Source organism: Aythya ferina (assembly GCF_964211825.1).
Source record: "Aythya ferina genome assembly, chromosome: 3".
NCBI classification, from domain to species: domain Eukaryota; kingdom Metazoa; phylum Chordata; class Aves; order Anseriformes; family Anatidae; genus Aythya; species Aythya ferina.
In genome coordinates this window covers 76,822,818-76,964,959 of record NC_140298.1, presented here as the reverse complement: position 1 = coordinate 76,964,959, position 142,142 = coordinate 76,822,818, and the positions used below count along the sequence as shown (strand labels likewise).

General features: G+C 36.3%; 1 protein-coding gene and 1 long non-coding RNA gene across 15 annotated transcripts; one reads left to right on the top strand and one right to left on the bottom strand.

Moving 5' to 3' along the window:
- Nucleotides 1-22,502: 22,502 nt before the first annotated feature.
- Nucleotides 22,503-28,955, bottom strand: LOC311434450. The gene is made up of 3 exons (XR_014691505.1): nucleotides 28,303-28,955; nucleotides 24,695-24,804; nucleotides 22,503-22,894 (listed from the first exon to the last, which is right to left on the bottom strand). It is a non-coding gene; the product is annotated as an uncharacterized lncRNA (long non-coding RNA).
- Nucleotides 28,956-30,053: 1,098 nt separating this feature from the next.
- TBC1D32 (TBC1 domain family member 32) lies at nucleotides 30,054-113,014 on the top strand. 14 transcript variants are annotated; one of them, XR_014691492.1, is made up of 36 exons: nucleotides 30,054-30,123; nucleotides 32,013-32,167; nucleotides 34,878-35,039; nucleotides 36,809-36,986; nucleotides 37,626-37,697; nucleotides 38,901-39,026; nucleotides 39,983-40,061; nucleotides 40,199-40,299; nucleotides 40,386-40,447; nucleotides 40,883-41,027; nucleotides 41,782-41,841; nucleotides 43,409-43,508; nucleotides 43,780-43,917; nucleotides 45,481-45,573; nucleotides 45,824-45,966; nucleotides 50,853-50,980; nucleotides 52,180-52,381; nucleotides 56,147-56,229; nucleotides 57,849-57,987; nucleotides 58,640-58,727; nucleotides 60,233-60,351; nucleotides 61,057-61,173; nucleotides 62,385-62,453; nucleotides 62,886-62,974; nucleotides 74,498-74,620; nucleotides 76,340-76,448; nucleotides 77,249-77,342; nucleotides 87,390-87,515; nucleotides 93,320-93,403; nucleotides 104,628-104,697; nucleotides 105,540-105,655; nucleotides 106,636-106,790; nucleotides 108,438-108,578; nucleotides 109,771-109,959; nucleotides 110,118-110,182; nucleotides 112,435-113,014. XR_014691492.1 is itself a non-coding variant. In XM_084514610.1 (36 exons), exons 3-36 carry the CDS (start codon nucleotides 32,013-32,015, stop codon nucleotides 112,552-112,554), a joined length of 3,975 nt encoding a protein of 1,324 aa, XP_084370736.1. In that variant the 5' UTR covers nucleotides 30,089-30,123; nucleotides 31,158-31,217; the 3' UTR covers nucleotides 112,555-113,014. The 14 variants fall into 14 exon arrangements, 9 of the variants coding, with proteins under 9 accessions (XP_084370738.1, XP_084370733.1, XP_084370739.1 ...); XR_014691493.1 differs by having other exon boundaries at nucleotides 109,771-109,872; nucleotides 112,435-112,632; XM_084514610.1 differs by lacking the exon at nucleotides 110,118-110,182 and adding an exon at nucleotides 31,158-31,217 and having other exon boundaries at nucleotides 30,089-30,123.
- Nucleotides 113,015-142,142: the final 29,128 nt, after the last annotated feature.

Sequence of the window (142,142 nt, the reverse complement as noted above, 5' to 3'; positions counted from 1 at the left end):
CATAGCCAACAGATTAGCACTTGCCTGTACTCCATCACTAAGAGTGTAGGTAGGGGTAGAAATAATTTTATGAGACTCCTTTGAGTTCACTAAAAAGAATGGTTTCATTAATCGTTAATTGTACTTTAATTCTCAGCATTGATGATGGGAAAATTAATGACTCAGATGTAGACAGAGTGGAAGTAAAGGCTAGTGATTGCTGCAAGAGCCTCTGAGCTCTTGTGCTTTTCTGTTGCAGAGAGTCTGTCAGGGAAAAAGGCTAAGCAGTTTAATACCAAAAGAGGTCTAGCAGAAAAATTATTTAACTTGAAGTTTATGAATCCATAACTTGACATGGACCACACCTGAATTAATTCAGTTTGTGTTTTCTTTCAGCTCATGCTTATGTGATTCATAATTATGGAGATTTTGAAAATTAATTTTAGCCAGTTATTTTAGCCAGAACTCCCACCAGTTCCAATATTGTAAATGAAGGATGGTTTCCAATGGACAAATTTACTAATGTAAAGTAAGCAAAACCAAGAGAAACAATAAAATATTTTTAGATTGCCTACATGTCTTGTATGCATTTACCAGTGTGCCACTAATCCCTTCTGAATCCATTTTGTTTATTCTCCTAGTTAGCAGCTACTCCATTAAAGAAAGTATTTTTTTGTCTTGTTTGTTATTCTTAGACCCCTAGAATCATCTCAAGGAACTGGCTTCAGTATTTTATAAACTAGCTAGTTTATAAAATACTTCCATTTAGCAGTTTTAATTAATGTAAATACTTTAAACAAATTAAGGTTTCTGCCTTTATTGTGTTTGAGATTTACAGTTCTAAATGCCTTAAGATTTACCTAGCAGGATACTTAAAGTTCTTGTTGATATGGTAGGAAAGAATAGATGTAGTGAAAGGATGCAAATCAGTGAGTTTACAGAGCTAAAACAGGTAAATTAAAAAACCTTGAGCATTGAGAAAGCCATGGTAAAATATTAAACCAGAAAAGCTCAATACTGTCAGTGTGGCATTTCTGAAGAGATGTGCTAAGTGTATGCAAACATTTAGAGGGTAAAATATCTGCTATGGAGACAGCTGTTCTATAGCAGTGCCAAGCTGAAAAGCATAGGGCAAAGCCTGTGAGAGTGTAGAGACAAAGCATTCCTTGTAGGAATCCGGCTGTGGAAAAGAAAACAATCAGAAGAGATTATTATCTGACCTCCTTTAGGAAACACAGTAAAACCTTAAACTTTCTGCTTCTTCTAAGAACCACCCTGCTTTGTGCTGAGAAAGATCAATTCCCCCCAACTTCCTCTTACCCCACCCTAACCCTCCTGGCCCACGTTGCAAAATGGAAAAATATAATTCTTAAAACAATTTAAATCACAACAGCTAAAAATCACAAACCTTAGTATGAGCAAAGATCTATAATAATAATAATAATTAAAAAAAGAAAAAAAAGACAGAGACTCTTTGAATTCCTTTAGGGACTTCATTGTTGTCGTTGTTTGGCTTGAAAGATGATCAGATACTATGATAATGAATTGCAGTATAAAACTACATTGGGAGTTATTTTCAAGATAGGAGCAGTGAGACTGGATAAACAAAATGTAAATCAGATGATCTGGCCTCCCCCAAACAACAGTTGTTGTTTCTGCCACAGGAAAAACAAAAACCAAACCAAACTAAACCAACCAAAAAAAGAAAAAAAAAAAAAAAGGAAAAAAAAAATCCACCAAACAACAGACAATAAAATTGGACAAGCATGCACTAGAAAAAATTCTGAAATAACCTCCAGGGGAAAAATCCTTGACAGACATAAGGACAGAGGGTATGACCTTAAGGGCTAACTTTCAAAGGGCTTTTGGCTTTGGCTGTAAATCGAGTATGCTGCCTGCAGGCACAAACAGGATCTATGCTTGCAGATAAGATTTTGCAATGCTCTCAGATCACTGCTGGGTCAGTCACTTACTTGCCTGCAGTGGATCTGCATAGAGTTTAACAGTCTCTTGTAAAGTTGGTATGTTGGGTCATTTCCTTCTCTAATTCAAGTCTTTGTGTGACAGCAAATGCTAATCTATGAACAGTTTATAGCATTAATGTATTCAGGAATGTTCCATGCTCTACATCCAGCAAGAAACAGTTCCCATCAACAAATGCAGAAGGCACCAAGCAATTAGTTTACTCCATCCGTTGGCTCACAGCTTTGCATTTCTGGAAAAAAAAAAAAAAAAAAACAAATATATATATATATATATATATATATATATTTATATATTTATATATATATATATATATATATATTGTTTATTTATAAGGGTAACTTAAATTTCACTGTGGCTCCTCCTTCAATTTACCTCTTTCACTAAAGTTCCTCCAAACTTTTTCCTCTTTTTCTCCTGGTCTTTCTTTCTCCCCTCCTACTCCAACCAACAGAATCTGTTCTGAGTCTGCAAGAGGCTGCAAGTTTTACTGGGCTTTCTGGCATCCCTAAAGATGTAGCTTTATTTTCAAAATTAGTTAAACTGGAAGAATGAAAGCTCTTAATCCAGCTTCCTTAAAAAGAAATTTCAACATTCAATTTGCTATTTTTATGGACAAGCACCACAGGATATACTGGTGCACTCACAGAACAAATGCCATTATTTGGAGAAGACGGGTGTAAAAAAAAAAGGAAGTTGGAGTGTTTTATTCATAAGGTATGTTTTTTTCTTGCAATACCACAATACCTTTCTTAATTAGTTTCTTTGGTGAGTCTTCTCTCATCTCCAAGAGTTGATGCAAGTATCAGTGAGAAACAAGGAGCTTCAGGGCATGGATACACAGGGATACACAGTGTTTCAGAGTGCTCAGAAGGAGCTCTGAAGGACTGTCCCCTGTCTCATGCTAGTGGAACCTTGTTCCAAACATGGCCTCTTTGGAGTTATATGATCAAAGTGGGCAGAAGAACCACTGTGTGGCTTGCTACATTTAAAGGAGCCACCTCTCTCACTTTAAATAACTGATACCAGGTGGTGCTTTATTTCATGCCACTGCAACCACTGCAAAATCCATGTGGCAGAAATGATCTCACCAGTTGAGCACAAGTTCAGCCTCTCTGCCTTTTCTCTGTCCTTGATGAGTTCGCCACTGTCATGTTATTCAGGCCATAGACTGTATTTTCTTCATATCTAGTCTTGTCATTAAAATGTATTGAGACATCACTGTGCATCCATAATTCATTTCTGGTTCTCCTTGCCCTCCAAAGACATTGTCAGGGTGCAGTGAGGGCTGGCTGTTCCCTGAGGATTAGAATTGCACTGAACAATACAGAAAGTTCAGAATTAAGAGAAAATCTTAGCTAGAAGCAACATATAAAAATGAAGTAAATGTAGCAAAGAACATCAAGCAGCTGTGTCAGAGGAGGCCAAACAGCAATTGTGCAGTCTGGATAGCATTTTTTGAATGGGCAAAGAAAATATATTTTCTCACATTGCATTTTATTATACTTAAAATATCTGTAATACACTGGTCATCTTTAAAATCAAATGCACAGCCACATCAGTGCTTTGCATTTGTTTACATCATTCCAATGAAAGCTGTACAGTGGGAAATAAAAGCAGCCTCAGTGGAGAGATGCAAAGATATTGTGACTTTTCACTACATCCACTACCCAGTCATATAGCAAGCTTGTATCAGCACAATACCTTTCAGACAGTGCTCAGCTCACACAGCTGCTGAATCAGCTGAGTTAATATGCAGTATTGGCTAAGCACTGCCCTCTTGGTGGTAGAAGTGCAGGCTTCACAGTTGACTCATGCTCTGTCTTTCTCTCATCTGACAGAGAGCCTTAGAGCTCACTGCAACCAAGCTGCCTGCTTGTTTTCTTTGATGGACGACGGTTTCCTGTTCTTCACAGCAATCAGGCATAGGCTGAATGTTTCACAGCAGGAAGGGTTATACATTAACTTACGGTGTAAGCACTATTTCTAATACACATTGTTATACATGGAGTGGTAATTAGTGTCGAGAAAATAGTTGATATTAATAAAGAAGGGGGAAGTTTGGGAGTGTGGCCATGGGGGTTGGAAAGCCCCGTGGTTGAGATAACATTAGAAGCGGAGCTGCGCACACAACTGCCTCTCGCTGGTAAGCAGTTGTGCATTATGAGGAATCATACATCCTTAGAAACAGACTGTCCTGGTAACCTTACAGCTTATTCTCCTTATTAACAATCGGACAGTTTATGATCCTGAAACATGGGACCAAATTGAGGTCAAGGTGTGGGACTCTGCAACTAAAAACTTAAAGGATTGTTTGTTACCTTTTCTGATTGTATAGGCATACTAGGGTTTAGTATTGTTACAAATGAAGTCTCAACTCAAGTTGAATTTAGTAATATTTATACTTATAAAATGTATAAAAGCTATAAAAGGTATAAAAGGTATAAAAGGCAAGTAAACAGCGCTGGGTGTGCGGGGAGTCCACGCTCCACCAACACGCACACACGAACATAAAACATTCTAAATATATAGAACATTGCTTTACATACTAAACCCAAGTATGCCTATACATACGTACAATCAGGAAAGTTAACAATCTTGTAAGTTCCATGACTTACTAAACTTGAGTACGCCTATACATATGTACAATTAGAAAAGGTAACAAAAAATCCTTTAAGTTCCATGACTTAACAGTCTCAATTTTCCATTCCTTTTCCTGATTACATACAAGTCTCCATTTTCCATTCCTTTTGAACAGTATGTCTCGCTTTAAGTTGTCAAGCAACTCGGGCTTCAGTATCTTCGGCCTTATGTATCCCGTTCTTCCTGGATCGAAGAAAAGCATATCCATCTCCTTTTCAAGGCCAATAAGCCTGGGTCAAAAGGCACGTCCAGGTCAGCAGCGGGTGTAACAGCAAAAGCCTGCGATGGCTGTAGCAGCAGAGGGGCCCATGGTGCAGCAGTCGGATCAGTAAACGAGCCCACAGCTCCCTCACTATCTGGCAAGCCACGCGTTTGTGACTGTGGCTCCACATGGCTCTTTAAGGCCTCAGAGACTGCTCGCCAGGTGCCGAGCAATCCCACTGCAACCTTGTCATTTTTAGTTGCAGAGTCCCACACCTTGACCTCAGTTTGGTCCCATGTTTCAGGATCATAAACTGTCCGATTGTTAATAAGGAGAATAAGCTGTAAGGTTACCAGGACAGTCTTTGTTTCCAAGGGCATATGATTCCCCATAATGCGCAACTGCTTACCAGCGAGAGGCAGTTGTGTGCGCGGCTCCGCTTCTCTCAGCTCGAGCTTCTCTCCATTTCCAACTCCTTTCAAGTATGAGCTTCTCTGAGCGGTTTGCTGAGTTTGGCCGAACCTATCTTCATGAGGCGATCAACGTGCCTGTTCCCGTCCTGGTCTCCATTCTATTCTGCTAGCCTGTTCCTTTTCATTCCTTCTTTCTGCTTCTTTACTGATGACATAACTTCATCACATCGCATTGTCTTTTTTTTTTTTTTTTTTATCTTGAGGGCAGGATCCCCTCTTATACCCTTCTCCCCACAGCAGTTCTCTTCAAAACAACTTTTCATTGGTCAAACAACTTTGAATATAACAACAACAGCAAGCACCCAGAAACTTCCATGCCTTAACTGCTGGAGAACAAGCAACTGCATAGAGTCTCCTGAATCACCTTTCTTTGTTCCCTCTAAACTCTTTTACATTCCTGATGGCCTCACCGTTAAGAGTCTAATGTTATCTCAACCACAGGGCTTTCCAACCCCCATGGCCACACTCCCAAACTTCCCTCTTCTTTATTAATATCAACCATTTTCTCGACACGAATTACCACTCCATATATAACAGTATGTAAAAACAATGTTCTGTATTTTTAGAATGTTTGATGTTCGTGTGTGCGTGTTGGTGGAGCGTAGACTCCCCGCACACCCAGCGCTGTTTACTTGCCTTTTATACCTTTTATAAATATTTCTTTTATAAATATTACTAAATTCAGGTTGAGTTGAGACTTCATTTATAGCACACATCATGGGAAATTCAAATTTTTGCATTTTATTTGCATAGTATATCAGTAGGAATGTGGGGCAGTGCAGTGGGATGCTGAAAGAAAAGCTTAAAGTGATGGAAGCACCTACTTTTCCCTAAGTATTTTTACCACCACCACAGCTTCACACCACAGAGCAGCTGCTGTTGCTTTCATGGTAATTTCCTAGCCAGTATACTCATAGTCAGAGTGGGCCGAATGGCAGGTGCTTGTGCCCAGATCAATGGCCACAGGCGTTGGCATCAGTGTAGAAGCATGAGATTTATTGTACTGTCCACACAACAGGGCAGAGCTCATCACTACCAATGGAGGAGCCCCCTAGCCCTGCCAAAATCCTGCCCCTCATTTCTGGGAGCAGATTTCCATTCAATGCCATTTTTACAAAGCACACCCATCCACCATTCTTTAAATGACTGTAAAGAATTAATAAATTAATAAACTTTTTTTTAAATTAATTTTTATTATATATATGGATAATACATAATATAAATTATATATAATAATTTTCCAGTGCAGTTCTCACCTTGTAGGAAAGACTTGCAGTCATTGAGGCACCTTGCCACTGCAGCGCAGCTCCCTTGCTGCTCGGTGCCTGCAGACATATCTGTCTTTCTGATTTTCATGCTTTTCTGTTCTCCCTCACTTCAGCAGACCACCAGACCACAACCACAGGCACAGCGGGGAAATGCTCCTGTGATGTGGTTTCTGAAATTTGGCTCAGTTTTTCTTCCCTTGGCAAAGGTTTATCCATTTCCACACTCTGAGCCAATCCTGTCCCAAGTCAATAATAGCTGTGTGAATGCATTTGAGTGCTGCACTTGGCTTTTTGTGTTCATCTGGTTTCATGATGAATTTTTTTAACTCAGTGTTCATTCAGGCAAATAAATTCAATTTTAAGTAAGCAGAATTGCTACTTAGCAAGTGTTCCTCTTAAATTAATAAATAGGTGAATTTCTAATTCACTTTGATTTTATCTTCTTTTTTTCTTAATTAAGAAAAAAAAAAAAAAGGACCTCATTTTTAAGAACTGTTCAGAGCCCACAGTAGATTAAATTTTCAGGTGAGTAACATATTGTTCAGCATTAATAGATTTTAACAACATCTGGTGTCTCATGTAAGTAGTTTAAAAGTTACTTACATAATAAGCCTTTCAGTAGCAAAAACCTAGCATCATTTCTAAATGTGTCTGTCAGAATGCAGCAAGTGACAGTTGTACAAAAGATACCCATCAAAATGCTTCAAAAATCACCAGTGTTTTTCTGTGATACCATACCCTGGCCAAGGGAAAAATAAAATAAAATAAAATAAAATAAAATAAAATAAAATAAAATAAATAAAATAAAATAAAATAAAATAAAATAAAATAAAATAAAATAAAATAAAATAAAATAAAATAAAATAAAATCTGTGGTCTGTGACATCTTTTGTCCTGTTCAGGACTACCCACAGACCCAATGTTTTATCAAAAATCTCAGGAGAAGCTACAGAAGCACAGAGTCACAAACAGCAGAGGTTGGATGGGCACTCAGGATGTCCGTGGCCTAGGCTCAGCCCTGAGACCAGGCTGGGCTGCTCAGGGCTGTGTGAGGTTGGGGCTGGTTACCTCAAGGATGGAGCTGGTACAGCTTTTCTGGGCAGCTGACCACTCAGGGAGGAAGTCTCTCCCTCTTTACATTCTGAACCTCTCTCGCTTGGTTCAGCTGTCGCTCATCCTCACACATTTCACCATTGTGAAAAGCCTCACTCCCTCTTAACCAGCTCCCTGTAGGTACTGGGGAGGTGGGCGGGGGAGGGGGGTGTGCTGCAAACTTGGTGGGAGTGTTGTCCATCATCTCCTCCAGGTTGTTAGCAGTGATGATAAAACAGAATGGATCCCCAGGTAGATCCTGGCAGTAATCCACTGTCACCGGCCTGCATAAGTATGATCCATTAACTACTGTCTGAGACCAACCACCCACACAGCTTTTTACCCATCTAGTAAACACTCACTCACACTGTAACGCCTCAGCTTAGATTCAACATTATTGTAGGAGATACTGCTGGAAGCCTTGCTAAATCATGGTAAATGGCATTCTTTGCTCTCACCAGTTCCATAAAATTAGCAATTTTAAGATAGAAGGCAATCAGGTTGGTCAGCCAAAATTTTATTTAAAAAAAAAAAAAAAAAAAAAGTAAAGAAGGTAAATCCATCCTAGTTTTTTGCCAGTCACTTTCTGCTCCTTCACATGCCCAGAAATGTGTTCCAGGGGGACTCAGTCCATGATTTTTCCAGGGATCAGTGTCCTAGAGACTATTCTGTTCATAGATCATTTCATCTTCTCCATAAAAAATATCCTCTTACATTTCCTTTTACTTTACTAGATGAATTGGAAAACTTATGAGTGGATGCAGCATTTAGTTAACTACGCAAATTCATTTTAACTGGATGTCTTTGGGAATCCAATTCATTAAATTCCACTGCTTTCATGATCTCTTTCTCACATTGCCTGACAGTGGAATTTAAGGCTTGGGATATAACATCCCACCAAAGCTGCCGAAATCTGTACATGGATCTGAGGGAAGCCTTTTTTTTTTCTTTTTTTTTTTTTTATCCCCACCTCCAAAAAACAATGATGAGCATAGTCCATTAAAATTAATTCATTATCAAAACAATGCCTTTAGTTTCATTTATTATTAAACTTGTATATACACATTTGTTTGCATATTTTTAACCATGTCAGGCAAATCTGATTTATCGCTTGAAATGTTAAATATGAAAAAGAAATATTACGTTTAACATTTCTTTGCATATTAAACCTGTGTTTAGGGTATGTGCCCAATCCTAGTATACTTAAATGTCTACTGAGATGTCTGGAAGGCAGTTTTACAGGAAATGTTCATGTAACACTTCCAAATTTCAACTTAGGTCTATATCTATTTTTTTCTTTTTAATGTACACAGCTTCTTTCTTGTTCCTGTTATTTGTATGCTGTGATTGTAAACCAGGCCAGGGACTGCCAGTCTTTCTGTTTTGTGTTTAGACAGCACCTGGGGCAATGCAGTTCGCGTGAATGAGTGAGTTTCCTACCAACAGTAGAAGGGAGGGATAGAGGGATATACAACAGATGTGTAGCTGCTAAGTTTTGAGACACTTCTAGGTTATGTTTCACTGCCCAAACTGATTTTGCCACAACTTTCTTCCCGTCTTCATCCCCATACATCTTCATGTGATGAAAACAGGGATGCTAATTATCTGGTCTGCCCATCCGAGGGTCAGGAAGATAATTAAAAACATGGACTTTTTTTTTCTCTCCTCCTCCCTATCTGCATCATACATGGATCTTGGTGGGTTCTGCAGCAGATTTGGAGTAGATCTCATTCTACTGTCTTAACATGGTATTTTGGCATCATATATGGGTTGCATTGGAAAGAGAAATTGTTTTCTGCTTTGGCAGAATCAGCTGAGCCATAGAGCTTCACAATTCATGATTATTTCATCTTCCTGCCAATATTCTTTCTTTTCTGGATGAAAGAAAGGAAATGGCAATATTAAGCATTTATATCTCAGTAGAAGCCAGCCAGAATTTAACAGGATAAAGAAGGAATATTTCATAAAGCATGATTTTCCTGTCAAAATCCTCCTGCAAATAATACGAAAAGAAAATATTTCAGAAAGACCTGCATGAATGTTATTAATGGAAAGTGTTAAAAAGCTAAGATCATCCCTACTTCACTTTCTGTCCTTATAGCAATAAAGGTGGGCAGAACCTAATACTCTGGAGATGGAAAGATTTCAGTTTCAACGTAGGAAAAGGAGAGTAACTAATTATCACTCTAAAATATGTTTCCAAAGGTTATTTCTTAACTGTGCCATTAGCCAACATAAATGAGAATGTGCTTCAGCACCATATTCAGAACCGCATTCACTAAGCCAAATGAAGACTGTTTTTAAAGTCCACCAGAATTTTCATAAGACAACATAACAGATTCATTTTCATTGCTGAAATAACAATTCAGTCAAATTCAATGATGTTGTCTCCAAATATACTTTTTCTCAACAACCTTTGAAACAAAATGGACACAGCTGCAAAAGATGCTGTTTCACAACATTTTATTTAAAATCAGTAGGACTTCTTATGAAAAGTAAAAAAAAAAATAAAATAAAATAAAATAAAATCAGGAGCACCAAGTGAGAAGTACAATCACAACAGAAACTTCCAAAGAATATACCTGTTCTTAACCCCACAAAATAACATCTTATTTTCTGTTCAATTCAAATCTCCATTCCTCCACATTTTTTTTTTCATGTAATGTTAATGATTTTTTCAAGAAGAGAGTCAAAAATAAATAAACAGAAAAATCCTGCATTCCTTTACCTTCTGCCTGTGGGTAAACTACCTGTTCTGATCATTCAGGATGCTTTGTGTTTGAACACCTTCTGGCTTTCATGGCCTTTAAGCAATTTTTATTATCCCCCTTGTACACTCCAGTGGTGTCTTCCTTTCACCTATAAAACACTGCTGCAGGCCACCACACACACATTGTCAGAATATTTGGACTCCAAGGAAGATGGTAATTTAGCTTCATAGTTTTTAGAGCCTTGGGTTCAGTAGGGACCCTTTGTTAAAATATTGGTTCTCAGAGCGATTTCCAAACCCAATGCTACTGCTGAAAAGATATCCAGCAGCGATATCAATAAACAGATTAAAAACAAAAACAAACAAACAAACAAAAAAAGCAAGCAAAAAATTTAAAAAAAAAAAAAAAAAGAAAAATAATGAGAGGCTGCTATTAAGGCTCATTACTCTCAAAGGGGTTTTGTAATGAATGGGGGGAATGGGCTTAAGTTGCGCCAGGGGAATTTTAGGTTGGATATTAGGAAGAACTTCTTTACTGAAAGGGTTGTTAGACATTGGAACAAGCTGCCCAGGGAAGTGGTGGAGTCACCATCCCTGGAAGTCTTTAAAAGACGTTTAGATGTAGAGCTTAGGGATATGGTTTAGTGGGGACTGTTAGTGTTAGGTCAGAGGTTGGACTCGATGATCTTGAGGTCTCTTCCAACCTAGAAATTCTGTGATTCTGTGAATTTGCCATAAATTAAGAAAGGCAGATTGCTGATGGAAAAAAGAAGAAAAAAAAAAAAAAAAAAAAAAAAAAAAAAAAAAAAAAAAAAGAAAACAGTAATACGCTACCAGGGTGACAGAAAGACTAAGGAATCAGTTCTTAGACTGGCAATCTGATCCAAGCTATACTAAGGTTCTCACCAACATTTGGTTGTGCAACTTTGATTAAGAAATCATCCACACAATCTTGTTATTAACACACAGCACTCTTCAGAGAGCATCACATCAGCAGATTCTCCTCATGAGAATAAGAGAAGGGGATCAATGCACACCTAGGTAGAAATGAAGGATCAAGTGTTCCAGTGTTCTCCTTTCCATGAGGCTTCATAGTGTCACTTCCTTACGTGGTGTATGGCAACAACAGCAAAGGCTGTCCTGTGTCTTTTCTCAGCTTCAAGTGATAGAGGTCTGAATATGCCTTAAAAGAAGACCTGCAGGAATCCTCTCCAAGCCTGACATTAAGAAGTAGAGGGACAATTCACCATTTACTTACCTGAATGAGAAAACATCAGCAATCTCTCCGCAATGTTTAATCATTTTCTTTGTCTTATCCTCTTTTAAATTCTCTTGGACTATAAACTAAATGTGATAAATTATTTGAGGTTTTGGTTTTGACATGAATGATATTGTCTTCTCTCTTGGCTCTGATTCACAGTTATCACTGAACAAACAGCTTGCCTGCTTCACAGGATGATTTTTTGACAGTGTGACTTCTGGCTGTGTAAAGTAGCAAAATTATCATTTGTACAGTCACCCCTTTTCTCCTTGATGAAGGATTTTTTTTTTCTAATATAAACTGCATTGATCATATAAGTTGGCAGAAAAAAAAAAAAAAAACAAGTTGAGAAATCTTAATAAAATGAGAGGAAAGGATTGTAAATATCAACAACAAAAACATTATCTGTGGACCTGCTTACCTAGAGTTTGTACTGTATTTATTCAACATAACTTTAAAGAACAAATCCAGCACATGACACACACAAGGATTTAAAAACATACGCAATTCTAGTTATTGGGAAGAAATAAAAGACCCCAGAGACTATTCTGATTTAGTTTGAAAGTCTTGTAAAATTTTAAAATTACATTGCAGGGTCAAAAGTAACTGGCAAGATAGGTTTACAGAGGAAAAATCTTGTGATCATTAAGCCAAGAACTCATGAATACCCAGGTGCACACAGTTACATGTGGCAAAAAGAAACTCCAAGCTTTGCACAGTGATTTTTTTAATGGTTCATTAAAAACATAAAATGACACAGCAAGATGAACATCTGACATTTATCTGTCAAATGAAAAAGTTTGACAAATTGACAAAGTTTGAATGGGATAACTTAGCTAAGGAATTGAAAGTTTTTAAATTCACTTCAATAAGCAGAAGAACATCACTGAATGAAGAAGAGGTTCAGAGAGGAGCAACAAGGGTCAGAAGGCTAGGACTAATCATAAACTAGAATTAAAAGTCCTAAATACATCAAACTTAGGAAAACTTTGACTAAGGGGTAATGTAACCATAGCCACAGATATATATATATATATATAAAAGGATAAAGTAAAGCTGGAAAAAATTGGCTAAATATCAGTAACAATTGAGAATGGATGTTTTCTGCTTTTCCTGATGAAAATTAGAGGAAGTTGCATAGCCTGGAAATATTTGGTATGTGAGGCAGCACTGTAAATTTATAGATAGACTGTATGAATTGGTTGGCTGCTGCACTAAATATATATATATAAACTTTGTGAAAAAGGAGCAAAAATTCTTGATATTACCATCACTGAGAAGGCAATTAGTTTTCATAAAGCTCAAGACACAAGTCAAGAAAGAGCTCCTCTCTGCAACTCTAGCTGACACTACCTATAACAACACACAAACGTACAGGGGAATATTAGGGTGAGCATTCCTCTGACTTGCTGGATGAGGTCATTATTGTGCACAGAAACAAATCCTATGCAGCAGCACCAGTTCTATGGTATGATGGTCTTTATCCAAACCTCCCAAATCATCAGGACTCTTTCCACTGACTTAAATAGACTTTGACGTCCTCTCATAATAAAGTGAACTTATGGCTAGCACACAAAGTTCAGGAAAGTTCAGAGGACAAAGGGCTGACCTTTCTACGCACAACATAGGGAAAATGCTAGGAAGGAGGAAAATGTAAGGGAGAAGACTAGGCAAGCCTTATAATAGCAGTTTTGGGGCTTTCTTCTCTGAAGCATGTCTAATGTAATGATACATGCTGGGGCTCTTTTCCAAACTCTTTTCGGAACTTGGAAATCACAAAATGGTTGGAAGCCATCTGGTCCAACCACCTGCTTAAGCATGACCACCCAAAGCAGGTTGCCTAGGACCACATCTAGGTGGCTTTTGAAGATTTCCAAGAAGGGAGACTCCACAACCTCACCGGGTGAACTGTGCCAGTGCTCAGTCACCCTCACAGTAAAGAAGTACTTCTTGATATTCAGTTGGCACTTCCTGCATTCTAGTTTATGCCCATCGCCCCTTGCCTGGCAGTAGGCAACACTGAAAAGAGCATGGATCTGTCTTCTTTGCACCCTCATTTCACATATTGATATTCATCTATGAGATGCCCCCCTGAGCCTTTTAGCCTGTTTAGCTCCAGGCTAAACAGCCCCAGCTCTCTCAGCTTCTTCTCACCGGAGAGATGCTTCAGACCCTTGACCTACATTAGAAGGGAAGAGGGACTGTAAGAGGCTGGGTCAAGGAAGAGGAAAGAAGATCCTGGCAGAACTTCCATGAAGCTCAGGAAAGAGCTGCATGGATTTAAAATAATCCAGGTACCTTTTGAATCCACCCTGCTCTCCTATTCCTATGACAAAAATCAAGCAAAACTGTACAGCAGAAGAGACAAAGAGGAACAGATGTTCTCTGGTGGTGAACAGAAAGAAATAGGCTGGAACTGAGGGAAAAAAAAAAAAAAAAAAAAAAAAAAAGCAAATTAAAGACATAAAATGCAATGTCTTGTGTTTTACTACTATAGTAGTATATACTGAAATCTTGTGAACTTCAGGATTGTTAAGAACCCAAAGCTTCTGTGAACTACATACAGATTGGAAAGACGAGGAAATGTATATGACAAAATAAATGGAGATGAAACTTACATTCCCAGGTTTGATATTTTTCAGTAGATAATGGCATTTGGTTCTTTCTCTTATTCAAGCATTGAAAGCACTAACTGCTAGGTGTCAAAATAAGACATATGTCTGGCTTTCGCCCTAGTAATCTGTTTGAAAGCAGCTCTGGATGTTATCCTGGGAAGGTACTTCAATACTTTCTCTAAGGTTCTCTGCCTCAGAGAAGACTGTTCTGAACACAGAAAGAATTGCATTTGTATCAGCTGACCAGAGTTCATGGCTTCACTTTTCCTAAGAAAAGGTGTAAGGACTAAATAAGCACACACAAAAAAAGAAAATGCACTGCAGGAAAGTCAGCATCTTTTCAGTACTGATTCAAAAGGACACAGGAGAGCAGAGATTCCCTGAGTTACCCCTGCCTTCAATTCTTTAGAAGATGAAGAACAGATTGCAGCTTAATCCCAAAGATTCCTGATGCTCTGATCAGTAAAAGAAACGAGTGAATGGCAAGTGGTGTGTGCCCAGTGTAGATTTACCATAAGCAGTGAAACAGAGGACAAGCAAACACTTGAGAAGGTCCCATCTAAAAGCAGCAGTTTTGTGTGCCTCAACATGCCCCACTGACTTCAAGTGGTGGAAATGAAAATCTGAAGCATGCCACACATCCATGTCATCCTGTTGTTTTAGATATTTTAATATTGTTCCCTGGTATGGGGCTTGTGCCTTATATAAGCAGAGACAGAAGTCTGAAATTGAATCTGCCATGAAAAAAAAAATCACATACCACATGTCACAGGCCCTTGGACACACAGGACAACTGAAGGCACAGAGCAATCATAGACTACAAGCATTTTCAGTAAGTTCAGTAAAAGTTATTTTTCACATTCACTGAGATAGAGAGGTTTATTTATTTATTCCCAGATACATGTATCTACTGGCCTACTGGTAGATGAGCTATAAAAAAAAAAAAAAAAAAAAAAAAAAAGGCAAAAAAAGGGGAAAAGAGGGAAAAATTTCCTTCCCTTCAGCAAGCAAATATATTCACCAGAGGGTGAAAAGCAAAAGGGACCCGAGTTATTAATGAAAGACAGGTTTTTTTTGTTACTTACACAGAATCACAGAATCATAGAATGGCTGTGGCTGGAAGTGCCTTCTACAGATCATCTGGTCCAACCTCCCTGCCAAACAGGCCCACCTAGAGCACACTGCACAGGATGGCATCCAGGTGGGGTTTGAACATCTCCAGAGAAGGAGACTCCACAGCCTCTCTGGGCAACCTGTTTCAGTGCTCTGTTACCCACACAGTAAAGATGTGCCCCCTCATATTCAGCTGGGCATTCCTTTGTTTCAGTTTGTACCCACTGAAAAGAGTCTGGCCCAACCCTCTTGACACCATCCCTTCAGATATTTATACACATTGATAAGATCCCCTCTCAGTTTTCTATTCTCCAAGCTACACAGGCCCAGATCTCCCAGTCTCTCTTTGTATGAGAAAGTTTGATGAAATCAAGAAATATTATTATAATTAAAAGCTATTCTTTCTACAACCATAGGTATACCTGAATATTTACATGTTTACACAGAAGAGAAGGGTTTTGCTCAGAAAAAGTCTTTGTGGTTACAGCAAAAGGCCCATAATCAGAAAAGATGATGAAAAATGGGCATGGAATAAATAAACTTGTATTACTCAAGAGATTCCAGCATGGATGAAGTAAAATGGATGAACTTTGAAAGGAATTATGAGAAGAAATGGGAAGAAACACAACATCCACATTAGAGATCTGTTGACATCAATAATAATCTAGCAGCATAAGTGAAACAACAGAATAAGCAGTTAGACTGACTCTGTAGCTTCTTCAGCTCATGGAACAAAAGTGAATTGACTACACGTCCAAACTGAAGGATATCCAAGGGAAGTAGTGTATCTAAAAATAATCTATTGTACCTCAGCTTTCTCTTCCTACTCATGTTCTCTACAGTTTATTTCATAAATTAATATTAGAAAATGGTTTAACCTACCTATTTTACAAGGCTAGCAAAATGTCTATGAGGCTGATTACCTGCAACTGAGACAAACCTTAAAAAGTTTCCTGCAGCATAACATATACCTCTCTGAAACTATCTGTACTTTAGTTTAGAAATCCTTAAGAAAAAGTCAAGACTACCCTGTAGTTATAGTGTTCTTAAAAGAAGAACGACTATTCCACTCATTAAAAACACCCCCCAAAAAAAAGAAAAACAATAAAAGACTCAACAACACAAAACCTTTTATCTGCTCTACTGAAGGTATTGCCTGCAGTAAAGAATGCATTGGCATATTTCTGAGATGGAGTTTGTGTTAATAATGTTTTAACCCAAGAGTGTATCAAGATCTTCCTTATAATGCACAAAAGATAGCTTTAAAATATGTCTTTCTGGGATGTGGCAAGTCACAAACCAACTCTGTAACTCCTGGAGAGGGTACAGTCCTTCATTAGGGCAGGAGTCATCTTCCATGTGGCAGGTGATGTACAGGGCTTTCACAAGCAGCAACTGCAGTGGAAGGGTTTTGCCTGCCACCCCCTGCCAGCCAGTGCAGCACAAATATTTAGTCAAGTAGGAAAACAGCAGAAAATAATAAAATAAAAGGAAAAAATAGAAAATCACTTTGTTAGGACAGTGGAAACATTGCCAGAAATTTAAAAGTATAATCAAGCCACTTAAGTCCAGTCATAATGTTTAGATTTTATTTAATCCTAACATATTATTGTAACTTATTTTTGATGAATCAGACTTTTAAAAATCTTTACGTAAACTGTTCTTTGGATTTATATGCAAATACTACCCTTTGTAAACCTAAAGTGCTGGAATATTTTATTAACACAGTTTACAAGTAGCCTAAGTATTTACCTTGCAGATTATTCCTAGGTCTTTTGATGGTAAATAGCATCTAAAATAAGGAAAGTGTTACCTTTTGGTACATCACTAAAACAAACAAGCTTGGGGATCATGAAAGTCCCTCTGCTAACAAGCTGACAAGAAAGCTAATCTGAACAAGACTGGTTAGCTCGATTTCACTCATATTATTTGCTTAGTATACACAGTAAGAACAGTTCAGGCAGTTATCTGCATTATAAACGAGCTACTTCAAAGACTGCTAGAGTGTGTCAAAAGTCGTTTTATCTTCTGATGTTCCTAGTTTACCAAAATGGTACTCATGAGCCTGGAACTGCAGTGAAACCTCTGTATATGAAAGGATTTCCAATTCTCTACTGTTCTATGAAAGGGGAAAAAGCTCTTTAAACTCCAGCCATATTAGAAACATATTTCTACTCACTTTTATAGAAGTTTCCACACTTACATAAATTTTCCTTGTTCTACACGTATCATAATCTCTCTCCAGGAGCCTGGAGAGATCCAAAAAATCAATAAAGCTAAAGTCACAGTCTGAGTTAACAGGGTGAGCAGTGACATAAAAATTGGGTATACACAGTAAAGGGACCAGAGTCATCCAGTTAGATCAAGAAGTCCCTACCCTCAGCTTTTGAGAGGAACAAGATTCAAACTTCAGTTTATGTTGCTTTAGATTTCCAGGATATTTTTCTACACCCTATATTGCAGTTGACAGTCAGAGCTATGATTTCACTAAAATGCCTATAATATTCATACTGCATTTTGGTGCAGCCTATAACTAGGTGCTCATATGGAAGGTGCCAGGTCTGCTTAGTTTCACTCATGTATTTTGCATAAGAAAGATTCACAAAACATTCTGTATAAAATCTGTTAGGCATACAGAAACACATAAAACCTCTCCAACAACACATTGCTAAATTATACATAGCACTGCAGGCCTAACATCAACTTGCACCATTTTCTGATAGCAATCCTATATAAGCACCTTCAAACAATATATTTAAAACGCAAAAAAACAGGATAAGATATAATTAAATAATACACCATATCTCTCCATAATGTAATTTAATATCACTTAGAGACAAAATATCACTTTCTCCTTATCAACAAATTAAGCCTCATTTAAATAGGTACTAAAATATTTAATACTTAAGAAATCAGACATTTTAAAGAGTTAAGACAAAGCTCTAAACAATAGTAAAAAAAAAAAAAAAAAAAAAAAAAAAACAACTAACAAATGTAACAAGGTTTACCTGGGGAGAGTTTTAGCTCATTCCCACATATGTTGTTTAAATCTACTTTGTCCCTTGGTGGTACAGAAGCAAGTTATCAGTATGTGAAAAGTACTAGGGAAAACAGAAGGTGTACATTAATTTCACACCTAATTATTAATTAATTTGCTCAGGCTCTGCTGCAGTAATCAGCACTTGGAACAGCTTCACTTGTTCCCAATGAGCCGCTGCAGTGTCTCTGCTTAAAATTCCAGGGGGGCCACAGCTGCAGCAGGCTGAATAGTAATGACTGTAGAGAACTTGGTCTTAGTCTTCCTTCTGCGGGACCTGCACTACATGCTTTTTGTACTACCAAGTACGACTAGATCACTAATGCAGATAGATATGATTTACTCCTGGTGGTTAAGTTACACATGTGTAAAACTGAAGTAAAAGGGGATTCAGGTGATGTAGCTTCATTCTTCTTGTGTTCCTGTTAAATCATAAGGGGGTTAAGACAAAGGCAGGGTTACTGACATTGGAAAAATTATCCAGGACACATGAATTTCCATTATGTATTACCAACAAAGGCTTAGTGCTCTGATATAAGCAATATAGAGTGTTAAAAGATGACAGGTTCTCCTAACATGTAAACAACACACAAATCATCTTTGACAAACAGATGATGTGAGAAGCTAGCTGGAATTTGCTTACATGCTGCTCCTCTTTCAGATTAAAACTTCTAGAATACAGCACAGATAAGTAGTTCCTTGTGCATTTGATCCCTTTTGCATTTTATTCCCTTCTGTGTACCATATAGGTTGTAAATTGCTATATTTATCTGTCTGATAAAAAGCCTTTCATTTATACAAAATAAGTGACAAATTGAAAAAGATCACCTTACTTACATGAAGATATAATACATTCTTTACATCTTATCCTTATTATGTTATATTCTTGGTATCAGAAATTGGTATAAGAACTGTCATTGACCTAGAGAGAATTGAGCAGAGAAACAGACACATGTGAAATGTGGAAAACCAGACTCAACACAGACTCTGGTATAAATGAGATTAGGTAAACTTTATAAGCCAAAATGAAAATTAGGATGCACCCTCCTCTCTGGTTATGAAGATCCCAAATGCCCCCCTACCTCTTTCTGTATGTCTCAAAGTGCCCCCTGACACTGTCCCCCATGATATCCTTGTCTCTGATTTGGAAAGACATGGATTTGATGGATGGACCACTTGGTGGGTGTACTGAGTCTGGCTGGGATGGAGTTAACTTTCCCAGCAGCGACCCATATAGTGTTGTGCTCCACACTTGCAGCTACAACAGCCCTGATATCACAACAGTTTTGTCTACTGTTGAGCACTGCTGGCACAGTATCAAGTCTCTCTCCAACCTCCCCTACCCCCACCCCCCCCAAGCCAGTAGACTGGGGGTAGGCAAGATGTGGGGAGGGGACATTGCCAGGGACCTAAACCTAACAAAGGAATACTCCATGCCGTACGGTGTCACACTCAGCAATAAAAGGTGGGAAAGGAGAGGGAGAGGGAGTGACTCTCATTATGAAGATATCTGTCCTCCAAAACAACTGGTATGCATATTGAGGCCTGGCTTTTCACTATGTGGCTGAACATTGCTCATTGATGGGAAGTAGAGAATAATATAAATTTTTTCTTTCATCTATGCTTCTATGCAGGCATTTTTTTTTTTTTTTTCTTTTCCCCAGTATACTTTCTTCTCTTCCTCTCTTCTTTTGAGCAGGGGGAGTGAGAGATTGGTTGTGGTGGAGTTTGGCTGCCCAACAGGGTAAAACCACCACAAGGAATTGGCTGCATGGTCACACTCAAAGAGTTGTGGTCAATAGCTCAATATCCAAGTGGAGATCAGCAATGAGTGGTGTTCCTCACGGGTCAGTATTGGGACCAGCACTGTTTAACATCTTTGTCCATGACACGGACAGTGAAATTGAGTGCACCCTCAGCAAGACTGCTGATGACACCAAGCTGTGTGGTGTGGTTGACACACTGGAGGGAAGAGATGCCATCCAGAAGGGCCTGGACAGGCTCAAGAGGTGGGCCTGTGTGAACCTCAAGGTCCTGTATATGGGTCAGGGCAATTGCAAGCACAAATACAGGCTGGGTGGAGAATGGATTGAGAACAGCCCTGAGAAGGACCTGGGGGTGTTGGGTGATGAGAAGTAAAACATGAGCCAGCAATGTGTGCTTGCAGCCCAGAAAGCCAACCGTTTCCTTGGCTGCATCATAATAAGTGTGGCCAGCAGGTTGAGGGAGGTGATTCTCCCCCTCTCCTCTGCTCACGTGAGCCCCCACCTGGAGCACTGCGTTCAGCTCTGGGGCCCCCAGCACAAGAAGGACATGGAAGTGTTAGAATGAGTCCAGAGGAGGGCCACAAAGATGATCAAGGGGCTTGAGAACCTCTCCTATGAAGACAGGCTGAGGGAGATCAGGTTGTTCAGCCTGGAAAAGAGAAGGCTCTGGGGAGACCTTATGGAGTCCTTACAGTGCTGAGAAGAGTCCTACAGGAAAGCTGGGGTGGGACTCTGTCAGGGTGTGTAGTGATAAAACAAGGGGGAATGGCTTGAAACTAAAAAAGGGTAGGTTTAGATTAGATATAAGGAAGAAGACATTTTCTGTGAGAGTGAGGCCCTTGCACAGGTTGCTCTGAGAAGCTATGGACGCCCCATCCCTTGAAGTGTTCAAGGCCAGGCTGGATGGGTCTTTGGGCAACCTGGTCTGGTGGAAGGTGTCTCTGCCCATGGCAGGGGCTTGGAATTGGATGAGCTTTAAGGTCCCTTCCAACCCAAACCATTCCATGATTCTGTGATTCTATGTTTATCCACCAGTCTTAGAAACTAGGAATTCAACACAATCACACTCCTAGAAGAATGTTATAGTCAATGAAGAGAAGGCTGGGCTGAGCAGGACTTTCCCCTTCCCTGCTGAGGATTTGCAAAGGAGTTCAGGATCCACCAGAGAGGGATGGAAAGCCAATAAAGGGGAACGTGGCCCTGCATAATCACTAGACTTTGTGGGTGGGAATGAAATGATGGAACAGACTTTGCATTTTATATTAAACAGTCATTGGATTTAAGAGTAGCAACAGGAAAAGTACCGACACTCCCACATCAGTACTTAACCATAACAGAGTCAAGCTCCATCCTGCTACAGGAATTTAGCAATTGCTTTAGGCTACTTCCTTCCCCTCCCTGTGGTGCTCACATTAAAGCAGCTGACAGGGGCTTTGCTGACAGGAAGGCTTGGGTTCTCTCATGTTGGAGGATGCTTTGGGTGCATCTACCACTGCAAAGATCTCCTCAGACAGAGCTAGGACATACCAGGAGCTTTGCCTCATTTATTCAAGCCCATCTTCACGAGCACTTACCCTCAGGAGAGAATGTGGACTCTTGATGCCAATAGCAGAGAGAGACACATACCTGCAGCCCTGAACAAGGCACCTATGCTCCACAGTAGGGTTTGATGGACAGTGCCTCACTTTATATTTTCTACCTGCATCTTGCTTATTATGCTGGGGGAAGGCAAAAAACAAGCTGAAGGCTGTGGGCCTCTGAACCTTTCCATGCACTGCCTAAAAAAATGCTATTTCATTGTCCTTTTTGTATATTGGGTCCAATTCTGGAATCAAGTGCATAACGTTAAAGCCATGCAGGGTATTTCTCTAAGTGATTATACCATCTGCAGTGGAAAACTCATCTCGGTAAGCTTAACTAAGAATTTGAACCTCTGATGGATAAGCATTGGAGTGTTCTAGTTAAATTGAAAAAAAAAAATCTACAAATGGGTATAAAAGAATAAATGTTTCAATTCTGAAAAGTGAGATTCTTGGCATCCATTCCCTTCAGAAAAAAAAAGAGAATTTGCAATAAGCCTCAGGAATGTTCTTCAAGTAACCTCTGAGGAAAAACATTACAAACATAAGCTAATTTTAAAAAGCAAGTGTAAAAACCATAAAATTATTGCAGAGCTTATTTACTACTTTATACCAAGATCTATGTTTGTATAAAATTCCATGAAAATTGCACCTAATTTACCATGGGTTATTTCTTGAATAAAAAGTAGGAAGAAAGAGAATAATAATTTGCCTATATTTTTTTATTATTTTCATCACAGTAGGCAACCTACCTGTAATAAAAAAAATGCAGCAACTCTGTTTTGTAATGCTATGTTTATTGTATTGAGTTATATGCAATATAACACACATCAATACCATATGGTGCATAAACAGGAAAATAAAGGGTATGAAACACAATGGCATTACAGTTATTTAGTGCTATAAACACTAAAGCATCAGAGAAGCTAGTGAAATTATGCTGAAAACTAAGCAGATATGTATTTTTAAAGTTTTGGGATAATTTTGCCAAGAACGGCTCAGCAGTAAGTACATCCTACTTAAAACTGGGGGTGAATCCTCCACTGGCAAAAATAACCATCGATCCACCAGCACAAATCAAGTCAACCAACATATAGCAGCTTATAGACTGTATCCACACAGATTCTTCCTGTGAGCTGCTGCAGTGCTCTCCAGTGCAAGCCCAGGAACCACTGTTAAGCAGAAAGCACATACCAAATAGGAAACAAACTTTAAAATAGTAATTAACGCATTATTTACATACTTTGCATTGCTACTGGAGCTCTCCAAGAATTCCAAACAGATTAATCAGTCTTCAATCAAGTCATCACATGTTCACAAAACCAATGCTACAGATGAGATATTCATTATGTGGAAGGACTGAAGGTTTGACTTAGACTTATCGGAACAATATGTGCTTGTATTTTTTTTGTCTGTAAAGCCAGGTGGTGATGGAGGTTCCTGGTTCCCATCACTAGCTGACTTCTTGCATCTCACAGTCAGATCTCTTTTCCTCCTCAGTAGTACATTGCAAGTCTGGTAAGGTAACTGAGACCACTCAAGACCAGAAAATAAGCTGCATCTTAAATCAAGGGACCTGGATGCCACCATGTGGATTTAAACAAACTTCTGACCCAGGAAAACAGGGAGCTGGTGTACATTTTTTTTTCAGGTAGTTATCCTAAGTGGGTACGCATAAGTGCAATTGCCTAGATGGATGAGCCTAGATGGATGAAGGAATTGAAGAGAAGAAATCTTCTGACCTGAAGAAGAGGCAGAGAAGAAATACACTCTGCATTTTTTTTTTCCAATTTTCTTCTGAGTTTACAAACAGATATTAAAAACTCAAGAGATTTCATGTCTGAGAGGCTGAATATTCAAAGTTGTGGTTGGCGGGAGACTAGATCTGTCCACCTGACTGTACATTTGCACTTTTCCTAAATCACTAGCAGAGAGTCCTAATAATCTCTGTTATGCCTAGTCTGTAGATAAATTTCCTCATTTTGCTCTAAGCCATATGGCTTCCATTAAATTGCATTTTTTTCTCAAAATACTAAAATAAAGTAGAACATAACTAGTATTTTATTTCCTTGCCAACATCTGGGGACAATGATTTAGTCTGGGATAAAATACGCATTACAAAATTTGTCATAGTTACTGCAGAGGTATATAGAAATATAGAGGTATGTGTCTTATTCTTTGCTGAAATGAGTTTGACTGATAAACCGTGTCTCTATTGGAATTTTACTCATGTCACTAAAATAAATGTCAATGAAAATATTAACTATTCTATTTGTTACTTAGATATTATTATTTATGTCAGAGAAATAGATTTGTAGACCTACTGATCGAACTTATCCTTAACACTAACATTCATGGGAATTATACCAGAGAAGAGTGTGGCCTATTGACTAGAACAATACAGAACTATAACACATATATTTTTTTATTTCTCAAAAAAAAAATGAGATTCATTATCTTAAGGGATGTCTGTGCTTTGACAGCTAGATTCCATTGCACAACAGATTCTGTTACACAACAATTGCAAAGTAGGATTTTTTTTTAAATAAAAACACATTTTTTTGTGTGTGTGAAGGCATTCAGAACTGATGTTTTTCTTCATCAGTCTTTCTTTACTACAGATACTGTATTTGTTCAGAGAAGCTCCAAAAGCTTTTCTCAGATGCAAAACTCTGTTAGAATCCCATGTTACAATCTATTTTAAAGGAAAGTAAAAAAAGCATTTTCCAGAATTTAAATAAACAGTGTTGTTACTAAGCAATGTTTGCTTGCACCTTTTCTATAGAACATCATTTTGATGACTGATGAGGTCACAATTTCCTAGGACACAAAATATTTGAAAAACAAAGCACATATTGTTGAAAGTTCACAGAAGAATACAGCAAGGCAAAGCAAAGGCTTTCTGTTTTACCAGGCATGACTTATAAAAGGGTATACCTACAAATAGGCAGTGAAGAGCACAATTGACTTACTTTTCGAGCATTTATTAGCATTCCAAAAATGAAGAGATCAAACTTTTCTGTTTGTCATATCCTGCTAGATTAATCTGTGCTTCTGGAAGAAGAAACCCTGAAAAACATGACTGTAAGTTGTGTTAACTACATAATATAAAGCAAATGTTTACATAGTAAATGTCTCAAGTATTTGGCTCCCTGCAAATATTAGGATTACAGAAAGCACTTGATGTGATGGTGCAGCGAGGAAATTACATTTTGGTTGACAGTGTTATTCAGAGCTATAGAAGGATAAACCATTGGACAAGGTAAACTGTAGAGTTAATCTGGAGGGATGCAATTTTTAGAAGAATGGGAAACAGAGGATAGAGAAGGTGTAGAGGCTCAGTACAGTTTTCTATAGTACAGTTAGAATAGTAAAGGAAATGACAGCAATCCCACATTTTAAGTAAACCTAAGAAGGGTAGAAATCCAAAAAGGAACAAAAGTAGGTGTCTGCAACAGAATCAATACATCAGCAACTAAGAAGAGCTGATGAATAAATTCTAAAAGTCACTGTGGTTGGTGCAAGAATTAATGCTAAACTTTTGAGAAAATCTGAAGGAAGCTACTATTGATCAGTGATACTGTAAAAAAGATGAGCATAAAGTCATGCAATTATAAAAATATCCAACTTCAGGATATTAAAATACAAGTTGTAAGGCACCTAATACCCTGCAGTCCTGGGGTGACAAGGGAAGGGAGGAGAGCCCTGCTGCAGGGGCATCATTGCTGGCTTCGTGATTCCCCACTGAAGCTGCGTCTTGAATATGCAAGCTCCACATCAGTCAACTGCTCACAAATTGGAAGGAAAACAGTTTTCTAATTGGTTTCCTATTTCTAAAGTTGATGTTATTGCCTTGCCTCAGTAGCAAATATATTTCATGATTATGTGAACTGTATTGAGTCTAAGGCAAAAGGTGAAGTGGGGAAGCTAGTATTAAAGATTATTTCTGAATTAAAATCACGTGTTGGTGCTATGAGATACAGTTGGCCTGAGTGACTCTAACAGTGATTAGAAATAATTCTGATCAGAGGAATGGCACTGAAAGAAACCCTATAGACAGGCTACAACCTTTCAGTGATCACAGATAACGTTCAGTGTTTTGAAGTGCTAATGTAGTGCCCACAAACTAGCTAAGAGTTCACTTCATAAAATGTACATGAACCAAACTTCACTGAAGTCCATGGAATGGATAACTTTAACTGCAAGCAAAGTAAAATGATAACTGAAAACATTTAATACTTAAACACATTCCTTTAGCTTCTTAATTTTTACCAGACAAAAGAAAAAGCAACCCACCAGCCCCACCCCAAGTAAACATATTTTCTTTAGTCTGTGATGATACTGCACATCATAAGTCCCCAACTACAGTATCTATGCCAGTGAAATTTGACTACAGTATATCATAAATAAAAATAAATACAAATACATGTACATTGAAAGAAACACCATATAGGTCAAGAGGTTAAAAAGTCAGACATGCATGCAACTCCTGAGTATTGCTGCCACCTTCAGGAAGCATGATAAAAAGAAAGCTGGAAATATTAATTATAAAAGAGATGGTAAATAAATCAGAGATTTAAGATGATGCCTGCTAATTATTTTGTACTTCTGTAACATTAATTTTCACAATAGTATATAATGTTCATTTTATTATTCTCAAATTCCAATGAAGTAAGTCCAGTGCTAAGAGATTTGTCCAAGGCCATTCAGAGTCAGTGACAAATATACCCTTAGCTTCTTGAAGTTTCACCATGAAAGATTTGTGGATCAGAAAATAATTTTATTGGCATTTGGATCTCAGTTTCAGTAGTTACTTTAACAATCACACGCAGAGTATCTGTTGCAAACTGCTTCATAAAATCGGGATGGAAAAATCAGACTCTATATATTCACTAAGTTAAATTTTTAATCAATAACATTCCTTGTTATTATTGGATAGGATGTTTCTGAGTAGTTGCTTTATAATGTTATGTGAGAGTAGTATTGATTTTCTGCCAGTTTTCCACTTTTTCTCAGACAAAAGAAATCAGGAATAGCAATGTAAGATCTTCAGTCTTCAGTCAGTATTAGAATTATTGAAGTGCAATTACTGAAAATAAGTAAATAAGTGTAAATAAGGAAACTGTAAACTGACACAATTTTATATTTGATTGTTGTAAGAATTTACATGTGGCTTATATTGACTTAGCTCTCACTAGGAAGATACTAGGAAGATACAAACTCATCGGATGTAACTTTACACTAAAATCATGGTAGTTTATTTATTTATTTGTAATTGAGCTGATGTAAATTCTGTATAGACATTTTAACAAAATTCTTCCAAGTTGAGTTGAAAATATTAAATGATCCAGCCTACTATAATCCTGTCCATTTACCCACTGTTTCCTTATTGTTTTTTTTTAGAAGGAAACATCTAGCAGTGGGTTAGCATTTCCCCAGAGTGCACAGGGAGGAAAGGACAGATGGTCTCTGAAATAGAAAATTTCCTTTGGAGATTATTTAAAAAGACTTTCCCATCAGCAGTAATATTTTAAGCCATTTCCTTTTTGATATTTATGATTAGATTATGATCTAATGAATTCTTAAAACATGCTCATTGTTCCTCTAGATTTGGGAAACTTCCATGAATAGTGATGTGACAGTGCAACAAATGCTACGTTGGTCATAAAAGGGTTGATGAAGTGTCATCATTTTTGTAGGGCTCAAGAATTGCTTAAAGGATGTCAAAGTATTTAGAACTGTGGGATAGGCTTCTTGTGTTATCTGCAGAGACAGATTTCACACTTACTTCTCCTTTCCTGACATCTATCTTAGTCCTAGTTTGCAAAACTCTAAAGTGGGGATATCCTGGCTCCACATGGTCTTGATTTAGCTCTGGAATGGAGTATAAAAAGTTGCTTTTTTATTTTTTATTTTTTCCCCTCAAGTGTTGTTTTCCCTCCCCTTTAGCTTTTCTTTGGTATATGCTCCTTTGAAAACCTTATCAGGCAAACAAAAGCATACAGTCGGATTTCAATACATATTGGTTATGATAAGTTATTCTACCTGATACTCAAAAAGCGATTCCTTTCGTTTTCTAAAGTAAAGCTCATTTTGTTGCTGAAATTCTTAATTAAACATTCTTGGAGATGCTGATGGCCGTGTATCACCTAACTACCTAAACCTAAATCTCTACTGACCTTTGTGTGCTATCCACAAAAGAGTTGTCTTGTGGACAGTTACAATGAAAGACAAGAGAAGAGAACAGGGCACAGCAGAGCAGAACAGAAGAAGAGGAAAGAATATAACTGGTATAATGTCACTAGCACTAAGACCAGCTGTTTCTACCACTACCATTAGCTGTAAAGAAGATTGCTTTGTTGTCTGTGGTTTCTCCTCTCTGAACAGCTACACTGAAAACATTGCAGGAATATTTTATCCTTACAGAAATTTGGAATAAACTTGTTCTGAAAACAGTCATTCAAATTTTAAGGTATGAGGAGAGAATCTTATTAATCATCAGGTATAGGAGCTAAACATATCTGTAGCACTTAAATGACTCATATCCCTGTAATATTTCACACTTCGAAACTTTGCTTACCCTATATGCCACATATTTGAAGAACTGGTTCATTTGTGTGTTCCTCTAAGTTCCTAAAATCATTGAAGTCAGCACTAAGAACCTGGAAATCCTAAGAAGGCTTGTTTGTATTGCTTGTCTTCCTGATCTAGGAGAGGTCTTCCTGTTTGTACTGCTGGGAGAGAAAATCTGGAGTATTTTTTGCCTTTGAGAAGGATGCCTTGGCTATAAGAGACAGTGGAATTTCACCAGTGTGAAATCAGTGAAGTCAATCAGCATGATCAATTTCAGTGACTGCAACCTCTCTCATGTGACTCACACCCATCCATGTAAACATAACGAACTTCAGAATAGAATGTAAACATAATGAACTTTTCTCAGTGTGGAGTATCACCCTCAATAGGTATCTGCTTGGATGCACACTAATGGTCATGCCAAACAGCACCTGAGATCTGCCAGCTCTGCTCAGGAAGACTCCAGGTTCCAGTAGCGGCTAACATGTAGCATAAGCAGCTGAATGAAACACATAAAGTGGAAGAGAATAGAAAGGAATAGAAAGGTTCCAGAAGGTAGGATGACAACCTCCCATGAAGCTGCTATGGATGCAGTTTGTTAAGGTGTTCTATAAGATAGCAAAGGCATACTAAAATGAAGCGTCTTTCATTAAGGACTAGGAATCCTGAATATTAATTTTATTGTTCCTTTATTCTATACCAGCCAAGAAACTGAGATGCTGTTACTTAAATGAGCACTTGTAAAGCAACATGTACAATGGGAGAAATCAGAAGTGATGTACCACAATAAAGTAAGTCTCAGTTGTTATCTAGACAAAAAAAAAAAAAAAAAAAAAAAAAAAAAAAAAAAAAAAAAAAGCCCAAACTCTCTCTTTTCCATGAAAGAGGAGTACAACATAGACCAAGAATAAGTTGCTGTTGATTGTAGCCAAAACACTGCATTTATGACATCTGGAGAGTGCATGGCTGAGCTAGCAAGACTGGTGGCTCAAGATCCTTGCAGGCAGCAGTCAGTAGAGAATTATTCTGCTGTTTGTTTTGTGAATAGCACTGCTAACAGGTGAAGAGACTCCATTGCAGCTGACCACAGCCTTTTTTCGGAGGAGCCAACAATAAAGCAGGTGTATGTTTTAATTCCTGAACCATCACTCTTCAATAGAAATACTGCATCTTTCATGTTTGAACCCAATTTGGCGGTAGCTCTACTGTAAGACAGCAGACCCAACACTTCTTGGGAGGGACTACAGATGCCCTTACAGAAATATCTCACCATGGAAGATTAGAAACACTGACATGATCGAAATCATTAGCAAAGAGTAAAGGATAAAAATGCAGTGTGTCACTTTACGTGCAGGCGCTGTCAAACACGATTTACTGTGAGTGCCCACTATAGCTCATTCTGGGCTTGTTATAGCTAAGCTAAGAGGAAATGATTTCAGGTCAAAATGATTTTGCTCTTTTTGGTTTTGCACTTATTCGCAGAAAAAAAAATAATAATATATTTTTGACCACTTTGTAGCATTCCCACCATTCCATGCTACCAGTTATAGGGCACCAGAAAATAGAAATGTCGGTGCAAATTGGGATAACGTTAGCAAACGTGATTTCGACAGAAACCCTGCAGGGAACAAAAGGGGCAGAGCTGCTGGGGAGGGCTGGCGGCTGGGTCCGGCCCGGGGCCCACGGCCGCGGCTTCCCGGGGCGGGCAGGGAGGAGCCGGCCGCGGCCCGTCCCTCGTCGCCCCGGCGGCCTCTCGCGATGTCGCTGCGGGCCCAGCGAGAGCCGGCAGCGGGCGCCGCCGGTTGCTAAGGGCCGCCGCCGCCGCAAGGTGATCGATCCCCGGCGGGCCGGGGGCGACGGGCGGGCCGGGGGGCGCGGGGGCCCGGGCACGGCTCTTCCCCGTAGGGGTGGCGGGTGAGGGAGGGCTCTCGGGCGGTGTGGTGAGCAATTCAGCTTGGTGCCGAAGGCTGCGAGCTGCTGGAATGACAGGCGGTGGGAACTGGGAGAGGTGGGAATGCCGGCCCGATTGCTGCTGTCTGGAATCGGTGGGTGGCTGCTAAAATGGTCGCGTCTGTGACCAACACCTTGCCCAGGCAAAGGCTGGTGTGAAATGCCTCCTACGGTGGGTAAATAGGGCCGCTACAGGGCGCTTCTTCGGTCATCCTGTAGGATTTTGGGGCAGGCTTTCAGCTGTGGGGCGATTGCACTGAAATGAACTTTGAGCTTGAAGAGGCTGCACAAGCCAGGCTTGGCATAAGGATTCCCAGAGAGAAAAAGATCATTTAACAATTTCAGGGAAACTCAGTGAGTCACATGCCTGCTGAAATAAACCCAAACGCAAGCCATTACAAGTGAATTTTAAGATAAGCAAGCTAGTGATTAAGTCAAATGAGACTTTTCAGAGGGAGCTAGAGATGAAGCTGGTATCTCCATAATCTGTCTTTAAAAATGCCTTTTTTTTTTTTTTTAATGGGGGATGGTACAGGGACTGAAGCGGGCAGCCCTTGAGAACTGAACTGTTAAGACACTGCCTTCTGTACTTGATAGATATTTCCAGTTTCTCACTGCTGCTGCTCCTAGTTTTTCCTAGTAGCTGTAGTTTTGAAATGGGAGGACTCTGTCGGGTCATTTTGTTGATACTATAGGAAAAAAAAATAAAAATCTAACATTTCCACCTGGCCCGTGTTGCTTGCAAAAGCTGCCAACACCTTTCACCATGGGCACTGCAATAGCTCTGAATAGAGGGATCCAAAAAATCAGGACGGGGCACCAAAATTATCTGAGAAGAAAGTACAAGATTGTTAGAGGTTTCTCGTCAAGGTAGTTGTTACATCTCTGAAACCTTTTTTTTTTTTTTGGTAGTTATGCCATAGTTTTGTGCCTATTCGATGGACTGTTCTTCAAGCAACTGCACACAGAACTGTAGGATTTCTTAATACAATATTCTCAGTAAGAATATTGCCCCAAGATGACAGGAGGTCCATTAAAACTGATTTAATTGTATCAATTCCAGTTTGTCTGAAATAGACTCTATTGAATATTTCATATCATGTGTTTTGTTATCATGGTCGTGTGTTTTGATACCATAATCTCATGCTGTGTGTAACAGGAAAAAAGTGAGCATTTGAAGATTTCATGCTTTTCATGCTTTTGGACCTGTTAGAGTCAGTCCAGAGAAGGGCAACAAAGATGATCAGAGGGCTGGAACAACTCTCCTATGTAGAAAATCTGGGAGAGCTGGGGCTGTTCAGCCTGGCGAAGAGAAGGATCCGGGGAGACCTCATCATGGGCTTTTAATACTTAAAGGGGTCTTACAAAAAGGTTGGAGAAGGACTTTTTACTTAGGTAAAAAGTGATAGGACAAGGGGGAATGGTCTTAAAGTAAAAGAGGATAGATATAGATTAGACATTAGGATGAAATTCTGCACTGTAAGGGTATTGGGGCAATGGCACAGGTTGCCCAGAGAGGTTGTGGATGCTCAATCCCTGGTGGTGTGCAAGATGAGGTTAGATGAGGCCCTGAGCAACCTGATCTAGTGGGTGGCATCCCAGACTATAGCAGGAGGGTTATAACTAGATTAAGGTCCCTTTATAACTAGATTTAAGGTCCCTTTCCAACACATGCTGTTCTATGATTCCATGATTTTCCTCATCTTAAGGTGAGGAAAGAAAAAAGAATCTGTGAAAGCATGTTATTTTTGTATTTGCTTCATACAGATGTCTCAATTTACAAGTGAAGATGAAGCTCTGTTGCAGTCTATGCTTCGACAGTTGCTGCAAAGTGTGAAGGAAAAAATCACTGGAGCCCCATCAGTGGAATGTGCAGAAGAGATTCTCTTGCATTTGGAGGAAACTGATGAAAACTTTCACAAGTAAAACTATTTTGCTATTTTTAATATTTTGAAGGAGATGAAATTTGATGAGCTTTGTTATTCATGGGAAGTGTTTGCAACTGGTATTGATGTGTGAGTGTGTATGTATTTTTTATATATGGATTCTTGACACTAATGAAATCGCAAAAGATTTCAAAAGAGAATACAATGAATTTTGCCTTTTTCCTGATTTTTTTCCCCCTACTCTTGGCAACACACTATTTTTACTGTAATTGTTTTGTAAGTTTCTCTCTTATAAGCAGCTCAACAATTCCTACTAAACATTGTCAACAGTAATGCACATGCACATGTAATCAGATCTTCAAAAAACATGTAGATGTAAAACTTAGTGATGTGGTTTAATGGTAGGTAGACTTGGCAGTGCTAGGTTAAAGGTTGGACAAGGTAATCTTAGAGGTCTTTTCCAACCTAAATGCTTCAATGATAATGTACTAAATGCAAACAGAATTTAGAAGAAATCCTGACTGAAGACTGTCAGGGAGTGTTTCTGACAGCTGCAAGACCGTATAATTGTGTTTGTCAGGTACCTTTTTAAAAATTTAAGTTATTCTGGCTTCCATTTTTGATTGTTCTGTCTATCATATATTGCTGAACCTTTGTATATCTTATCAGTAAGTTGTTCTTTAATTTGTTTTGAATAAAGCAGAAATGCATCACATTTTTTTATTAAATCAGATTTGACTGTGTGGCCTCTCTTACATGCTGCCCTAAATTTCTGGAGCCCATACTCCTCTTTTCCTTTCCATGGTATTCGTACATGTTTGTTTTTTACTATATGGAGGATTTTCAGGATGCATCTGTGACAAGTCAAGAGAATACCAAGCTTAAATGACCTTGAAGACATTTTCATGATCAGAGTTCTGTGACTTGATTTCTCGTGAGAAAGCTGGTTACCTGCCAAGTTTTGAGACCTATCTACTCTATCTTTTGTTCCCACTGTGATGTAGAAAAGAGAGACACAGGGACCTCAGAAAATAACAAAAAGAAAATTTGAATCTAATTTGAAATTTATACGCAGTAGTAAAACTCAGATTTTTTTTTTTTTTTACACTATATAATTAGTACTTTTTTTTCTTTAATCTAAGCCTTAGAGCGTTCTTAACACTTTTATTTTCCTGGAGCGTCTTTTGTAAGCCTAAACAGTCTGATCTGCTTTTGCATGTTAAGAAGTAGTTTTGAAATGTCTGAAACGCTCACAAAATGTTTTTAAACTGGAAGAGTGATGCAGAAGATAGCTGTAGGACATCAAGCAGACATAGACTTTGTGGCATGAATAATGATGCAATTGTGTATTTCAGAGTGAAGCAGTCACTGCAAAGATGTATACCACGGAAATGATGGAAATGTTACTGTCATTAAAAAAAAAAAAAGGAAGAAAGTTTTATGAAAGCTTTCATTCAGTGGAGATTCATGCAATTTCATTATTGCAGGAGTAAAAAGCTAGCCTTGAAGCTAGCCTTGACAAATGAAAATGCAAATAAATATGTTTGTATCTTTCTTGAAATGCATTTCCATTACTTTCATTGAGAACAAAAGTGATGTGGGAAAGGAAATAATCGGGGGAAAAATACAGGGCAGTTACACCTGATGGAACTTGAGGTAGACAACTCAGTGAGAAAGTACGTATCACAATAGCACGATAGAAGACAAGATTTCCTGTGATTTTATTTTTTCTGTATCTTGAGTGTAAATTTTTGTTTTAATACCGAAAAGCAAAAGCTGATAATTTATAGCAGTAGCTTTTGTTTACTTCTACATTTTATAGCTTTAGACTCTATATTTTCATGGTCAACTGACTTTTAAAAAAATTTTCTTACTACTAATTTATTGTAATTAATGAAAGTAGTTGCAGATCTGCATTTGATAAAATGAAAATACAATGATGCACCTAGTGGTGAATATAGTTATTTTTTTCATGTGATTCTGTTTGCCTTGTCTTTTATGCAAATCAGAAGGTTAACAAAAAAAACCCACAAAACTTCATATATTCTGAAAATGATTTTTTATCAATTTCTTTAGTGAAGATGTGTTCTGAAGTATGTCCAGTGAGGTTTTTTTTTATTATTATTTAATGTTATGTTTGTGTAAGTATCTAATAATAAGAATGTGAAGTGCCAGTTTCTTTCCATTTTACACGTCCATATCATAGACAGATAGTCTATGAGCTTGGGTGAGACTTTCGGCGTTATCATCATGAGACAGTTTTAAAGTCTTATACATGCCTTTATGTTGGATGAATTTATAAGCTGAGTTTTCTGTGTTTCTTTTCCTTTTTTATGCTCACTTTAAAATGAATAATACCAGATGAGGATAACATAAGACAGCAGTATATTCAGGATGCTGAAAGTAATGTTTCTTTTAGAATTTTAAATTTGAGATTTCTTGTTATTCTGTTTTTGTCTGTAAAACATTAATCTGTTCGAGTAGACTTTTACATAAGTCTTAGAAGAAGCACAACGGGAAATTAGAAGCTATTTGATATTGTTCCTTCCTAGAACATGCTGAGAAGGACTGTATTGAAGAAAATCAAACTTTATTGTGTGTTTTCACAGCTGAAGTTTATTTCTCTGAAAGTCATAAACCCTTACTTTAAAGTCAGGAAAGGAGATGGCTAATATTAATGCAACATTGAAAATGTTTGAGGGTGAGCGCAAAGTAATTACATTTTAATTTTACACATTTGTTTCAGCTATGAATTTGTGAAATACCTTAGACAATATATAAACAATACTCTGGGCTCTGTGATTGAAGAAGAAACAGAAAAATGTACTGCTGCTCAAAATCAGGGTGAAGTATCTGGCTATGACACTTTCGTTCAACATGTTACAAAGAAGACTCGTGAATCCAAAGAGTAAGTACATGCATGCAATTCACATTTTTGTTACTTCTTGGTCTTTGTCTTACTTTTTTCTTTCCAGAATGTGTTTTGAAAAACATAACTTCTGAAACATAATGGTAACAAATGTGATTCTTTGCATTCAAAAATCAGTGCTAAACAATTCAGATATTCCCACTCTTTACATTTCAGTTTGTCATGTTTCAGCTCACTCTGGAATGAAGAGTGTGAACCATTGCATAAAATGATAAGTATCAAATCTATGAAGCTTCTGAGATATCTGAGAATAGAGTTAGGTAGGAATAAGGTTTGAAAGATGAGAGTCACTATTTCATGTTTGTTCATTATTTGCATACGAAATTCAGTTCTAATATGGAAGGTGGCCTAAGTGAAATATTGTATTCTTATCAAGTATTACAGTATGGTAATTTCCTTAGATATAAACGGAGATTCTGCATAGCAAGCATTAGAATACAGGTGTGTTTTGAAGATTGCTTCATTGAGATCTAGCGAGGTGTCTTTTGAGAGTAGTATGTTTAGATCACTGGCAAGTTTAGAAATTGATGTTTGAGCGTTCTTCCTTGGATTCAAAGATACCTCTGCAATGCTGTCTGTCTGTGGTACAATTGTTACATATATCAACAGTGTAGAATTATCTAAGATTTTTTGTATGTTTGACTCAGAATGTCATCCTGAGTCAGAAGTCAGCCAGGCAGAGATTAGTAGGTTAGTGTGGAAAACTACCTCAGCATTTTACATGGCATATTACATGGCATAGTACAGCATATTACAGTCTGTGGTCCAGATTCATTGGTTTTGAACACCATATTTAGTAAAGAAACTTTAAATAGACAAACCTCTGCGAGCACCAGTTATTTTCTTGTTCATCTCTTCCCTACAAACTTTCTTCCCTTCTTGTGGGCATTGGGAAGGGAACTTCCCTTTGGAATACAAGGGCTTGTAGCTAATATTAGCTATCATTGAGAAACATGATAAGGACTTCATTGAAGTTAAACTTGTACAATGTGAAAACAGTAAAATCAAAAGCAGAGAGAAAAAACAATAATTTTTGGCTTTTTATGTTTTAACCACTAAAATGATTTTATGCAGTACTTCAGTTCTACTTTATGATGTCCTTGGTGACCTTAAAATTAGTACTAATAGCCTTAAAGTAAGAAGTAACTTGAAATAAAATACCAGTTTTACAATAGAATGTTTTTCTAAAGCACCAAAGGTTTTCATTTTGAATTGCTTCTGCATGGATGTTATTATTCTTTTGTTTTGTAATCTGGAAAAATCATGGTTTTGTTGTTTCTAAACAGTTCTGTGTGCATGGCCTGTACTCAAGAGTCAGGATTGACATGTTCTCTTCTGCTGGGTTCTGTTCAAGGCTTATAGCAAAAGAAAAAATGGGAAAACATAAACAGTAACAATGAACTGATCTGTTCTGTCAGGCACACATTCTCCCTTTGGGTGGGTTCACATCGTTCCTTCTTAAAAAACTCTCAGTACAGGATTACCATGTGATGATTTCATTGAATGGCTTTAGAAGGGCAAAAGAGTTTTATTACAATTTTAAAATTTAGTTTCCTGGAAGATCTAGATACCTGCATGTTTTATTGCTTGTTTTGTATTTGCATTTGTTTTTTGTTCATTTCTGTTCCTTCAATGAGTTTGGGTCTAAGTAACGTTATGCCATATTCAGTTATTCATGACTTAATTAGTGATTTTTTTTAAATGTGATTTTTATGCTCTTTAATATTAAAATCCTCTTTACTTTGAAGATACAGAGAAATGATGCATGCCTTGAAGAACATCATGATGGTTGTGGTAGAGTCTTTAATTAATAAGTTTGAAGAAGATCAAATGCGTAATAAGGAGATGGATAGTAAAACAAAGAAAGAATGTCAGAGCGGCTATTATACAGACAACTGTTCTGACAGTGACTCTTCGTTCAACCAAGTAAATGTATTTTCTCTCTACATTATAAAATAAGCATGATACTGCACAACTGTTAAGTTTCTGCTAGTGGAAATTGAGAAGCGGCCCTAGAAAATGATTCATCCTTCCTATCTTTGATAAATGAATGAATTGCCTTTCTTGCAAATTGAACTACTGAGTTTATACTAGCTGTCTAACCTTTAGACAGCATATACTAGATGAGGTGAATCCTCTGCATATACTCTAAAGTGCCTATGCAAGTACTGAAAATAATGGAAAGTAAACAAGAGAATATAATGGTAAAAGCTACGTCTCATCCAACTTTTTGTGATTTTTAGGAGCCAAATACGATGTAGTTTTTCCAGAGTACTGCACAGTATTGTATTACTTAATGAGTTATTATAAGGCATTTTCTGAAGATAAAGGAAACTTCTAAGTAAAACAAAGAAAAATGCGTAAGGAATAATTTTGTTGCTGAAAATTTAACTTTGGCCAAACCTCAGACAATATTCAGAATGTTTACTTTAATTTAAATTAGTATAAAGGATGAAGTCCAAATTATTAAAAGCAAATTAGATATCAAAAAGACTGATGATTTTAATCTTCTGCTGTTCAGTTTAATAATATACACTAATGATCATTTTATAATGTGTATTACAGAGTTATACATTCATGAGTCAAGAACAATTGCAACTGCTTGTAGAAAGACTTGACCCTATTCAGCCTAAAGATGTAAGTTTAAAAGAAGAAATTTTAATACAAATGAATGTTTATGGCATATTGGAGAACAGACTATATGCATGTAATTGTTCTTACATATGTAAGTAGAATCTTGTGTTGGTTCATATATCTTGGCTTCAGCGTGGTAAGTGCACTGCAGTGCAATATTTCGTTCTTTATAACCATTTGGCTCAAAAACTAGTTGCAGCAAGTATCTTATTTTTTTGGTTGGGAGTTTGTGTTATAGATGGGACTTTTAATTATGTGAGAAGTAAAATTATTCAACCTTGGTTTCCTGCACATGTATCCTCTGCCCTTCTTGATACCTTCCCCGTTGTCCTTTGAGTGTCCTTTTGAGTCCTCAGAAGAGAGGGGTGCCTGCTGTTTCATCAACAAGCTGCTGCCAGGTAGAATATATAATGTCCAAGTTAGGTTTGCCTTTCTGTCAGTGCCAGTACTAATTTGGGTCTCTGACCACCAGTAAGCTTTTAATATTTTTGAAGCTTGGAAAATCATTATTGTTTTGATCAATCTGTCTCGCTCTCTCTCATTAAATTTTGCATGTGATTGTCTAGCAATTGAAATAGTCATGGTAGATGGGAACTGGTATAAATGTGATCATATACGCCACATTTTGTTAGAAAACTAGGTAAGAAGTCTGATGCTATTAAATATGCTTAAAATTTCCTACAGTTGGTTTCAGCAATATGAAATAAAGGGCTAGCGATTAGTTGTCTACAAATAGAACAACAAAGCAAAAGGTATTTTAAATTACTTAATTATGAACGTGATGAAAGTTCTGCAGTAAAATACAGAGTGTTTTATTTCCAGTTTTCCTTATAGACTTTTTTATGAACTGCTAGGTGCAATTGTAGCATTCAGAGATAAGGTAATTTTCCTATAATTCTTGATAACAAAATCATTCATTACAAGCAGAAAGTAAACCAGAAATTAATATAATACATGCAGTATTGAAACCTAATATTTTAAAATGATTTTGTTGCTTCTTAAAACGTATTTTTTTTCCTCTTCTCACTGATGTATTGTTTTGTCCAAATCACCATGATAACGTAGCAGAAGGTAAGTATTTTGGGACTCCTTATCTGATGTACAACCAAGTCATATTTCTTCCTTCCTACAACTTATATTGTAAATTACTTATCTGAGAGGTTGCTCTGAACAGATTTGTATTGTTTGTCTTTTTGACCACTTCAGGTTCGCCAAGAAGCATTGCAGACACTCTGCTTTGCCCCTCCCTCGAATGTACTCAACTCTGCGTGTTGGCCAAATCTGCGTAAGCATCTAACGATGTCTCTGTCAGATCCTGATGCAACATTCAGTGTAAGCTGATGTTCTTCTATGTTTAGTTATCAGTTATGTAGCTGTAGTAAACAGTACTCAGGAGGAGCAAGAAGTTGCGTATGTGTTATGATTATTTTAGCAGGATCCAAAGACACTTATTGTGTGCGTGTGTATCATATAGGTTTTTTTTGTTGTTGTTGTTGTTTTTTTCTTTTCAAAAACTTTGTTTAATTCCAGCAGGTCTTGATTTAAAAGATTACAGCAGCGATTCATAGAATTTTAGAGACTGCTGTACTCCATTATATATTTTTAATGGGGAGTGAAGGGGTTTGAATGGTTTAAAAAAAAAAACAAACACATGTTGCCCAAACTCATGTAAAACATATAATGTAAATATTTCCTATTTAAGTTAGGTGTATACTCCATGATGATAAGAAAATGATACATATTAATATTACACAGGCATTGATGAAAACAAAATGTGGTAGCTTCTTAAACTACTTTCAGATTATTTATTATGTCAATCAAGCCTTTTTTCTTTTTTTTTTCCTCCCAATTTTAAAGTGATTTTCAGAGAAATGAATGTTGTCTCAGCTGCTGCTATGTATTATTCTTTCAGTTTAGGTCTACAGTTGTTTTTAAAATAATGCTAGTTACAAGTCATTGGCATGTTAATGACATAAAAACATTAAAGATAATGGAAAAGTATAGCAATATTACTTGATCTGCTTCTTTGTATCTCAGTGATACACAGTGATACTTTACACAGGTGCTGTCAGTAGAAGTATTCAAGAAATACGTCTTCCATACTGTGTGCTCCTGTGGTCCCAAACTATATATTTATAAAATGTGCTTCACATCTGTATAGATAACTGAGCAATATATTAAGAATAATGTCATTACATATTCGTTATTGTGCAGTACTAATATACAGTTCCATGGTTATATAATATATTTAATACATTGCTTTTTTTTTTTTTTTTTTTTCTCCGTAGGAGAAAATTCTTAGGTTTTATGCAAGAACATTTTCTTCATCCCCATTTAATATGACACGAGAAGTCTATACAAGTTTAGGTATGTGCATTAAATTATATTTAAGACTCCAAGAGTCATGTACTTCCTGAAAATCGATTACCTTTTACTGTGAGACTATTATATGGTCTGTTTTGCCACTCTTGTCATTGAGATGGGTTTTATTTCTTCTGTTTTAGCACAACACTTGGAATTTTACTTTCTTTCTGAAGAATATTCACTTCGTATTTCAGCAGGTCTGGATGTATCTAATGCAAACATAAATCATTTACTTAAAAAGGTATAAATGAACTTTCCATACCTCTTAAAATTTTTGTTGTTACTGAAACATCATGTAATCTTTTTTAATTATACTAATATTAACAGGTCCGTCTTTTAAATGAGTACCAAAAGGAAGCTCCTTCTTCCTGGATTCGTTATCCTGAAAAGTATGTCACCTTCACTGTCTCTTAGTTTAGTGTTTTTTTTTCTATGTATTTTGCTAAAATTACATGACTATATTTTCACAGGCTCCACACATCACTGGTCAGTGCTAAGGAAAAGTGGAATAGGGAAGTTATGTAGGAGTGGTCATGGATCCTATTAGGCTGCAAATTTAGCTTTCAAAGCATTTTGCAATGTCATAAGTGTAACATTTAGTGCTTATGAAATATGTAATCATATAAGAGAATATACATGTATGTTGCTGTTCATTTTATTTATGGTAACACAAATAATTAATATCCTTACAAGACCAAATTAAAGATAATGTGGTTAATATTTAAGATATGCATGAACAACAAGGATTTACAATAAATTTTGGGTATGAATATTACTGATGGAAAGTGATTTTTGTTTTATTTTTTTCTTATTTGTATCATAAGGTATATGGAAGAAATAGTGGAGAGTACCTTGTCATTGTTGTCAGTAAAACACGATCCTAATCATCCTGACTCTCAAGACTTTTTGAGTCCAGTCTACTTTTTGGCTCTGCTAGATATCAAAGCTGTGTGGTTTAAAAAGTGGACGGTAAGCAAAAGGAAAGCAAAGGGGAAAAAAAGCAAACAAACTTGTTGATGTCAGATGTATTTTGAAAAGCTTGATTTATAACTACTGTTATCAGAGACCTATTGTGACCTTGATAACAACCTATAATAAGAATTATAATAAAGGAAGTGTATTGTTTTAGGCATTTAAGTCCTTTGCCCCTTAACACTGCTCCGTCCCTTACTGTTTGGTTACTAATCTACATAAATCTTTGGGGAACTTGCTGCTTTTCAGGCCATTTTTTCTGTCCATTTGCTGTAATTGATTGGTATCTGCCAAAAGACTCAAATATTTCTTTGGAAGACGTGCTGAGCATGAAAGTACAGTTATGTTATCTTACAGAAATTGTCTGCTGTAGTGGATGTTAGAGAATTTTGCAGACTACCATGTATAAATTTATAACTTAAAATTTACATGACAATGTAAATTGTCATGTCAATGTAAATGCTAGACATGTAATCTAGCATTTCAACATTATTACTGATTTTTCTGTTTTACTGTATGTTCTGCACATTTCAGAATTTTTCTAATGACCTTTTTTTTAAATCTTAATCTACTGCAAAAAAAGGCCCAGCTGGGTATAATACTGGTTTACGTGAGCTGGAGTTTAATACGTTGAATATGTACTGTGCACAGGATTCCTAATGGAACAAAATTGGAGATAATTTTGACTTTTTGATTCAAAAGTAAAATTTATATTTTTGGAGTTGACTCTAGTTTTTCTTTGTGATTTTAGCACGCGTATTACAGCAGAACAGTGGTACTTAGGCTTTTGGAAAAGAAATATAAATCTTTGGTAAGTATTTCCCGAGGAAATTTTACTTGGAACTTGTTTTTGCTTTGTCCTTTTTGTCAGAGCTGTTCTATGTTCTTTATCTAGATTAGCCTTTTTTTTTTTTCTTTCCTAATTTTATCTCTGATTAAATTGTGAAGAAGGGTATGTGTTCTGTTTTGGGTAAGTAGAAATTTGATTGTTTTATGGCAAGTATTTAATTAGGATTATTTTCTGTTAATTTCTTATGTTGCATCCACATGCAACATAAGAATTATTTAGAATTAAATTTAGAATTATTTCTATCAGTGTATAAAAAGAGAAGATGAAAAAATGCAAAAACTCAATGCTGAATTTGGATTTTTGATGAAAAGAGACTCAGAAAAACATTGTTTTCTTTAAGTTCTGTTATGAAACATGGGTTCAGAGTGTCAGCAAAGTAAAATGAAACTCCATGGAACAAAAAGTTTATGATAGGAAGTTCATTAGCAGAGTAGAATAATATAATGAGTAAGCATGGAGTAAAAGTGTGTTTTTTTTAGCACATCTGTATGCTTTACCTTTTCAGTGTGTAAAAAAATTAGCAGCTCCAAAATGAAAAAGTTTAAATTTATTGCATATGCTGTATTGTGATTTGTTTCTAAATACATTCTCCTGGAAAAGAGTCCAGTGGAGGACCACAAAGATGATACGGGGCCTGGAGCATCTTCCCTATGAAGAAAGGCTGAGAGACCTGGGTCTGTGCAGCCTGGAGAAAAGAAGACTGAGAGGGGATCTCATCAATGTGTATAAATACCTGAGCTGTGGGAGACAGAGGGATTTGGCCAACCTCTTTTCAGTGGTTTGTGGGGACAGGACAAGGGGTAATGGCCACAAGATAGAGCACAGGAAGTTCCGCACCAACATGCGAAAGAACTTCTTCATGGTGAGGGTGATGGAGCACTGGAGCAGGCTCCCCAGGGAGGTTGTGGAGTCTCCTTCTCTGGAGATATTCAAGGCCAGTCTGGACGCCTACCTGGGCAGCCTACTCTAAGGAATCTGCTTTGGCAGGAGGGTTGGACCTGATGATCTTCTGAGGTCCTTTCCTACCCCTATAATTCTGTGATTCTGTGATGCACAATGATACAATTTCAACTTGTATATACAGTTATATACTTGTATATACTGGCCTTTGCAAATGTCAGTAATAACACTGGCAGCACCCAGTAACCAAACTTACAATTTAGTACTTGTAGTGTAAACAGAGGTTTTTTCCACGTGAATAATGAAAATCTTCTGTATTAACCATATAGTAATCACAGATTGTTATTAACTTCTCAGAGTACTTGCATGTTCTCTGTACTCTTTTTTTGTAGATTGATTGTCTTAATGTTTATATAGCTGAAGTTTGTGTTACTGTGTTTTAGTAGCCATGTAAAATTTTGTATCCTCTTTGATGGTTACCCCAACCAAGGCGCTGAAACATGAGGTAGTTGCAGTGATGTGAGAGTTTACATTCTTGTGTTAATGGACAATACTAGAATACAAAAGTAAACACATTTCTTGTAAAATGCCAGACATTTTATTATTATTGTTATTATTTTTTCCACAGATTAACGCAGCTGTCCAGCAATGTCTTGATTATTTTGAATTTTGCAAGGCAGCAGTTAATACAACTTCTAGAGTCAATGACTTTTCCCAGCAGTATTCTAGTGAGTATCTTTGCATGTATTGCATTGTTTGCACATGTATTCACATTCTCTATGTCTTTAAGCATGCTGCCTCAAGATAAAGACATCCTATATGATTTTCTTCTTTCAAAAGTATTTTGTCTGTCTTTTGAGAGTACTAATAACAGTGGTTAACTACTTATGCTCTCTGCTTTTATATACAAAATGACTCATATATGTTACAGGTAGTAGCCAACTACTGGCAAGTAAATTAATAAAGACAAGTTCTAATTTTTTGGTTTTATTGTTGTAGGTGATAAGCAGAAATTTTCTTACACTGGACCAGAATTACAGTATGTCTACTTTGTTCATTCGCTGTGCCTTTTAGGCAGATTGTTGATCTATAAGCAAGGCCGAAGTCTCTTTCCAGTACAGCTGAAGAATAAAAAAGGTAAGAGGGAGGGGTGAGGAAAATGGAACCTGTTGAGCAACAGTATGCCTATACCTGATGTTTCCACTGCAATGTTGTGAACATTGTAGGATGATGTTCTGTTTTAGTGATTCTGTGCCTGTAAAACTTTGTTAAAAGATGGTATGGAGAATTTTGAGCATCATCACATTTTTTTTTAAATCTTTAATGGATATGGTTGAATAGACACTTTTTTCTTTATGTCTAATATACTAATTTCATGTTGAAGGGGATGTGGCTCAGTATGTAAGTGCTTCAGTCTTTTTAGGTACGAGTAATATATTTTGTCAAGGCAGTTGATATAATTGGTTGGAAAAGAGCCATGTTCAGGCACCCAGACAGTTTTTCAGATGTGAAACAAAATCAGTACTTCAAGCTAAATGTAAATTGAAAGTAATTGCACTGAGTTTGACTTACTAACATAATTAAGATAAAAAAGTGTAGAATAAACTCAGTACCTGTGGAACAGAGGTGTCAATAAGGGCAAGGGAGCTCAGATGTAAAAGCCTTTGCAAGTCCAGAGAAATCTACATGTAGTGATACATTGTGTGGTAACAATTGTAGCTTTGCATTCTATTAATATCTCTATTAATCCAATACAGAATTCATAATGTTTCTGGATAGTAATTCTTTTGTCTTTTGAAGGTAATTTATACCTCTGGCTTGAGGATCATAACTTTACACCCTGTATAGAACAGTGGTGAGGAAGAAACATCCACTAATCAAGTCCTTTTGTCATTTATGGATTATCTGTATAACTCCATTTAGCCAGTGATCCATTGATGATGCTTACTTTTTTTTCTCTCCCCCATAAAAGTAATGATCTTATCATCTGTCTTCTCTGCTCCTTCTCTGCTCTATGGATACCAATCCTTTCCTCACAAATTGTCAGATTTATTAATATAATTGCATTAAACTTGGAGCAATACTTCCCAGCATGCATTTGGCTAATCATTGTTTTTCGTTTGAGACCTGAGGAAGGGTTGTATCTGACAGCTTGTCCCTTTTCCATCCGTATCACTTAATGTAGTGGCAAGGTCATGCATTTTCCAACAGCCATGTACATTCAGTTTTTTCAAACTCTGGCTGCCACCTGCTTCAATGAAAGACATGGTGAAAATGTAATTGGCTAGGAGCAAGATTAAGCCTTAAAAGTTGATCATGAATTAACCCAGTAGATTTCCTGGGAAGTGCTTGTCCTTTGATGTATCAGTTGTACATTTACCTGTTATTTACTATGAAGGCATAGTTAGTTGCTCGGAGAAGTTGGTAGATGCCCCATCCCTGAAAGTGTTCAAGGTCAGGTTGAATGAGGCTTTGGGCAACCTGATCAAGTGGTAGATGTTGCTGCCCACATGGCAGGGGTTTGGAATTAGATGATCTTTAAGGTCTCTTCCAACCCACACCATTCTGATTCTATGCATAATGTTGATTTTTCTCAGCAAAAGAAACTGTTTATTACATATTTACATAATTCATTTTATTTATAAAATTAAAGTCACACTTTAATTTCAAGAGTGCTTTCTTTTGATTATTTTTTAATAGATTGTGTATCCCTAACCGATCTGTTGGTGTTATTTACTCAGCTTATTTATTGCTCTCCAAGTTACTCAAAGACAACTTTGGCAGTGCATACAGGTAAATGTTTGTTTTTAATATATGCTACTATGTATAATAGTAATGAGGCCTTTGGTAACTGTTTTTTTCAATTTTTAATTTCGGGTCTGTTTCTTGTGAAGATTTTTATATTTTCTTCCTCTCCTAGCTTTTCTTCATCTCTCTGTTAAATCAGTGCTTAATGAAATTATGATTCAAAAGCATTTGCATATGCTATATAGGAATGTTTGTGTAAGTTGAAATATAAATTAATACTTCTTGTATTTGACAGACAATTATTCTCCAGCAAGTCTTGTTATGGAGATCCTGCAAGTTTTTTGTGATCAAACAGGTTGTGCTGCTGAATGTTTATATACAGATGCAGTGATAAATGCCCTACTTCATCCTGTTCAATGTTTACTGAGTGGTACAGAGGTTTGTAGTAGTCTTCAAAATAATTTTTAAATTTGTAGAATTTTTGTAGATGTAATTAAAATGTAGATGTAATTAAAATGCAGAATCATTTTAATATATTTTCTACATTGAAGATTTATGTAATCATGTGGTAACTTCTGTAGTGTTTTCTACATTAGCTATTACAGTGTTCCTTAAGTTGTGCATGCTGTCATTATGAGTTGTCTGACAAAAGTGTTTTTTTTCAAATCTTGTGAATAGTAACAGAAATTGAATAGTAGTGAGACTATTCCATTTGGAAGCTTACTTGATTTTTTTCCTATGTTCACAGGTGTATTTTGCATATTATCTTTCTTATCAGCTCTGTCTGCTATTTAAAAGGAAACTTCTATTAATTTTTAAATTTGGCTGGCAACTTGAAATAAAATTGTTTCAGTAATTATTATGGGTAAAGTATGTAATTCCTTGTAGAAAACTGTAGTTTTCTGAAATGTTAGAGGAAAGAGCTTTTATTCTTTTCATTTTTTTTTCTTTTATTTTAAATGTCTCTATTAGAATTGTAAATATTTTGTGTAATGTTACCTACCTTTAAGTTCTTGAAAGCCTAGTTGCACTTGCCTGCAAAGAAGTTTAAGTTTCAGCCCATCCTATTGTTTTTGTTTTGATGGAGATGCTTACATCCATCTAGGTGACTGTTAGCCTCAAGACAAAGAATTTGAGGGCCTGAACTGCAGATGGCATGCGCTAGCTGCCTGAGCTGTCTTATTTTGAGAGAAGTTAATAACTGAGAATTTTTTAATTTCCTGAGATGAAAGCTTGTAAAGACAGTTTAGGTTCCTAACTTAAATACCTCATCCAGATTCTTAAAGTTAAATTTTTTCAACATTCTCCTGATTATTTTTTCAGTGCAGTTTGTTTATTTTTCAGGAAAGGTTCTTCATATTAATGCCTGTAAATATTTTAATTTATCAAAATACGCCAGTGCTTTTTGAAAAAGTGTAAATAATATTTCCAAATAAATATTTTAAAGTATATATTTCTTTAATGTTTAAAACCATAGTCTTAGAAAAGCTTGATCATGTCAATACTTCTTTACTTCTTTGCTGTGTGCGGGACAGAGCACTGGAACAGGTTGCCCAGAGAGGCTGTGGAGTCTCCTTCTCTGTAGGTATTCAAACCCTGCCTAGATGCCATTCTGCAGTATGTGCTCTAGGTGATCCTGCTCAGCAGGGGGGTTGGACTAGATGATTTTCAGAGGTCCCTTCCAACCTTGGCCATTCTGTGATACTCCTTTGCAAGTATCTGTACTGAGTTTACTAGCATTGCATTTTATTTAAGGCATACTAGCATTTTATTTAAGGCTATCTATGAATGCTTTGCAGGGTTAGCACGTTAAGTTGTCTTGATCTTATTGTAGGCTGCAGAACTGTAGCACAGATTTTTTTAAAAGACAAGAAGTCACTGAGCCTGCATATAGCTTGGACACTGGTAATCTTTGGGGATCTCATCAATGTTTATAAATACCTGAACTGTGGGAGACAGAGGGATTTGGCCAACCTCTTTTCAGTGGCTTGTGGGGACAGGACAAGGGTAGTGGCCACAAGATAGAGCACAGGAAGTTCCGCACCAACATGTGAAAGAACTTCTTCATGGTGAGGGTGATGAGGCACTGGAGCAGGCTGCCCAGGGAGGTTGTGGAGTCTCCTTCTCTGGAGATATTCAAGGCCCGTCTGGACCTTTTCTTTCTTTAAAAGAAAAGAAAACAAAACAGGGCATATTCAGGAATATTTATTGCACAGTAGGCTGTGTATGTGTCGTAAATCTGGAACGTGTCATATTTGTTCCAATGAAAGTACAAATTGTTTTATATCAGTTCTGGCAAACCAATAGCTGGAAAAGGTAGGAAAAGTCAGGGTAACCCTGTTCCTCTTTTACAAAAAGTGGGATTGGTTTTGTTTCCCAGCCAAACCACTGGCACTTCTTAGACATGTAAGAATCACACGTCCCTATGAAGGATCTATTGTCTGTCTCTCCAGTGCTGGATTGTGGGTATACGGCTCCTCAGTTGCAGAATAGGCCTGATGAAAAAGTTATGCTGTTGTTTTTTTTTGCCTGTTTGTTTTGTTTTGTTTGTTTGTTTTTGGTTTTTTAAGCAGAGTAGTCTTCCATATATGCAGTAGAGAGGGAAGAAGAAACTTGGTGGCTATGAGCAGGAGTAGTCAGAAGGATTGGTTTGTAGGTAGTAGTGTTGACTTTGGGAGCTCTGTAGTCTTTTAAGTTGCTGCTGAAACATAGCTGGTACAGATCATAGTATTCCCATTGTAAATAAACAAAGTACTATGTGTGTTTTTGTCTTGCACAGGGAAAACAAAATAATAACAATACTCTTTTGAAGAGACAATGACAGCACAGTATGTTCCTTTCTTAAAATTCTGAACAATTATACCATGTACTCTAAAAATAAATGGTCAGAGAGAGTTTTTTAACCCTCTATTTAACATGAAAATTTAACAAAAAAAAAAAAAAAAAAAGAAACAAAAACAAAGCCTGACTAAGAAAACAATAAATTCTAAAGAGAAAAGAAGGAACTTACTCTATGCTTTTCTACACTCTTGCTTCATGACCTTTTACACAAGAAGAATCAGGAAATTAAATGATTCCCCATCTACCTAATAATACAGTATCTATATGTACTTCTGCAACTAGGTCAAGTTTTGAAATAAAGTTATATTTTTCTCTGATTACCTTGAGCACTGGCAATAATAGTAAATTACTTAAATTGTAAAGTAAATACCATTTATTTTTCCTTGGTGCAGTGTATAAAATATAGAGCTACCTGTGAGGGAAGAAGCAGGAGCTGGATTGCATAGCACTGTAAAAATCCCTGCTCCCAGGAGTCCAGCTTTCCTTGATGAATAACAGAAGAGTGGAGAGGATTTAAGCAGTGGACTTCAGCTTCAGGATAGTGGGGCCTTATTCCCTGCTCTGATGTATAAAGTATTCAACAAGCATTACTGGGAGCAGTAATCCTCCTTAGTTCATCCTTGCCTAAAATTCATCTCACTGTTGACTCCATTCTGTTTTCCTGGGTGTGTATAGGGGGAAATTACCAAAGGGTATTTTTTTCTTGCTTTGAAAACTGTTATTCTTTTTTGTAAGTACATCTGTTCATGAATTCTGGTAATTTGGAGTGTTTCTTGGTTTCTGGGTGAAAACAGCTCCAGTTATTTCATGACTGTGTGTTCATTCTGTATATTCACAGAATCACAGAATGGCTGAGGTTAGAGGAGACCTCTGGAGGTCATCTGGTCCATGCTGTCCCACTCAAGCCACTTGCACAGGACCATGTCCAGACAACTTCTGAATGTTTCCAAGAAGGGAGACTCTGCAAGCTTTCTGGGCAATCTGTGCCAGTGCTCAGTCACCCTCATAACAATAACAATAAAAAAAATGTTTCCTCATGTTTAGATTGAGGCATATGGACAGGAACAGGGTTTTTGTGACCACCAGTAGGACCCTGGAATAAGTTCTGCAGAATTATAGCTGCTGTGTACTGACAGGCCCTGGACATATCTCCTCCCTAATTATCCCATCCCTGGGCTTATTTGCTTGGGCTCAGGGCCAACCTAGGTAGCGGTATGGATGTCAAACCTTGAAGACAGCTGTTTGATAAAGCTCTGTGAGGAAGCCTCATTGGAGATCCCCCACAGAAATGTCTCTTGTAATGTCTCAGCGTAGACTCACTCCATCTCTGGAGTGGGTTTTAAGTTGAGGTTCTCCCCCTCATTTCCTGCCTGTACTATGTTGTAGCAGCATTGAAGCCAGGCATCCCATTTATCTGAACCCCATCCCACAGACGAGACTTGTTGGCTTGTTTTACCTCAGCCTTGTTACTGTAAAGTTGCCTAGTGATCACTGGTCTGTCTGACCCTGATCGCTCACTGATTCAGCTTCATGGCTTAACCTCAGACCTCTCTCATCTCCATGGAAGGGATCTGAATTGTTGAGTGAACTTGCTTACCATCACTGGACCTGGTCTGCTCAACTTGCTTGGGTATGGTGGGAATACCTGCCAATCAGATGGAGAGCCACTGCCTCTGGCTGCCTTGTTATCACTCTTGGCTCCTGACTTCCCTTCTCTTGCAGAGCAATTTGCCCTTTCTGCTCCCTGACAGGTCCTTCATGGAATACATGAATTTTGCTTGTCTACTATTGAAATAGTGAGTTTACTTACTAATGAGCAATAGCTAGTTTAGCCTTTATTCAGGTAGGACATTCACTAGTGATAGTACTAGACTAAACTGAATCCTAATGTTAAGTGTTCAGGTCCCCTTGATTACAGCTCAGAGGTGCAGTGCTCTGAAGTGAATAAGGAATTAGCAGATGACTTCTGCTTTGCTCCAGTGTGGAAGGCTTCCCTCATGGTTCCAAAGCAAGGGGCTGTTTAGACCTACTGCTGCCAAGAAATGAGGTAGACACACAAGATTTTCCTGTGAAATTGGAATTCCGTATCTTGCCAAAGAGTTGCCAATGCATATACAGCAAAGAGGGAGTTAGCATGTATTTCACCTTGACTCAGATACTGTTCTTGCATTCCTAAGTGACTTATCAAGAGTCTTTCCACGTTCATTGTGGGAAAAGAGAAGAGAGTTTAGAAATATGTGTTCTCTGTGTCTGTGTAGTCATTAGATTTCTGCCATAATCATTAAAAGTAGCAATTACAACCTTCTGTGATGAATGTTTTTATATGATGGCATTTGAACGTAGGCTACTTACTTTTGTTTAAACCATTAAGCAGACATCAGAAAGGTGACCTTCATTCAGGTTCTGCATAGATAAGCCAGACTTGAATAAACAGCTTTCACAAAAGCATTGAATTTAAAACTTCTTTTTTGGCTTCCAAACAGGTATATATAAATTGCCTTGAAACCACTTTAATTGATGTAGCTGATATTTTGGCAAGGTTTGCTGCTGTAGAAGAAGGTCTTTCTATTCTTCTTTATGGAGGAAATAAAAACTCTGCTAAAGAAGATAGGTAAGAGAACATTAATGAATAACATTAGTAAGTAATGAATTACATTAGTCTTATGAAGCGAGACTCATTTCAGTTTTTTTTTTTTGTAGCATGATATGTTTTGTTTATGTTTGGAGTAAAAATATCTCATTATCAATTAAAGTAGGAATTGTTTTGGAGAATGTGTAAGGGAAATATTTATGTGTATAAACAGGTAAAATACACTTTAAAATACTTTTATTAAGGAAGATTTCCATGGTTTCTTTGTTTTTCCTATTCATTTGAGGGCTTTCTTTTTCTCTGAATGTAGTTCCAGTATATTCATAGTGCTGCTGTTCAGACCAAAGTCTAATATTGTCTATTTTGCTTGTTTTTAGAATAAATATTAAAAATCAACCTAATTTACTGAAACAATAGATTTATTGTAACATTCACTTATTAATACATGTAGAGGCAGATCTTGTATCAGAAACTGACATTTGTAACAGCGTGCCTAATATAGTATCTGTATAATATTCTAATCCTGTGTGTAGTGCATTCTTAGCTGATGCTAAAGTATGAAATTGGGCAGTAAAATTGAGACTAGCATTTAAAAGTGTCTAAGCTGCAGGTCATTAAAATAACCCTTATGTCTGTGACTGTCAATTATTTGGAATATATGTCTTCTGAGAGGGGAAAGCTCAGAAGTTGTGTACATTTTTATGGGAGTATGGACGTAAAAGCTTTTTGGAGGAAAATGGTGGTGAATCTGATCTCTTTTGGGGAAGGAGTCGTATTTTGTGTTTTTAACCTAGAAGATTTCAGAAGCAGTTCTCAGATAGGAAAGAGGAAGAACAAAGATAAATCTTGCCTGATGTGCTTCAAGAATACTAATAGTCTTTTTGATTAAGTAAAAGCTAAATTGATTGTCTTGTTACTTTTCCCAACTGGACTCTTATAAAACACGCAGTTTGTGTAGATTGTGGCCATGTGGACAAGATGGAAGGTTGTGACTGCATTTTTGTTTTATGTTAACCCGTAACCAAAGTAAAATCACTTGCTGTGCATTTCTTTTATTCTGACTGCTGTTGCGAATATTAATATAGTTGGTCGCTCCATAGTGGGTTATAGTTTTTTTCCATTACCCCTAGAACAATTTTTATAAGCTCTATCAAAGGATTTGTTTCAAGGCTCATTGATGACTACAAACCAACATTTAAAAAATGTTATTTTATTTCTAGTCCTACAGCTGTTCATGTAATTGTTCAGTTTACAAAGAAACTTCTTCATGACGACATTTCTCTTTTATCTGGATCCGAGCTTTTGCCAGTTGTTAAAGGAGCTTTCATTTTTGTATGTCGTCAGATGTACAGAACATGTGAAGGCCTGCAGATGCTAATTCCTTATGGCTTGCATGAATCTATTGGAGAGGCCTGGAAAAAGGTAAATCTTGCTTTGGATTGGGAAGATCAGAAAAAAAATTACTGTAAGAGGTTCAGGTTATGTAATAGTTGTTCTGTGCTTTAGATTCCCTATACTTAAATAGTGAGATAAGAATTGTTCTAAAAATGAAGTTCTACTTTTCAAAATTTGCTTCTATATGTGAACCTAGCAGACACTAATTTTAAGCCTTATGTGCTTGAAGATTAAACCAGGATCTCTGAGGATGTATAGGAAGACCTGTCATTCATTGATCAATTCTTCTTTAAATACTGTCCTTGCTGCTAGAGGTCATCTGATGTTCACAATTTGTCTACTTATTGTAGGATTTTAGTAAAAATTGTTTCCCAAAGTATTCTCCTGGAGAAACTGGCTGCTCATGGCTTGGACAGGCGCATAGTTTGCTGGGTTGCCAGGCTCAAAGAGTTGTAGTGCATGAAGTTCAATCCACCTGACCGCTGGTCACCAGCAGTGTTCCCCAGTGATCAGTACTGGTGTAAGTTTTTTGTTTGACATTTTTATCAGTGATCCGGATGAGGGGATCAAGTGCACTCTTACAGACAATACCAAGTTAGTGGGACTGTAGATCTGCTTGAGGGTAGGAAGGCTTTGCAGAGGGATCTGGATAGGCTGGACTGATGGGCTGTGCTCAAACACATAATGTTCAGTAAGGGTAAATGCCAGGTCCTGTGCCTGGTTCATAACAACCACATGCAGTGGTATAGGCCAGAAGAGTGGCTGGTCAGCAGCTGCTTAAACATGAGCCAGTAGTGGGCAAGAAGGCCAATTGCACCATGGCCAGCATCAGAAATAGTGTGGCCAGCAGGACTATGGAAACAATTGTCTCCTTGTACGCAACAAGGTCTCCTTGAGACTGCACCTCAAATACTGTGTTCAGTTTTGGGCCCCTCACTGCAAGAAAGATATTGAGCTGCTCAGGCATATGCAGAAAAGACCGATAAAGCTGGTGAAGGGATGAGAAAACAAGAGTTGTGAGGAATGACTAAAGGCATTGGGGTTGTTTAGATGGAGGAGGCTGAGGGGGAGACCTTATCACTCTCTACAGCTACCTGAAAGAAGGTTGTAGTGAGAAGGATATCCATCTCCTTTCTCAGGTGACATGTGGTAGGACATGAAGAAATGGTCTCAAGCTGCACCAGGGGAGGTTTAGATTGTGTGTTAGGAATAATTTTTGGTTAGGTTTAGTGGAAGATACAGAGAAAAATAGGAGATTACAAATATTTGACTGAAATGCTTAGATGCCATTGAAATATTCTCAAGAGACCATAATGAGATGTGCAAGCAGGTGTTCTTGTCATACCTGTACATGGATATCTTATGAAGTATAGAGATTGCATTTTAACTTCTGTCTGATGCTAGTCTAGTGTTTATTCTGCCTGAGAGAACTTGGGTCCAACAGCTCTGACAATTTTGCTTTCTATTATAAATTTACTGAACAAGAAGTGTAAATCCTTGCTTTATTCACTAAACTTTTCTATTTTCATTGTTCCTATAGCAGAGTTCCTATGTGCAGTTTGAAAATTCTTATCATTTATTATGTTATTGTTAATATGGAAAAATGGCAGCAGATGTGGCAAGAGCAGTTTTCAGAAAGTTCACAGTGAAGTAAAAATCAAACAGAGGTTGGAATCACTAAAATTACAGTGTCAATATTTAGATAAGGATAGTGTATTAAACTTCAACTTTGGGTTCCAGCAAAACTGAAACAGTATATTTAAACAACAGATACTAGAACTCTTTGTGGAAAGACAAGCTGTGCTACAGTACTTTATTCTGAAAAATTGAAACTTTTTTTTCCCCTCTCCAGTGTTTGTAAAATACTTTCTTAGAGGAGAAGGATCAGACCAAGCTGGAAAAAAAATGTTTAAAATGCTAAACCTTTTTTTTGGAAGTCAAGGAAGCGGGAGAGAGATTGAATGCAAGGGAAACAAAATGGAACATCTGTTCTTGTCAAATGCTGTACACTTTTATAATGCTTAGAAACACAGTCACAATGTAAACTAAGGCAGAACGTATCAGAAAGATAAAGCATGAAAGAAGACTTGAATCATTACCTTGTGGATATTTTTCACTACTTTCGTATACAAGTATTATCACAAAAGCATAAATCTTGATTGAAAATAAAATATTACAACCATAATTATATCACAGTAAACTCTATTTCCCATCAGAAAATGTTGGTTTTGAAATGTTCTTCCTTGCATTGAAAACTTTGGAGTTTAGTTCAATTTAATCATGCTGTAATTCACATAACTCAAAAATCTGTCAATCTTTCTGTGCTTTCCTGGTATGTAAGTAGTCAAGTAAGTCTTACTTGAACTAACTTGTTACCCTGTTTAATGTTTATCAGTCAGACTGTCATATACTTTTGATGGGTATTTCCATTTATTTGCTCTAAAGTACCATAGCATCTACACATACACAAAAAAAAACAACAACAAAAAAACTTTGCACATCAAAAGATTTTATTATGATAAATAACATCATTTAGACAAATTGTTTTGACACATAAAGGATAAATAGCATAAGTGTGTGGAATTGAATCATGAAACATTTAACTGACAAAATTCTATTTCTTCATATTGGTTTGGAGATCAAGGGGAATCGGCTTCAGGAATCAACAGTTTAGGACAGCAAAGTCATGTTTTCAACTCTGCCATCTTGATTTTTTTTAATATTTTTCTGTTGTTCAATTTCAAAACATCTGCAGTTTAAGATATTCTACCATTTATTCTTGATCAGAAATGGCAGACCATGAATAAAATAAAAATAAAATCCAAGCATTAGTTACAAAGATTTACCACCTGTCTTACATGGCAGATCTTACTGGAATTTTGAGGGAGAAACTGGCGTTTTTGTACAGATGATGAAAAAGGGGAAACTTACCAGGGCCAAGGTAACTAATTAATTTAATTCAGGAATCTTTTGTGGATGTCTTAGATCACGTTTATAAGAGGGTAAGTTAACTGAAATTAACAACTTCTCACTTACATTAGAATATTATAATATGGTCCTTATCCCTAGAAACATAAAAATTTTAAACCATTAATCCGAAATATAAGGTGCTTTTCACACAAGTTAATTTTAGACATCTTTTTAATTAAAACACCATCAAATATGTTTTTATGTGTGCATGCACACACATATATATAGAATCTTTATCTCTCTGTAGCTTCAGGTATATCCATACCTATACACATAAATCATATAAATAAAATTATAAATAAAATATAAATAAATATAAATATAAAAACAAATATTATAAATAAAATGAATATTATAAATAAAATTAAAATAGGCAGAATTACTCAATAAATGTGGCATTGAGTCATTCGTTCCGGAGGTTGTTATTTCCATTACCTGTGGCAAAAGCAGAATTAAAATGTTGTTCTGTTTCTTTAGTTTTTGCATGAAAATTTTGGCTAAAAAAAAATCTGATTAAAAAATACATTTTTTTAATTTCAAAAATTAAAGAATAAAAACTTAAAAAAAAAAAAAAAAGTAATAGCTTTAAAATGGTTTATGCCTGAGTTAAAAATGGAAAGTGAGCTTTCCTGGAATAAAAAATGTAGTAGAATGATATATTCTATACCAAAGGCTAGACTCAGAATCTGATCACTGTTGTTTTTTTTTTTATTATTAATTTGTTTGTTTTTTAAAGTAAAATGAGCAAGATCTGGAGCTTAAAAATGGTGTAAATAAACAGTGTAAGAAGGGTTGTTTATTATTATTACTTTAATTTCACAGATGAGCTTGCTTTCAGAAAGAGTACCCACTCCTGTAACTGGTGCAGACTCTACTTCATCAATAAGTCTAGAGTCAAAAAATGTGTAAGTGTTGATGCTTAATTTATGCATGTGCACAAGTATGAATGGACACTGCAATTTTATTCACAATTCAACATTTTATAACCCTGTATTTTTTAGGGTTTTTGCCAGGAGCATGGTCATCCTAGCATGAGTCTCATCTGAGTGGCTCTGATGGGATGTTAATTTAAAACTCTTCTGCTACATGGTATCTACACCTTCATAATACTATGTAACAAGATTGCCTACATTCTGGCTGAAAGTCAGAATGTAGGCCATCTTACATGTTAAGACAAAGACATCCTTGCTTTTATATTGCAATTTAATTTCCCTTATGTGTGTATATATATATATACATATATACATATATATATATGTGTGTGTATATATATATATATATATATATATAAACCTGTATATTTCTTATCTGGAAGCATACAGACCTGTGAGCCTTAAAATTGAGATTTATGTTGGTGTTAGTGCAGAGCCAGTTATTTAAGCAGATTTTTATTATACTTTAACATAGATCTCATGTATAATTTGCAAACATGCCACAACAGTTTTGACTGCAGCCTGTAGTTGTAGCATGTGGACTGGATAGCAATTCCAAACTAGTGGTGAAAAGAAATTCAGAAATGCAGAGCTCTTACTAAGGAGGCTATCACTAATCAGTACCATTGGCATAAGCTACAATTTCCTTCTATCATCTAGATTTTCTATTACATTACAGAACGAGAGAAACTGATAAATTTCTGTGTGAAATTTTTGCTTCAGAACACAGAATGGCAAGGATTGTGCAGCAGTGATTAAAGTTTGGGGTAATGGTTGACTGCAATGAGAAAAGCTGCTTGCTGCACAAGGATAGGATTCTTAGTGATAGGAATCAAAAGAGGGAAAATGAGAACTACAAGTGAGAATCCCATTAAGCAAGTGCTTTTAGGGAAGCAGAATCATATGAGTCTAGTGACGCCTGAAGTGGTCGGTAGTACCTTCTCAAAGGTCATGGAATTGATTCACTTTTATTTTGGGGGACAGAGTATTTTATAGGGCAGAAGGCATCATCATACTTCCTTCTTGTAATTGCTGTTTTCCCTGCCATGTTGGTAGAAAGTATTACTGCTCTTAAAAAACAAACAAACTGTTGTATATATTGCTCCTTATTTTCATAATTCTGTACTAATTTTCTAGCAGGAGTCTTTCTCTCTTCAAACATGGATTTTTATTAGTTACTCACAGTGTATTTACATATGTGAGAAAGTCTTTGCCAGCTTTGCCACTTCACAACTGCCACATTAATGCCTTAAAAGACTTGTCCAGAATTAAACAGTAAATCATAGGTACATGTATGGATGACACAGGTCTTCTCGGTTCCCTTCTGCTTCATCTGTCTGTTCCATGCTCCTTCCTTACCATGTAACCTAATCCTTCTGCCAGGATGAGTTTGGATGTTTGTGCATTGTTATTATTATTATTATTATTATTATTATTATTATAAAGATAACATAGACTAAATGTAAAGTGAATGAAACCTTTTGCTTTTTAAAGTTAATTTATAGTTTTTCCTTTTTTCATGATTTATATATATATATAAAAAAAATACAAATATATATATATATGAAATGATTATTTTGCTACTCCTACAGTTTATTATGGGAAGAAACCTTGCTAGATGCCTTGTTAAATTTTTCTGCCACACCGAAAGGACTTTTTCTGCTTCATAGTACAGGGGCCATGAATGACTGTGTGAGCTTTATGTTCAACAGTTTATCAAAAAAACTCCAGGTAAGCATTACAGAGCAGGTACAGTATTTCTTTCCTTTAATGGTTACAATAAAATAAAGAAGAAAGAAAATAATAAGAAAATAAATCCAGAAGAACTTTTGTCGTTTATACTGCACAGAAAATTAATTTTAATTACAGATAATGATCTTTGATGTTAGTGTCCTATAGATATAATTTTGTTGGATGTTAACCATCTTTAGAATGCCAGACATATATTGAGTTTTTATGACTTTTTACTGAGAAGTTCAAAGTAAAATCTTGTTGGTAGGCATTGTTGAGATCTAGATAAAATGTTAGCATGTAACCGAAAATCAGCTTATATGCATTTTAGGAGAAAAAATGTAGTGGACATCCTACTGAAAGTGTGCAAAGAAATTTATAATACCAAAATTTTTATTATTTGCTGATGTTGCATCTCCCAAACATAGAATTTATCATTTAAATTTTGATAAGATACTTTACTTGATGTTTTGTTTGGAATCTGACCCTGGCAAGTCTGTACAAGATAATACCTGTGAACTGTTCAAGTCTAATATTACAGTGGATTAAATTCTATAAACATGGGTAGGAAATATAAATATTTAAGAGATCTTTTGAGAGTTTCATGTCCTCTGCCATATTAACTCTGTGCTTTTATATTTGTTACTAACAGACAAACAAATGTGAAGAGTTTGGTAATGGAGTGATTATTGCACAACTGGCAACAACACCAACAGGTGCAGTAGCTCTACAGAGTTCAGGTAATTTTAAGAAGGAAGTTACAAGAATAGTTATGCGCTGTAGTCTTGCACAGTAGAAAAAAAATGGTGGGAAAGGTATTAAAAAGATGAACTGACTGGAATAATTATGCATTATTAGCAAAGGCTCTTTAAATGCCTATCGTTTTTTATTATTATTATTCAGGGAAATTTATTCTTTCAGACTTGAAAGTCATTCACTTATCTCAATGAAATCTCCCCCCCGCCCCCACATTACACAAATTTTTATTTCATTGTGATTTCCAGAAATCTCCTGCTTGTGCATTTATGACTGTTAATAATAATAATAATAAAAAAAAGCTGTTAATAATTTGCAAGTACTTATTGATTGGCAGATCAGAATTATTAAGTGCTGATTTATGTAATTTATATATGCACTTTTCCATGGCTACTGACAACTCAGAGTGAGAAGCTTTATAGACCTGAATGTCGTTTATGCTCTGGTGCAACAATGAGATAGAACTGAGATTTTTTTGATTCATGTTCAGAGAAATTAACTGTTGTCATACCACACATGTGTCTAGGTAGTCGTTGTGTTAATTAGAATCTTAGCAATAAAGTAAAGCTATCCTCAAGTTGCTGAGGAATTTGGTGAGGTACAGAAATTGCTTATATTCTCTTTGAGTATCTAGAAATAGTTGGTGTGTAATTAAAGTGGCTTGGCTGAAAGATTATTACAAAGGCAGGGAAATTCTGCCAGTCAAGGAAACTGATTGTTATTTGTTTATTATTTATGCCTCTGGGATTTTTCAGAGAGCAAGGAGAAGACTTACTTGAGTAAATCCATCTGTCCTATTTAAGGTTCTCTTGCTTTTTATGGCCTTCAGCATCAAAGAAAAATGGTAGATCAAAAATAATCAGCATTGATTTTCAGCCCTTAGAGCAGGTTGTGTAATGTCTGTGAAGTTTATAGTAAGTTTGTAACTTAGACTTGGAGATTTCAAATGTAGATGTCTATTTTTACTTTTTTTAAAAAATATTATTACTAAACTACTTAAATTCAGCTAGTAGTGTTTCCCTTACAAATATTTTTCGGTCATTATAGTATGTTTTCATACCCTTTTCATACTATAACTCACCAATAAATTGTGCATAAATACAGATTTACAATATCTTACCAATAAAACCACAGAGCCAATGCTAGGTAGTCTTGAGAAGTTAACTAGTTAAGAAACATCAGCTGCTCATTTACATGAAACATGCAATATATATAAATATCATCCTACTGTAGTACAATATTCTTTGTGAACTGCTACTGTAAAATTGAATATCAGCACACTGCTGTAGAAAGGTAATTTGACCAAAGGATTGAGAATAGAAGGGAGAGGGTAAGACTCAGGCAGTCTGTCCTGTGAAATTTTAGTACATAGTGTAGAAAATTTTGAGAATCTGAGTTAGAACTGTGGTATAAAATGTTTTTTAATATGTAAAATTGTTTTTCTGGTATTCTTACCATTCTCATGATTAAAACAAAAAAATTGTTTTAGGGTTTATAAAGGCCCTTGTAACTGAATTATGGACTCTTTTGGAGTGTGGAAAAGATGATGTGAGGATAACTCAACCCAAATCTACTCCAGTTGACCCTATTGACCAAAGCTGTCAGAAGGTGAAAAGTTAATTAATAATCTTCTTTACTGACGTGGAAAAAAACAGTACTGTATTTCAGATATTATGATACATAACTTTCACTAGTTTTTTAATGCAACTATGCCTGTTTTCTGTCATATGGGGCGAAATTGATGTAATATGCTAGTCAAATAATGGTTAATTGAAAAAATTCTTTTGTTACCTGGTAGATCACAATGCCAATGTTCCATTAAAGATGATATAACAGTAAATAGGCATGACAGAAGTGAATATCTCAAAATACTAGCTATCAGTTCAAGTCTTGAATTATAGTAGTAAGATCAGGGAGGAAGATGTGTTTTTAGAGTGTGCTGTGTCTCTAAAATTTAGAATTGCTTGGTAGTACAAGTGTTAGGATTTTACAGATAATTCTGAAGTTATTTCCAGAATTATATTTCATTTACTCCATTGGAAAAAAATTCAACTTTACTAAGCCACCACTTGTAAAATTTGATTGCTTGTACATGCTTCCCAGAGACTACTGGCCTTTTTGCTTATATACACCTGGCAGGTTTGCAGTGATTTTGGCAGCTCTATTTATGTCAATTCCAGACTACACAGAAGGATAAGAACAAACTTAAAGTAAATAATTTTTAACATACATTTTGTTATACTTAGCTGACTAACAATACCTTTTGTCATTATTTGACAAAATTTTATTATTTGTCTTATTTTCTTTCTCTAGTCTTTTCTGTCTCTGATAAACTTGCTCACTTATCCTGCAGTTCTTGAGCTCCTGAGTAAACAGGATATACCAAATAAACCAATGTATTCACTCCGTGAAGTACCTACAGATATTATTGTAAGTAGAGTTTTATAGATTTTAAAGAAAAATAATAGTTACATGAGGATATTTTTATTGAGAAATTATTACTGTAATAAAAAGTAAGTTATTACTTCTCCTTTGAAATTTTCTGCATTTTGTATTATATACAGCATGAGGGCAGTATATGCACGTATCAGTTCATGTTAACCAAAATTTTCATTTTGAAATCCTAAAGATAATAAACAATTCGATGCGTAATTTAAAGATCCTATTTCCTGGCTTGTATGAGAGTGTGTTTTTCCATGGAAAAAGTGACATTGTTATCTCTGTGTGTGCATGCATGCTAGCAAATGCTGGAAAACACCTATATATTTGTATTTATATAATATTGCTTTATTAGACTGTGGATTCAAAAAAAAAGATAAAAATAGAAGCACCTCAGGCTTTCTTAATAGCACAGATGATTCATGCAAACAAAAAAACACTAACCGGAAAATTACTGATCAAGGCATATTTTAGTCTTAAGAAAAATAGTATTATGTTAGTATCATTTGGTATCACTTCTTCCAGCCACAATCCATTTATTTTTTTCTCATCTGTGAAGCACAGGCAACTTTAATCTGTGACCTTGAGTGGCAGTTAAAATTAGATCTTTGCTAATGAGCTAGCACTTTGAATTGCTGTGGCATTAAAGTGTTTGCTTAGTGCAAACAAGCTGGATTGGTGATAGTTTAAGTTGTTGTTTAGACTGTGTATATCATAATAGTGTACGTTATGTTTGGAAAATATTTTTGTACTTTTTTTTTGGTGTGTGTGTTTGTTTTTCTGTAACACCATTTTGTTGATTTCAAGAGTGAATGGTGTGAAAAGTTTCTTTTTTTTTTTTTTTCCAATTCACTCAGTGTTGGCATGTCCACTGATAGATACTACTAAAGTAAAGTCATAAAGTTTTTTGAGCTACTGGAAGCAGGGAAGATGTATGCTGAAGATGATAAATATTTCATAGTTTTCAAACTGTGGTAGATCTTAAGTATTTTTTTTATGGCTTTTGTGGAACTTCCAACAATTTTCTGGAATTCTCTAGGTTTCCAGGTATAGCAATGCTGTATAAGTCCAAGTTAGACAATCAAGACTGTGTAGTTAACAGAAGGAAAACAGGCATTAAAACGGGGGTGTTCATCTAACATTAACATATAATGGTTGAGTCTGAATACTCAGAAAACTCTCTATTACATGAAATGATGTAGGATCAAAGATATAAACCTCAACATTCAAGCCTAGTCATCATGGATGGCCTTGGATGCTGGCCTCTGAAGGTAAGTGACAGTGTTTTGAACCAGTGTTAGAGAGGGTGTTATACTAAAGGACTTGCTGTTTTTTCAATTAAATTAGATATAAACACATTTCAAACATGAAAAAAAACAACACACACACACACACATAAAATAGTTTAACATTTGTCTTGTGATTTAATACTGAATAAGAACTCAAATACATGCCATGCCAGGATCTTTTTGTATATTCAGTGATTTTTTAAATCTAATTACTATGTTATTTTCCTAACATTCTCTGTGGTTTCTTCTTGCTTTCCACCAAAAAAAAAGTCAATGGCACCTCTTTTTACAGAAATAATTTAAATATATATATTTTTAATAATAGGTTTCATTTTATAGTAAACATCCCTAAAGAACTGTTATCTGTGTGAAATACAGAGGTATTTTTTTTTTACATTTGTCTTTCTTTTGCAGGATATCATTGACAGGCTTATTATTTTGAATTCAGAAGCTAAAATTCATTCCTTATTCAGTTATGAACAATCACATATCTTTGGTTTGAGGTAAGATGCTCTTTTATTTTTATTCTCTGGTCACATTAACAAAATAGGATATAGCATGCTTGGATGTGTTGCTTCTGATAAGATAATATTTGGTTTTTATTATGCATGAAGGTGAAATTCTACAATCTACAGAAGAAGATTGAATGAAAAATGTTCTACAAAATGAAAATGGCAATGAATCTAATCTTATTATCTGTAAATGGATATATTGTAATATGATAAGCAATAATAGAAATTGTGTGTTGTTATTTTGTGTAGCTGATTGAAAAGAACGTGTTACATTGATTGTAGTGCATGTTGTGCATACAACAAAAATCACATTGAAGTACTATAGTAAGCCAAGTATTTTAAACTATATGAGGTTTTACTATATATAGTCTTCCTCTACTTAGAATTATTTTTTAGTACATTGGTTTAAGTATCACCAATTTCACCCATACTTATTTTGAAAATAGCAGATCACAATTATTTCTGTAACCTGAAGTAATATTAATATTAGAAAACATGAACATGACAATGTCAGCATATTTTCACTGTTTTATAATATTTTAACATACTAATTAGAGTTTCTGCATTTTTTGTGCTTTTTCCCCCCTGTTTTCCAAAGATGTATATATAAATCCTTTAATTGACTTATTTATTAGTAACTTGTTTTGTGCAATTGAAATAAAAACTGTCTTGGATTGTGCTTCATAGTATGGAAAAATTTGATAATCTTGCTTGGGCAGGGTATAGCCCAGTTGGTTAAGGACTGCAACATTAGCTTTCTGCAACTGTATCTTTACTTTAATACCAAGGTAAAATTATTTTATACTATGTATGACTAATGATAAGATGTAGTGTAATTTGCTGATAAGTATGAGTATGGAAGATATGAACAGTGGCAGAATTCGTAGGTGGGAGATAAAATGATTTTGTCTTCTAAATCGGGATTTATAAATGTTGTTTGGGGGAAATCAGTGGTTGGATAGGAATGAGAAATTCTAAGATATTATTTGAAAATTAACATGTTATGAGGCATTTAGGTTTATCCTGACTCCATAAAAAGCTTGACAGAAACCCCAATGACTTAAATAAAGATGAGGGAAAGTGAGCTGTTTTAAAGTTTAAATTAATAATTTGCTTTTAGATTGTGTTCTAGACATATAAGGTAAAAGAATGCACTTCTTGTACCGTGATATTGGAATGCTTTTCTTTGTAGGCAAAAATGATTTACTGAATCTGAGCATGTAAGCAGTTGATTCCCATGCTGTAAGGCAAAGGCTGTTATACAAATCCGTGAATCATGTGGTGAAGTTGTGTTTAATGCCTACAACATTTTTAACACAGCCTCTGCTCTGTGAGGTAACAGAACTACCTGTAACTACACATACGAGCAATGTAAAAAAATCATCCATAATCAGTCAAAAGAAGCCATATGGTTAAGCAGATAAGATGGGCTTTAGAGTTCACTGTGGAAATGGCATTTTCTACTGAAAACAGACAAAGTCAAAAAATAAGCAGAAATCCAGAAGATGTCTGATATTCCTCTTTTCACTTAATATGCAGAGCCAAATCGCCAGATTCTTCCTTTTTTTTTTATTTTAAATTTTTATTTTTGTTGTTGTTCAAAAGTCCTGTTACCTTCTTACCCCTTCATTGCCTTTCCTATAAAAGAAAGGATGATTCAAGTCTAGGGATTATAATACAGGCCTATGTACACCAAAAAAAGAAAGTAAAAAAAAAGTAATGAACTGTTTTGTTATTGATTAAGTAGCCTTTTATGAGCTTGTGGGGCTTGCTGTTATTTTTATTTTTTTCCAAATAATTGAGAATTGGCACATACAAGCCTTCTATTATGGCAAATCCAAATACCTGCACAAGGCAAATATATAATATTATGTAGTTACTCAAAATTTTCTATTACAATAATACTAGAATTCTGAATCAATCTGGTATTTTCCATGCTTATGGTATTGTTTACAGTATTATGCCTTGCAAGAAACCCTAGTCTATATTATTTTAATGTGAGAGGTATACAGTTGCTGTTAAATACATTTTGAAAGTGAGTTCCATGAGCTTTTCTGTGAACCCTGCTGACTACGGACATCTGTGTTCTGAAAAGTAAACCTTTTATTGTGTACTTGGTATGCTCCTTGACCAAATCCCATCAAGAATATCAAGCTTAGCAGCACTTAGATCAAATACAGTATCAAATGTTGAACAGATCTGAAAATGTAGGCAGCTCATTAAAAGGAGCAAAAGAACTGTATTTCTCTGCTGCTATGTAGAAATAAAACACTTAAATTTTTATGATAACTGTGACATTGAAAAACTGAATTGTTTTGTAGGATTTTGGTAAAATGTTACCTAGATTTTTATTTTTTTTCCCCCAATGACTTTAATACTAGTAAACAGCCCAAACCACTTTATCTAATTTTTCACAGCATCTGCACAGCCATGTACTTTGATATTTGGTCAGGTACCATTGTACTGTGGCTTGCCTAGAGCCGAGTGCTGAACTTTGATCTGTTTAACTTAAAGGTTATATTCTCAGGTCCTGTAAAACCTTTCTATTGCTCAAAAGTGTTACAAAATTTTTTATTTGAATGCTAAGCAACTTCTGCCATTTACCACTGTATTTTTTTTCATGTGTGTACTGTGCTTCAGTGATTTAAAAATGTTTAGTTTATTAACTGTTTAACTATATGCAATTTAAAATATATGTGTTTCCATGGTTTATTTAAACAAAAAAGTATAGGTGTATTCATTTATCTCTTCAGTGTTATTACATTTTCTGGTGGCTGATTGTTTTAATTTTGATTAAGTATAAATTCTGAAGTATTACACTGATGGACACCTCTGCAGAGACTCTACTGACAGCTTTCTTTTTCATGCTTTCCTCCTCTGAGAAGTAGTGTCAGGGAAAAATCAAAGGGAAATTGTAGGGAAGCTCGATAGGGTTTTGCATAGCCAGTATCTCTTAGCCTATAAAGAACGTTCCTGAGAGTGCATTTGTACAGACAAGTAAAATATCAGTTCCACAGTAAGTTATCCTAGTGGGAGGCTCCTTTTTTGTAACTCTCAGCTAGGAAGTGGTTTGGCCTAAGAACCTTCTTCAGCAGGCACAGATGGTTCATTGTTCTTGGACTTTTGGCAGGTCATTTCTGATCTGATCCAGAGAGATCCAAAGGCTCTTGGATCTTGATTTTTTGAAGCCCATTGAGTCTTAACGTTTCAGGTGCTCTCAAGTGTAGTTTTCTGAGCACACTTCTAGGTGTCTGTTTTCTAGTCAGGGTTTAAACAGGTAATTTCTTGACCCACAAAGGTGAATGACATAAATCCCATACATTTTGCACTCCCATGGGAGCACTGGTATATATTGCCCAGAAAGGCAGTGGAGACTTCTCCTTCCTTCGACATCTTCAAAAACGACTTGAACATGGTCCTTGGCAACCTGCTTTCTAGGTATCTGATCTCCAGAGGTCCCTTCCAAACTGAATCATTTTGTGATTTTGCAATTAAATCCATTTTTTTTATTTTTTTATTTTTTATTTTTCTGATCCAGTTTTCTTTTATTGCAGCTATTGCATATTTCCAGGATAAGATCTATTCACCTGAAGGCACTTTTCATATTTTTTTATATTATTATTACTCAAAAAGGGAAACTTTAGACAAGAAATTGGAGATAAGAATAGAAAAATGAAAGCACATAGTTCCTAATGTATATATAGAATGATTTTCGAACTGTCAGTTCAACTTCAAAGCAGATTTGGACTTATTTAGAAGCAGGAGGAATTTTTTTTCAAGCAGTCAACATTGGCTGATAAAAGAGCATTGAAGACTTTTTCAGTCGCTGTACAGCCTGAAAATCTGGGTGCACAGTAACCCATACAAAAATTCTCGGTAGACTTTCTATTTTAGAAGATTCTTAACTTGAATTGCCATCAGAGCACAAATCCTAGGAAAAGGGAATTAACAGCAGTAATCAAACTAAGAAATTTGAATGTTTTATTTATGGAGAGAATTTCCTTAATTTACTGATCAACTTAATTTCTTTGATACAAGCATACATATTGATTGTATCTTAAAAGTTATTGGATGTGAGAGAGAACAATTTTCATAAAGGTGTGACACTTAACCACCTCCCTTTCAAGGCTGATCTCTTTGAATCACTGTAACTTTTATTAACAAAGGAGTTGAGTAAACAGTGGTAACATACTTTTTTCTTTCAGACCAATGAATATCCCACATCAAGGCAACTCATAGTATTTCAGTAGGGTGAATACATCTGTGAGTCGAGTTTTTTCTCATGCTGAGAAAATGTATGCATAATATATGTATTTTCAAAGCCTCTGCCTAAAGCATTATTCAGGCATTAACATATAGCTGTGCTCTCTATTCAGAAATCCAGTTTTCTGTGAATTTTGGAGTGATACTGTATTGTTAACTGGATTAAAGCATGGCAAAGTACCAATTTTTTACCTTAGATAATGAACCCCCAGTCTCTAAAAAGTATCAATAGTCCAAAATAAGTTCAAAGTCATCCAGTCAGTTCTGACTTGCATAAAACAGAAGAGTACTGTTACTGAGAATAGACATGGACATGGTTCCATGTTTCTTTTTTTTCCTTATCAATCTTATATTCTTACATACATATACTACAACCCTCAGCCTTTTTTTTTTTTTTTTTTTTTTTTCCCATAGGGGATTTCTTTGGTTATAAGTCAGTAAAGCTCCTAAATGTTATGAAGTCAAAAGATCTTGTGTATGTACTTTCAGAATTAGAAGAACATTAGTTGTTAGCCCTGCACTTGTTCATTGAAACACCTTGTGCTAGTAGGCATTAAGCAAAAATAACAGTACTCTGTTCAAGAGTTTGTCTTCCTGCAGGAAAGTACCTGGAAAACTCAGAGAATCAAATCCTCTTCCTTCAGATAGGCAAACTGGGGCTGTTTAATTTTAAAGACAAAATATGCTTGCTTAGCATTAGAGACTTCTGAAGACAGTGTGTTTTGTAGAATCATAATTTGAACTGCAATGAAAAGTAGATTAATTTTAGGCATGTGTAAGGTAAAGCTGAAAAAAAGAGTATCTGTTACAGTGCTCTGTATGGTACTTTTAAATGTATATGTTTATGAAAAATTAGAGAAAATTGGAAATATTAGTCTAAGTCACAAGTTCGTCAATATCAGCTTCAAGTTGTAGAGCTATAGAGCTTGCCACAGTAGAAAGTGGGTGTTGTATTATTATTAGATTAGTGTAATAAATATTCTGACATTGTTAAGTTGTATTTTTTGTTGTTTCATAGTATATCACAGTGAATACATTTTTTTCTTCTAATGCTCATTTTTTTACTTGCTGAATGGGTGCAGAAGATTATAAAAATGCATTATATCTATTTCTATTGTTCTACAAAATTAGTAAGGGAAAGATTTAGGAAAGAAAATTTTAATGGCTTATACTATATTGACATCAAAATCAATCAGCCTCTTGAAATTTGCCTCAAAACAGAATGTATTAATCTAAACTTCCTCTAGTGCATTCCAGTGAAATCCAAGTGAATGAATTAAATCCTACAGGAGCTGGGAGACGAACAAATATATGATTGTTAGGCAAGAGATAACTGCATGTTTAGGAAGAGTAGATAATAAACACCCCTGCATTCTTTTACTATTTTCATCAGCATTGTAAACATGCCCCCATAAATATAATTGCATTTTAATAATGAGGTAGCTGCTGCATATGAAATAATTTGTTCCTTTTGTACTTACATTATGTATATTGTTAATTAAAAGCATTTGACTTTAATGCTTGTAACACAACAGAAAGAGTATTGATTCTCATGTTTTATAAAGGTAGACTGTATGAATCCTTATAATTCTTTTTCCGTAGGTCAACATGCTATTTAGATTGACCTCTTTTTATTAAAAAGCCTTATGATCAGCAGACGGTTTTCTTAAAATTCTCCAAGATTTCATGCATTTCAAATTGAAGGAAGACTTTTTATTTAAAACTGTTTTCTTTATATGACTTATATCTTCTATTTAAACAAATTAAACTTCCCATTTAGAAAAAGCAGTGTTCTTTTACCAGTTTCATGGGTTTTTTTCCATCTTCCTTGTTGTACATCTTGTCTTCCGCATATCTGTCTTCTGAATATACTTCCTGTGAGCTCATGAACACTGTTGTCTAATGTGTCTGATAAATCTTTTGATCACTAGCATTTGAATGACAGGGCTAGGACATCAAGTCCTGCAACAAAATTTGTGATGCTATTGGCTGGATGTACTGAAGAAACTCTTTGCATGACACGTCCTATGTCATTATGTATTTGGGAATGAAAGCAAACCATGTTCATTGAGTTCTTTCTCTCAAGGGGAGAAAACGGTATGGTGAGAGAGGGGGGAATTGCGTCTGATATTATGTATTTTTTCCTCTTATTCTGCCACATTCAAATCTTATTTTGGAAACATGAAAGACTGTGTAATCCTCCAAATATTTTATGCCAAGCCTTTTAAAGCTGAATAAGGAGAAGTGATTAATAATTAGTGAGCCATTTTTTACTATTTTAATTGTGTTTTCTGTTTAGCAAGTGATATGCAATTCTTTGGAAACCAGCCTCTTCCCACTGGAAGTGCATGCTGTTTATGGGCAAGACTTGATCAGTAGTGGTCACTGGAGATTGCACATATATCCTGTAAATTTGACACCTGTTTAATAATCTAAAAGTACAAGAGAACAGAGTCTACATTACTAGTGATGGGGAGCTGCAACAAGATTATGTTCATCTGCTTCCACGTTACATACTATGTTAATTCATTTTTTTTTTTGTTAGTTTGTATGCCAATATATTTGTTAAGTATATTAATGTAGAACAACTTATACTGAATGGAATGGGAATAGCAGATTCTGTGATTGGATTCTATCACTTATTTGTTTTTTTTGTTTGTTTGTTTGTTTGTTTGTTTTTTGTTTTTCTTCATACATACTGGAGGAAATTAAAACAGTTCACTTCCTGAAATTTAAAATCAACTTCACTTTAAGTCCTCTAGGCTGGCAAGTGAGGCTCATGAAAAACATTTCTGTTTGTCTAGGGAGACTCTTACCATTAACAATCATGTTACATGTGATTTGTAAATACATTGGAGCAGAAGTGCTCTTTTGAAAATCTTTTAATGAGGAAAACGTAATAAGAAATACATATGTCCCTGAGCTCCCTTACTGGGAAAAACGTGACTACCCAAAAATAGTCTTCTTCCAGTGTAGGTAGTCGAACTTCCAATGGCCAAGGCATCTGAGGTGTAACTCAGGGTATTGATAAATACACTGTACCCACATCATCTCATATTTCTTCAATACCCCAATCAGCTTTGCTTTCAGTAGGACAACTAAAAGCCTTGATTCTTTAAAAAATGATGTGTGGAGGCATACTCTCTCTGCTCATTATTACTGACTTCTGTTCAGTCTGTAAAGGCAGCTTGTGAAGCTTTGCATGGTTGTGCCCATTCTGCTGTAAAGCCAACTTGGATTTTGGCTTCTTTTTGCTAGCTTTTCTGTACTGGTCTGGCACGCATGATAGTAATTGCAACTCACTTTTTGGATCAATGTTCTCATTGGAGCTCAGGCAGTTACTCAGAGTAATAAAAAATAAATCAAATTGGTAATGTAGGCTTTGATGTTAAACATTTTAATGTTAATCACCTATGATGATGACACTGGAATTATTTAATGAAAATTTTGCTTTGGGTTTCTGTGTTGGTATCCATATTCATTTAGCAAGAAGGAAATCATGCTACTGTAAAGAGGTCCCAATCCTCATTTTTCCCCTCATGTTTTGAATATTGATTTCTGAGAGAGAAACAAAGACCCATACTCTCTGTAAATGTTATACTGTATATTTTAACTGAGCTGAATCATCCATGCCTGTATTTAGAGCAGGCAGAAACTGCAAGCCAAAAGAAAACCTTTTTCTGAAGACCAGTTTATCCTACCATTTTGGGGTTGCATCACTGGAATGACTTACTGAAAATATCGATGCACACGTTTCAGGTTTGGCTAACCATTGTTCCCTGCCTGAACAGACACGGTATTGATATAGCAGTATAGATTAATTTGGATGTGCCAGATTCTTTTTTCCCTATGGTGCATGGACTGGTTCTGTTTATGCCACATTTTTTTTATATTCTTTTGCTCAGATAATATACTGTGTCTGGCTGCAATGGAGGTAATTTTCCTCGCAGCCACCTATGTGGTGCTGTGTTTTGGATTTGTGCATAAAGTAGTGTCGATAACTCCCCAATGTTTTGGCTGACTCTGTGTGAGTACTGCTCAGGAGCAGGACTTTCTCTTTATCCCACTTCCCTGCAAGTAGGCTGGTATGCAGGAAGATAGGATTGAACACAGCCAAAACAGCTGACCCAGACTGGCCAAAGAGATATACTGTATGAAACTCGGCAATAAAACCAAGGTGAGGTGGGATGGGAAGTTGGTCTTGAAGATAGCTGTTGCTACGTGACTGTCTGGGAGCTAGTCTGCTCGTGGGAAGTGGTGTGTGATTGCCTTTGCATCACTGTTTTTTTCTTCTTCCCTCCCCCCCCCCCCCCCCCCCGCCATCATCTTTTCTGCCTATCTTTACCCATGAGTTTTCTCACTTCAACTCTTCTGTTTTTCTCTCCAGCCCATTGGGCAGTGAACAAGAACTGTGTTGGTGCTTAGTTGCTGGTGAGGTTCAACCCACCACAGACAGTACAACTACCATATCCTACTCTATCCAATAGTATATCTTACATGTTTTTCTGCCAAGGGAATACTCGCAGGTATGCCTGAAGTGAGAACAGAGTATCAGATAGGGATTGGAAAGAACGTGCTAGGAAAGTAAGGACAAATAGTCTACGGGGTGTAGTGAGAGCTGGAGAAAATCAGAATTGGGTTTAACCATAATAAAAGATAGTGTGTGAAAGAAGTATCACTTGAAGTTGGGAAAAAATAGACAATCAAGAAAAGGGGAGTACAAAGAATATGCATGTATATATATATGTTTTTTAAAAAGGAAACTCACAGGAAAAAAGTGAGAAGAATAAGATATCTTCATAATGGGTGCTTGTTAGTAAATCAGAAATTTATATGTGTTTTTATTATTTTGTTATTTTAGGTGAAAAAAATAGGCAACTTAAGAATTGATTTTTATTTATTTTTATTTTTAGCAGATAGATTTGTGTTTCCCATGAAGGACTGACTGTTCTGCCATAATTCTAGAAATCATGATTCCGTCTACCAAAACTAAGGGGATAGCCAGTTTACATAGTTACACAAGTACCAGTTAACATGCTTTCTTTCAGACTAGAAAGTGCTACTCTAAAGTAGCAGTTGTGATTGTAAGTGGAAGGGGAAGAATTCAGGAAGCACCCTCCAAGAAAGACAGCAATGACATGGGACAGGAAATGCAGAATTCAGAAACCAAATTATTTATCATTGCCATATTTTCACAACTATTTTACCTTTTTCTGAATTTCATTAAAAATCGGTGTTCTATAAAAGACTGCCCTCAGATGAGGTTTTATCTGTATTGCATTTTCTTCCTGAGAGTATAGTATATCTTACTATTATTTTCACATAATTATACAATCATTTGGGATTGGAAGGGACACTGGATATTGTCTAGTCCAACTGCTCTGCTCAAAGTATGTTCAACTAGAGAGCATTGCTTAGGGCTGTGAACAGGCTGGTATACAGTATCTCCAATGCTGGAAATTCTGCAACATCTCTAGGTAACCTGTTTCACTGTTTCAACAACATTACAGTATGTAAAAAAGGCATTTCCTATATTTTGCTTCATGCCCATGGCCTCTCTCCATTGTGTACCACTGAGAAGGGTCTGGCTCCATCTTTTCATACTCAATTATCAGCTTTTTATGTACACTGATAAGAACACTGCAAAGCCTTCTCTTTTCCAGACTGAACAATCACAGCTTTCTCAGCCACTCTCCATGTTAGATGGCCTAAACCTTTAAAATGTCATTTGAATACCCAAGCAGAGGCTGTTCATATTCATATCTCTTATATTTTGTCATTTATCCTACTGCTATCCCTTCTGTTTGACTATGGTTTGTTTTATTTTTCTGCTCTGCCTTGTGTACCAAGCATTCTTAGCCATCAGTATTCTCCTGGTTGTTTTTGACTGCTGGAAACGTCAAACAGGTTCTTTACCATTTAAAGTCATCGTACTTAATGGGAGAAATGGTCCATCTTCGTAATGGCTCCAGTGCTCTTTTTGTGGATTTTTCTCCTATATTGCAATAAAAAAATATAGTTGAACTATCATTTCTTCTTTTGTGATTTGGAGAAGTACTGAGAATGAATCAATGTCAGGAACTAGTTAATGTAAAATAAATAGAACATGCAGAAATTTGAAATGTGAGCAGTTTAAAGTAATACTAAAAAAGCAGCAACAACAAAAAAGACATACTTTCATCATGTCTATTTACTCTTTGGTCACAACTGTTTGAATTTTCAGGCGCTAAATTACTTATGGATGGCCCATGATTTTTTGCTATTGTCAGTAGAAGCATATTGGGAACTACATGGAAGAAATGAGCACTGACTAACAGATGAAAAATTTCAAATATGTATTCTCTAGTTCATACCAAGTCTTATGTGAATGCAAAATATAATTCTGATCAGACTTAATTTATGATGAGTTTTATGATTGTGATAGAACAATATAAGAGTAACAACAAGAATGTTTAGTTGTATCATTTTCCATGAAGAGTAAACCTTCAATGCAATTTGTTTCTGTGTTATAGTGAACAGATAAGTTAAAAAATAATAATAATAAAAAAAACCCTTGGACTTGACCTGGCTCAGATTTATATGAAATATGTTGGATTAGTTTCACTGTTAATTTACTCTGAAGTTACAAAACAAAATTGTGTGTAATGTGCTGTCATGCTGTTGTGATTATTGACTTAATTTACCATTTTTTTGCTTTTCTGAAATAAAAAAGTAGATTTGTTGGTTCTGTTGCATGTTAAATCTTTTATTGCCTTTGAGCTGTTTTAAATTTGATAGTACAGAACCGTTTAAGAGCCTTTTTTCTAAAGGAAAGATGTGTTTTTATCTTGTCTCTCCCTGACACCTGCATTGCCCATGGTAACCCGATCTTGAGTTACCTTACCTATTATATAATTTCTTCACATGTCCCATGGAATGTCTTATTAAGTCTGTGTCACTTCTGTGTTCTGTGATAGAAATTCAAAACCAGACTGAGCTGACCAGTGATTATTTTCTATGGTTGTTCAATGTACCTGTAAAATCTATTGGGAACCCGTTCCCTGTTTGCTCAAGTCTGTGACACTTGAGTGGCTAAAGAGGATACAGAACCGTTCCTGACCCAATTCTGTCTGGGTATTTTTCTGATACTGAAAGTCTTCCCCCCCTTCCTCCCTCACCCCATTTTGAGATCTCATAAACATGTTCACCTTTGTTTTATTGTGCATTACTGAAATTCTGACTGATGCGCTATCACTTCAATGTGTCCTGCAGGTTGTTAAATGTGCTTTGCTGTGAGCTTAATACCCTTTTGTTCTTGGAGACTCGCTATAAAGTATCACAAGTTTTACTAACTGCTCAGGAAGAAAATGTCACAGAAACTTCTGAAGGACCAGGGTAAGAATTGGCCTATGTAAATGTTATTTTAATTGTCAGACTTTTTTCCTGAGTATATATGAGTTCCTTCGTGGCTTTGAACATAGAGATGCTCTCACTGTAGTTAGCATCTAATGTATATAAGTTTACTTACGAGCATGTTTATCATCAATCTTAAATTATCAGAAGATACTTCATTCTTTTTCCTACTTCCAACTCAAAAGTGTAAAAGTGAAAGGCAAGTATTTTTCTCCTTTTCATTTGCATAAATCTTAAGTTATTTTTTTTTTTTTTTAAAAAAGGGAGTGCAAAATTTGTTGGTGCAATTGTGCCTTTTCAAATTACTTGATGTTACTCTTCTATGTATATAATATAAAATAAGGGTATGTATGTATTAAAGGCATATTAAAGGCATCACCAGTACTTTGAATTTTTTTTTATTTGTACCTTAGTCAGCTCTCCAGCTTCTGTGAGATTCTATTGCTGACTTTTAAGTAAAATTGCACAATTTATCTTTTAAAAAATGAAAGTGTATTTTGGGGATTGAAGTGGATGTTCGTTTAGTCCCAACCACTTTGTCCTTTCTCTCAACATGTTTAATGTTAAAAACTTAACTCTTTCTGTTTGCTGTATGGGACCAGTACAGAGCTTGAATCAAACAGTATGGGCTAAAATCTCAGCAGATAAACATTATTGTTATATACTATTTGAACAGGAGACCTATTGTTTCCTTAAACAATAGATACTGTATTCTAAAAATCTCAGTATATAAAAATTGATCTTTAGTTCCTTTAAAATAAAATTTGTACCCTGAGGTACAAATTGATTTAAGACAGCAAGTTAGGTGTGTGTTAAGTTCTGAATAACTGCTTATTTGGGAAAGCAGAAATTGCTGATAGGCCAAAAAAGGGATCAGATTTTGATGCTGTTAACTGTTTCTGCCCTAGTTACTGAGCATGTGGGCATAACAAAGCCTGAAGTTTTAGAATCATAGAATATCCCAAGTTGGAACGGACCCATGAGGATTGTTGAGTTCAACTCCTGGGTCCCCAAAGGACCGCCCAAAAAATTAGACCATGTGTTTGAGAGCACTGTACAAATGCTTCTTGAACTCCGGTAGGCTCAGTGCCCATGACCAAGCTCCCTGGGGAGCTTGATTCAGTACCCAACCATCCTCCCAGTGAAGAACCTTGTCCTGATATCCAGCCTTAACTGCCCCTGTCCCAGCTCCATGCCATTCCCTCGGGTCCTGTCGCTGTCCCCAGAGAGCAGAGCTCAGCACCTGCCTCTCCGCTCGTGAGGGAGCTGCAGGCCGCCATGAGGCCTCCCCTCAGCCTGCTCTGCTCTGGGCTGAACAAACCAAGGGGCCTCAGCCGCTCCTCACATGTCTTGCCCTCCAGACCCTGTACCATCTTCATAGTCCTCCTTTGGACACTAGACCCTTCACCAGCTTTGGAACCCTCCTTTCTACTCTTTTGTTTCCCCTAATTGCTTAGATGTTTCCAGCCAGTATTAGGTAGAGGAGTACAAAATTAGAGTAATACTTGCAGACTTCTCAAAACACTTCATGTTCCTGTTTATTTCTTTATGCCTATTTATTGCCCAAGTCATGTTTTAACTCTGTGCTGTGCATCTCTGAAGTTATTCTTGCTCAACACAGTTTTCTGAATTAAACAGTCATTGGTAAATCAAAGTGGTAGTGATTTTTAAATTTTTTTTGTGTGTTGTTTTGTTTTCCAGAGATATTATAATTGATGGCCTATCAGTTGAGAGAAACCATGTTCTTGTTAGAGTATATCTTATTGGAGGACCACAGGAAAGGATTTTGCCTCAGAGAGTACTAGATAAGGTTAGAATTTAAAATTTATTAATTTCTGTTTCTTTACCTCTTATCCTCATTAATTGAACATTTTGTTGATATTTTAGGACATGGAAAATTATTTAACATTATAAAATAGCAGTCCACCTTTAGCTTTATAAAGGGCTAACACTGACACTGAAACAAATACTTTTTTTTTACTGGATGCACTGTTGGCATGTGCCTAGGACACTCCACAATCAGATGAAGTTTTTGTATTGATGCATTTTAGTAATACTTTTCTCACTATAAAAATGAATGCAATTTGTCCATTTTTTACTTCTATATTTCTGTTTTTTCTTTATTACATTTTCATTTGTTATATCATGTTTTTTCCATGCTTGAGTTTTCATTTGTGGTACTTAATACTTGGAGCTTTCATCAATGTTCTAACAGTACAGTGTTCGTTAAACAGTTCCTTTAAATGTTCTACTTCTTATGAAGTAACTCTTACAAAAATGGAACACAAATTACTGTCAGCACAGGAAAGACAGCTAGATCAATGCATAAAATTGGAATTACAAGGTTCTTTTTTTTTTTTTTTAAAAAAAAAAAAAACAAAACACTTCCGATTTCCCTTTTGGTTGAAAAAAGAATTATAACATCAAAACTGTCAGTGGTACATACTGGAACAAGTTTTGGCTCAAAGTCTTTGTGGATTTTGTGTCCTTTAACTTTTATTTTAGTTATGAAGTATATCATCTTGAATTGTATATCAAGCCTATTTTCTTATATAATCAATAGTTCTGGGAACTTGACCTAATTTAATTTCTTTTTGGTCCTGTTTCTAGGGCAGTGATCCATATCCTTGGCCAATGTTTTCATCGTTCCCTTTGCCAAAGTGCTATCTTGCAGAAATTCCTAGGAAAACTGAATTCAGACAAGGTATGTACAAAGCGTTCAAATACTGTAGATGTTGAACAAACATCTGTCATTTTATTTTTTTTATTTTTTTTTCCTTAGATTATGATCTCATAAATACCTAAGGATTTTTCATTGTTGGCTGCATTTGTAGCTAAGTAAGTTGGTTTGGTTTTCCATGTCTGGCTTTGTGCAACTGTCAATCTGCAAAGCTCTGTTTACTAATCTAATTCCAATGCAAACTTAAAGATTAACCTTTTGGCTTGTCTCAGGTGGGTGAGTCATGAGATATATTTATATCATCTCTCTAGTAACTGAAGCAAGACATTATGGTTAAGCTACATATCTTTTGTACACTATTTTCTTGATTCAGATCCCCGTGTTTACAAAACTTGTTGGTGTGTGAAATAGACAGTGTTTAGGATAGTTGGTTTCCACATTGAATATCAATTTGTAATGTGGGTAGACTAAAGAATCCTGTGAAGAACTATCTAGGCAAAGCAGTTTAGTTCATACGGAGAAAACATTTTAAGATTTTAATTTGCATAGACAATGCAAAAGAACCTGGTGAGTTATAATAAGTAAATTGTCTTTTGTATTTGTTCATGTTCACTATATCCTTGAGATGTTCTTATTAAACTTACTTGTTTCTTCAGCCAATGTAGATTTTCAGAAGTGATAGAAGTTCTACATCAAATGAAGTTTAGATAATATTCTCTATATAGATGTCAAGAAAAATAAAGCAGTTGACAAAATTTGTAAAGAACAGAATACTCTGATTCCTTTCTCTGATAAGAGAAAAGGCAGTGTAGTTATAAAAGAAGGGAATTTTATTTACTTTAGTAATACTGTTCAGGTTTCCCATGGTAATTTTCATAAAACACTAAATTTTTAGATCAAATCACTGTAAAATGGGTGCCCAGTTCTTTTAAAAATGTCTTCAAGAAGGCAGGTGGCCTTACTCTTCAATATTTGCTGTATCTCTCAGAACTTCTCTTGTCTTGTTCAGAGCAATTCTGTTGCTTGTCATTAACAAGTGGCCTAATGGAATGGGGTTGGTGTTTGTTGCTTTACAGGATGACAACCAGTTAGGAAAGCTTGGTTAAAACCTTTTGACTAACAGTAAATTCACTAGAATTAAGTTTCAAAGATATGCAAGTATGTTAGATAGAGGTATGGAAATATATTTTATTTCAAATGGCATTTTTATATTATAAAATACTATATAACTCAAAAATGAACAGTGCATTTGGTTTTATAGTCAAACAAAACATTTAATGCTTTTTACTTGGGAAAAAAAAAGACACTACTGAGTGTGTTCTGTTTCAATTCTAATTTTTTAAAATGAATTATTCTTCATCAAACTGTGAATCTCTGATTTGCTGGGCTGAAGCTTTCAGGATGTGTAAGTTCTTGTGGAAAAAAAGCATGAGAATGAATAGATCAAATATGAAAAGAATTAAATTCATAAATTACAGATTCCTGTAATTGGAAAAAAAGAAATCAAGAGCAAGATTAGAAAATGGGGTATATCTGGACTCAATTTTTCAACACTATAATATGACAGTGATATGAGGGTTCTTTCACAAGAGATAGGAACAAGTTATGATTAATATCTATGGGTTATGTTTGTACAGGACAGAAGATAATTGTTTGCCAGTTGAAGCCGGTGAGTCCTTGAGTGGAATGCCTCTAGCATGGGTATAGCAGTCTAAGAAAAACAAGTACATTAGGGGGATTCTAGAGCAGAGCTACAAATCGTGCCTTTGAGATGTTATGTATGAATATAGACTGAAATCACAGTATCACATAATATTTTGAGCGGGAAAGAAACACAAGTATCCTTGAGTTCAACTCCCTCCACACAGGACTACCTAAAAGTTAAACCATTGTCAAACACTTCTTGAACTCTAGTAGGCTCGGTGCCATGATCACTGCCCTGGGGAGCCTGTTGCAGTGCCTGACCACACTCTCAATGATGAACCTTTTCCTAGCATTCAGCATGAACCTCCCTTTACACAACTTCATGCTGTTTGCTTAGGCCCTAGTATTAAGGAATAATTGCAACTGGCTGATGTTGAAAAAGCAAAGGCACGTCTCTCAGTATATAAAAAGCAATTTTAAGGAGGACAGTTAGCTCTTCCATGTCCCTGTGCAGAAAAAGTAGTTGGTTTATTTGGCAATGAAGATTTGTTACAAATTAACTTAAAACAATTTATTAGGATGCATCTAGAAGTCATGAAATCATCAGTGGAGATTTTAAAAGCAACCTCTTTGGAGTTGTATTTATTCAGCATTCATGTTGTATAGCTGTTACACAGCTTGCTAGAAAGTTTAAGACATTTTCGTTAGGCATTATTTCTTTTTCAGTGCAAATAGCTGGACAGGGCTCACACAGACTTCATCTGTATGGCAAGAGTTCTGCAGCCATTCAAAAAATTGTACATCATATGAGTGGGGATGTTTAAACGCTTGTTATATCCATCACTAAAGAACAAAGGCTAGTACAGTTCTTCTGTGATTCCCTGAAGTTGTTGGTGTTCAGATTTCGCGCTGTGATGTTATGTAACTTCTATGGTATCATTTCTGTCTTCTTCTTGGGGTGCTTATACTACATAAATAATTAAAACTACTAGATTCTTAGCACTGTTAAAGAATGTACAATTTCTTTGGCTGAAGTGGAAAAGGTTTTAACTGTAGGTTTTATTCTGACTGTCCTGACCTCTTTTTAACCTCCCCTATTCTTACCCAGGTGACATGGACACCTGAAGAGAAGTTTACCTTTCTTTTTTCCTTTCAAAATTGGTTCTTGTCTTATAATTGTGGTGTCAGCTGTAAAAAAAAAAAAAAAAAAAAAAAAAGATGGAAGTTGCCTTTTTGAATGCAAGCTGAAATTAGATTGAATATTTTGGAACTAGTATGGCTGTTGCTTTCTGTAAAGATTATGTACTACTGAAGTCAGGGAACCGTAGAGCTTCATTTTCACACTCCCAGACCTGAAGTAGCTTATGAAAGTAGCAAATGTAATGGAAGTCATAGATAAAAGTTGAAGTAGAATATTGATGGGTGGTCATTGAAAAGAACTTACTCATGCTGTGTTTATGATGAAGAAAATCCAAGAAATAGTTTATTCTTCCATCTCTAAATTCTTTTGAAGTATACATGCAGCAGTGGTACCTTTCTGGTTGTGCATTTTGGGTGTGGACTGGCACCTGGATATTTTGCCTCACTGGATCAAAAATGAAGCAATCATAATTTATGCTGGTAAAATTACATTCCTCCATTTCATGATGATACTTTCAATGGGTAGACTCAACTTTTGGGGTGTTTGTGGAAGGTGTGGACTGTGTGTGTTTGAGGAAAATCTGTAGTGCTTCATTCTTTACAAATATCTGCCCTGGTTTAGCAGGTGTTAGTTAGGCACTTGCCTGAATGATGTACATAGCTGTAGGAAAGGATATATGGAAAAATCAACTTGATGAGTTGTGCTTTAATGTGCATTAATTGTTTCAGCCAGTATTTAAAGTTGCAAATCTGTTGGATAGCAGTGTATTAATGGCTCACCTCTGTCAAATACAATTTATAATGAAACTTCAAATTATTTCTACAGATCATTATGTAAGTGTGGAAATTAATTATGCCATTTCCACCTGTTTACACTGCTGCAGGATATCCTGTTGCTTTTCTTTTGTTATAGTTGTTCAATTACAATTTCAGTAATGTAATTTGAGGAAGAATTTTCAAGAGCTTTTCAGAGTGATATAATTCTTTGTTATTCAGGTTACAACTCTTAAAAATAATGTTGTGTTTTGTTTTTTTTTTTGACTTGTAATATTAACTACACCGTGGGTTATTAAAAGTTAAACTTTTAAAATGATATTCCATGTAATATTCATTCTTCTATTAGCACAGATCTGTTGTCCTTTTCTTCTCGTAGCTCTGCAGTTGTGACAGTTGGTGATGAGTGTGACTGAAGAATTGTGTCCATAAGTTTCCTACAATTACAGTCACTGCTTAGAATTTTCAATGTACATACACACCCCATCATACGTTTTGTCTCTGTGACTGTTAGAATTCAGAATCGCTACCAAAAATCTTCTGTAATCATGTTCTTAAAGACTTTCAATGTTTTATCTTATCCATTGTTCTGCCTTTACCTTATCCTCTAATGTGAATGGCACCCCCACCCCTGGTCCTCTGTCAGTGAACCAGCTGTGATAGCTTTCCTGTTACTTTCGTCACCTGCACTTTGTGACTTGTCCTCTATTTTATTTTTGGCAGTCTTCACATATGAGCTGCTTTTTTCCACTTGAAGAAATTCTACTCCATTAATGAAAGGTGAAAGAGTAAGCGTACAGGCAAATCTGAAATGAGCACAGATTTTCCTAAAATAAGGAATTCATAATAACCCTTGCAGGGATTTGTTTTCATGTGATAGTGCAATATGATATGGTCAGGTTATTCATTATCTCTTACTTCAGATTTTGAATAAGATACACATGGCTTTACGGATCTGAATTTCTTTGTAACAGAAAACCACTTTTGTTGTGAACATAATCAAATGAGAAGGGGGTTGTGGCATTTCTGATGTTTTGTAAAGCATTTATGAATTTTCCTCTGCTTTGCCTGCTTTAAACACAAGAATAATTTAAAGAATTATAAAGCAACATATTTCAGGGAGTTAAATCAGTTTAAAGTTGCAGGAAGCTATGGTGTGGTGATTTAAATCTCACACATGCAGCTGTAGTGAGTTGTAGTTAAAACCCAGAAGACAGCAAGCACCACACAGCTGTTCACTCACTACCACCACCAGTGGGATGGGAGAGAGAATCGGAAAAAGGAAAAAAAGGTAAATCTCGTGGGTTCAGGTAAAGACAGTTTAACAGGTCACCTAGAGACAGAATGACAGAAGAGGAAGGAAAAATATTAGTAATGATTAAAAAAATCATACAAAGCAAGTGATGCACAATGCAATTGCTCACCACCCACTGACTGATACCCAGCCAGTCCCCAAGCAGCAGCTGCCTGCCCTGGCCAACTCCCCTGGTTTTATTGTTGAGCACAGCACCACATGGTGTGGGACATCCCTTTGGGCAGCCTGGGCCAGCTATTCTGGCCATGTCCCCTCCCAGCTCCTGGGGCACCCCCAGCCTCCTTGCTGGCTGGGCAGCACCAGGAGCAGGAGAAGCCTTGGTTCTGTACAAGCACTGCTCTGCAGCAACTGAAACATCCCCCTGTTATCAGCATTGTTCTCATCCTAAATCCAAAGCTCTTCACCATACCAACTGCTAGGAAGAACATTAGCTCTATCCCAGCCAAAACCTCATGAACTGGTACATGTGGTTATTCTTTTAATAAGGCTACATTGAAAAACTAGTGCTAGCACAAAGGAATGGAAGGGGTGGGAAAACAACCACATACAAGGAAAAGGGCGGGACTGCAGCATATGAATTAAATTGACATAAGCTTCACTTCAATCACCCTGTTAAGGTATGATTTTTTGTTATTTTTTGGCCTATTTAATAGGTCACTATCATTGGGAAAGGAAGGACTCACTTATTTCCTTCCTCACCTTTTCTTTCCTTTCTCTTGTTTATTTTCTTCCTCTGCCCTCCTTACTTTCTGTCTTTCCCATCTTTCAGCAGTTCTGGCATTTCTTACAGAATAAACCCATTCATGCCATTTATCTAGGATAACTAGTGAACCCATTTAGAAACATACCAGAAGAGAGGTAAAAGAAGATCAAGATTTGGCATCAGTATGTTTTTAGAACGCTTCTAGCAATAATGTGAAACTCCACCCTTAGTAACGTGCAGTAGGCTTCCTCCTTTGCTGAGGACTGTGTGGTGATAGGACTTCAAGCTAGTCACTGCTGGGCAAGTTACAGTTACCTACTAACTCATGAAATTGGGATGGCGTTTATTTGGTATCATAAGTTTGTTGGAAGAAATTTTCATTCAAAAATAAAATTAAGATGCTCTTAGACACAGTTTTTTGTACTACAATGACCTGTTGGAGGAGGTGCTAGTCCATGTTTAATGACAAACTTAGGAGAAGCAAATGCTTTAGCTGGAAGAAAAAGAGTTACCCGTTACAGACTGTAATGGGTATATTAAATACATGGTTATGTTAGTATCCTGGTTGCATGGATCTCAAGCTAGTTTCTCTGTCAGAAATGAAAAATAAGTGTTGACACGGCAGGGGTATTGAATACTTTACTGAGAGTATTTATTCTTGGGTTTTGTTACTTTTGCAGACCTTTAGTAGATACATACAAACATATCTATGTTTCTTATATTTGGTACATATTTGAAGTTGCGTAAGTTCCTTTTTCTGTTGTTGTTTTTAATTAGTAAGTATTACCTTCCCAGAGAAACCTTAAGGCAAATGCAGTAGTCTATGGTCTCTAGCAAAGTTTCAGAAAAGACTGTAGTACAGTAATCTTTATTTCCTTATTCTGTTGTTGGAGCATAAATTAGCATTGCAAAAGACCAATTTAAAAAGCATTTAAACAGTATAGTTTTAGACACATTGATGCTGCTAGCTATTAGCTTGCGTGCTTTTCAGCAGTCACAAAATAAAATAAAGATTTAATTTTGTATAACTTGCAGGAGAGGAAGAGTATGATAGAGACTATCTGCAAAGAAAAATAGGGGTCAAATCAAGAAGCCAGGAGGAAGCAGCAAAGATGGATGGGCCATGTTCTTGAAATGCTACTTTCTTGAAATTATTGGGGGATTTTTTTTAGTAGTTTTATTTCCTTCAGTGGTATCAAAATTTCACCCTGGTCTCTGTTTGGTAAGTTGACTTCTTAAATCCCAGCTTGTATTTTCTGATCCTCAGCTGCCAAACTGAATTACTACAGTCCTTAGGAAGTGAAAACCTGTTTAACTTGTAGAGCTATGTTGCTTTGCTGTTCTATGATTTTCTTCAACTTTCACCTGTTATGGAAATGGCAGAGGAAGAGAGAAAAAGAACTAAGAATCCTGTTGATAATACTGTAAGAGTAAATCATTCTTTGCATTAAATTTTTGTACTCACATATGCTGTTCTAAGCATCAGTGCCATGTTATTTGGAAAGATACTAACTGAGGATTTAGTTATTTGAGGATAACAAAGGAATTTAATGTTAATTAGTTTGGAAGAATTATTAATGATAATTAAGTTACTGTAATCAGCTTTTTTAAAAATACTATGTATTGTTTTAATAAATTCCAGTGACAGGGAGACAATTTGCTGATTATACATCATTAAGGTCATTAGACCAGCTTAAAATAAATTATATGCAGTATAGTAATTCTGTTGAAAATCCTTTAATCAGCTTAAAAGAATAAGATCATTTGAAAAATGTATTTTGATTGTAGAAACAATTAAGGTGTAGTGGAAAACTGAATACTGAAACACTATGAAGGTGTAAAATCACAGAATCATAGAGTCATTAAGGTTGTATAAGACCTCCAAGATCATCTGGTCCAACAGTCCCCCCCTCCCCTTCTCCTCCCCAATATCACCCACTAAACCACATCCGTAAGCACCAGGTGCAACCTTTCCTTAAACACCCCCATTGATGGTGACTCCACCATCGGCAACCCGTTCCAATGCCCAATCACTCTTTCTGTTGTTACTCTTTGAAATTACAGCAAGATTTGTAAATAGCCATAGAGTGGCTCAAATGCTTTTTGAATCTTTAATTAGAAGTCACCTTTCATGACAGAAGTCATTTCTGTAGTGATTGTTGTTTTTTTTTTTGTTTTATTTTACCCCAAACATAAAAACAGAGCAAAAGAAAGTTTGAAACATATGAAGAAACTCTGTCATCATAGTGGATGCTTAGTGGTAGTGCAGGCTATAATCTTTCATAACAATAGGAACTGCATGATCCCGCAGCAAAGGGAATGTGCACAGTTGAAGTGAACTCATGTGCATTTACCTTGCTGCAGGATACCAACATTTTTCTTCCCTCTAGTTGACCACAAAATATTTCATAGCACTCCCAGGTGCTCTGGGAACCAAGTAGCCTGAGGAGAGATGGTCTTACTGATTGTTTCCATTTTGTAGGGCCAGTATTTTATGCTAGAAAACTGGGTTTGATCAGTCTTATCTTACATATAATTACTTTATAAAATTAGTTTGCATTTTAACTTGAAATTTGTTCTGCCTTCAGGGGAAAAAAAAAAGAGTAGAAGAGCAAGTCTTTCACATTAATATTAGCATTTTTCTTTTTTAACAAATCTTGGATATGGGAAGAAAATATTTCCTCTTTGATTAACCAAAGCATATGTATGCATTCTTTTAATCAGTACTTTGTATGCATTATTCAGTGTGCAGTCTCATGTGTCAAGAGATGGATTGCTAGTATTCATTGTTCAATCTGAATTCCAAGATAGAAATTTTGGTTGCTGAAGATGTTTCATTTAAAGAAAAATATATTCAGACTTTAAGTACAGATACCGTATTGTTGAAAGCCAACTTAACATTTTCATGTATGATTACACAAGCTGGTTTTGCATTTGTCACTGTGGTTCTTCTGTTTTCAAACCTCTATTAGACTCAGCCAGTTGTGAAACTTACTGGCTCAGTCTGAGATTGTTCTAGAAAAATGATAGAGTATGTGTAATTTCCTCCAACTTAGTAGAAAATAGTAATAATAATAATAAAAAACCACAACACAAACTTTTTAGACAAGAGAAAAGAACGTACATACTTACTGGTCTTTTGTCATTGCATCAATGGCAATATTAATATTGAAGATGTGTTCCTATTGTAAAGAAAGAGAGAATATGGCTTTAATAACAAGGCGAGAATAACAGTAAGGAGCAATCTTTGAAGTTCTATCTTTGCATTAAAAAGGATTCTTTCATAAAAATCCTTTTGTAAACTATTCCTTGAGTTTGTTTTATAAGCAGGCTGAACTTTTAATGAAAAATGTTATCTGATATTTTTGAGCCTCATATATAGCAGAATTATATACTGTACTTTAGTAGTGCTCAGGTAAAATTCAAGCATTCGGAATTCAGAAAATTCCTGAGTTATATTCTTGTATCCTGACAGCACCAATGAAGAATCTGTGGCCCTTGGCTGTGGAACATGCTGGGTTCACCTAGATTCTTCAGAGAACTGAGTGTGACATTCTAAATTTCTCTAAATGTTAGAATAAATAGGCAAGGTGGCTATTAGGGCGTGTTTCAGTGACAGCAAACATACACATTCAGTGTAGTCTTCTGCAAAGTTTTGTGTATTTGTGCTAAAGTTGGGAAACACTGAAGATAGGAGTTCTCATACCATTGACAATCCAGTATATTTTCACAAAATTTACTTGATAGGTATGCCTAGCAATCTGAAGGCATACACATATATGCCTTTATATCCACCCATAGCAGAAGCATCTGAAGGAAATCTGCTCACTGAAAGAAGTAGAAATTTTCTGAGGAACATTGTTACTTTGCAGTTTATCTAGCATGCTTCATTTTGTGTTCAACAAAATAATGCTGCCACCTCACAGTTTGTTTTTTTTTATTAATCCACGTATGTATGATAAAGGTTCTTTGTCCATTTTTTCTCTTTTAGCTTCTGTGATGAAATTTTAGGTTTTAGTTTAGGTTTAACTTCTATCTTTAAAATAAGTTTCCAGTTCTTATCATTTTGGGACAAATGAGGAATAAATATAGTGGAGTTATAAAATGTGCTTCAAGAACATCTTAAATGTTCAAAACCCTTCAATAATTAAAATGAATATTTCTGTTCTGTGTAAAGCAGAACATCATCAGCTTTAAGACTAGTTGTCTCTCCAGTTTAATTGTCATGGATAGGGGATATTTAGTTAGTCTTTTCTTTATTATGCGTGAGGTCTGCCAAAAATACCAGGCAATGATAATGCTCTTATATGTGTCTGACTTCCCTGATACTTGGTACGGTTTCGTGCTTCTGAATGCATCTACTTTGTCTCTGTGGTACTTTGTATCTAGTAGCTGCTTATTACTTAACATAGTTAAATTTTAAACAAGAAAGAAAAATGAACAAAAAGAACCCAAGGTTGTCATTAAAAAATAACACTAGTTTAATTTCTTCTAGATAAAGACCTTGACAAGCTGTTATCACTCCTAAAAAATCCAGATAAACAAAGTGGGTGGGCAGATATTTGTAGAAGACAGTTCTGCAAAGTCATGAAAGCCAGACCGGATATCATCAGTGGAACAAGTAAGTATGACTTACAGAGTTGAAAAAAGCAAGTAAACGTAAAGCCATTGGTAAGTAATGGTTCTTTAAAGTTTTATTGAGGATTATGTTATATTTTGAATGGCTTTCTTGATTTGCTAAAAGGAGATACGAACATTCCTCAGAATTTTACATGTATGTCTTCTGGTGCAGCAGGACTGAAAGTACAGAATTTCTTTTGGTCTTCTAAAAGAAAATAATATTTTCTTCTAAAAGAAAATAAAAAAATAGAGAAGCAGCTTCAACATTCCACAGCTCTAAGCACAATAAGCTCAGACAGAAACATTCCAATCATTCCTTCTGTAAACATTCCATAGATTTGTGCATGCTCAGGAAATAGCTGCTTATAGTGCAGTTTTGCGTGTCTCTGGGTTGCTCAGATCAGCTAGAGGACCACTGATACAGTCCTTAGTCAAGCTAAGTCTTTTTGGAGTAGTCTTTGCAGTCTCCCTGAAGCATCTTTAGCACATCAGGGCTTTCTCTGTATTTGAACCTAGGCTTTAGCAGGAAGAGAAACAGGTAAATCAACTCTCCCCCCAAAAAGATTAGATTTACATGGAAAATTGCAGGGCTGTGTATCTAGGCTTAGTGTATTGAATGTTCAAATCGTTTGTGTGATAGCAAACTATTTTTTTGGCCTGTTTCAAAAAACCCGTCTCATCCCTCATCCATCGGGATTTGCAGAAGCTTTTTATTATGTTGTTGTTGCTGTTGTTGTTGGTTTTTAGCCCAAGAAATCTCACTTATCTTTTCCCAGTCGGTGTTGTATCAGCAGCTGACCTCTCTCCTGTCTGGGGGCAATCCAACATCCTTAGTCCACTCTTATCTTAGGAGACTTTAAACTCTACATAAGAGAAATTGAGGGTGTTGCAAAGATCATGTAATTATATAGTAACATTCTTTCATTTATAATGAGAGGTAATCCATCCCCAAATCCTAATCATTTTCGTCAAGCTTTATATCTATACGTGGATACGGATAGAGATAACAAGCTCAGCTACAATGACTTGCTCCTTGGGGGGCATTCAGTCATCATGGCATGATTCCCTCAGGAATCTGGACTTAGATCAGGAGTATTCTTTAGGATCTATCCATCTACTTCCAAAATGTTCTCTCTTAAAAAGTGAACAAACAAACAAAAAATAAATGTGGGAAGGATATTTCTTTTTTGGAGCAATTTTTACCTTCAGGTAGTTATTGTTTTGGTCTCAGCAACCATTGATTGGCTTCAAAGATACAAAAAACATAATCAGAAGCTCTTGAAATTGCATCTGAAATCATACTAGAAAACACAGGATTTTTCTTTATCTTTTACAATGAGTTGAATGTTTAATGACGATAGAGTCATTACAATCAACACAGTGTTTTGGAATTCATGAAAAGTCATTGTGATGTTCCTGTGCTACAGCCTTTAGCAATCACTGCAAAAAGTTGAAAGTAACATCAGATCTTACTCCATGGGATGGGCAATGAAAAAGATGAATATTTTCAGTAGGTATGACTATTTTTTTCTCTTCAGTATCAGAAGACAATAGACTTAGTTATTTTCAAAATAACCCAGTCAAGGGTTGAAAATGTAGCTTATATCAAGACACACTTGACAGCTATCTGAATCGCAGCAAAGAGAGTATTTCAGTTGTCAGCACTCTGCTGTAGAAGTTAAGATAATAGCTACAGACTTTCGTTTTTGATGAAAAGGGTCTTCTGGATTCAAAGACAATGAAATACTATGTTTCTACCATTATTAGAACATGTTGCTACTTTTGGAGGTTGAAAATTATTTAAATTTCAGCCTTCAGTTGGTGCTACTAAAGAAGACTTGACTAACTTCAGTCTGCAGAGTAATCTTCCATAGATTCTCTTTTTAAAGTGTGTGACAGAAAATTTTCTAAGCTATGATTTCAAAAAGACAAATCAGAGTAACTGCATTAGATTGCCCTTCTGAACTGATCTCCAGAGGAGCCTATAAGAAGAACCTAGATTCTCTAATTTGAGCTTAGTCTTTTAAAATATGGACCAAATCTACTGCCTCAAAGATCATGCAATCAGATCTTGATTCTGTCAGTGGTCTGCTCTCATTTTCTGTATGACCAATTGCAAAATACTGGATTTGCAGCAGAGGGCTTTGGAATAATACAAAAAAAAAAAAAAAAAAAAAAAGATTTTTACCTTTTTTTGTCTTTACTTGATTTTTCAAGGGGGCTTGCTTCAGAATTAGAGTGAAACAGTAGGTATTCCATGTCACACAGGAAGAACAATAGTGGATCTAAACTTCTGCCCCCAAAACAGTTTGAAAACATCCAAAGGAATATACAGTAAGTGGTGTAAATGCATGTAAACATTCATGCTTGTGTGTAAAGATTACACCGTTTGATGAGTGTAGGATCTGATAGTCTTGTTTTTCTGTTGATAAAGAAGATACAAGTATATTGATAAAAGATATGCAACCATCATCTCTAATGGAGACACTGTCAGAATTTTTATTGCCTCGTTTTCTTATATTCAAACAAAATGCAAGTTGTGCTTTTGCCATTTCAATGTATAATAACTGAAGTCTCTCCATTGTCTTGGGAATTCAGAAAAGTCCTCCTTCTTGTTGCCTTTAGGAATGGAGTTGCTGACTGCGTTTTTCATAGATTTATTGTCACGATCTATGGTTGATGGAGTTGAAAATTTCTGATGCTACTTATAAAAAAGTCAACTGTCCAAGGTTTTCATTCATGAATTTTTAACCTCTAACACAAGTCAAGAAGGACTACTGTTGACTCTTAAGAGAGTTCTTTTTCTTCTAAATTCCTTTGAAGTATCTGTCAGTTGGTATAGAATACGACCCCCTAATACTAGTTACATTAGAGGATCAAAAATTTTCTAATATGTGCTGTGATTTTTGACCTTTTTGGCTTAAACCCCTCAGAGAAGTAATTAAGTAACCTCTTCTGGTTGTTACCTAATAAAACAGTTGGAATCATAATTTTTTAAATCAGTGTTCTTACGCAGTTTAGAAGCAATTTGAATTACCTTCCTTTTGTACATTAATTCTTCAAGAAAAAATAACAAAACAAAACAAAACAAATGTCCTGTAGGAATACAACTGTTTTATGGCATACTGAAATAGTTTAGTAGATTTCAAAGTTCTTCCATTTATTTTGTATATGATTACACACTCCCAAGCTACAATTCTCTTTATTTCGGATGCGTGGATTCAATTTACATGAGGTAATTGTCATTGTTTTAAAAACTTTGATATTTATACTGCCAAGCTACCATAATTTAAGAAAATTAACATTGTAAACAAATTGGTAGGCCTTGACACTAATTTTTGTATATGGACATAATCTCTGCGTGAGATGTGGGCTATTGTGACAACACTGACTGTGTTGTACAATGAACTTTTCTAAATTTCATTTGTCTCCTTTTCCAATTAAATGAAAAATCACTGAGCCAGTCTCCATCTTTACAAAGGTTCCCTGATTGTGTCTACATGGCAGCTAAATGATTTAGTATTATAAGACAAAAATTAAAATAACTACTTGTCATTTCACATGAACATTCTTGTGAAAGAGAAAATGTCCTGTGAAAACCCTCTATTTCCATATTAACCAAATTTGTTTTGATAAACTCTTCTGCATCTTTTCTCCTCTCAAACTTGATTAAAAGCTTTTCAAAGATCCTGATAGGCACTTAGATAAATACTTTCAAATGGTGGAAATCAATTTTGTGCTTGAGTTTCAAAAAATTGCTTAGTAGTTGTTGAGCTGTCACTTCTCATATTAACTCAAGCACTGAACTGGAATATTTAACTGTTAGGTCAAGCGTGTGGATGGCTTCCAACAAAAAGGGGAAGAAAAACACGGTGTTCTGACTTGACTTACATTGAATTATGAAATACTTTATTCCTCTTTGCTGTTTTTTTTTCTTGCTTTACTTACACAAATATTTGTTACAATGTTTGTGGACCAAATTTCACTAAGCCTATTAGTGAAGATGTGAGATTGTTTATTCTTACAAAATAAATAAACCATCGCTCTTCTACAAAATATTTTTTTTTTGCTAGCCCTATGTGGTTTCTTAAAGGTGTGACTCAAATAGTTCTTTTCATAAAAATGCATAACAATATAAATAATATGTGTAATATTTTTCATTTTGATTTGCTAATCCTTTGCAATGCAAATTTTTTTTTCTTTTTCTTTTTTTTTTTTTTACTGTTGGACCTGGTTACTATAACTGTAAACCTGTTTTTAGCTGTTGTAGTGAAACTTCTTTTTCACATATAGGGGAATACCCAAACTCAGCATTTAAAAAACTTCAAAACAAAACTGGATTAGTTCTAGATAAATTTCCATAAATGTTTTTATCCAGTTAATCATTAAAACAAACAAACAAACAAAAACACACAATTTAATGTCAGTATATTAGCTTAAAAAATGGTTGTTAGCTTCCAAATGGTTGGAATAAGAGTTAGTTATTGTCTTTGAGATTCTTTTCTTCATTATTTTTCTGGCATAACAAGCATCAGACTGTGCATGGAGGTTCTGTCCTTCTCCTTCTCCTCATGCACTGCAAGCTTGCACTCCTTCTCTGTCAGTTTTCCTACCAACAGTTTTCTGCTTTTCTCCGTTGCCATCTCCACCACAGATTGTTATGCTTCGCTTGTGTTGCTATGACTGTACATACAGCTACATGCTAAAATATTTTATCGGAATTATTCAGCTTAAAAATGACAAGACCTGTGCATGCATGAAGTTTTATGGGGCTAGGTGCTGAAGCTTCAACACTGTTGAGTTGCATTTGAGGTGATGTCAAGGAAATTGTAAAGTGCAGACTTAAAACAGGAAATCCCAACTCTTTTTTACTCTGTAAGAATGCTCCCTTGCTTTGCATTACTGCAAAAAGTTATATCACTATTCTTTAAAACCAGCTTATTATAACAATAGCATTTACTTATCAAAAATGTTCATCATTGCTATATCAAGTTCTTAATATGGCTAATCTCAATATCCTGCATGCAATATTTATAAAGACTTCCTTGTATCCTGTAGTTTACCTCTGTAGGGTGCTAGTGTGTTCAGTTGCAGGAGCCTCAAACTTGCAGAATTGAAGATCATTGAAAGTTGTCACTAACTTCCTGGCTAACATTCTGTTAAGGTGGGATATGTAATTTCTTATGTAGTGACAAGATTTCAGCATTCGGCTTCTCTGTGCAGTATGTGCAGACTCAAAATTCCACAGAAAGAACTGAATAACAACATTCCAGCCATCATATTACAGATTTTCCAAATGGAAATACTCTACTCACTTAACTTTCAGTGTATAGCTTTTATAGTTAAGTGTATAGATTTTATCTTTTGGGGTCATAGGTCATGTTGGAAACAGCCCTTAAAACTTTATTCACTTTTCTTGGCATTTTTTTGTTGTTGTTGTTGTTGTTTGTTTTTTTTTGGTCTACATAAACAGAAAAAAAAAAAGATAAAATATTGTAGTTTAATTATAGTTAATTGTAATTTTATATTGAAATAATGTAGCAAATTCTGAAGTAATGCAAAGATAATAGGGAATTCTCTTTCAGTTTACACTGAATATATTCTAAATAAAGCTATTTAAAATCTAATTTAAGCTAGGAATGGTGGTAGGAATGCAAAAGCACTAAGTATGCTTTGAATTGTTCCCCCATAAAAACATGAATAAACATGCAGAAATTCAAATAGCTTTAGTTATCTTGTTAGGCAATACAGTTCCCCACTTTGTTCATTGCCTTTAACGTTTAAATATTTTTATTCTTTTTGCAGTTTTGGCAGAATTAATTGAAAAGTTCGTGTCACGTCTTTCTGAAAGCCGATTGGATTGTTATTTCAGCATGGAAAGCTGTAAAGGTCAGTTTCCTAATAATTTATTGCTGTGAAGCCTCTTCATATTCAAATTACCTTCCTTTTAAATATTTCTGTAGTGGTTTGGGGATTGGTGAAAATTTTCCTTAACAACTCAGAAATTCATTACTTAACTGATGTACCTCAGTTTGGAGCAAAAGATGATGTACTTGAGGAAGCAGTACAGACAATTATTAGTGATATTTTCACATTTCTAGTGTGCAGTGGAAAGGAGATGAAGAACAGGCAAGGGTGTCATTCAAAGTATTTGTTGACACCTATTTCAGGATGATTTGCAAACCTGGTGGCATAAATATTTAAACAAGCTTAAGCAATCTGGTGTACCTTTTGAAAACCCTTTATTATGTAATCAGCCCCTAAGTATGCCATTTATATCGCATTAGTAGAATTGTTATTGTTGGCAGAGCAATCTGAGTGTTAGTTTCATACAGATATCATGCTTACAGCCAGGAACAAAGGAGGAATGATAAAGTTAATTTATTCTGAATGTAAAGTAATATGTTTTATATTACTTTTTATATGTTTTATATGTTTTACTTTTATATGTTTACTTATAAAATCAGAAGATACAAAAGCATAGTTAATAACTACTGGAAAATGCAGTTTCATTCTTTAATATCTGTAAAGACTTCTTTCCTAGGTCGTAGTTTACTTATTTGGAGTTCTAGAGAACCAAGCCATCTTTGGGGAGAACCTATTATTTATACTTCTATTTTGTTCTCACATCCATAGGATGAAAATATAATGTCTTCAGACATGCCTTTGAAATTTCAAAGCATAAAACACCTTTAGTAATTTAGATCTCTTTCTTTTATGTAGTGGTGTTGCCATTTAGCCAAGTATCTTCTGAATACTTTAACAGAGCATTTTATTTGAAAATCTTTCTCTTTGCTTAAGGAAGAGAGCTGCTAAGTGCCAGTTCTGTCATTTTTTTATTCCTCCTTAAAAGATCAGTACTGAAAGATTCTTCTAAACCCTATTGTCCTGCATCAGTTTATTACTTACTTTTTGACTTCTCAAGAGGCATAATGAGCAACAAAAAATTTTTCATTGACTCACAAAACTTGCTATTGACTCATAAAACTTGCTATTTGCATAGATCTGTCTCAATTCAAATCATTATTTCAGCTACTCTGTTAAAAGTATAACATCTTCACAACTTAAAAGTTTTGACACCTAGACTTCCCAACTTCCCAACTTGCTCCTCTCTGTACATTTTTCTTTTTGGGTCAAAGTTTAAGGTATTGTACTATCTCCAATGATATTAAAGGCTCAGGTGCAATTTCTTGTCCTGCCATGGGGGCTGCCTATCTCTTGGTTCTTTAGAGGGTAGTACAGCCTACAGACTATAAAAGTTCTTCCTGTTAGATGTTGTCTGTTTGATTTGATCTGAATAAGGCAAAAACTTAACTGAAAGAAGAACAGAGGAGGAACTGTGCAACTGTGCAGAGAAGGGCGACGAAGCTGGTGAGGGGCCTGGAGAACAAGTCCTACGAGGAGCGGCTGAGGGAGCTGGGTTTGTTTAGCCTGGAGAAGAGGAGGCTCAGGGGCGACCTTATCGCTCTCTATGGGTACCTCAAGGGAGGCTGTAGTGAGGTGGGGGTTGGTCTGTTCTCCCACGTGCCTGGTGACAGGACGAGGGGGAATGGGCTTAAGTTGAGCCAGGGGAGTTTTAGGTTAGATGTTAGGAAGAACTTCTTTACTGAAAGGGTTGTGAGGCATTGGAACAGGCTGCCCAGGGAAGTGGTGGAGTCACCATCCCTGGAAGTCTTCAAAAGACGTTTAGATGTAGAGCTTAGGGATATGGTTTAGTGGGGACTGCTAGCGTTAGGTCAGAGGTTGGACTCGATGATCTTGAGGTCTCTTCCAACCTAGAAATTCTGTGATTCTGTGATTCTGTAACTTCCAAGTGGATGTCTTGCCCAGCAATGCAGAGCATTCCTGCTGTTTCTTAATCACAACACTTAATCATTAAGTGTTCCCATCTAATGTGGAAAAACTCTAATGAAGGGACACATCTGTACCCTCTGCACTTAGAAGTGCAGAACCTTATTTTCAATCCACTCTTGTCCACCCATTGTTCAAAATGAGTATTTAAAACAAGTTCAGGAAGGTTGAACTTGAATCTTCTACTTCATTAACCTATGATTTCAACATGAACCATTGATCAGATGGAGCTGTCAACAATAACATACTGTTCATCTAAAATTTAACGCCAACTTTAAAGAAACCAAGATTGAAAATTGTATGACAATCACATACATGAAATTATACCTTGTGATTTTCTGTTCTTAAAAGATAGATACAGAGACAAAACAAATATAACAAATTAAAAGCTCTTGAAAATCTTGGGCTGGACAGGTTTTCAACAAACCAACCCATTTTTAAAAATTCTTTTTTAATATATTTTTCAGAAAACCAGTCCAGTCTGTATAATATTCCTTTCTGTATTTTATGAATCACTTTTTCATGCATAATTATACAGGCAGTATTGGACATGAATTCTCTAAAGAAGTTTATGTATACAGTTCTCAAATAAAAGTTCAATGATGCATTGTGACCTCACTGCTTTAGCTGCAAAGAGAAAAAAAGTGAATCTCAGAATTCAGCAGTATGCAAAGTCCTCCTGCTTTTCTACAGGAAGATTTGTTGTATCTCCCAAATAATTTAAAATGACTAGTTTTATCAGATATCTCATTCTCTCTAAATTATACTCATTTGCTCTGATTATGACGAACTTATTCCTTCAGAACTACTAGATGATAAATTAAACCCTAAAGTGACCCAAATAAAATAACAGGAGTTTGAAGCTAGAGTAAATACATTTAATATCAGAAATTAAAGATGACACTTTGTCGTGGTTCCGCTCGAGTGGGCAGCCGAGCTCCACCACAGCCGCTCTCTCACTCCCCCTCCTCAAAGAGGAATGGGGAGAAAATATGTGAAAAGGGCTCAAGGATTGAGATAAAGACGAGAAAATCACGCAATAATTATTGTAACGGGCAAAACAGACTCGGCATAAGGAGATAGTAAGATTTATTGCCTACAACTAACAAGCGAGAGAAGTGAGAAAACAAAGGAAAAAAAAACAAAAGCACCTTCCCCCCCCATCCACCCTTTTCCACCTCCTCCCCCCAAGCGGCGCAGGGGAACGGGGAATGGGGGTTATGGTCAGTCTACAGCACTTCTTCTCTGCCGCTCCTTCTCAGTCACTCTCGTCCCCTGTGCTGTGGGGTCCCACCCACGGGATGCAGTCCTTGATGAACTGATCCGGCGTGGGCTTCCCACAGGCAGCAGCTCTTCCAGAACTGCTCCAGATATGGGTCCGTACCACGGGGTCCATCCCTCAGGAGAAAACTGCTCCAACCTGGGTCCCCTACGGGCAGCAGCTCCTGCCAGATCACCTGCTTCTGCGTGGTCTCCTCTCCACGGGCTACAGGTCCGGCCCGGAATCTGCTCCGGCAGGGGTCTTCCACAGGCGGCAGCCTCCGTCAGTGCAGGGCCACCTGCTCCACCGTGGTCTCCTCCACGGGCTGCAGCGTGGAACCCTGCTCCACCGTGGTACTCCATGGGCTGCAGGGGGACATCCTGCTTCACCATGGTCCTCACCACAGGCCGCAGGGGACTTCTGCTCCAGTGCCTGGAGCACCTCTCCCCCTCCTTCTACACTGACCTTGGTGCAAGGCTGTTCTCTCACTCCCTTGACTCTCCCGGCTGCTGTGTGGCGCAGCGTTTTTTCCCTGTCTTAAATATGCTCTCACAGAGGCGCAAAACAACATCGCTTATTGGCTCGGATCTGGAAAACAATGGGGCCCTTCCCAAACATGGGGCAGCTTCTAGATCTTTCTCACAGAAACCACCCCTATGGCTCCCTGCTACCAAAACCTTGCCACGTAAACCCACTACACACTTTCACAGTAAAAAAAAAAAAAATCAGGTTGGATGATGAACAATTTTCTTTTGCAAATTTTGATATTCCCTGTTGATTAAGGAGGTATTGGGGAGGCATTGGGGAGGCAAGGACAATCCCCAGACATGGACTGTATATCTCGAAACAAGACACTGAAACTCATGATAAGGAAGCGGCAGACGGACAGAGAAACAAACGTAAGGACTATAAATCTCAAAACTGGACATTGGAATTCATTATAAAGATACAACAAACGGAAGAATTGGCAACAACCAGCTCTCGCAATTAAGAAACATGCCAATTCAGCAGATTCCTGACCAAAGGTGAAAAGTACACTGTGAGGAAGACTCGGGGTCTTCCTCCCAGAGACCCCTGCCCACGTCCCAAAGACCCCTGCCCACAATTCTTGGAAGGCTCTACGCAGGCGCAAGGTGCCAAAAGGCTAATTAGCATGAGAAGCGAGGGAAGGCGGGGATAGGTAATGCATATGTATAGGTGCTTGTAGAATATTGATAGATTGATTGTATAAATTCAAGACTGCTTTTTGCTTTGGGTATGCACGATAGGTGGAGAGATCCCCCGTGCATCCAGCGCTGCAATAAAGAATATACCACTTAAAGGAATTTCGGCTTCGATCTTTGAATCACTGTCTTAATAAATATAAGGTTAGAAATGGGATAGCGAGAGGCCTTCTGAAGGATTGTCAGTAGTCTGGAGATAAGACACTGATGTGAACTGTAGGCAAAGGGCAGGTATTCTCTTAATGTTTTACCCCCCGGTCAACAGTGCCATCATCACACACTCTTTTTGTGAAGAGTTCTCCAGTCCAGGAAAAAGTGTTGCTCAGTCAAACGGTGTGATTCATCAAAGGTTTATTTTATGTTTTACAGGAAGTCAGTTAATAAAATTTCGTAACACATTTTTCAGACAGGTGTAGCAATGAGTATTTTCCAGTAAAACCAGCTAAGACCAATAAACTCATGCCGATTGTCAAGAAGGTGAAACAAAAATATGATTCCAAAATTGAATCTAGGATTATACAACACTCTGGTAGATTAAAAAAGCTTGACTGTATGAATCAGTTGTATAGCTAAATTTACACTCATTTCACTCATTCTTACCCAATAAAATATACAGCGTGGCATTCCTATGAAGAAGGAATGTGCTGAGAGGCCACAACTCTGTATTACACTTCCAGTATTTGCACAGAAGGGAGAAATGGATGCATCTTCCTAGCTCAATATCTAAGTAAGCCAAAAATGCATTTTGCAGTTGCATGTGTCCCCCATTCACTCTCTTCAATAAATCGGGATTTGGGGAAACAATTTCTAACTAATGTTTAGTCTTAATGAAGAGAAGCCACAATTTTCATGAAACTGGATCCAGTATAGTGTATAGATATTCAGTGTTTATCATGTTCCTTGAAATGGGAAATAGATTATCTTAAAAAAATGACAGCTTTCTAAACCCGTAGGTAGTTGTAATTAGAATAACACAGTCATCCATCTGCTGTGGAATCCCTCAGGATTTCAGTCTATTATAATATCTGCAAATATGGAAAAATCAAATTAGTTTGGGTTGTTATCATTTTGAAGATAAGGGATAAGAAAAAATAACTGATAAACCACTATGCATTTGCAGTGCTTAATTATAAACAGTAATACAAATCTTACTTGAAGTGTACTTTTTGCTAGCAGCAATGATACTGCTGTGATGTGGATTCAGATGAGGAAAATAATATACAGTACGTATGTTAAATGTTAATGAACTCTGTCCACCCCCTTTCCCAAGATTAATACTTTACAGTTTGCTTTTATTTGTCTTTCTTCTGAAAAAGATATGAACATTGAAAGCCAATCCTTGATGCCTAGCTATCAGAGGCAATAGGATGGCAATAGGATGCAGGAGGCAAGGAATTGAAATTTGCTATAGCAGTAAAACTGGCGTTATGCATTAGGGATATGAAGTTACTAAAATAGCTACTTTATCTTCCTGTTACCAGCAAATTCCAGTTCATTGAAACACAAATGTTTTTTGTAAATGTATTAGTTTTCTCAAGGTTCCAGCAAGCCTATTTCTCAAAGAACTCCACTTGTAGTGTTATCTTTTTCTTTACCGTGAGGGTGACAGAGCACTGGTGCAGGTTGCCCAGAGAGGCTGTGGAGTCTCCTCTGAAGATATTGAAAATCCGCCTGGATGTCGTCCTGCACAATGTACTCCAGGTGATCCTGCTCAGCAGGGAGGGTTGAACTAGATATCTTCAGAGCTCCCTTCCAACCTTGGTCATTCTGTGATTCTGTAATATGCTAGTGTCATGGTCTCCACCACGTGTTGCAAACTTCCCAGACTCAGGAATGCTATGACCTCTCATGGTTAACTGTTCTTTTGGGTAGCTCTGTTGGTGCAGGTGACCTTGCAGTTGAGTTTTCTATTTCCACTGACCTCTACCTCTGAAACAGCTGAAGCAATAGAATCGCAGGTATTCAGGCCTTAGGCATAAAATTGAAATATCCTGCTCTGTTCCTTCTCTAGTTGAGGCTCAGTTCTCCAGATGAACAAAATCTCATAGGAACTTTCTACCATTTAATAAGCTTAGTCTACTAAGGATCAGGTGGATTGGGTGATGAACAGAAATTTTAAAAATGCCAATGGGAAGCTTCTTAGAGGGAGCAATGAATGAGAAATACAGGACTACATCACAAATTGGGCTGAGAGGGAAGGATGGAAGGAGGGGCATTCATCCCTTCCTCCTGCATCATTTGTTGGATGCATTTCTTTAAAGATAGGTGCTATTACCAAAAAGCATTTTGCCCTTTCCTAGTTGTTATGTAACTGGACTGAAAATGTAGTTTATTCTTAAAGATGTTGCTGCCAAAAACAGCTTGAGTATTTGTGATGACCAATACTCAGAGAAGTTCTAGATACGAATATTTTGATCTTCTATTATGACGAGGAATCTTTCTGATGACCTAGCAGATATTTTCAGCAATTAGAGTAGAATTGCACTTGAGATTACTTACTTACCTCTGATGAGGAGCCATTGTCTGTCTTCATTCACAGTTTAAAAACAACAATAATAATATATTTCTCTGAAATGGGATTTTTTTAGAGACAATTCAAACAATGAATACAAGATTCAGTCAGAATCTTGTCAGAAGTGTTATAGATGGATAATTTTTTGGAGGAGATGATGTTTTGATGTTCATTAAAGAACAGTAGCAAAATGGCAGAAGAGAATATGGTGATAAAAGTATGATTTCCACTCTTCCCCAACTCCAAAAAAATATGTTTTAAAATAGATAATTTTCATAAGGATATCACACAGTGTTTTATACTGCCTCCTTGGGTACCTTTACAGTGCCAATGTTTAGACACATACTAAAGAAGAAAAATAAAAAGAAAAGCTGATTTTTATTTAAATAAAAGATTTGGTCGGTTTCACAATTCTAGTTTTTATGGACAAAGCCAAAGACTAGAGATCTGATAGGAAAAATAACTACGTATTGTAAAGTTCCTTGAAGCTCATACAAGAATTATGCAGGTGCCTCTGACCATCATGGGATATTCAGTAGCTGTTTGCATTTTTTTTACTTACCTTTGATTAAAGGAACCATGTAATTTCTATCTATACAAAGAAAACTAATATTTCTTATCTAAAAATAGACTGAGTTAAAATTTAGAATTTTGCGGAGGTTATTTATGTTACCATAAAAAGATTTGGCCTGAACATCAACAAGTGAAAAAAGGTAAGTCAATACTGTAAGTACAGCGTTAGTCATTTTTCCCACTTACCACAAAAGGAAAGGCAATAGTTTCTTTGGGATAACAGCAGTGAAATGGGAATAAATTATTACCCAAAGACCATACAAGTTGTATGAAATGTACTGTAAAGCTGTTTCAGCTTGGCATCCAGTCGCTTCATTGTGAATGCAATGTAGCCCATTTTCTGACTTAACCACATAAAAGTTTCTTTGTGGTAAGAGGAAAAATGAATAAGAAAACCTTTCAGATGAGTCGTAAAGTTGATGCATTGAAGTTTAGCCTGATCAGGAAGAATACTATTGGATTGTGTGTGCCACTTAACTCACTCTGAAGTATCTGTAGCTAAAGATTGACTTTAATAGTACTATTTACTTGCCTTTGCAAGTCGTGCTTTTTCAGAATGTCTGTTTTTATGCTCCTGAATGTTACAAAACTTTTGCAAAGTGCTGTGCATTGAAGCACTTGAAATGGGCGTAACCATAGTACAACTGATCAATCATAACCTCAAAGCAAGAAAACACTGAGATTGCATAAAGAATTGCTCCTTGTCTTCCCTTTTTCCTGTTCTTCCTGCTTCCCCTAACTTTTTGGGAAAGCATGAAAGCCAAGGAAAGGAATTTGCAATAAAACAAGAAGACAAGGAAAGGTTGGAAATAAGGGAAGATCACAAAATGATAAAAATAAGTACTTCCTTATTGTAGAAAAACTTATTATTCTACATTTTTTCATACGTAGTGTTTATATTCTCATGTTTAAAGTCATTATTGGCAATTAAGAGTTTGCAGTCATTGATGTTTCAAAGGAATCTTTTTCTCTTTTGAATTAATAAGATTGTATTAAATTATGGCATCCTAAAACATAAATTATGCCTTCCTGTTTTAAGAGCAGCCATACTGATATATTTTTTTTTTATGATCAGCTTCTTAGAAGAGTGCATGGTAGGTTGCTAATGTAAAGAGTAGTTGCAGGGTTAAACAAAATGAATTGTTTACATCCTAAAGTGGTCCATACCTACTGCTGTGGAGTCATACGTATTTTAGAATGAGAGACAATGTCATCTTCCCATTGTAACTATTATTATTTTAATTGTAAGTCTATACAGCTCCTAAAGGAACATGTGGAATATCTTTCAAGTCATCCTTCAAGTTTCAATTTGGGTTAATTTCCATTTTACCATATTTTGAATTTTAAAATAAGAAGTATAAAATACCTATTTGACATAGATTTTTCTTTTATTAGATAAATAAAAAGGAAGTTACTAAAGCATGTTGTTCATTCCGTTTAATAATAGTCACAGTGCAGTATCATATTCTTATCTAATTTACAGTTCAGAGAGGTGTTCTGCCATTTGTTTGAGGGTAAATGGCATTCTTGTTTAGAAAATTGTTCCATCAATGCCTTCTGCTTTTCAAGACAGTTAGTTTTCAGGTATATTGATAAATAATTGTCAAATATGTTTTGTAGAATATCAAATTGTGTACTAAATCCACAGAGTCATGAGCATCATTATAATAGTACAGTCACAACATACGACTGCAAGCTTGCTAGTAAGCTTTTTATCGATGGATTGCAATATGCAATATCTTCATACCCAACTTATTCTTAATAATAATTCACTAGCTTAATGGAACATTCAAGGTTTCTAGGTCCAGTTTTTAATCAGTAGGAAGTGGTCCTTTGTGTATTCTAAATGGCTTTGTAGTTTTCTAACGCCTAGTGTTCCCGGTTTGTTAATTGGAAAAGCAAAATGGAAATCAAAAATTTTGACAAGGAACCTCAATTTCTGTGTTCATAGTGTGAGTTGTCGATTGGTAGTAACTCAACTGCGTAGTGTACAGAGCTATGATTATATCAAGTACACTGGTGTAAGAAAGTGAGAGTTTTTGCCTTGATGAGATACTGCATAATATAGAATTATTCGGTCCAAACTCTATGTTAATTTTATCTTCTTTCATAATACAGGGGAAAATATCAAAGGGAAAACTGATAAGGAAAAGATCCTTTTCAGCAACTAAGAATTATTATACCAGAAAATAAAAGGCAATGAGAATGAATGAAATCAGTTGTGTTCTTGTAATGTTGGTAGGAAGAAAGCATTCAGTACTTGCTGTAAGCTGTTACAAAGTGGAAACTGGTTCAGATGGTGTGCTGTCATATGGCTGTTTCTCACGACACCCTTGTTGGACTCTGAGAGCAGTTCCAGCATTTCCACCCACACAAGGCTCATCTTGAAAAGGAAGTAGAGCTTCCTTGGTGTAGAGATTGTTAGGCTGTTTCCTTCTCTCCTGCAGTCATGCAGGACTGAATATATACAGTCATGCCAGGACTGAATTAACCATTAGTTACCATTAGTCAACTCATTCAAATTCTCCTTGGCTTGTCTTCTAACATGGCTTCTATGTTACAGTATAGCTCTGGCCTGCACAATTGCAAATAGGAACCTGGAAATGCATGCACTGTTTAGGTGGTATTTGCAGCTTGAGAAAAAAGGTAGCTTGGAACAGTAGCTGTAAAAAGTTAGCAACTGTTTCAAGCATCTCCAGGGCTTTATAACTGAAATGCCCTGTGATTTTATATGTATTCTTTCAAATACTGTTTTTCTTGAACTTCTATTCTGGGGTTGAAAAAAAAAAAAAAGCTTTGACTTGAGATTACTATTTCAATCTCATCAGTTTATTGAATAAATTCAAGATAATTTCAGTCTACAGCTCATCTGAGCAGGACACTTCTTTCTTTCTTTCTTTTTTAGACAATTTTTTAATTAAGTTCATTTTTTTTTCTTTTTTATTAGCACTTTGTCTCAAAGAAGTATATTAAAGGCTTAAGACCTCAGCTTTTAGCTCATAGTATTACTGTAGTGAATTTTTTTTTGAGGTGTCGTTATCTTAGATGAGATGAGAACACAAAATAGACAGAACTTCATCTTTTGCATTTAAAATTTAGCATGTTGAGAAAATGTTACTAACGGGGTTGTTTTAATTCACGATTTATTAATTTGTTTATCTAACTTGGATTTCTCATTTAAATAAATGCAAAAGAATGGTGGTATATATTACTGTGTGAAAGAAAAATTATGGAACTACAGGATATTTAAGAAACAATCAATTATAAAATGTTCAATGAGATTAATATCAAAATAGAATTTTTGTTAGCAAGGTTGGCTTTACAGCTTGGTGACTTTAAGGCCACTGGAATGGAAGAAAGTAAACCAGAAAATGCGGCTTTGATTTCTTGGCAAGAAGGAATGAAGCTCTGCCAAGAAATGGGTCTGAAGATGATGTTTGTTCTCATCATGCTTTAAAGCTAATGATAACCATATTAAAAGTGAACATTTTCCTGTAAAGAAAGTGATTTTAATTTAAAAAAAAAAGTGTATGAGGAATACAGGTTCTTGATGTTTCTTTGCAAATACTGCTAAACTCACTTAAATATGAAACAGATCTCCAAAATTAGTATCTGTGCATGGAAACTTTACATTAGTATTCAGTTTAAATCATATTTTTCATAATACTTTATTATATTTTTCTTTTGTTTTAGCCATGGATGCAGATGTGAAGAAGGAACGCCTTTCATCTGTGCAGCTGCTTGGTGTTGAAATGACAGTCAGGTACATGGTATTAAAATATTTCCCTAGTGTATTTCTAGAATTTGTTTGATTTCATGGAATGACTTTAATGATACTTAATCCATTAACTCAGTGTTTTATGCCATCTAAATCTAAAGATAATCTTTTGAGAAAATGAATTCTAAATTTCAAAATGAAAAAGGTACTAGTACATAATTAAATTATCTTTACAGATTATATAGGTTATTGTCCTTGATTGCTGCAAAGGCTAATTGTAACTTGTTAGTAAGATTTACCACTTAAATTACATTATCCTGAGTTATGTTTCTTTTCCTTCTCACATAACTTCTCTAAATGGTTCTGTTTAGCTAAGCTTAGTTATATGCCATTAACACATTTTATTTCGCTCATAATTTGCAGAGCTATGATGAAAGAAAAGTTAATGTGTCTGTACTTCCACAGATTGTTTTCTTTAGCATTAATATTTGAATTCTGATGCCAATAGTTACATATAAAATATACTTTAATTACATATAAAAATATACTTAGCTGGAATTCTAAACAACATACGTGAAGAAAATGAGTCATGTATCATAGACAAAGTCCTTGTTCCTTCCCATCACAGTTGCTAAAACTTTGAATTACAAGGAATTTGGGTAAGAAATTGTAACACTGAGTATAATAGTCTGCCATTCCCAAATGAAGAAACATAGCTTTTATTAAACCATTTTTTATATATCTACAACATTGTGGTTTTGATGTTCAGTGTGATGACTGCTTAACTTTTACAGGCCTATTAAGTATGAATTCTTTCTTTTTATTTTTATTTTATTTATTTATTTTAACGTATTTAAGCAATTTCAGTTTTTAATTTCTTGTGTTAGATATGGAAAATACCTGAATTTGCTAAAAGAACATGCTGAAAATGATCTGTGCTTCGTCTTAATGAATTGTGAGCAATTTCTGAAACAACAGCAGACAACTGTGGTATCCTCACTTCGTATCCTTCTTGATTGCATAAATTTTGTGGCCTAAGAATGCTAGTGGAACTTGAGCCCTCAATTTGGGTTTATGATGGTGGTGTTATACGTGTAAATATATCCTGAAAGAAGAAGAAAAAAAGGCACTTTCTTTGAAATTTTGTTAAGTTAAAATACACACACAATGCACTCCATAAAATATTTGTCATTCTGTTCCATATTTTGTTAAAATTGTTTCTCATTCATTTTTGTCATAAAGTTTTTTGGTGTAGGGTCACATATCGCTGTATATGCTAAAGAGTCTGAAGCAATATACCTTTGAGCATTAATAAATATTTGTGGTACTCCCGCAGTATCAATGTTCTGGTGCTATGTACTATGTAGATGTACTGCATATGTGTTATGTAGTACATACGTACTGTGGAACATTATATATCTATATTTTTAATATAGCAATGATAACTGTTTCCAATAAGCTTTTTTCTTCAAGCATTAGGCTTAATGTATCTCTATTAAAATATACTTCAGGTAGTCAGCATATACTTTAATTCTTTTTTGAAAGCTTTTATTTTACTTTTTCTTTTTTTTCCCCCCCATAATCTTCACAACTCTTGTCTTCCTCCTCTTCCCCTACCATCCTCTGTTCCTGTACTGTGGGCACACTTGTTTTTGTGTGAGGGTTTTGTATTTACATATTTTGTACTTACATATTTCTCTAGGTTTTTTTGTTGTTGTTTTTTCCTGATTTGAAACATTTGCTTATGGACTGGAAAAGAGTAGACTACAGGGAAAACAGCTTAAATTGTTTCTCTTAATTCAGTTGTAGAGACAGGTGTGTCTCTAGAAATCTGCTTTCTGTGCAGCTATATTCCGTTGTCCCATCTGTAACAAACAAGCTCTTAACTCTGTATGTTTGGGCCTGGGGAGTGAGGAAGGCTGCAATTCCTGCATGGCAGCGCAGAGAAGTTTTTTGCCCAAGTTCCTTAACTTTTTAATGCAGACTGCTTGCAGGGACGCTATGCTGGCTATGACTGGTTTGCATCTTCTGTGTTCCTCATTATGTCAGGGGACAGGGAGAAGACTCTAACGTTTCTTCAGCAATTTTCTCATCTTCTTGTTTCAGCATTTCTCTGGCTACCAAGACTGCATGTATCTGTAAGAATTTAAAAGCTGATTCTTTCTGAAAGACAACTTTGAAAGTTAAAATACATGTTATCAATTTCCCCCTTTTTAAAAATTGCATTAAGTTTTCATTAAAGCCCTCTAACTGAATGCATAACCCTGATTTTTTTTTTTCCAGAAAAATACAGATTTGCTCAAATGGTTGTTTAAAAGTAGTGAAATAACAGGTAGACTGATGGTAAAGGCAATGTTACCAAGTTTTAAAGCTGACAGTAAAATAAACCTTGTTAGTGGCATCTAATTCTGATGCAAGACCTTTTATTAGTAGCAGTAGTATTACAATGTGAAGTTTATCCTTCTGATTTTCAGTAAAACTCAGTTTTATGGTTAAAAGCACTAACATGTATTTATTAAATTTGAAGAATTATTACTGAATTCTGAACGCCCAAATTCTGAATGCTTTGCAATTTGAAATTAGTATTTTGATCAAGTTTGTAGTATAGGCAGCATGATTTCCATCTTTGATTGCATGTGGAATCATCAGTGTAAAACAAAAATCTTTCATCTTTCAGTTTGACTTCATACATTTTCACATTGTCTTGAATGTTTTGACCACAAATTATCAAATAACTGTTGTCTTTACTACAGAGTTCTGGGGCATAGGATGCACCATCTAGATTTTGTGCCTCTTCTGTATGCAAACCTCTGTTAAGACGAGTTGGTCTGTCTTTTCACCAGCAATGATTGTATTGCTCCACTCACAACGCCAAGGCCAGCCCTAAGGCTGTTCCAACACAATTAAATTTTGCTCCATTATGTGAATATAATTGTGCTAAATTCTCAGTGCTGAGAATTTAAGTGTCTTCTTCCGTACAAGAGCTAGACAGCATTGCAAAGTTGCTGCATTACTAATGTCCATTCTAAATACCTAAATGATTTCTCTTTCACAATATATCTTGAAGAAACAAAGAGAAAACTAAATAATTAACCTATTTGCATAATTTCCACAATGTAAACTAAAATAAAATGTCAAAACATAAATGAGGAATTATCCAGCCATTAGACTGTAATGCTTTAGGAAGCATTAGACTGCCTTAGGAAGGTGGAAAATTCCCAAGGATGTGCACTAACCTTCTAGCACGAAGCCAAAGATTCATTACCTAGAAACCAAACACGGATACCCAAAGCTTTCCACAATGATAACCTCTGTTTCTTTTGCAGCTCATAACAAAATTTCTCTCATACTCACCACACGTACTGCAAAGAAACATGCACCTAGAAAACAACTTTAAATACCGCAGAAGTTCGACTTTTTATCCACCAGTAAAAGGGAAAAAAATCCAACAAAAATGAATTGTTGTTGTTTGTTTAAAATGCAGCAACATTTTCTCCCTCCCTGCTTTGAGAATTAAAGCATAAATGCAATAAAGATTTAAGATTGTAAAGGATTAGTTAAGATATGTTTTACAACAGTTTCTAGCTTTGGATTTTCTTTAGTTTAACTACGTGTTTTTAAGATGTCAATGCAATCTTTTTCCGTATTCACTTATTTTATTTCCTGTCTCTAAAATAATTGTGATGACTTATGTTACAAGTATATATATTTTTCTCAGAAAGGTATTTTAAAGTAACACAGTTCTGTGATCTATAATCATTTTCCCCAATTTTGTTGTTAATCAGGTGCACCTGCCTATTACCACAGTGGAATCTGGCATCCATCCAGTCTATTTCTGCAGTGCACACTATGTTGAGATGTTGATGAAAGCTGAGTTACCACTTGTCTCCTCTGCCTTCCATATGGCTGGTTTTGCTCCATCCCAGGTAACTGATGAAATATCAAAGTATCTTCAACTTCTTGATTTAAATCCACAAAATCAAAGATGTTCAGAGTTAAAGTTGGAACTACTGTGGTTTTTCTATACACGTGCGTGGTGGTTCTGAAACAGCATAAGAGATTGTTGAATGCATAGTGACTCAGGGCATTTTAACATAAATATTAACTATCTTCTGTAGAGTAATGACAGTATACTGCAACTGATGATCTTCCATTACAAGTTCATGCAGAAAATCTGATAAAAGTGAGATACTAAAAACTCAGATTTATCATTAAAAACAATAGAATATCTTATTCTCCAGAATAATTTTCACTGTTTTCCACGGGGAGGAAATGATAAATTTGGGACAGATATGTAACAGAAAGCAGTTCAGTTTATATTAGAAAAAAAATATATACTTTTTAAGGACTACTATAACTATTACAATCAGGTAAAAAAGATAAAACAAACCAAAAACTTTTATAATAATGAAATGTTACTAGAGAAAAATATTCTCTAGTTAGTTTTTATTTAGTTACTTTTTATTTTACATACTTAATACAGTGCTTTGGAAATACCGAATTCTACATGTTTGTACAGAACGTTGCTTATACTACAGTCACGATGAAGCATAAACAGCTTCATGCCAATGCATAGGATATCTCACTGGAGTAAGAGAGCTTATTTCCGTTCCAAGGCAAGAAATATATTTTTCATATTATGCTTTCAAAATTCCCTTTTGCCAGGATTTGCAGCATAAGAGGGGGGCAGATGCCAGCTTTAAATAGTCAGTTTAGGATTTCTTTTTTGAGAAGAGTGGCAAATAAGGGATTTTATCTCAGCATAGGAATAATGAGGTGCCTATAATTAGGCGATGAAAAATCATCTTGTATTTCACTGGTCTTGAAGTTTTATGCCTCAACTTCAACAGTTGCTATATATTCAGGTACAATGTATATGAACAGATATGATATGAACAGAAGCAGGGTGTGAGGTATAGCAGAACTCAGTGAAACTATTTTGAAGCTGTGCTTTTGCAGGAAGAAAAAGGGATTCTTGGCCTCTTTTGTACCTTTTATTTTTGTAAGTAGGGTAATGTTATAGGAAAAGGGCATTAGTATAGAAAAATTAGGAGATAATACTGATAAATTATGACTGAATATCTACAGCAATTTAATTATAATTTTATTCTCACCTAGATTTGTCTGCAATGGATAACTCAGTGTTTCTGGAATTACATGGACTGGAGTGAGATCTCTCACTACATTGCTACATGTATTTTCCTTGGTCCTGATTATCAGGTATATATGTGTATTTCTGTGTTCAAACATCTAGAGCAAGACATCCTGAAGCACACTGAAGCTCAAGATCTTCAGGTCTTTCTTAAAGTAAGGGTTTCTTTTTGAATTTCTTTCAATTGCCAAAGGGAAGCAAAATTCTCTATACTGAAAATTAATATACTACTTAATCTGAAGCACTTACTGAATTTCACCTATTGATTTTAACTGAGTGAAATAACACTTTAATTTTATTTTCTTCCTGGCAGGAAATTGTGGTTTAGTATTTTCCAGAGAATGGTTTTCCTGCATATTGTCCTGATCACCTCTCCTTGTAAGCAACTTAAATAGCCGCATTAATTTACTAGGGCATTTGTTTCAATTCCATATATGTGGCCCTGATCTCCTTAAAGTTGATATTCTTCAGAAGGGTGGGTTTATGCAGTGGTCTCCTTCTGAAGCCTGAAGAGATGTGGCACAAAGCTCAGTGATCTTTGTTATTCTGAACACATGCCAATTACTATACAATCAGCCTTTCTTAGATAATAGGCAACTGCATTCTGCCAGTATACTAAAGCAAAAGCACAGCAACTGGGGGAAAAACAGTGAACTCAACTTGGAATCTGATTTATTGTTTGTCTTTCTTTCTATTGTGCTGAGTATATATAAGTAAGGCGGGATGAGATTGATACATACTCCTTTGGCAAGATCTTGACATATCTGATACCACCTAAACTTTACATTAAAATGAAGTCATCAGTTAACAGCAAGTCATTGCAAAAATCAGTGATTTTGATCTCTAGTTTAATTACGGTTATTTTGGATATAACTACATCCATTTAACAATGGTAGACTTCTAATTCAATTAATTTATTAAATTTGTGGCAGCTCTGGATTTTGAAAGTTGTTTGTGCAATTCTTCTGATACAATAATATTCATCCTTTGGGTTATTTCAACGTCCAGAGTGAGTATGTGTGTGGTTTTATTTTTCTTTTGTGATCCTATATGGGATTTCTGGTCAGTGGCAAGTTGAGTCAACAGTGTGGTATTGCAGACAACAGGGCCATCCATATCCTGGGTGCATCAGGCACGGCATATTTAATCAGTCAAGGGAAGGGATTTTCTTGCTCTGCTTTGCGTTGGCGTGGCGTCACCTCAAGCACCATGTGCAGTTTGGGGCACCACAGGATAAAAAGTACATAAAAGTATTAGAGTGTGTCCATAGGAGGGTTATGAAAATGATGAAGGGTCTGGAGGGCAAGACGTGAGGAGCGGCTGAGGCCCCTTGGTTTGTTCAGCCCCGAGCAGAGCAGGCTGAGGGGAGGCCTCATGGCGGCCTGCAGCTCCCTCACGAGGGGAGTGAAGGGGCAGGCGCTGAGCTCTGCTCTCTGGGGACAGTGACAGGACCCGAGGGAACGGCATGGAGCTGGGACAGGGGAGGGTCAGGCTGGGGGTTAGGGAAAGGTTCTGCACGCAGAGAGTGGTCACTGGAACAAGCTTCGTAGAGGAGTGGTTGATGCCCCATGCCTGTCAGTGTTCAAGAGGCATAAGGACAATGCCTTCCGTATTGTGCTAACTTTTGGTTATCCCTGAAGTGGTCAGGTGGTTGGAGCTGATGATCTGTGTAGGTCCCTTCCAAGTGAACTATTCTAAATATGAACAATATGTCAGCTCAGTCACCTGGGTTTAACACTTGCAAAGGTATTGGTCAGTTACCATTCTGTTGAAATACAAAAATTTAGGTTTGAGCTTTAGCCTGTAACTTCTCAGCACAGCATTCACAAATGTTAATTGCTGTAGTGGAGCAATTCCCCCAAAAATGGAAGTCTAAACTATTCTAAGAACATAATCCAAGTTTAAAAAACAAAAGCAAACAAAATTAATAATAATAATAATAAAAAACAACCTTTGAGTATTCATTTTATATTTTCTTAAGTAATGTCACAATTTCATACTAGCAGTGGTCACTTACCATATGAAGAAGTCCTTCTGCCTGTTTTCCTTCAAAGAACTGATAGTAATTTTTCAAGCTTCTAACCTACATTATATTTCATGAAAAAATTATGATTTGATAGCAATACACCTTTGTTGCTATTATCTAATGAGTAGTTACATGTAGCTAGTAAAATTAAAAACAAATATTATTTTTCTTAATATATATATATATTTAAATTTGCACATAAAGAAAGAAGTTGGAGACAACTTTGCTGTGAATTAAGATGATGTTATGCCTTTTTTAAAAAAAAGAGTATTTTAGTACCTGATGTTGCCTTTTTAAAGCTCACTTTATTTTCATTAAAAATAAAATTTCATTTTTCATATGTCATACTTTCCAAAAATGAGATGAACAACTTCTTTGTGAAAAAACTATTTGTTACCAAGAGTTAAGGAATTACTGGAAGTACCTTCTGGAACAGATATGCTTATTATTTATTTCTAAATATATTTTAATGTGTGTACTTTAAGTACTCAAGCCATGGCAAACAGAACAAAACTAACTCTATTCAGCAGCCTGGAATTCATTACATTTGAGTCATGCATCCTTTTTCTTATCTAATAAATGTTCTCTGTGTGTATTTGTGCAGGAAGAAGCACTCCATGGATTTCGAGTGAGTGATTATCTAGAATACATGCAAAGCCTGGAGCTGATCTACAGACCAGTGCTACTGAAAGACATGAAGAACATCAGAGTACAGAATACATAGATCAAGCAAGATAGATTTTTTGCAGTTTTGGTTACATTCTTTAAAAGAATACTGATTATTTGATATATCAATCTGCACTAATACAAGTCAGGCTGTGTAAATGTATATACTGTAAAATAAATAAGGAGGGTTTTCAGAATATAGTTTTTGAAAAAGGACTTCATTTAAATTGGATGACTTACAGTAACCATATTTTCCCAGACAGGCTATATGCATAGCCTCATTTTTATTTGAGAGAAAGCTTCAGAAATCACCTGTAGATTGTTGGAAGTGTCTTCCTTAAAATGCTTAGAACCTGTTTCCAAATCAATTCATTATTGTCATATCCTTGTAGCACAGTCCTAAAAACTTCATATATTGTAAGGGTCTGACAAAGTGATTTTTCTTAGAAGCAACTGTTAGTATGTATTCATATGCATGAGAACTGAACAAATGAAAAATAAATTCTCTGTACACAGCCGTTCTGAATTTGTGGATAAGGTTGAGAAAAGAGTGATCAAATGCATGCAATGAAACAAGACTGATATTCCCTTTTTTTTTTTTTTTTAATAAATAAATAAATCATTTTGTGTCTTAAAACATCTATTTGTAACATATAATTCTGGTATGCATAAGTGAATGAGAAGTCCCTAGGCAGCCTGCTTTTCATATCTCTGAAAACAATCCTCTTTAAAGATTTTGATTTCATTCAAACAGGGAAACACTGATATAAAGTTTAATCTACACTTCCCTTTCATCATCTGTGAAATGCAAGAATTAAGGCTGCTAGAATTAAATCTGTGTTTTCTAACACCGGTACAATGTAGGTAAAAGTTTAAAGTTGTTGAAGTTGATTGAAATTCCCAATTTCAGAGGAAACATGTTTTCTTGAAGAGCACTGTATCCCATTTGCTCTGGGACAGATTTTAGATAAGTCAGTGGGCAGCTGAGTTGATTAAACATTCTAACAGCTTTCTTTTCTATATTACATTATATAACTCTTAAATAGTTATCTAATCCAGGGAAGAAAAAAAAAAAAGCACTTTTCTTTGCAAATACTTAATACTAACTGTAGTGGTCACTGTAGACATTGTTTTATGTCTCATTTCTCTTCTTACTCCCTCTACCAGTGAAAAAAATGAATAAAGCACATCCTAGCAATCACTGGCCAAGCTGAAGCTTTCTCTCCTGTCTTGCCTTGCACCCTCCACAGTATTTGGAGATTGCTTGTTCTTTTCGCTTTGCAAGAATTTTACTTGCTCAGTTCTGTATTTTGGTGGGCTCCTCTATTTAGGGTTTTCCATTTGTGCTTTCCTCAGTAATAGTAGTGATGTTGCTAGAATACCCATTCATCTGCCAAGGTAGTTTATCATCTATGACATCTGATCATCTATGACTGTGTTCTGAAGGCTGGGTTTGTGTTTTGCAAATATTTTACAAATCTGGTGGTCTGACAATTCACTCTGCTGTAGGCATTATGTTTTATAAATACCAGCAGTATATCATACCCCTCTATATTGACTCTCTTAAGCTAATATGCAGTGCCACTTTCTACATAGCATTTCATTCTTTCTGGGATTGTTCAAGGGTAATATCTAGTACAGGGCATCTTCGTGCTGGTGGCGGTTGGAAAGAAGCAGCTAAAGAAAGGCTGTTGAGGAAATTTCTACTATAATGGCTTCCAGAGTGTCCAAATCTGATATACCAGAAGAAGGAGGTGAGAACTATCATAACAGAACCAGCTGTCATCAAACCAACTGTTCAGGAGTCATGCTGGGATTCAGAACATGCTGCAGTAGCTGTAGAACTGGCTTTAAATGCTATGTTTACTTCAGAGCATCTGGAAATCCTTTTGCACTGGTGCAGGGCACCCATCTTTTCTAAAAGTGGCCTGGAATACAACTAGATGACATTTTCTAGGTTGTCTATTAATAATTTTATATCACAACTGTACATAAAAAGGCCAAAAGGCCTCTGGATAGATTCTGAAATTGGTGTATAACTACTCTGAAGAAATTCACTAAGGAATCTTATTCCTGTGTGATGAGTTGGCTCCCAAGCAGTTGATTATGCAATGACTATCATTTTATCTTCCTGTTTAGAGGTGGGAAGCAGTCTGCTTTCAGAAATGTCACAGTTAGTAGGCAAGTCTTAGATGAAAGTTGACTTAATTAAATAAACCAATTAATGGCTTTAGTGGAGATTTTGCTTTGAGAGCTTCATCTGTATACACCCTCCTATCCCCAAAATACCAAATATATCTTTTTCTTACCAGATATATCCTTTCTTCAGATTTCAGTTTAAGTTTCAGCCAAAATAATTTTCGTACTATTTCAGTCCAGAGTGAAATAACCTGTTCTTACAGCTACCTTTAAAGATTTTTTTTTTGTAATTACTTCACCTAGCAAGTTCTGTATCGTACAATATCAGATGTTCAGTACTGTGATATTTTCAATGACATTTCTTTATCAAATGAAACAAGATTCAGCTTCTCTAGCAAAAAGTTATTTTTCAGCTCTATTCTTATAGGAGTAAGTCTTTGTTGGGTGAAGTATAAATAGCCAGCATAATTGGTCAACTGTCTGCTATGGCTACTTTAATTATTAAGCGGTATAAATTCCCCAAATGCATGCTAGTTATGTTTACCAGGTGATGTTGCATAGAGTTAAGCATTAAGAAGTTCCTTATTCAGTTAAAGAACAAAGGAAAATTCGATATTTTATTGACACCTGCAATAACATTCTCTTTACAGATTAGCTTTTCAAAAATATTTTGATTAGAATTCAGATATAATAAAACATTTTTGAAACACCAACAGAAACGACAAGTGTTGAATTTAGACTTACCAATTTCATTCCACACTTCACCATGAGTTAAACATTACTGTGAAATTCTTGAAAAATCACTTCACTGGATAAAATGAATGTGTGAGCACATACACATTCAAATTATAAAACTACATTAGAACCTGCAGTGAATTTCTGTAATTACATGTAACCTGAGAGTGAGCACTACTGACAAAGGTTTTGCCGCTAATTTCTATTTTCCTGACTGTGCATTTCATAAGTTCATGGGTTTAACTTTTTTTCCTATCTACAAAAAAATGTTTAAAATATTTTTGGACTGCTGTGAACTATATTGGCTTACCTACATTGATAAAAGAGGCTGGCAAGTATGAGGAAAGAGTTATGACAACAAGTTCTTGCCTGACACCAGGGTCAAAGAATGTTAAGACTCACATAAAATCTTTTTTTTTTTTTTTTTTTTTTAAAAAAAAAAAACTTACTAACAGTCTCTTTTTTTAAAAAAAATCTCTTTTTAAAAAATAAGACAACTGTGTTGGCTTACTTCCCTAAGCAACCAAATGACAAACAACCAAATTGCGAATAAGCACTAGAAAACGTGTGATTTTAAGAATTCTGCACATTTTTAAAGAGATTTTTGGTAGTTATTAACATACCAATTATAAAGCTATCAATTCCTTTATCAGCAGGAGATATTTGTCCAGAAAATTAGCTCCTGTACTATACATTTGAGTAACCCAGGGACTCTTAACAGCTAAATAGCTGCCGCTTTATATTCCTTATCCCCTAAGAAAGAGAGAGGTACTGCAGAGCTGACCCTTAATACCAATGAGTTTCATCAATATTGCATCACTCAATGCAAAGTACAGCACACAATAATCAGAAAGATGAGTCGAATGCTAATATAAAGCCAACACCCTTAGCACCCAATTGCTCAGGCAAAAGCGCTTTTTACATTGCCTCCAGCAATTAAATCAGTTGCAGTTTCCTCATCTGCAAAACAGCTTACAATAGCAAACAGTCCATGTAGGAGCTGGGATGGTATATTGGAGTATTTGTAAAACATTTAATGCATGAAAATGTAAGTGCTAAATATTAGTACCTGAAAATAACCTAAAATTCCATTGTGCCATTATAACAGAAGCAGTACGTTGGCACACAGTACTAGGAGACTGAAACAGTTTGAAGTGATGGTAGTCAGGGAAACCGCTAGTATCTTCTTTGGATCAAGGGTAATGTAAAAACAAATGACCATTTAAGCAAGAGGTATCTGAAGACATGCTGACATGCCATGTTACCTCTGGTTTGAAGAGTCCCTCACTCAGCTTTGCTGGCTTACATATAAATTTCTTCCTTCACTCAAATCCCCCTTTCTTTCGTGAAAATAATTAAGCATAGGAAAACTATAAAATAAACAGCCAGTAAGTCTACTAAGATGTAAGCATTTTCTGTCTCTAAGTCTCTATATATTTCCAGTTTCCTTTTCTCTGCTTTCTATCTCAATCATACTTACCTCTCTCAGTCTTTTTCTCTCTCTTATTTTCAGCTTTCATTGTACCCAGTCCCCAACATGCCCCTAGTCTAAGCACTGAAGGATAAGAAGTTTTTCCTTGCTTATATCTAACAAGTGTAATTAAACGTGATTTAAAGGAAACATAAGGGGTGGGGTGGACACAGAAGAATATGACACAAACACTACCAACAACAAAAACAAACAAACACACAAACAACCAAAGAAGCACAGGAAACACTAAATAAAACCCCAACTTGGATATGTTAAGAAAAAATTGTAAGCAGACACATCCCTCCAGCTATGCAGTCCTGACCCACACTCCTACTGCAGGGAGCTACCAAACCACTGCTGCCTCCACCTCTCTCTCTCATCCCATCCCCCCAAGCATCAGCTGGGATGCCAAGCTGATTAGAAACATCTGTATTATTCCTAAGAGAAAAGGAGTTTCCAGACCACCTCCTTCATCAGCCTCTGCAGCATGACTCAGCCATTTGGGAAGAAATCAGTAATATACAGAAATAATTTTCACCTGGTCATGTCTACCATGTTGCCTTTTGCCAAGTTATTTTACTTCTGAAAGTTTTGCGTATCTGTCATCTACAAAAATGCAAGTAATGTTTACTCGTTTTTGTTCAAATGACAGATCTGCAGGTGGAAGCAGTTAGCTTCCTCATTACTGTATATTGTGTTCATGCAACAAGAGGAATACCAGATCTGAAAGCAAATAGAAGAAAAAAAAAAAAACAACAACAACAACCAACCAACCAAACAAACAAACAAAAAAACACTTCACATTTAGTAGGAAAAAAACACTAGATCAAAGTTAAGACAGTTATACTCTAAACTGTTTTTGATTGTTTTAAGATGTCCAACTCAAACAGCCACTAGGTCAACAGAGAAACAGTCTCAGCTCCTCTAAACCATTTTGTGTTATCTCAACACTGTCCAGCTAATCCACAGTGATATTCCATTGATTTCAAAAGAAGCTAACTTTGGTTAACATCAAACTCAGATTACAGCAGGTCCTTCACTCACTAGTGAGTTAGAGCAGCAGCTCCCGAGGAAGACTGTCAGGGCATCTGCCAACAAGGTGTGTTATTGGACATCATTACTAAAAAAAAACAACTGCTAAGAGCAATTATGTCAAGCTACAGCTCCTAAGGAAACAGGCTTATCCTTATCCACATGCCCAGAGCAAGGACACATAGCAGGACTTGCACCACCAGCAGGAAATGCAACCTACCCAGTGATATGGGAGAAATGTTAACACCTGCTTTCAGAACACTTCCAGATGACCCAAAAACTGATGGAGTGGTAAATAAAGACTGAGACAACTAAGTCATAGAGATTTATCTGGGTCAGTTGGTGAAGCAGGCTAATTTTAATTGCATTTTAATACAGCCAACTGCCAGACCATATATCTCAACCAGGGTTAGCACCGTGTTTAAACATGAAGGACTTTGTTGTGAAAGGCAGGGACAAGGGCAAGGACAAGTTTGCTGTCCACAAAGAATCCCATACTGTTGCAACAGAGAAATTTGTGAGTTGTGGCTAAGAAAGTAATCCTAATTTGTGAATAAAGAGACTATCTTCTCTATTCATAACATTAGGAACTTTAGGCACCCTGGCACCCTGGTCCCCAGTGCTGGCTGCTGCAGCAAGTGGGGTTGGCTGCCACTAGCTACCAGGCGGTGGCCTTGCGGTGTGCCCGGGGGAGTTGTGGATGGTGGGACAAGGGGAGAGTGTGCGAGTGCTGCATGGGAGCAGTGAGCTCCAGGCTGGACCAGACGGAGCCCCATGACTTGGGTATGAGGGCTGGGCACCTGGGTAGGGATAGTTATTTGTACAAGGAAGGTAACTATCCACTAGAACAGGTTTGCTTCTAACGTAGTAAATCATCAGATCAATATCAACAGTCAAGATCTGGTATTTTGAGATACGTGCTGCTCTAGAACACAGGCCATACTAAAGTATATAATTTGTTCCAAGTTCCACAGCCTGTTTTTCATAGTTTTATTTCTTTATTATTAAATGGGATGTGATATTTTCCAGTTATCTTTGATGCATTTTAGGTAAATAACAGCAACAAAAAGAGTTTGAAATGGACATATCTCATATCTGAGGTGGAAGAGCAATAAATAAATAGATAATAATTTAACAGTAGGTGATAATGATGGAGCAAATTTCCCATGTCAAACTACAATGTATACCACATTGGAGTAGAACTGTAGATACAATTTTAAGTAGCCTGAGCAGATGAAAAATCAAAACTTGTTTGAAACATAACATCATTACATTAGTGTCAGAAGAAGCAACTAGCATTTATTCCCTGCAAGGAAGTCATTTGGGAGAGCTGCAAAATTTGTACCATTTCTGCAAATCAGAGAAATATATTCATGACACCTCTTCTGGCATTTTATTTATTAACTGGCTATACCTAAATAGAAAAGGTATAATTCTTGTTTCAAAGCTAGCTTATTGCACCTAGTTTCCAATCACTTACAATGTTATTTCTGGACACATAGACCATGTGCCTTCGGATTCCACTTTTGATCAAATTTTGAGCTAACACAGAACAAATATTTTATTTTCAGATCATGAATGAGGTACCAGCTTTAGTGCTTCAACTAACAAGAACTGCTCTAAAAGTTTCATATACTGAGTGGACTGACAGGAAAAAAAACCATACTACCTCTATTCCTCCAATACCAAGCAACCAGTAAATTGAAAAAGCATGATACTGTTTGATTCTGTTTCAGCAGGGGAAAAAGAAAAAAAAAGTAAAAAAAAAAAAAGGTTTAAAGCTTAACATACAAATGCACTGGTGCATAGGGAGGTATCAGCATGATTTGAAAAATTAGTTCAGATGGGGTTAAATTGGGCACTGACACGACTAATATTTCATCAGGTCGATTTCCTGCTCAGAAATAGAACGAGACAGGGAGAACATATGAAACTACCTCAGAATGATGAATAGGAAAAGCAGGGATTTTTGTGGTAGATTTTTAAAGAAATGAACACAGCAAAAATAAAAACTCCAGGGTAAATTAACCATTTGAAAGAAATCAATGTTTCTCTCAAAAGCTTTTATCTGCTCTCGGTATTTCCCGTTTCTAAGTCAGAGCCCATCATGGTATCACATTCATCCATGATGTGGGAACTAGCTGCTTTTAAAATGGACTCTGTTTTATAAATGTTGCTTTATATTAATGCAGACATTCATAAGCCAATACAACAATCCGTATACACAGCAGCATCCCTCTGCATCACGGCTGCAGGTAAGGTCACTGCTGTAAGAAAGCAATATTCCTAATAAAACCTGGAGGCTGAGGGTCTCGCCATGCTGGTAAAATGAACATTAATTGAAAGGGAAAGGAGTGCCTAATAACAAAATCCATTTGTCAGCTGTTCTCTAGAGCTGAAGATGAAAGGTTCAAGCAAAGTAGGAAAAAGCAATGAAAAAAAAAAATCACAGAGAATATAATCATTTAACTAATTGTGCCCATTTTGTCTTATCTGCATTCATCTAATTGAATTGCCCTCTTCTCCAAATTCTTGATTGTTTAGATAAAGTGCATTTTATGGAATTATCAAGACTACCTTCTGCAGCACAATTTTCACTCAGAAGGCACATTACAAGTATTTCTCAGATTAACCTCTTTTTAGTTTGTGAAACCCCATGTTATGAACAGCCCAGTATACTCTCCCACTTTGTGCCTGTAAGCTTTCAGGTCCAGAAGAACTTATTCCTTACTTTGATTTGGTGTGGTGTTTAGTTATGATATTATTTTTCTCCAGCTATATGTCAACAAAGAAAAGCTTCCTGTTAGAAAATAGGAAAGCAAGGTTTGGAACAAACACAACTTTGGCAAGGAATTCTTTCTGAGGGAAATTATATACCCATAAAGCTAGTTAGACCATCTGTTTAAATCACTTCAGAGGCATTCAGATACTCTTAGGAAGTCCATTTTCATAAGATCATGGAGAGGAGGGGAAAACATGACCTCTAGATACCTCAACTTCTTTAGACTCCCAGGAAAATTAAATATAATGACTTTCCAGCCAAAACACTTGGAGCCAAATTGCTTTCTCCCTTAGAGAAATTAATTATATATCCTGAATGATTGCCTTCAACATGCAGTAAGCAGACTTGAAGCTTCCAAAACATCCTTCAGTGCAGGAGTGGTGGAATCTCAGCACAGCACACGACAGCCACTGCTCTAGATTTATTCTGCAGTGCTGCTGCAGGCTGCCACTGTGGTTGTTCATAGTGCCAGCTGCTTTTCATCTACGAGGTCAGATCTGGAAGCAGCTACTGACAACATTGTGCAAGACTAACATGCTATGCTGAGGAGAAGAGCATCGTACTCCATCTGCAGGCTGCTGTCTCATTCACTTTTGTGAATAATAACGGAACTGGTCACTGCAACAACATTCTGACATGATATTTTCCTCAAATATTTTCCAGATTCTTTTCAGAGGAGGAAAACCTCTTAAATGTTTCACGTACCCACCACTCACTCCCCTTCAATCATCACTACCCCCCAAAATAACAAGGATTTATTTAAAATATAACACTCCTTGGAGGAAAAGAGTAGTAAAGAACTTCCAGGACATGCTCTTACTCACAGCTAGAACAACCTGTGAAGCTGCTGTCTCCCACAATCCCCCGGCTCCTATATTATACACTGCCAGTGCTTGAGCCACCTTGACTTTTTCCAGACCCTTCCACTAGCTGTTTTTTTATCATCAAAATAACAGAAGGACATCTGCTTATGTTGTGGGGTTGCTTTTGAGGTGCTAGGAGTGACATCAGGTTTGCAAGCTGAACCTGTGTGATGAGTAATGAATCTGTGTGATGAACCTGTGTGCACACATGGAAAAATTTCCTTACCTCCACCTGTGTCATGTGCAGTTAAACTGTCCTTTGTTAGAGCAAAGAAAATGAAATCGTCAAGACTCCAGTACAGAATGGCTTGCTTTCCCGCTATATAAAGATATTCCTACTACAAATTTCAGCTATTAAAGAAGGAGTTTGAAAGATCTGAAGAAATACATTAACGTACTTTGTGGTATGGGTTGTAAGCAGCAAGTTTGACATGACTTTGGAGAGCAGCAGAGGTAAGCAATCAGAATTGTGTCTTCCAAATGAATCCCTCAGAAGATATGAATAGCTAATAAACCAGCAACAGCCAAATGTTCTTTCCTGTTCTAACCAAGAAAGCTAGATCAGCACCTACAACACAGCACCCTTTGGGAAAATCCTGGCTGAGATCCACAGTAGATTTCCATGTAGTTTGATTTCAGCTTGCTGATTGAACTGTCCTTTTCCTCCACTAATGCCACAGTTGCCAGCATGTATCCCTAGGGTCCTTCTATACCCAACATACTTTTTTAAAAACAAACAAACAAAACAACAACAATGAAACAATAGCAAGTTATGCAATGACTGCAACAGTATAAGATGAGGAATTCATTTTACCAAATTGTTAAGCCTGAAGCAGAAGGGTGTTCTTGAACCAGTAGCTGTAAAATACCCAAACCATTAATTGCAAAATCCAGGTTAATGACAATACAGTCAGCTTGTCGTGATGTGGGGTCAGATAATGTGTGCTGTGGATCAGCCAGGTTTAGCCTTTCCCCAGCTTCCCTGACTACAGTCACTAACTCCTTGCACAAGGATTTACAAGTTTTTGCTTAGCCTGTTACTGTTTAAAATTTATGACAGCTCCTACAGAAATCTGTCTAGAGGTTTTTTCAAAGTGAATGTTCTAAACACAGTCTCTAAATGAGAGGTAGTTACTTAAGGAAAAAAAAAAAAAAAAAAAAAAAAAGAAGAAGAAGGAAAAAAAAAGGTATGAGCTATATGGGAAAGTCTACGTATATGTCTTCATAGGTCTTTTGTCAGCAGAGACTCAAGACAGAGTTGTGTTTAATTCCTTGTCCTACCACATTTTGCTATGTAGTAGAGGTTAATATTGACATATCTTTTCCTTATTTAATCCAAATTGTAATTTTACTGAGATTACGTTGGTGATTTTGGTGTTGTTTTTTTGTTTGTTTGTTTTTATTTTTATTTTATTTTATTTTTATTTTTATTTTTCCCTAGATTTAACCTCAACAGTGTCATCAGTGAATACAGAATACCATGCTAAAACCTGATAAATCAACTCTGCAAAAAGGCAGATTGATGATTTTAGGCTAGATGTGATGGTTAAGTCAATATGTAACTTTAGAGTCATTTAATCTAGCTAAAGAAATTAAAGCTTTAGGTGTTCTGCTTGCAAAGAAAATACTAAAATTATGAGTTTGGTGAACACCAGTGCAGAGCAGATAATTTAAAACAGCACCTTGGAAAAGTACATAGATCTCTGTTGGTCTCAGACTAACATTATATTAAGATACATCATTACCTTTAACTTTTTTTTTTTTTTTTTTTTTTTTTTTTTTGAGAGAGAAATCTCTTGCTTTTATTAGTTTCAGAACAACTGGCCTGTTAAGATCCAAGGTTTTCTTCTGACAGAGTTAAATGTTAGGTAAAGTTTCTAGTCAGACGTCAATATGGCGAGTGAGAGCTCATAAAATTCAGCAGAAGTTCCAGCAAACATACTGTGATCACTTCTGAGGTGACTGTGCAGTTTGATAGATTGCAATTATTACCAGTTAAATGTTCAATTCTTTCCACAAAGTAATCAGCCAACAAAGATTAGCTCATTATGCAAATGCAGACAGTGAACACTGTGTGCACAGTGGTGTAGCAAAGATGCTGCAATGGCAGCAAGCTACTTAAGGTACAGAGAGAAACCAGAATTTAAAACAGTAAATGTAATAATAAAAAACAATTAGAGGGAGTGTAAACATTAGGTCTGAGACTAAGAAATTAGAAAAGAAATAACTATCAAATTAGTATGCCAGCATGGAGTTGGAAAGCAAGGGCCTTCATAAAATAATCAGAGCACAACAGAGACAATCAGAATTTAAATTTGCAGTTCCAATGGATATGAAAGTATTATCCGCTTGCAACAAAAACCAACCTCAAGGGGTATATGAAATCAACAGAGCTCTCGCCCTATTGGAGAACAGTGCCTTCTGTGCAATGTTGCCTTGTGTTTATGCAGCTGACAGTTTCTTGACAGAACCGTTTTGATAAAACTGACAGTGTGTTGAGCTTCAGGCATCTCTTTTGAAACACCTTAGAATGAAGAGTTTTGCATAAACCCGAAGCAGGTATTAAAAACCCTGCTTGGCCTACCTGAGATCAAGCTCTTCCCATTCTCCCATCCTGTCTGCTCTGGGAGTGCTGGCAAACCCCAGCAGGAGCAAAGAACATACATGTACTCATCTTGCAACATCAGACAGACTTGCAGCTCAGGCTGTAAGCCAACAAGGCCCAGCCCAGACAGAAAGATAAAACTGGAGATTGGATAGGAAACATTTTCTCATTCTCTTTTTTAAAGAGTTTCTGGTCCACATCTCACTCTGATGCCAATAGGAGAAATGTATTTTTATTTTATAATTGTGATGATATTACAATAAAGGCAATTTTCCACAATACCAAAGGTATTAGGACCAAGCTATATATGAACCCTTTTGTTAATTTGCCTTTGATATTGTCAAAATCACTGCTAATCTCTGATCTAACTCAGTAGATACTTCAGGCTCTGAAATTTCAGCTAGGGAGATTTCCATACTGAGCCCAACCCCATTTTAAGCCCTTGCTCTAATCAAAAGATGCAAGCTGCAGCCAAAACCTTACTAAAATTCTAAAATTTACACTTGAATATTCCATAATTCCTAAAGCTGTACAGTATTATACCTAAATTTTAGGTGTATTATCAGTCTATCTGCCCATGTACAAAAGAGATCAGTAAAACAAATTTAAACTAGCTACATGTATTATGTTTCTAAAGAAACTCTAAGGGCTCATTTTTTACAACCAGTCTAAGGCCACCGTGCACCTGACACCAGTCCTCATTTGTGTTGCTTCAGTTCCCCTCTAGCTGTTTGCCTGTAACAGCAGGGATGCAGTAGGCTCATCAAGACCTGTAGTTTAAGCAATAGAAGTTCACTCATTGCAAGCCAGAGTTCTCTGGTGTAAGCTTTATATCTAATGACTGACCCAGAATTATATTAGCACTTTAGATACATACTTAAGTAACATTTCTGCTCATTCTTTTTCTGCTTAGTCTCCAGGAGCCAGGCAGGAGTTTGCAGAGCTGTAGGCTGTGTGAGGCCGTAATTTGGTAGGGGTTCCATCATGGCATATGCTGTTTCCAACATGGGTTCAACCCTGCTGAGTAGATCATTTGAAAGATAAAAGGCCTTCGTTTTTCTTTAAAATGGTTTTTTGAACCTTTGCCAAATATGAACTAGGCATTTTGCATTTGAAGCTATGATTTCAAACTTCAAAAGCAACAAGGAAGGCACCCCCACAACCTCCTATGGAAACCACACCAAGAACAAAGCAGTAAGAATACTTTGGTGATCACTCCCAGACGTCTGTATAAATTAATACTGCAGCTTCGTTTTGTCTGCTCTCTCCCCCTCCCTTCACCCTCCTTCTTCAGCAAATGCTAGAATTAGTTTTCAGTTTTGTTCCTTCCAACATCCCTTTCAAGTGTTCACTGCTAGAATGTTCTTTAATGATAAGATGATACTTGCATGTGTATTAGTGCAGTACAAGATATCAGCCTGATCAATTCTGCTTATTCACTTCTGAAGTATGGTACCAGCAAGCCCACCAATTTGTCATGCAGACTTGCAAACACAGTCTAAAGACACCTCCACCTATACGCTAAGTTATAGTCAATATTCACAAGCTGATACACAATTCTGTTTCTGATTAAGTTATCTGAATGTTCCATATAAAATCTTGGCAAAAGATCTAACAAAATTTCTGTTTTGCTTTACCAATCTTTCACAACATACAGTTTCTTCCAGCAGGAGATTCCTGTTTACCTCAACACTCTCCAGGATACACCTTGGCATCTCTAATGCCTGTAATCAGTACAGATAAACCAAACAATGTGAGTTTTTTTTTTTGTCATGCTCTAAAACCAGGTTGCATTCAGACTGATCGATAAATAGTCCGCTGTGTTTATAGTCTGAGGTCCTGTTGTGTTGTCCTGTGCCTGTACTTTCAAGGCTTTTGTTATCACCCTGGGACTGTCATCTGACATCCTTAAAAACCCTAAATGATGTTTCCTCAGAGGCAGTTTCTGAAAATGTCTGCACACCTTAATGACGACTGCTACACATGCTTGCTACAGGGCAACTAAAAATTCATTCTGTATGGCAGAGGCTCATTAAAAGAATTTATATACACAATATTTCCTCGACTACTCATTTAATATCTCTATGTTAACTTCATTTGTATATGTTTGATTTTTCTTTTTCAGTTTATAACATTCCTCTTCTCTTGAAATGTTTCTCCATATACACGTACATGTACTATACTGTTTGGACAAGTAAGACAACTAGCTTTAGGACTTTTTGGTTAGCAATGTTTGTTGTTATATCAGAACACACAAGTATCCTGCTGCCTCCAGTCCAAGCACCCTTCTTCTCACCATGCATAGCTTTACTCTGGAATTCACAGCACTTTTTCACATATTGCAGACATTGCTTTCTCCACCCATTTTAAAAAATAGATTAATAGTTCAATATGTCATCTATCAGTACTAGGTATTTTCATTTCTATACCTAAAAGTGTTTTTACTCCATGGTATGTACTTCCTATGATTAATATTGTCATGGAAGTATGTAAATTCACAAAGCTAAAAACTTCCTTAGCCCATGAGCATGTATGGTATTCAGCAACTTCTGATTTTACTGAGCACAGAATACCTGGAAAGCAGAAGTGCCTCTGGCATTTCTGTTTCAAAAAACATCCAACAACCAACAAAATTTAATCTTAACCTAACTGGTGTTTCAGAGGTGGGTGCACCCCTGTTGCTGAACAGTAATGACTGGTTTGAAAAAAAAAAAAAAAAAAAAAAAAAAAAAAGTATCTTATAAGTAGTATCTTATTGGATACCTTTTTCTTTTCTTTTCTTTTCTTTTCTTTTCTTTTCTTTTCTTTTCTTTTCTTTTCTTTTCTTTTCTTTTCTTTTCTTTTCTTTTCTTTTCTTTTCTTTTCTTTTCTGTTTTAGAGCATATTACTGATACAAATTCTTCTGTATCAAGCAAACCAATACTGAGTATACCACAGCAGACCTTAATGCCGTTTACAAAGACAGCCCCAGGGGAGTCATTACTACCATCCATTGACATAACCCAGTGTTTACGGTTCAGGAGGATTCTTTCCCTGATAGTGGATCATGTCTTGAAAAAACACGGAGTACCAAACTGCACCATATACCAGCATCAGGAGGGCTTTAATGAGAGCAGAAGCTCCTTTGCATTACCAATATTCTTAGCATTTTCTTTTTTCCCTTGGAGATCAGACTTCATAAGGAGCCTACCATCACCATGTAAGCATTTTACATCTTCTTCAGGCAAGTGGACAGGCATTAATGTGCTGAGGTGTGCATCAGCCAGCCAGGTGTACTTTCAGTACCTACTGCCAGACATGAACTTTCAGCCATTAAGCGTTCATGCTGAGTTCACAGTGGCCTCCAATAATGTCAGGGTAGTTTTCTCAGCAATTTCAGTAACTTGGTAATTCACCTTTTGTTTTTCCACCTTTGTTTTTATGTAGAAGGTAAGATTTAATGGCACATCGTTCACATACACAAAGTGGAAATGATACAGATACATTTTGTTTCCCTTTGTCAACTCAGTCTTTTTTTTTTTTTTTTTTTTTTTTCTTACTGTTCTTTTAATAATAGTGGCAGTACTTGCTGTAGGGAGAGCACTGAGATTTTTTTATTTTTTTTTTTTAAGAAGGAATAATCATCTTACTGTTACAACTATCTTATTTACTAGTTACACATGTAAAATGATTAGAGAAAACACTTCAAATGTTACATTTTGCTTCAAACTATCCAAGCAACCCTCACTAATTGCATTGATTGTTACAAAAATGCAGATCTCAAATTACCAATTATCAATATTTCTCACCTTTCCAAGAAAAGCAAATCACTTGTTCCAATAAAATTAATTAAAGGTGCACTAAGTCTGAATCATCAAAATTATTTATGTTATTAACAGTCCAGTTTCATTTTATTGCTACTGACTTTAGCAATAAGTCAGTAAGAAAAACACTTTTTCAATACACACACATACAAAGAAAAAAAAAAAAAAAAAAAAGAGCCACACATTAAATCCTTCCTTATTTAGTTCAAATGTACTTTGCTTTATTTGATTGTCTTTTTTTTTTTTTTGTTCTTCCTGCCTTACAATGTTGCCTGTAATGATTAGCTTTAATTTAGTGCTAAACACCTAGCATGGCACACCTGCACTACACCAAGGCCAGCTTTGCCAAGGGTTGGATTTTTGAAGGTCCCAGATAGTTCATCCCAAGCCTTTTAATGTCATCCTACCTTGAGTTGACTACACACCACGGTGCGATCTACTCTTCTAGCTGTGAGGATGCCTGGTAATCCTATAGCATCAGTGAGAAAAAAACAGAAGGACTTCATGAGCAATAAATCAATGTTGGATACACAGTGTGTCAGGGGAATTGACATTTGCTTCCTGTTGATTACAAGAATTGATCATTTTTCAACTATAGAAAAGACTTGGTGCCTTAGCCTCTTTGAGGTACTTAGGATGATTCTCCATGCTCTCAGAAATATGTGAAACATAATTCCTTTTAAGAGAAATGAAAGTCATCATCAGAAGCTCAGCCTTCTAGATAGGGGTGAAATATAATTTGTTCATTTTGCCTGACACTGTGGTCTTGAACAATGGGTTTTTTAGTGCGTGACTGACAGGAAATGAGACTCTTTTCACTGGGTGTCACTGCCAATGAATTGATTTGGTATAGCAAAACTAACTCAGACAGCTAAAAAGGCAGATGAGGAAAATAAGTAACTATTCATATTGCTTTCCCAGCCCATTTAAGAAGTGATGCAACTCTTCAGGGAGCCTTCCTTTACAAGCTGTCAGTTATTTGCTGTGAACATAGCTGACTCTCATTAGATTACCATTCCTTACCCTCACTCAGAATGAAACTTGTCTTTACGAAATATATCAAAAGATTACATTTCCATAAATAAAAGTTATGATTCTGAACATAATCAGCGCATGCAGAAACCTTTACAGTGCATGGCTAAAAGTCTCAAAAGTTGATTATTCTTTCCCCTTCTCTTATATGCCAACAGAAGAGAAAACTGAAAATTTCTATACATTGTTAGTATCTTAGGAAGAATAAGAAATACCACTTCTTTTTTTTTTTTTTTTTTCCATTATTGTGAAGTCCTGATTTATTCTTTTATTAATAATGAAGCTAATTTATGGCTCCATGATTATCTCATTAAACAAAGTGATCCTATGCAAAACTAACAGACACTCAGATATTTAAAAAACTTTATGACCCACCATTTCGTGATGCAAATTTCATAGCTCAGACCTACTTTTTTTTTTTTTTTTTTTTTTTTTTTTTTTTTTTTTTTTCCTGTGGGCAATGCTCACCTTAGTCCACATCACTTATGCAAAAGTAAATTCCACAGTAGCACAGAATTATAAGGTAACTCTGGGTATCAAATGCTAAACTGGTGTACTCTTAAAAGTGAGCCAGATGGAAAAAAAACACCACACAGACTTAATGATGTAGGGTGCCAGCCTGTGCTTCTCCTTCCAAGAAAGTGTGCAGATGCCTCTAATAGATCTGTAGCTTTTATGATTCGCAACTAAGCTACAGAAAACTGTTTCATATTTTGTTATTTATTTGTGCAAACATAACACCTGACATTGCTGATCTCCTTATGATTCATGCAGCAGAGCCTCAAGAGTAAGACATTTATAGGCTCAACTTGGAAAGACCTTTGCTGAAAAACTATTCCCTTTTGTTCTTTCTTTAACTTCAGTAAAATCAAGAGCAACCCTCAAAACATAGCCTATCAGGTAACCTAGAGTCCAAAAAGCATTCCCTTAGGCTAAGTTGTTGCTTCCTGCTTTAGGCATTACAATATACTGACACACTCAACAACTCCTGTTAGCAAATATCCCTACACTAAAACTTCTCCCACTTCCGCAGATGAAAAGGGGAAGGGGAAGGGGAAGGGGAAGGGGAAGGGGAAGGGGAAGGGGAAGGGGAAGGGGAAGGGGAAGGGGAAGGGGAAGGGGAAGGGGAAGGGGAAGGGGAAGGGGAAGGGGAAGGGGAAGGGGAAGGGGAAGGGGAAGGGGAAGGGAAAAGGGAAAAGTTTTGGTTTACCAACCCCCAAGCATCACAACTTTTTATAAAGCACAAAACACTGGTTTGAAGATCTATTTCTACACAGCCTTTTGGGACAGTGTAATTTCTATTCTACAACAGCAAAGGAATGATTCTCCCATGCTGTCTCCTGGCAGTGGTGGTTATACTACATCTTTCAAAGCTGTTATCAGTTCATAGGGAATACTGATGCCTTTCTGTTCAGACCAGCACAATTTGACAAGGAAATCACCCTTTCCTGAATTTAATTCAGCCCATTGGCATTTTCTAGGGCATTGAGCTCCCACCATCCTCACAAAGCCAAACCCATGGGCAGAATACAAGCAGGGTGGCTTAGTGCAATTCCACCCCAGCTCCCTCACCCACTGCAGTACATGCAGGCTATACACCTTACAAACACATATAGATGTCCCCTTTGCGTGAGAAAGGTCTTTCCTGAAAGAAGGAATACATGGTACTGTACTGCAATGAATGTCTATTTCATCTGCCTATTATGGTCACATATCTCAACTCTAATAAACCATTACACCTTCATCCTCTCATTCCCCCCATCCCACTAAAATCAATTCTACAATGATTTACAGTTACTGAGAATATTGTCTCTGTCCTATAACTCCATTTTTCTTTCAAGAAGAGATGAGAAAACTCCTGGCAAGATGGATGAAACATTAAATCTGAGCAGAGCCAATGCTGTGTTGATATTGAGTGGTCATGGTTTTGTCTAAATTCATGGCATCTACAAAAATTAACCCATCTCAGGAACTGTTACTTCAGCTGCAGTGAGGATCATAACGAGGAATAAGCCTGAACAATGACGTCAGCAATAAGCAATGTGTATGTATATAAGCAAGAAAATGCATGGGTATTGTAATGTTGTGATGTGATGTAACGTGATGCCTTACGTAAAAAACAAAGCAAAACAAAACTTCTTTCTGCCTTTCTCTGCAACACACAGACAGATGCAGACAGTCTCTGGTTATCACAATGAGAGTTAGTGTGGAGTATAGGTAGAAGTGTTACACAAAAGCTGAAATAAGCTACAATTTGAAAAACACTCAGAATAGGATTTTCAAAAGCCCATTAAGAAGAATGGGCTATTCAAGAAATCCTAAAGTGCTGTTCTGCACCTTTGCAAAAGTTCAGACTTCACATTTCAGTCACAGAAATGAGTAGCAAAAAGAGCAAAAAGGGCTTATCTTTTCTGTTCTCAGCCTCACTCCAAGCTTTATTAGTAAAAGCCTAGTCTCCATTCTAGAATCACAAATTGAATTCAGCTGAAAAGATGTAGTGCATTTGGCCTCTAGTTCCCTTACACTCAATAAATACAGGAGGTTTCAACTGCTGTGAAAATTGTTTCAGGCCACATCTGGAAAGCACAGCCCATGTGGAAGGTGATAATTCAGTATAAAAGACAACGATTTCCTCCTGGTTTTAGGGGATGAGATGTCATAACTTTGACTTATGTGACTTATTCTGATTTAGCTAATGAGGGCACTATAAACCCAAATGATGCTAGCATTATAAAGAAGTGAGACTGACTTACTCATTGCTTCTGGCTTCCCTCAGAACGTATACCCAGCCTCTGGATGTGTAATACACAGACCTGAAAGAAACTAATCTTACTTGACTGAGTGAAGACAGCACAGACTGTTTTGTTTTTACCACTTCAGTAATGATTCTTCCCTGCTGGGTTTTCTGTCAGAAACAAAGTGAGTAGCTTTCTTCTATTTGAAGTACGGTTAAAAGATTTTCACCTTGGAACGAAAGGAAAACTGCCTGAATCTCATCAATCTGGAGCTAAATTAAATGAGGATGGAGACCATATCTTTTAGCTGTCACTTCATCTCTGAGTAGGCAGACCCCCACTATCTCCACTGATGGACAGATGCATGGGGACTGCATAAAGAAAACTGGCCAAGTCCTTGTTAAGATGAAACACTACATGGTATGACAAAAACCCACTTCAATAGGAATCTTTCTGTCTGCAGTCACCGGCTCTCTATTTTTATTGTTGGGGTTGAATAATAATTGCATCAATGAAAGACTATAGTCTTGTTCTGTTTAGGCACCAGTTTACCTGCATGGACAACAGGTGAAGTAAGAGGACAACAACTCCCTTGTGGTAGCATCTCTTTGGCAGTCCAAATGTTCTGCATGATTACATAGTCCAACCATCTACAATATTCCCATCCTATCCCATGATGACAGCAAAGAACTGGACTGTGATACTTCTGCACCTGCCCAGCAAAAGTTAATACGCATTGTAAAAAAGGTTCTGCTTTCTACTATCTAAGATCAAAGTAGGAGATGTGACATTGAATGCCTTGAATGTAAATGTGTTGCCAGGGAAAATGCACTGGTTCTGAATATTCAGGGTACTGTTTACTTGCCTCTTTACTGCTCACTGGGGGTCTTTCCTTATCTCTGCCCCAAAACCAAACTGCTACTTAGTCCGAGAGCCAGGCACCTTGATCCCAAATCTATCTAGTGATACATAGAATACATCCCTACCTTCACAAGAACCAAGGAAACGCAATAGACATGTCTAAAGTTACCACCATCTGTTTTCTATCATGCTCAAGTCTCCTCATCACATAATGAAAAAGCCTGCGTATACACAGCATCTAGGCTGTATGGACAATTTTGAGGGAATGAGTAGTATAAGTTCAATCAGGACCACTCCAAAAAGCACAGCATAAATACTCTGAACAAACCTAGTTGTAGATAAACGGAAGATTAAAGGGTAAAGCTCTTTTCCTTGGAAATAAGGATTAAAGAACTAATAAGAAAAATGCTTTGACAGAAAATTCACAAATCTTCAGGCCAAATAAATCATTTATGACTGTGTACTGCCTCTGTACTTAACACAGGCCACACACCTTACCCAACTGACAACTTCTATTTGATCTCTACCTCAAAGTCTTGATTTAAGGCTCAGGTATTAAAGGGTAGTCATGCTGCTTGATGGCCATATTTAATTGCTATCCTTAAGATAAGCGAAAAGTAGCAGTATAATTTTTATTATGCAGACATATCTGGTTGAACTCTACCCTTCTTTAATGTTTTGCTTTTTTTCTGCTATTTTAATAAGCTACTTGGTTTCAGAAATCACAGTATCTAGGTATCTCCATATTGTAGTCAATTCACCTTTTGTCACTTTAAAATAAAGCAAGCACTAAGCTGACTGAGCTTCTTAAATCTCTCACTAAAGTGGAGTCTTTACTGTTGTGGGGTTTTTTATTTTTTATTTTTTTTCCTCTAGCACTAAAATCACCTGATTTCTTTGTTAAACCCTTTCCAATTTTTAAATGTGCTCTTTAAATTGTGGACATCTTCATTGGTATAATTCTGCTCCTGCATCCAAGGACCATGCATGTTCTAGTGCAGATGGTAACTCATTTTTATCCCTGGATGCATCTTTCAAGTGTAGCATGTTTTTTATTTATTTATAGATAAATGGCTTTGCTAGAGAAGAGCTCCAACATGCAACTGTTAAAAGTGATAGCATAAGTTGGAAATCATTGCCCAAACTGTAGTCCTTTTTTTTTAACCAAACACTGACAAAAATTCTTGGGAAGAACTCTCATCTTATAAATATCTTATTCTAATTCTTACTTGTGTATCAGAAAGTTGAACTACATTCCAAAGTTTGTTGTTTCATTCTTCCATTCTTCTATTATTATTATTTTTTTCATTAAGTTAATGTCTTAAGTGAATGATCAGTGGTTCTAATTAGTTATGGGATTCCTGCTATACTAAATGTTTTGTTTGGTTGCTCTAAAGCAAAAATATCATCTTTCTTCTTTCATCTTTCACAATGAAGCAAAAGCTCCCATTTTATATGTATTATTCAATATTTCATCTACCATTCATTAGAAGACAAAGCATCCCACTGATATCTCCATTCTCCTGGAAGGCAATATGGTCTGTGTGTGAGAACAGGCAAAACACATATGGAGAAAAGAATACACTCAGCAATTTTGCATCATAGTGACTCTGCAGTAACTCCATGTATGACCTGATAGAAGTTATATGAATCACATTGTATGTCACTTTTTCTATCCACAACAGAAGGCTAATACTTTTCTTTCTTGTAAGAGAGTTATGAGACTAAATGAATGCAAAGTCATTTGAAATAAGTGCAAAGGTATTATTTCAAAACAAACAAACAAACAAACAAAACAAAACAAACACACACTATTCTGGTTATCTGATATTGTTGATGACAGCATCAAGAAAAATGGCCAGATAGAGAACCTGGTTTTAAAAGCATGCCATGTAGATGCTCATATACCTGAGTCGGGCCACTGAAGAACATCACAACGACCAGCATGTTGATCAGGCTCCTAAGACCAAAGTGGCTCAGGTGGACCTGGACTGACAACAAAAGAGTGAATTATTTAGAACTCAGTGAGCCCATGGCACCTCAGGCCATCAAGGAAGAGATGCAACATACAGATGGGCTCGTGATCGAGGGGTGGACCTGAGCATGGACGCTATTACACAAGTTATCCATGAATGTGAAACATACACTGCATCTCTGGTATGGAAGACAACGGCTGAAATACAGATACAGGGAGACCTGGCAGATTGATTATATCACAATCCTACAGACCCACCACAGCAAGTGCCATGTACTTACAATGGTGGAAGCAATGAACAGATGGCTGGAAACATATCCCATTCCCCATGCCACCACCTGGAACAGTATCCTGGGCCTTGAAAAGCAATTCTTATGGTGACATCACACCCTGGAAGGAATTGAATCAGACAATGAGACTCATTTTTGAAACAACTTCATAGACACATGGGCCAAAGAGCATGGCATCGAGTGGGTACATCACATCCCCTGTCATGCACCAGCATCCTGGAAAATCAAATGATAGAATGGACTGTTAAAGATTACATGGAGAGCAATAGGTGCTGGAACATTCAAATATTGGGATACATATTTAACAAAAGCCACCTAGTTAGTCAACACTAGAAGATCTGCCAATTGAGCTGGCTGTGCTCAATCAAAACACTTATGTACTGCATGAAGGGCTACAATCCCCATAGTTCACATTAAAAATGTGCTGGGGAAGACAGTCTGGGTTATTCCTGCCTTGTCAAAAGCAAACCCATCTGTGGGATTGCTTTTGCTCAAGGACCTGGGTGAACTTGGTGGGTAATGTGGAAGGATGAGGAATTCCAATGTGCACTTCAAGGAGATTGATTTTGGGTGAGAATAGCCAATGATTTGAATGGAATGATGTTAATTGCTATATGATGCTGTACAACATCACTAGTTGCTCTATGCCATATCAATGGTATTACAGTAAGAGTTACATAGATTGGAGTACTGCATACAGGTCTGGGGCACCTAGCACAAGAAGGAAGTGGATCTTGTAGAATGGGTCCAGAGGAGCCATGAAGCTGATCAGAGGGCTGGAGCACCTCTCCTCGGAAGAAAGGCTGAGAAAGCTGTAGATGTTCAGACTGAAGAAGAGAAGGCTCTGGGGAGACCTTATTTCAGCTTTTCAATACTCAAAGGAGGCTTATAAGAAAGATGGAGAACAACTTTTTACTTGGGCAGATAATGACAGGACAAGGGGGAATGGTTTTAAAATAAAAGAGGGGAGATTTAGAATGGATGTTAGGAGGAAATTCTTCACTCAGAGAGTGGTGAGGCACTGGCACAGGCTGCCCAGAGAGGCTGTGGATGCCCCATCCCTGGAGGTGTTCAAGGCCAAGCTGAATGGGGCCCTGGGCAACCTGATCTAGTGGGAGGTGTCTCTGCCCACGGCAGGGTTGTTGGAACTAGATGATCTATAAGGCCCCTTCCAGCCCAAACCATTCTGTGATTCTGTGATTAATGAAGAATAAATTTTGATGGAACCAAGCAAAGCGTGTCAGTGATAGAACTGAACAAGCACAGCGGTGATAGAACCAGAACTGGCTTCAGCATACAACAGTCTAACACCACACACCCTCTCCTCTTCTGACTGTTATAACAGATGGAGCCCAAAGTCATGGACCAAATAAATTCAACAGACATTTTAGAGGGATGGCCCATAGACTAAGGGAATGATATCCATGTGTATATATCAAAATGCAGGACAGGTGGTGTAGAAGGTTAGGTTGTAATAGAAAGTGTTGGAAAGTGTTGAAGTGTTGAGTATGATGAAAATGGTGTGGAGTAAGGGGTAGATATTGTCCTGGTTTTGGCTGAGACAGAGTTAATTTCTTCATAGAGGCTACCACAATAATGAGGTAGGGAATAGAGATATGCTACTGTCATTGTGCCTATTGTCTACCCAGCCTTTTAATAAGCAATTTATCAAGAGGGTTTTATGTGTCCCAGGGTAAGGGCCAAGCACTGTAAATGTCAGAATCTACTGACAAGGTAGATAATGCAATATCTTTTACTGGGCCAACAAATAAATTATTATACAGTAGGTTTCATGCCAAAAAAGTTCAGTCTTGGATGTTGTCAGAATTTCCAGAGTATGGCATTTAAATGAGACAGCTGATTTAAAGCATTTCAGCTGTCCAACCTAAATCATATCTCGGGGATAAATCAAAATAGAAGCCTTCAGGGAGAAAAAGACAGGCAAGATGTCCATAAGCCTAATTTCCTCTGTCTTAGAGGACCTTTCTTGATATGTCTGTAATATGATTTTCTTTAAAGCTATTTTTTGCTTACTCCAGTAGAACCAATGAAGACACCAACAAAATAGGTTCATAAAAAAATGTCAATATAAGAAGAAGGAGTTGAGATAGAGTGCCTAATGAATTTCCAAGTACTCATGAATCAAAAAAAGAAAAAAAAAAAAAAAGCAGAAATTTGTTGGAACACCCTTTCACCCTTTTTGATGAAACTACTCAACAGATGATGAACACTCATACTCAGCAGAAACACACAAAATAATAAACAAACAAAAAATCTCCAAATGAAAAAAATCCTGCAGTTTACCTACTCTGATCGAAAGAAAGAAGCACTCAGTTATTCCAGTAACATGTCAACTTCTTGCATACTTGACTGGCTTTTTTTTTTTTGGTGAAGGCAAGTGGAAGACCAAATCATATTGTCAGTAAAGGTTCAAGAATGGGAAATGCAAGAGTAAAATTTTAAAATTTCCAAAATGTTTCTAAAGGCATCTCACTTGCTGCCTTTGATTTAAACTTTGAAAACAATAGTCATCACAAGCCTAGATGAAGATTTTACTTGTTTTATTCGGAAGAGCAATATAACATATAAAATTAAACTGCCTCTGGAAATGGTGCCTCAGAACTGCAGAACCTCTGATAGAGACCTTCTCAGTTCTAAGCCTCTGGCAAGGAGCAGAACAGGGGAAAGAAGTCTAGACAAAAAGATGACAAGAGCCCCTTTATAACTTCTCTACAAATAAACTGTAGTTGGCATGGGAAACTAGTGTGAGGGCACACACTGCTCTGTCAGAAATCACTCAGCTTGTGGAGACAGATTTCTCTAGAAGAGGATGCCTTTTAGAATTTCAGCTAGCAAGATGGCTCAGGCCTCTTTATCGAGCTATTTTCTTTCACTTGATGCCTATTTGGGGAGTTAAGGCACCATTTCACTATTAGTAACTCCTGATGCTACATGTGAAAATAACAGATTATTCTTGGCCTCCTTTATAGTGCCCAGCAGATTATGTATATAGCTGCCGCTGTTGATTGTTTTATGACTCATTTAATGCTTTTACACCTATTCCAGAAGTGCCCTCAAATCTCTCTCTCTTCTCACAAGAGTTAATTTCAATGCAGACCACAAAATGATGAGGAATCACTGTACTTTTAAATTTTTTTACAATGGCAAATTAGAACTCTCCATGCTAAAAAAAATCATAAGCACTCTTTAAACAAGCCTCTTTAGTCTTTAATTCCCGGTATAATGGAAGAAATACAGTCAGCAATAAGCAGTCACTTTAAAACAATTGTGTAAGGACACTAACTCATCATCATTTCTGCTTATATACAGAATGCTCAAAACCATGAAATCTATACAAAGGGCAATTTTATAGCCTGAATACATGAGAAGAACATTTTGTTTAGTAAATGTGGGAGATGCAATTCTCTAACATCTCAAACTCAGAAAGCCTGTCACTAAGGACAAATTCAAAAATGTAGTATATCTGAGCAATATTCAGTTTATTTTTAGTAATTTATAGATTATTATTATTATTATTATTATTATTATTATTAGCAATAACTTATCAACTCCATCCCAACCAGTGATTCAGCAGCCATTTTTGTCTTTTTACTTCCTCTAAGGAGGCCTTATAGCAGTCCCTTTGGTATTACCTAAACTTATTACTGGTGTTGTGGATGTGTTTATAATAATTAACAATGTAGCATATGAAGAAACACAGCTGTCTCTCTAGGCTGGGAATCAAATGCCATCTGTGGATTCATACAGAATTTTACATTTTCAGAACTCTGTGTACACTTCAGATAATTATTTTTCCAAGCAACACTATTAAGAAAGCAAGTATGTCATATATTACTTTCATTCTTAAGAACGGATGCAGTGACAGAGAAGTAAATGATTAGCCTAGGGTCACACATAACAAAGTGGGCAGAGGCACTGTTACTAAGGGATGCCTTCTGCCCATTTTAATAGCTACTTTGCTTTGCAGCTGCACCTGCTAGGCATTATATGGCTTTGCTTGTCAGTCAGGGTTTAGCTACTTATTTGCAAACATTGTACTCTATCACAGGAGCCTAGAACTGTAGTTAGGTATGGAATAGCTTACTTTTTGAGTCTCATATTTCAAAGGTCCAAGTGTAAATCCCTTCCCTCATTTGTATACGCTGCATGGGTGGCAAACATCTGTTGTTCATTTTTAAGAGGCGCTATTAAAAACACAAGAGGAAATTTTGAGAAACCTTGGTCTTTGCCACAACGACATCTGAGCTGAACACTACAGAACAGATGCCCTATCTCCTTTACCCATTAAGAGCTCAGCAATACTTCTTGAATATAAATTTTCTCTTTTTTTTTTTTTTTTTTTTTTTGGTGTAAGATGATGTCTGGATAGCAGTGTGCTTCATGTATCAATCCAGACACACCATCACAAGACTCACTCCAGTCTTGCTTCAACCACTCTACTCATCTTAGTGGAAACTAGTACCTGGGTTGTCAGGTTGGTGAGGCACATTTAATTTTTCCCACTGGCTTTAGAAAAATAAATGCCATACCAATGTTAGCCTGCTGGATTTACTCTCTCATGCCTGCCTAGTCCCTTTGGAAAATCTTCAGCACTGTGGTGGGAATACAGATGTATGACACCACAAGTACTTCCACAATACACAGTTCAGCTGGAATGAACAGTGTCAGAACTTCAGACTTTATCAACACTACCCTGAATACAAGGTCCACAGGCAGGTTAGGATACTTACCAAGCTGTGAAACTCATTGTTTCAAACAGGAGAGGGGATGATTAAAAGTGAAGAATTCAAGATCACACCTACTTGTTTGAAAAGACAGTGAAGACAATGAAATGCTCTCATTTGAGAAGCAAAAAAATGCTAATAATTCAAGAAATGAGGATTTCTTTCTTCAACTGTGGTATTACAAACACCTTAGACAAGTTTTAACCCATCCACATTTGAGCATTCCAGCTCATGTACTAAATTTGAAGGCTAACCATATGAGAGTCCTTTTCAAGTCAATGAAGTAAGACAATAAGCCTCAGAGACCTTTTTTGGACTTACCTGCTTTCTCTAGGCATTTGCCTTCTGAATATTACGTGTTTGGTCACTGGAAACTCTCAACTCAATACCTTATTTAAGTATCCAGAACTGGGTGGGATGAAACTGGTTAATGATTTGTAGTGTATACTTCCACCAAAAGCTTAACTTTGTTGTCCCATTAATGCATGAAGGAGATCAGCAATACAGGGATAAACGCATGCAGCAAAGGAAAATTATACAGCTAATTATCCATGGATTTTTTTTTCATGAAAAAAAAATCTGTTAAGGAAAGAATGTGAGCAAAATGAGAGTCTGTTAGGAATAACTGCCAGCCCCCAAATGACAAAAGGTTCTCCAGATCCATTTCTCAGCTCCACACTGAAATGCTCGGAAAAAGTAATAATGGTATTTTAAATTTCTAAACTGGAAATTACGTAAGCCAAGAAATGCTTTCCTCCTCTTTTCCTACTCACCACCATTACACAGATTACAAACACAAATTCTTTTGAAGCCTGGCAAACTCATGTAGGCTAATCCAGTGTAGTCCCAAGAAGTTTTTAATGTAAATTTTCAAACATGCATAGATAAAACAAATGAACAAGACATACTACTGTCATGTTTTTGGCTGGGACAGAGTTAATTTTCTTCGTAGAGGTTCACACAATGCTGTTTTTTGGATTTGTGATTAAAATAGTGGTGATACCAGAGGGATGTTTCAGTTGGTGCAGAGCAGCACTCCCAGAGCCAAGGCCTTTCATGCTCCTGATGCTGCCCGGCCAGCAAGGAGGCTGGGGGTGCCCCAGGAGCGGGGAAGGGACATGGCGAGGACAGCTGGTCCAGGCTGCCCAAAGGGATGTCCCACACAGTGTGGCGCCATGCTCAGCAACAGCAGCTGAGGGAAAGGAAGAGGAAGGCGGGATGTTGAGGTGATGACGATTGTCTTCCCAAGGAACACTTACACATGATGATCCCTGCTCTCCTTGAGATGGCCTGCTGATGGGAAGCAGTGAATGAATTCCTTGTTCCATTTTGCTTGCATGAACAGCTTTTGCTTAACTTAGTAAATTGTCTTTATCCCAACCCATGAGTTCTGGCACTTTTGCCTTTCCAATTCTTTCCTCCATCCTCTGGTGAGTGTGAGCAAGTGTCTGTGTGAAGTGGAGTTGCTTGCTGGGGCTAAACCACAATTACCAACCACAAAGATAAAGGATATTTGACAGATGACCACTTAAAACAAAGCTTTAGCATTATTATTAGTAGTAGTGTTGCTATGTTGGGTATTATAGATTTTAATAATTTTAAACTGCAAGAAAAAAAAAACTTGGAATAAAAGATTCTAATGCTAGAATATTTCAAAGGTATTTCTCAGTCAGTATACACAATGCAGTCTCCCCAGGATGATTCTGGGTCTGAACAAAGCATTAAGTAGGTTAGAGCTCCCAGTGGAAGAATGGAGAAGTCTAAAAATCAGCACTCTGCTAGTAGCTGCAGAAATGGTTTTATTGTAGAACTGGACTGGTTTTACCTTACAATGTGCTGGCCAAGAGTCTCTAAGTATTAAAATCAACAAAATATATTGTCTATGCAGGCAAACGTGTGCTTCAAAGCAGTCAGATGTGATCTGCCTGATCTAGCAAAAGGAGAGATTTGTGCAGCTTGAGAAACTACAACAAGGCATCTGGCCAGCTTATAGAGCACGGCCAACATCAGTGTCTGACACTGATGATGAACGTTTCAGTACCAAGTCCACTTCAAATCAAGAGGGAAAATGGTATTCTTCGTGATCATCAGCCAGTTCTGAGCTAGCTAGCCAGAGCTGTTTAGCAATTCCAATGAACTTCAGAGGAAGGATCACCATCTGTACCTTTGAGAAGCCTGCTGAAGTCACTTGAGAATGCATTCAAGACTATATATTTAACATACACAAACATGTCCATGTTTGCTTGCAGTAGGGAAAAAATCTAGAATAATGAGAACTATATACCATAGAAAATAAGCAATGGTCAGTTTTTCTAGATCATTATATATATATATATATATATTATTTTTATAAATAAAAATACCTTGTAATACCTAATATTTGGCTGTTTGTCTAGTGAAGCAGTGGGTTTTAAATTTATTGTGAAGAATGTTCTCACATCTCCAGTGGATTAGAAATAAAGGATCATTTGTCAAATCTCACTCAGTATACTAGAAATAATTTTCTGACAATAGCACAGCACATGCTAAGTACATGCTGGAAAAAATAACTATACCAGTTGCCCACATTCAAATGTCA

What these genes read in the sequence shown, in the direction of transcription:
- TBC1D32 (XM_084514607.1), top strand. Translation starts at nt 32,013, where the DNA reads ATGTCTCAATTTACAAGTGAAGATGAAGCTCTGTTGCAGTCTATGCTT. An exon ending in CTTTTCCCAGCAGTATTCTA is followed by an intron (nt 43,509 to 43,779) that starts GTGAGTATCTTT and finishes TTATTGTTGTAG; the next exon opens with GTGATAAGCAGAAATTTTCT. An exon ending in AAGTACCTACAGATATTATT is followed by an intron (nt 61,174 to 62,384) that starts GTAAGTAGAGTT and finishes GAAATGATGTAG; the next exon opens with GATCAAAGATATAAACCTCA.